At 40.0% G+C, this 144,179-nt stretch overlaps 2 protein-coding genes across 2 annotated transcripts; both read right to left on the minus strand.

The window, feature by feature from the left end:
• Positions 1-12,936: 12,936 nt before the first annotated feature.
• CLPTM1L (CLPTM1 like) lies at positions 12,937-42,224 on the minus strand. The gene is made up of 17 exons (XM_075705543.1): positions 42,045-42,224; positions 41,254-41,354; positions 39,126-39,315; positions 37,745-37,887; positions 35,683-35,761; positions 31,585-31,702; positions 28,779-28,873; positions 26,551-26,635; positions 25,174-25,277; positions 22,495-22,560; positions 21,341-21,391; positions 20,631-20,713; positions 18,756-18,790; positions 18,413-18,468; positions 18,287-18,331; positions 14,747-14,862; positions 12,937-13,610 (listed from the first exon to the last, which is right to left on the minus strand). The coding sequence occupies exons 1-17, from the start codon at positions 42,222-42,224 to the stop codon at positions 13,526-13,528; spliced, it is 1,632 nt and encodes a 543-aa protein (XP_075561658.1). The 3' UTR covers positions 12,937-13,525.
• Positions 42,225-54,080: 11,856 nt separating this feature from the next.
• On the minus strand, positions 54,081-113,172 carry LPCAT1 (lysophosphatidylcholine acyltransferase 1). Its single transcript, XM_075705586.1, has 14 exons — positions 113,041-113,172; positions 105,651-105,793; positions 103,926-104,140; positions 95,961-96,073; positions 94,482-94,542; positions 91,875-91,933; positions 86,681-86,715; positions 83,958-84,012; positions 80,380-80,462; positions 68,747-68,872; positions 62,979-63,132; positions 61,975-62,073; positions 58,633-58,771; positions 54,081-54,353 (listed from the first exon to the last, which is right to left on the minus strand). The coding sequence occupies exons 1-14, from the start codon at positions 113,155-113,157 to the stop codon at positions 54,169-54,171; spliced, it is 1,584 nt and encodes a 527-aa protein (XP_075561701.1). The 5' UTR covers positions 113,158-113,172; the 3' UTR covers positions 54,081-54,168.
• Between the last annotated feature and the right edge of the window lie 31,007 nt (positions 113,173-144,179).

The raw sequence follows: 144,179 nt of genomic DNA on the forward strand, positions 1-144,179 counted from the left end.
AGGGAAAGAAGTGACATGGAAAAGGAGTAAAGTTATTTTTTACAAGGATGAATAAGGAAAGAATAGAATCACAGTCATAGAATAGCTGAGGCTGGAAGAGATCTATGGAGGTGTCTAGTCCACCCCCCTACTCAAAGCAAGGTCACTTAGAGCACATTGCTCAGTGCCATCTCTAATCAGGTTTTGAATGTTCCCAAGGATGGAGACTCCACAACCTTTCTGGGCAACCTGCTCCAGTGTTTTGTCACCCTCAGGGTAAAAAGTTTTTTCACATTTAAGTGGAATTTTCTGTATTTTAATTTGTGCCCACTGCCTCTTGGCCTGTCACTGGATACCACTGAGAAGAGTTTGGATCCATCTTGTTTACATCAGTTATTTATACGCTTTGATACAATCCCCACTGAGCCTTTCCTTCTTGGGGCTAAACAATCCCAGCTGCCTCAGCATCTCCTCATATGTTAGATGCTCCAGCTCCTTAATCATCTTAGTAGCAAGTTCCCTGGGCTCACTCCAGTATATCCAAGTCATTCTTGTACTGGGAACCCAGATCTGTACAAATAATGAAGTCACAGTTCTCCTCAACAAAATTTATCCTTCAAGGCAGACTTAATCTTATCCACATCCTGTTTTATAACCAGCTTCTGTGAAAGAGAGTTACCCTGGGAATGGATGATGATAGTGCAGGGATAAAAATAAAATGCCATTTTTATAATCCAACAGTGAAGTGAAAGGAAATAAGATGTTATGTTTAGGTCTAGCTTCAATAATGCCTGTTTAAAGATGCAAGCTTACTGCAAATGCGTCTCTTTTTAAAGCTCCCTTTGAAAAGGCTGAAAGGAAACTGTTATGGGAAGTGTCACAAGAAGAAGAAAGGTGTCTTTCAAAAACCTGAAGCTGTGTTCAAACAGAAAAGTAAAAAACTAATAAAACAGTATCAGAATAGTTCGATGAATAACTTTCCAAAGCTGAAAGGAACATCAAACATCAGAAGTGGGACAGCTTGCCAGGAAGTCTGTAATGTAAAAGTAGAGAAGGAACACTTACGGCAATCATGCCAATACTGAGAAAATTACATAAGGAACTTGAGGCGGATCCTGTGTCAAATCTTTCCATACAGCATGATCTGTCTCAAGCTCAAGTACTACGAATTATATAGTTCAATAGAGAGGAAAAAAATGTTCAAAAATCAGTGAGTCTGTGTGATCAGATGGTATTTACCAGTGAGTTTAAAGGAACTCAGTGACCGAAAAACTACCTATATCATGCCAGAATGTTTTAATATCGCAAGCCGTGAAAATACGTAACGTGACACCAAGGATCCCAAAGGAGATCATGGGGGACTACCTAGCAGTAAGTCTGAGGACTCTGCTGTAGAAGTTGACCAACTCCATGATAGAGAATGGATTTAGTGGACACATTGACAACTATGGCATATTGGAGGAGTCAACATTACCCTTGCAAGGATGAGGTTATCTGGTATGGGATATCCCTTTGGTCAGTTCAGGTCAGCTGTCCTGGCTGTGTCCCCTCCCAACTACTTGCCCACCCCAGCCTACTCATTGTGGGGGCAGAGAGGGAAAAAAGAAGTCTTGACTCTGTGCAAGCATTGGTCAGCAATAGCCAGAATGTTGGTGTGTTGTCAACACTGTTAGTCACAGATCCAAAGCACAGCACCATACAGGCTGCTATGAAGAAAGGTAACTCTGTCTCAGCTAGACCCAGTAGAGTTTGTCAGAGTTAAGACCCCTTAATGATCCATCACATCCATCAGTCTGAGTCATCACTGACTAGGGGGTCTTCAGCCAATGTGGCTGATCTTGGTTCCAGACTCGCCCTGAGGCTGCTGCTTGAGCTAGATCTGTACAGTCACACGCTGTTAACCAAGGACGTCCCTCCAGTTTAACCAGCTACTCAGTGTAATCCCTTTTTAGGGAGCTACTCAGTGTAATCCCTTTTTAGGGCACACATACGGCTTTCATCTGCCGTGGAAGGAAGCCTTCCATGACAGTGACTTGCTCTCTTCTCTGCTCGTCTGCATCTTCAGCCTTGGTTGTCTTTGCAGTGGTCTTGGTAACTGGACGTGCCATTTGTTTCGCTGGCCAGCTTCCTGAGTTACAGAGCTCATCTTGCAGCTGGGCATGTGGTGTGGGGGAACAAGCCCTTTCTAGCACTATTATTATTACAGTTACCAGACTTACATAGGTCTGGCTCTTCCCATGTGTCTTCATCCCAATCAAGAGGATTGGGACTCTCCCTGAGAGTTGCAGTGGTCCCTTCTCCACCTTTTTAACTGTTTTTTCCAGGCCACTGTGTGTCTCCGCACTATCTGTGATGGCCCCTGAATGGTTCATCTCTGTTCTCACACCAGCTCCAGCATTTCTGTTTGACTCAGCTTCTCCCTACTTGCCTGTTGCTCCTTAAAACAGATGTTTAGCCCTTCCTTCTCCTTCTCCTTCTCCTTCTCCTTCTCCTTCTCCTTCTCCTTCTCCTTCTCCTTCTCCTTCTCCTTCTCCTTCTCCTTCTCCTTCTCCTTCTCCTTCTCCTTCTCTTCTCCTTCTCCTTCTCCTTCTCCTTCCAGCTCCTCAGAGTCACAGTCTTCACTGCATTAGACGCACCCTGTGCCAGTCAAACTTTGAACTTTTCTCTTCAATTCTGTTTAATCAATGTTCAGTCCCAGTATTTCCTCCACAAACTCTTTGATCCTTTTCTCAGCCTCTTGGCTGGCAGCCAGCCATGCCCAAGTGCATCATACTTTGCTCTTCCTCAGGCACACTCTTCTTCACTGTTTCACACTGCCTTTCAGCAGTAGAGAGTTTGAGGGGAAATTCATTTTTTGTGTATGCTGCTTTTGGCTGGGACAGAGTTAAATTTCTTCACAGTAGCTAGTATGGGGCTATGTTTTGGATTTGTGCTGAAAAGTGTTGATAATACAGATATGTTTTAGTACTGCTGAGCAGTGCTTACACAGAGTCAAGGCCTTCTCTGCTTCTCACCCCACCCCACCAGCGAGTAGGCCAGGGGTGCAAAAGAAGCTGGGAGGGGACACAGCCGGGACAGCTGACCCCAACTGACCAAAGGGATATTCCACACCATATGACATCATGCTCAGCAATAAAACTGGGGGGAAGTTGGTGGTGGGGCTGCTGTTCAGGGGCTGGCTGGGCATCGGTCAGATGGCGGTGAGAAATTGTTTTCATTTGCATCACTTGTCTTCCTTGGGTTTTATTTTCCTCTCTCTTTGTTATTATTTTTTCCCCTCTTTTTTCCTTACAATTTTATTTTTTTAATTATTATTTATTTTTAATTATTAAACTGTTTTTCTCTCAACCCACGAGTTTCTTTCTCACTTTTACCCTTCCATTTCTCCCCCCCATCCCACCGGGGCAGGGAGTGAGTGAGCAGCTGTGTGGTGCTTAGTTGCTGGCCAGGGTTAAACCATGATACTGTGGGTTCAGTCCCTACTGAATTACTACTTTGTGCAAGCTCACACTGTGTTTGACATGCCTCTGTTCATGCAGGTGAGAGTCATAAGTTTTGAGGCCTCCACACAGACTCGTTCCCTCTGGCGCAGATCTCTTTGTAGCCCAGGTGTGGTCTGTCCAGTTGCCCTCAGACTTTGACTTCGACTTCTACTCTAGTGCTGAAGATGCCTGCATCATCCATCAGTTTGCATCTAAAGTTACTCTGCCTAAGTGCAGCATCCGTGACCTTGTTACATGGGAAAGGTAGAGCAGAAAGTGTGTGCACAGTTGGCTCCCTAAAAATTTTTATTTACTCAGTACTTTATACCTCACTGGGTTATTTTTTTACTATGTGATGGCAGAGTCTGCAGTAGCAAAAGGCGAATCAAAAAGCAGTGCTCTTCCTGCACTGAAGGGGTGGGGAACCAGCCGGCAGTGAAGAGGTGGAGTTGATCAGACACAGTGTCCCTACCTGGGGCTAATGCTGGAGCATTCTCTCCCTGTTATAACTTCTTTCCTGTTCTTGTAGGGGGCTCTTTGACCATCTTCTATGCCTTGTAATCCTCTGCATTTTTACCATAGATGGAGGGTTTTTCAAATGGGTTCTTTGTTTCATTTTTGTGTCCAGAACTTCGTTCTACCCAGCCCCTTGGACAGCATTCCCCAGTGACCATTAATTGACCATTTGCAGTTTATGTATCTATTCTTGGGAGGTGGGAACTCTGCTCTCAGTCCTGTGCTTGTACCCCCAGCGGTGGGGGGGGGTGTGGAGGGGGCGGGCTGCTGTGTAAGAAACAGTGTGATTCAGCTTTAATATCCTAACCCTTTACACTTAAATCCAAGCTCACAAACCTACAGCATGGTGTTACCATATAAGAAAAGGCACGTCTCATCATACATGGGTAATTGAGGAAAGGAGAAAGACAACCAGCGTTTCCATACAGAAGCTGCTTGGTACCTGCCACCAACCAGGAGCACTAGCAAAAAAAAATCGACTTCTCAGGGCTACATTCATATGTGTGGAGTAAATGCTGTACAAGTGCTCTAAGTTTACTTAGCTCGTGTTTGTGACTCGTTGTGCCAGAAGGCAGAAAGGTAAGCTGCTGAACAGCCCAATGTAAAGCAAGTCCTGCCCCTGTGGCAGCGGGATGAGAGCCCACGTACACTAAACCTGAGTAGTGTCCAGAAGTGGTCCAGTGGTAGAAAAGCTCTGCATGCTGAAGACTCTAATTCTGCTCCTGTAAACAAAGCACTTTTCTCAGCATTTACTCTTGGCCTTGGCGAACCTAGGTGTTACTGTCTCACTTCAAAGATGGTCCATTCTGACAAGAAATTTTCAGCCGGACCCTAAAAAGAGTTGGTAGTTGGCAGCTTCATTAGAGAAGGGAGTATCCTTTCACTTCTCTGCTGAGTCCTTTGGAGCTCTGCCCCAGTACTGTGATGCCAGGATGCAGTCCCAAAAAAGAACTATGGAACTACATTTAACCTGGGAAAAAGATGCTGAGGAAGTGTCCTGGTTTCGGCTGAAATAGAGTTAATTTTCTTCCTAGTAGCAGGCATAGTGCTGTGTTTTGGATTTACTAGGAGAAGAATGTCGATAACACGCTGATGTTTGTAGTTGTTGCTGAGTACTGCTTATGCTAGTCAAGGACTTTGCAGCTTCCCATGCTCTGCCAGGTGCACAAGAAACTGGGAGGGGGCACAGCCAGAAGAGTTGATCCAAAACTGCCCAAAGGGCTATTCCATACCATATGACGTCATGCTCAGTATGTAAACTGAGGGGGGTTGGCCAGGGAGCAGTGATCACTGCCCGGGAGCTGTCTGGGTATCGGTCGGCGGGTGGTGAGCAATTGCATTGTGCATCACTTGCTTTGTATATTGTTATTACTACTATTATTATTATATTGTTATCATTATCATTACTATTTTACTTTATTTCAATTATTAAACTGTTCTTATCTCAAGCCAGGAGTGTTTCTCACTCTTACTCCTCCGATTCTCTCCCCCATCCCACCGGGACAGGGGGAGTGAGCGAGCGGCTGCATGGTGCTGAGTTGCTGGCTGGGGCTAAACCACGACAGGAAGAGTAATCTGAAAGAAGCAAAATACATGATCCTGCTGATAGCTGAATGTAAGGACGGTTCCTTCAGTCAGTCAAATCTTCAGCAGAATGAAATACCTGTTTTGTATAAGAACTAAATTAGCCTTTGTCACTGGAAGACTTTCAGTCAAAGACTGTGCTTCATTTAGAAATGCAGAGGTTAGCAGAAAAGAGCAGCTTTTTAAAAGAGATTGTTGCAGGCTGAGAATAGCTGTAGCTGATTAGCAGGAGAAAATTAGAAAGGCAAAAGCCCAGCTTTTGAACTCAATCTGGCCACTGTTGTAAGAGAGAATAAAAAATGTTTTTACAAGTACATCAGCAACAAAAAGAGAGCCAAGGAGAATCTCCATCCTTTGCTGGATGTGGGGGGGAACATTGTCACCAAGGATGAGGAAAAGGCTGAGGTACTTAATGCCTTCTTTGCCTCTGTCTTTAATAGCCAGACCAGTCATCCCCAGGGTACTCAGCCCACTGAGCTGGAAGACAGGGACAGGGAGCAGAATGAAGCCTCCATAATCCAGGAGGAAGCAGTTAATGACCTGCTATGCCACCTGGACGCTCACAAGTCTATGGGGCCAGATGGGATCCACCCGAGAGTACTGAGGGACCTGGCGGAGGAGCTTGCCAAGCCACTCTCCATCATCTATCATCAGTCCTGGTTAACAGGGAAGGTCCCTGATAACTGGAGGCTTGCCAGTGTGACACCCATCTACAAGAAGGGCCAGAGGGAGGATCCGGGGAACTACAGGCCTGTCAGCCTGACCTCGGTGCTGGGGAAGATTATGGAGAGGTTCATCTTGAATGTGCTCAACAGGCATGTGCAGGTCAACCAGGGGATCAGGCCCAGCCAGCATGGGTTCATGAAAGGCAGGTCCTGCTTGACCAACTGTATCTTCTTCTATGGCCTGGTGACCCGCCTGGTGGATGATGGAAAGGCTGATGGATGATGGACATCATCTACCTGGACTTTAGTAAAGCCTTTGACACCATCTCCCACAGCATTCTCCTAAGGAAGCTGGCGGCTCATGGCTTGGATGGGCGCACTCTTTGCTGGATAAAAAACCGGTTGGGTGGCTGAGCCCAGAGAGTTGTGGTGAATGGAGTTAAGTCCAGTTGGTGACTGGTCACAAGCGGTGTTCCCCAGGGCTCAGTTTTGGGGCCAGTCTTGTTTAATATCTTTATCAACGATCTGAATGAGGGGATTGGGTGTGCCCTCACTAAGTTTGCAGATGACACCAAAGTAGGTGGGAGCGTCGATCTGCTTGAGGGTAGGATGGCCCTGCAGAGGGACCTGGACAGGCTGGACCGATGGGCCGAGGCCAACTGCATGAGGTTTAACAAGGCCAAGTGCTGGGTCCTGCACTTCAGTCACAACAACCCCATGCAACGCTACAGGCTTGGGGACGAGTGGCTGGAAAGCTGCCTGGCTGAAAAGGATCTGGGGGTGTTGGTCGACAGCCAGCTGAACATGAGCCAGCAGTGTGCCCAGGTGGCCAAGAAGGCCAACAGCATCCTGGCTGGTATCAGGAATAGCGTGGCCAGCAGGAGCAGGGAGGTGATTGTCCGAGTGTACTCGGCACTGGTGAGGCTGCACCTGGAATACTGTGTCCAGTTTTGGGCCCCTCAATACAAGAAAGACACTGAGGTGCTGGAGCGTGTCCAGAGAAGGGCAACAAAGCTGGTGAAGGGTCTGGAGCACAGGCCTTATGAGGAGCGGCTGAGGGAACTGGGGTTGTTTAGCCTGGAGAAGAGGAGGCTGAGGGGAGACCTTATGGCTCTCTACAACTGCCTGAAAGGAGGTTGTAGTGAGGTGGGTGTTGGTCTCTTCTCCCAAGTAGTTAGCGATAGGACGAGAGGAAATGGCCTCAAGCTGCTCCAGGGGACATTTAGATTGCATATTAGGAAAAATTTCTTCATGGAAAGAGGCAAGCATTGGAACAGGCTGCCCAGAGAGGTGGTGGAGTCAGCATCCCTGGAAGTGTTCAAAAAATGGGTAGACGTGGCACTTTGGGACATGGTTTAGTGGGCATGGTGGTGTTGGGTTGATGGTTGGACTGATGATCTTAGAGGTCCTTTCCAACCTTAATGATTCCTAGTTTTTACTTTCATTATAAATACTCTAGGCACCAAGCCAGGAAACATGAAATTAGTACTCTACCCTTAATTGGTTTAGTGGTGGACTTGGTAGTGTTAGGTTAATAGTTGGACTTGATGATCTTAAAGGTCTTTTCCAACCTAAATGGTTTTATGATTCTATGAAATTCTAATTCTGTGAAGTGACAGGTTGAAGAAAGCAGTGGTGAAGGACGCGGATGCTTGCAGAGCCTCGTATCTTCAAGTCTGCTTTTTGAATTGCTGTTCACTGGAGGTTTTTGATAATAAGCGAACAGATCCATAATGTACTGCTGATCCTTGCACATTTGGCATAACTGAAGAGGATCAGAGGTAGCCTGTATAAGGCTGCACAGCAATGCTTACTGTGTTCCAGGGATAATAGAGTCAAGGTCTGTGACTGGGATTTTTTTCAGATTGCATGGTCCACTGACACTAATCTTCCGAGATGCCGAAGTTTAAGAAATCAGAGTCAGCTTGAAACAACACAAATTCCTGGTTCAAGGTGGTTTTTTTTCCCCTCCTATGTATCTTTGTAACAGCTTCTGGGATGGCAGAGAGGGTGAGGCTAACCAGTTCTTTCTCAAGCAAGTTGATGAAGGGTTTGTTGGTTTTGCCAAATGAAACACTGCTTATTCCTTTCTGTTCTCATGGTCAGCACTAGGCAAATGAAAGGCCCGCTTCTGATGGAGACTAAACAGCAGATGTAGCAAGAGTTGAGATTTTCAGTATAGGAAATGTAAATTGCTGTCCTGGTTTCGGCTGGGATAGAGTTAATTTTCTTCCTAGGAGCAGGCACAGTGCTGTGTTTTGGATTTAGTAGGAGAAGAATGTTGATAACACACTGATGGTTTAGTTGTTGCTAAGTACTGCTTATGCTAGTCAAGGACTTTGCAGCTTCCCAGGCTCTGCCAGGTGCACAAGAAACTGGGAGGGGGCACAGCCAGAAGAGTTGATCCAAACTGACCAAAGGGCTATTCCATACCATATGATGTCATGCTCAGTATGTAAACTGGGGGGGTTGGCCAGGGAGCAGTGATCACTGCCCGGGAGCTGTCTGGGTATCAGTCGGCGGGTGGTGAGCAATTGCATTGTGCATCACTTGCTTTGTATATTGTTATTATTATCATTATTATACTGTTACTATTAGCATTACTATTTTACTTTATTTCAATTATTAAACTGTTCTTATCTCAAGCCAGGAGTGTTTCTCACTCTTACTCCTCCGATTCTCTCCCCCATCCCATCGGGGCAGGGGGAGTGAGCGAGCGTCTGCGTGGTGCTTAGTTGCTGGCTGGGGCTAAACCACGACAATTGCTAAGTCCAGTTGGAAAAATAGAGGCTATACTCCAGAAGATCCTGTGGAATTCAGTCCAAACTAGGTATCTATGATGACTCTTTGAGCTGAAGCTTGCAAGTGATGCAGACGGGAGGTCGCAGGGCAGTAAGGAGGCAAAGCGTGCTGGATAGCCGCTGCTGGCTGGCCACGAGCCAGGCATTGAGCGTTACGCAGCACTGAGCTGGAGCTGTGCCCGGCCTGGTGTTCTGAACGGAGCGAAGAGCGTAGCTGTCCTGCAGAGTCTGTGCTCAAGGGGTTTTGCTCCAGCGGCCAGGTGGTTAGCTGGACCAGAGCATGCAAATGAACCATGGCAATGAAACATCTACCTGGCTTTAGGCTGCTCAACACAGAGTAACCTGTGGCTAGAGACTGCTAGAGGCAATTAATGCCTAATAAAAATGTTCAGAGTGAACTTTTCAAAGTCCAAAATAAGAGTAAGATAGCTCATAAATCTTTGCAGGCAGGCAAGACTCCATTAGTGGAGGAACAGAAGGAGGACAAATCATCATAAAGGCAACCATCAGAGAGCCCTTTCTTAAGTTAATATCGTAAGTTAATAAGGATTGTGGAGCTGTGGATGACTAAGGAGAACGTTAGGGGCCAGAAACTGAGATGCCGGTACATACTATACCCAAAACAGCTTGCAAGAAGTTTTATGGGTACCACGTGGCAAGAAGGACAGAGTACTGCCAAACAGAAAGCTGGGAGGAGAAGGGGAGAAGCTATCCTATTCTTTAAACTGAACATAAGCAGATGTGAGCCAGAATTTCCCAGTGTTGAAGTGTTTGTCTTTTGAATCTAAAGTATTTTCTTCCTTTTGATGCAGGCGTGAGGGTGGGCGTTAGGATAAAAAAAAAAAAAAAAAAAGACAATACAGGATTTTTGGGGACCTGATATTAAAAGGAGCAGTAAGAAATAGGAGAATTGCCTAAAGGAAAAACTTGAGCAAACCGGTTAGTTCCAGATACCCTTAAGAAGAAGCAGTGGTATTTAACACAGATGGATGAAAACATGGGAGACATCACAGTTCCCCCTCTGTGCTAAGAGGAAATTCTTAAATGCATCTGTAACCACTGAAAAGGTGCATGGACCCCGACAGGTACAGAACCAAACCTCCCCTAGTGTAAGAGGGGAACCAGTCAGAGGCTTTCGTTGGGCATCTGGGAAAGTTGGGCTCTTTCGGGCTTTCTTTCTCAACTCCTATGGCTAGATCTGTTCACTCAGACGGTTTTACACAGGGCTATCAGGAAAGCCTGATCAGTCTGCAAGAGGCAAGGTGGGGAAGATGCTGTGCTGGTACTGGATATCCTCCCAAGGTCCCTTCCCACCTGCATTTTTTTAGATCTTATGGTATTGCAAAACAGTGAGGTGTAATGTAAAGAGGACTGGCATTACTAGTAAATGATCATGTTTCACTTCCTCAACATGAGATTTGTCTTCTGATTTAAAAAATGGAAAATCTGACGTTTAAAAGCAGACAAATTAGAGAATTATCCGCCTTAATGCTTCTGGCGCGGAGGTGTGGATGCTGGAGCTGACAATTACTGGAGCGTAACGCCGTATCAAAAGGGAACATATACTCGTGCTGAATCTACGTATCAGCAACACCTACAGCACCTGCCCCAGCAGCGACAGGAGCAAAGCAGAGCAGGCTTCTTCAGCTCTGCTGGTAAGAGATAAACCGTCTGTGCTGCTGCCCATGTTGTAATTCAGTTAGCCCTATGGCTCCGGGGAAAAAAGACGCCAGGACAGAAAGTCACCTCTCGCAGAACACGGTCAGCAGCAGGTGAGGATGAGCAGGAAAGGGCACGGCGTGGAACTGGAAGAGCTGTGCGGGGTCCAGCACGGTCTCCACAATGCAGCCAAGAGGCACTGAGCCACCGGTCGCATACGCCCACAGAAAGTGGTGTCGGCTGCCTTTCTTATGTCCCGAGAGAATCACGATTGCTATGTTATTATGCGCCAAGAACTACTGTACAGTATCTTCCAGCAGCATGTGATGATTTGCCCAATTAACTCCAAAACAGCCCCACCCCCAAATCACTGTAATCTTTTAACTTCCAAAGCCATCTCAAGCCTAATGAAGATGAGAATGTGAGACGGTCGCCAAGTAGCTTACCACAGTTAACCTTATCAGAAGTGAGGAAGTTTTTAAGTTATTCTTGAACTCTTAAAATAGATCACAGATACTGATAAAACCAGCATAAGCTGCAATACATTCAATGGAATTTTATATTCAGGAAGATTTTCTTCTGCATTAACCACATATAGAACCGCATTTTTGTTTTAAGCTGATGTCATTTCCACAACTAGGAAGTTAAAACTTTTCATTTACTATCTCCAAAGTTACACTGCTCACATAGTTTTTTGCCATCTTTCCAACAACAAAAGGTAACTCTCTATCCCATATGCCAAGTCTTTTATTTGGAAACAGAATGCATAAAACAATGACTTGAACAGGAAAGTCTCGCTCATTTTAAAGACTTAAAATGTTCTAATTTTATATTCTTTATGACTACTGTATATGATATTATGAGGTCATTGTCATCAGAAATGCAAGACAGAAGACCAATAAACTCACAGTACGTAAAGGTGCAAGACTGATTTTTCAACAGCTACATACAAAAATGAGCGATGAAACATGAGAAATACCCGAATATGGTATTCTGGACTTTCAGAAGCTTTTCTAGAAGAACCAATAACTTGATTGTTTTGAAATGGCACAAAAAGAGAATCTGCTGTATGCATTATTTATGTCAAGGAAAATTTTCACACTTACATTTAACTATTATTATGAAATAGGAGTCCCAAATTAGTTTGCTAACAGCAAAGAGCTCCTTGCAAACAAATCCAAAACAGGTACAAGATGACTCTTTTCCATTGCCAGCAGCATGTAAGGAGGACGTCAGTATAAGAAAGACTGTAGTTTCTGACAAAAGAAGTTAGGCACATTTCTGGATCTCTCTGGGACCCAAGTATTTCCATGTTCAGACTTCTGCAGTATCAGAATTGGATAAAATCCACTTCATAAAGTAGTTACAGGCTATAGGAGTAGATCTGTGTTCTTCAAGGTTATTAAATTAATATTTTCAATCAATGACAAATTGCAGTTTAAGAGCCTTGCACAAACAGCATGCAATTTAATAAAGAAACTTAACAATCATTAAGGTTAATTTGTAAACTTACTGACCAAAGCAAAACTAGAAGTGGAAACTAGAATTCTGCCTTTTGGATTTTCTTTTAATTGAATTTTATTTTGCTGCTGAAAGGAATACAGTCTATATTTCACTTACTAAGAAATTAGCTTTTAAAAATCTAGAACAATGGTTTCTAGATATAGCTGTGAAGCTTGTATTTTGGTATAATAATTCAACCTGATTATTTTTACTAATTTGAAAGAAACAGATCAAAATACCTCCCTTGATGAACTGTTCCCATGGAATATGGATTTTATATTGTGTGAAAGGAAGATACCTGTTCTTCACCAGGCTGGTTTTTTTTTTCCCTCTGTATCCAGGTAGTTTGTTGAACCTGGATTGTATTTGAGCAAAATCATTCCACTTGAATGATGTGTGTTTTATCTTATAAATAGAAGGGAGTAGGGAGGGAGAGGGGAAAGACCAAGGAATTACTCCCTTTGAAACATGAGAGAATTGGCCTAGTAGGTCACTGGGGTACCACATGATGAAGAATTTAAGATGTGTTAAGAGACTTTTCTAGCACATAACAATGATTTGCATTATATGAATACCTGCTATGCCAAGAAATCAGAAGGTTTGTCAACAATGCAGAAGGATTTATATAAACTTGGATACCTATTGAAGAAATCATGTTACAGTTTTTTCACATCTTCGTTCAGTTTACAGACAACTGAAACCCTCTACCACGTTGTGGGCTAAGAACATGGCAGAACGTTAATTTTAACAACCCCATCTCTCTCATCCTGTTATTTCCAACAAAATTTTTTTTAAGCTATGAACTTAAATGCCCACATACAACTTTAATCGTGATTTCTAGAATCTGCATTATCTCCATTATCAAACAAGACTGATTTGTAATTAGCATATAACCCAATATTATACATTTTATTTTTGACAGCCTCCAGTTTGGCAACAGTGCTTGATTCTGCTGTAACACACTGGCTTCTTTTTTCACTTTTCATAGCCTACTGGCACGGGCACCAGACTTCCAGTTAGCGAGTTGTCTTAGAAACGTAGATTTGGATATTAATTACAATGGTCAGGACACTTAGGTTTTCACCAAAGAGAAGTTTAAATGCAGGAAGTTTATTTAATGACATCTGGCAGACTGTGGACCTTGTGAGGACAAAAGAGGATCTTGAAATAGGAGGATATAAAAACTAGATTTTGGCAATATAGAAGATCTATTGTCCATGTAGTTCTGTCATAAGCTTTAAAAATACTCTTATTAAATAAGTTTTTCCTTCCTTAAGACCAGATAATACATGAAGCCAGTAAGAGTCCAGGGGTCAGAATCTTCTTCAGTTCTTAGTTATTCTCTATGAGCTTTTTTTTTTGGCTTTTCTTCATAAGATTCTCCATACTCATTCACTCTGCTCTTATCCACAGGATAAAGCCTGGTAGAAAACACAAATGGTTAGTTACAATATTGTCTGCTACCTGGAGGAATGAAGCAGTTCTGTGCTACTTAATTTTAAAAGTGAATTTCTTTCTCATCATATTCTCTATTCCCATTTGTGGCCAAAAATACAACATTTTAAAAGATTACATTGGCTTCTTCACATTAAGACTTAACCAGGTGTCTCATAACAGGGCCTCTAAAGAGATGTATTGGCTCCCCTAAAGCTTGGCTGGAGCATTTCTCAAGCAATCCAGGATACCTCTCAAACTTGAAACCAGTGTTCAGCCCCTATCAGAAGTTGTTGAGCTATGATTCTAGAAAAATACCTTGGAAGGGGACCTATTTTACTACACTTAGGTGCAATTATATAAACCTAAAACTGAAGTTTGCATTTAGTACTGATGATTAGATGTACACATCCATACATTCTGGTATAATGTGAACTAGGCTTAAAATTCTTGTTTGCTCCACATCTAAATATTTATTCTTGGGAAGAAGAGTACACTTTCTGTAGCTTCACTTATGAACAATGTTTCAATGATTACTGCATATAGCCTTCTTCCCCATCTGATTTTAGTTACTTAAAGAATCTGACACTCGCCAGATACTCAACTTACAAGAGAACCTGATAACTTGTGTTTGGAAACTAGATAAAGAGGAAAGCAGAGCAGGGCAATCCCTCATCAGAAAACACCCTTCGCTAGTGGCTGGCAGAGCAACTTGGAAAGCACGCCTCAAATACTGAGCATACACAGGCACATAGCCCCTCAAGCAAGGGTTAGAAGCCCAGAACTGCTAAGATGCTTTTGTGAATACAAGCTTAAGAACTGGAGGAATTTCTTGACTACTCTCTCAGTATGCTAAAAAGGGTCCAGGAATACTGTCAGTTATGGGAAAGCGCTTTTGCTCCTCTTACTTGTATTGAGATCTCCTTTTCAGGATCCCCTGCTCAACATTCCCTTCACTAGGCATATATGCAACTACCATTATCCAGACCATACTATATATTACTATGGTATAAAAATTCTGCTTGAAGTCTATCCCAAACTATTTCACAGTTCTTTCTAGCAATAAGACTACAACCATCTACGGCGTCATAAAAACTCTGATGATTATTAAAGAAAGGCATACCATCTTTGGTAAAGATAGACCAGGAACACGACATCATCTCTAAAGCACGCCAGCCTATGAGATGTTGGCATAGTGATGATAAAAGCAAATATATCATCAATAAAGGTGTTGAATGCCTACAAATAAAAGAAAAGTGTACTTCAGTTGGCTGTGAAGAAAGGAAGTCATCTGTCATACAAAGCTACAGGAAACAGGCTTCCTAGAACTATATTTTTCAGTAGAAACACAGACTACTTCCATTATTTCTAACAATACTGAAGGGTTATGCTGAAAAATTAATTAATGCAAACTTTAAAGTGCTTTCTTTTAATGAAGACCATGCTGTCTACTCCAGACCACACAATTACAGTTACGAGTAAAAAGGAAGTAGGACTACTTCAGGTACATGAGAGTATTGTCATGCGAGGGGAAAAACATGGATTCAACTTCAGTGAAATCTTTAAAAGAAACAGGCAAAAAACTTTTATTCATTCATTACTCAAATGATTTAAGATTTACAAAATGTCTGTTCACTTTCATTTTCTGTGGACATTTGAAATTCGTGTAAAAACTTGTTAATTTACTGCTCTTAAGAACATTAAGTTGACAGCCTTGGAGAGATTTTAAAATACTTGCAGTGCTCTCCTGGAAGTAATCATCCAACCCTTACCAAAGACATAATTTTCTACACCATTTCCACTCAGCTAGGCATACTACAGGTTCTGTTTCTGAAGGAATAATGAAATATTTTCTCACTACTCCTTCCTGAGTAAGAAAGTTTAAATTCCCAGACATCTGCTGGGAAAGCAACGCAAATAGGCTTTGAGCATGCAAAGACAACAATACTTTATCAGAGAAGGTAAAGAAAGTAAACAGAAGGGCAACTCCTCTGGATCTGGCTCTAGCCCACAGGGAGGACTAGAAATCAACTCTTAGAGTGCACCAGCTCTAGTACTCATCATATGGTGCAATAAACTGTTTCAACTCACTAAAAACAGCAGGAAACAAATCCAGCAAAGAATATTCACTGTTGGGTTAACAAGTTGAGTCAGTAACATGGCTCCTCCTTTCAATATTAGCAAGCTGTACATTAATCCATACCATAAGAAGGGGAAAAAGACGAATTCTCTAAGCAGAGAAGGACTCACTCTTCAAAATGAACCAATGTTTATATGATGAAACAAAGCATCAGCAGAAGATGTTTTGTTGGACAGGAGAGAGTTCTGATTAGTTACAACAGGAAAGCTCTTTCTGGCCAGTTAAAACAAATCCATCAATCCAAAGTGATCAGAGAATATGGACGGCACTTCTCAAGCCTGTGCAAAGAAGGTTTGTCATGGAACAAAAAAACCTTGGCAAGTTGGAAATGGAGACCTTTCCAAGTCAACACCCAAGTGAGTGATCCTACAATGACGAAAGGAAGAAAAAGCTAAATGCTCCATCCTTCAGGTACTTGGGCAGTCTTCATAAGCCACTGAAACTGAATGCACCAAGGCAGCCCATCTAACAGTATTTAGCCTAGCTAGTTTTCTTTTGAGATTACCTAATAAAAGTAACTCATGAAAGTACTCCTCATAAAAGTATAAAGAGCATAAACATAAAGACTATAGAAACTGGAAAGTTAGACTGATCTTCATTTTTGCCAAGGAAAACAGGAAAGAGTCCAAATTAAGGAAAAACCCAAAGATCTCTAAAACAACAACTGCAGATGAAACCTCGGACTAGTCTTTCCACTCTTCAAAGTGCCGAAGAGAGCAAGCAACTTTAAATGTCCCCTAGGAAAAAGTAAATTACCCCCTCCAAAGACCAGTAAGTTAAACATAATTGAAAACATAGAATCATAGAATCATTTAGGTTGGAAAAGACCTTTAAGATCATCCAGTCCAACCATTAACCTACGCAACACCATATACTTCTTTCTACATATACACAAGCCTTTGTTGTGGGTAGCCTCTGGCATCTTAACAGGAACCATATATAAATGCTCTGTAAGAAAAGGCTATTCAGCAAGAGAATTCTACTGCTTTAAAGGTTACTTGCTTGAATGCTGTCCCTTTGTCATCTACTTAACTGCTGATGTCTCTGCTTAGTTACTGTATTTTGTTGAAGTAAAAATGTGAAATTACTTCATTAATATACCTTTTAATCCCGTCTATTAAGAAACGTGCTGATTTGCCTAGTATATGTCTGAAACACGTCTGAAACACTAGATGTTTGTTTTTATTTTTTTACTGTATTTCCATATCGAACACTGTTCAGTTGCTATCCTGCTATCAGCTATATTTCAATCTGTTTCCCTAGATGCCCCATGATTCCTTAAAAATATTAAGGTGGCAGAAAGTTGGGCTATTGCTGTAGGCTCACAGAAATGGAAAAGCTATGAAAGGCAGTTCAAATTTTAAGATTTTAGTTCTTTTGTCCCAAACCATCTGTTGAGAATTGGACACCATGTCTTGAGCAGTTTTTAACACTGTTTCTTTTAAAGTACTGATGTTCTGGAGAATTGTAATACAATGGCACAAAGGAAGAATAAATGAAAGCATTTATGAGTGGAAGCAGAAGAAAACATGGCACATGTTGATGGCATCAAGGTCTTGATGATCCCAGCACATCCATCTAGGGTTTCTCAGGACACAATGATCAGGAAAACAAATGACAGTACAAAAATCCTAATGACTCACAGAGGCGGGAAAGGATGAAGTCAAAATACTATAAGCTCTAGCATGTAGCTGTCGATTGAGGAAGAACATAGGAGACATAGGAACTCAACAGTGGGTGTCCCTTGTCCTCCGTATCAGGGCAAGGAATCCTGACTGGCATACTCAGGTACATCCATCTTGGTGGCTGAATACTACACAAACCACTCAGACACACATGTGGGTGCTTGTGTGTATGCAGGTATCAAAGTGTTAGTAAGTTGAGTTTGGTTTGAAATAAACTCACCTTCCCCTCTTCCAAGGTCTGGTGTTAAGCTTTGCTACAGCATCGCATTATTTCCTAAAAGGGCAGTCTAGGTAGTGGGGACACCACAGTGCAACCCCTTTTCCACCGTGTAACAGCCCACCACACATTTGTCACTACACAGCCCAGAAGCTCACAATTACCACCCCAGCACAAAACAGCGTGTACATTACTTGAGTCTCTGGAAGCTCCTGGAACCTGCCAAAATAAGGTCTCTTAGTGGTCCTATCTGTTTCTTGAGAAGTATCCTTTGTTAATATAATCTCTCACTTCCTAAAATAATGTATTAAATTGAGACTGATTAGTTTATCTGCAGGACCAACATTTGCACCCACACAAGACAGCTGATAGTAGAAAAAAAGTATTATCATCAAAACTAGGATGCAGGTATTCTCATTATATGGAAGTCATTATGAAAAATGGAAATCAGTGGGTTTTTTTTTTTTAAGACATTTGCAAACAGATTTGGTTTTACTGTCAGTTTAGTTCTTAAAACAAACAAAGCACTATCAGTGTTAAGCTACATAATAGTAAGCTGTTTCTCACAGAAAATTATTTCCAAAATGACTGCACCAATCTTTAAATTAGAGCTTTACTTACTTTGTATGTGAAAGCCTTCCATGGTAAGTGTGCAACAGATTTCATCTAGGATTAAAAATATCAATTTGTAATAAATTCTGGAAGAAGAGACTAAAAAAGTAATCTTTTATCACTTTTCAATCTTACCTTGTAGTTTACAAACAGCTGGGGCAGCATAAACAGAAATCCAAAAGCATACACTCCTGAAGATAAAAGATGGAACACTTACAACAAATGCACAATAGAAGTACACCACACAACTATACTTTCACAATTAGAGATTTACACTCATTTTCCTAAAGAGGGAAGATGCAGCTAATCCTTTTGTTTCACTCTGGGTTGATTCTTCTCCCTCTCTCAATCGCTCTGGTAATTTTGGAACCTATGGTCAAGTTACTGCTCTATATTACACTGATCCAGCTGACTTTTGAGTCTTGTCCTCCATTTGAAGAAATATGAATAGAAAAAAAACATCTAAGAAGGGACTCACCATTGACAAAGCTGTTAATCAACCAGGAGTACCAGCTACAAATAAAGAAGACAGTCCAGTTATTTTTTCACCTCAGCCAAAAATATATACCTGTAATACATCCTCTACATGACTGTATGCCGACTACTCTAAGAAATGGCTTACGTTGTGAATTACTTTACACAAGAACTAAATACCTTGCATCTTCCTTTGATTAGGAAGGGCTCCAGAGAAGGTGCTAACAGTTTAAACAAAGGATATCTATCAGTACATCCAACAAGTTTGGAGAGCTTTATGAACTGCTTTTATATTTTTTCAGGATGTTCTAAGACTTCTGCACCCAAAATGACATCAGATAATACTGGGCACTGAACCCTGACTGTATTAAGGCTCGCAAAGGTAACGCTGTATTCTAAATACTAGAGAGACACCTAATATGGCACTCTAAGGACTTATCAAATTTCAAACAACAAATACCATTCAGTGCAAACCACTAAGTAGGCACTTAAAAACCCAACAGGTAAAACCAAGAAATCTACATTTTTCCTTCCTTACATCTGAAAACACCTCCCAGATGTTCAAGGGAGCACAATTTTAGCAACGTAACAGTAGTGTTACAGATAGTGGTCAAATTCCACACTTCTGCTTGCGGTAGTAAGAACAGCTAGTAATTGTGATGCTCAGGTTACATCATTTAAAATTAAACTTGCAAGGCTGTGTTAGTGACTTGTTAATAGCAATGTTACAGCTGTAGCAGCATTTCACTAATCCACAAGCATCTAAAAAATGCATCAGAAAATGCCTGCAAGATTAAAGGATTATCCACTGTTAAAATTACTTGTTCCATCACATTTCCTTAAAAATGATAAAAATTCTATGATATCAGTTGTTTTCACTTTCTTAACCTACAGCTCACAACACCTGGCATATAGTATTTTGCAGTACCAAATGAATTTAAGAATTTTGTGAGCAAAGCAGAATTTTTAAGTGCTGCATATTTGTTAACTCCTTACTAAGACAAGAATCTTTTGAAAAAATTATTTTTCTAATAGCCAAGAAACTGCCCCAGTTTCTAGTGCAAGTGCTACAGCCCATGTATGCAGCAACAGTAGCTCTTTCTGATGTTACTTTAAGCTACTGCCTGCTCTCCCTCCCACCCTTTGGGGCCTAAAGACTATTAAAAAATATGTCTACATGGCCATCACCACGCTTGCGTTTGCAGATTTTTTCTACAACACAGTCTCGTGGCTGCGTACTTGCTTGCACCTCTCCAATACAAAATGAACTAGCTGTATTATTTTGAGTGAAAGTGGACAGGAGCTTCACCATTTCATGAAATACTGAGTCTTCAGCTCTTGCTGAAGTGTCAATATGTTGCTGTAAGCCCACGGCTGTAAAGGAATACAGAGTCCATCCTTTAAAATGCTTTTGCTTACTTGCCATCCTAGCTATCATACTTAGGAACAGAGGAATGTCTCGGTCAGAGCAAATAATTTTGAGACAGTTTTTGCTCCTCTCTGTTATTGGACAGGTTTAACCACTGAATTCCTCCCACCTCTCCTGTCACCTTATCAGTTCTCTGAACATCAATGGCAGCTTTCTTCTTCCTCTTCTGATCCACAGCTTACTTGTGTATGTAAGCTACTGAATTCTATACTACAGTAATATCAGGTTACTTGCTAAATACAACAGCCTGCAGCTTACAGGATGTTAAAAAAGCAGCTCGACTTTTCAGCTTTTGATCATGTAGAACAAGGCAGTTTCCAGTTCCTAGCTTAAGAATCAAGCAAAAACAAAAATAACTGATTTCTGTAACACATCATCTCCAATTAATTAATACAGGAAAAATGGGGACTATTTCAATTCTGTATAAGATTGTTTATAGATTTACAGTACCTTTTGTATTTGACATTCAGCAAGGAGTAACCTGCACCTCCAATACACAGCGGATAGAGCAAATATGACAAGTATTTCATAGCCTAACAAACAATGAAAATAGTTTGTTAGCTTACATTTTATATACAGCAGATTTGTCATGGCATTAACTAGAAGACAGCCACATAATTTTTTTCCTGAAAATCTTTTCTTATTTCCAAGTGTCTACTATTATTTACAATATGCTTCCAGTTCTAGAGAAGGTGGTGAAAATTCCAATGCTCAGTTCAGACCACCAAGGCCCTTAAAGCACAAGCAACAAGAGGCAGGATGAAGATCAGAGTCTAAGAGTAGCTATCTGCTTAACTTCCTGATTTCTTCAACTCCCTTCAGAAACCAGGAAGCACATGAAGATTCCTCCAGGATAAATAACAAGTACAAATACAAATTTTCAAATTTGTGAATGAAGACCCTTTAAGATATTTCTCTTCAGATAAGTCACTTGCAATTCTGCTTCTCAAGAGAAATGTTTCAACCGGATTCAGCTAGCAAACAACTCCTTCACCATTTCTTTTCATAAATTACTAGAATGAATCTTCACTATCTGATCATCCACTTGACAACTATGAGAAAATGGAAAATGCACTTGTAGCAATAAAGAGTGAAACAAGTCAAACAGCGGGCCACATATACAGGCTTTATAGATCAGAAGTCACAGGATTTCCTCTTACCTGGGTATCATACTCCTCAGTTTTCTTTTCAGAGTCAGTGTATGTACCAAACTGCAATACATACAAAATGTACAATCAAGTCAGAACTGGGGGAAAAAGCACTTGCTGTCCAACTCCCTAAACATAGATTTAAACTGCAAACTAAACTGCTTAGACATTAAGCTAGGTAACAGTTCAAACTTCTTACAAGCTTCTACACAAGAGAATCGTATAAATGTCCTGTGCAGCCTGCCAAATACAGGGTAGGCAAAAAATTTAATTTTTCCCTTCATATTTTACACTAAACATCCAGCACTTCTTTGCTTAGGAAAATGCTGCTGAGACAGCAGAGTTCACAAAGCAAAAGTAAAGTCAAGTGGCTAAGAATTTGGCAGATACAGAAAGCCATTATGAAAAGCAATAACCATTTTCATGCATGAAGAGGTCAGTTACGGATTATCTCCACATCTCCAGAAACCGTGACTGCTTAAACACAGTTCCTTGAATATTGACAAAGGAACAACCAGAGCTACGAGCCACTCAAGATGCATAGACTTCGAGCAGCACAAAACCCCAGTACTCTTTGTGAAATAAACAGTGAAGATTAGACAACTGTTCCTCCTATCAACAAGGGAAACTTTCAATGTAGATTGTACTTTAAAAAATGTTCATTTGAATCCCACCTGTCTCTGCATGTCCTGCAAACAGTCTCAAGACTTAAATTTTTACCCAGAGGATTTGTCAAAGACTGTTCTGTCCCCGGAACATGTCACGTCTTCTACTAGTTCCACAATGGAGAAGTTATACCTATAGCTTCATGAAAAATTCACTTTCTTTCTTCAAATCGTGATAACAGCTAAGAGTGCCCTTCCAACACAGTGGGAGGAGCACAGTCCCACCTGTTAAGATTTAGCAGGACTGAGAGGAGTTGTGAAGTTTCTCACACCATAAATACACACAAATAGCTTTTCCTTCTACAGAATTCAAAGAAATTCTTAAGTTTGATAATGCTCATCCAGCTTTTGCATTAGGCTATCAATAAAGAGAAGGTGTACATAGTAAACTTTTATAGTTTTTTTTAATCTTCATTTAACTGAAAGCCAAGTTGCACAGTAACCTGGAAACAGATTGAAAGCTCAAGAGTGTAATCATTAACAGGCCAATGTCTACTATACCTGAATTTTGGGTCTCAAGCCTTGCCACTTGATTGTCATTTTCAAAGCCTTCTTCACTTTCCAGAGCTGTGATTAGCAAAACCAAAATGTGCACATAAAGAATTATCCAAAGGAATGTCTTAAGCAGGATTCAGATACTCAGACTCAAGACCCCAGAATATCTATTTTAAGCACCCACTGCATAAGGCAGCAACAGCATGATGGCAGCACATTGCCTGCATCTCTGTACAAACCAAACGCTGTGTCACCAGACAAGTACAACATCGGAGGCATGTGCTATTAAGTCTCCATATCAGAGGATGTACTTTAAGTGAAATAATGTAGTCCTTCCAGGATATCTGGACTGCAGCGCTTAGGTGGGGGTTAGCTGCTCTCAGCACCAGCATGCACCCCAGGTCAAGCATTTAGAAAATTCTCCGGTAACCACCTGCCAAGCAAGTTTTCACATGCCTTCATGCCTTCGAGGTCAGATGGGATCTGCAAGATGAAGGTGCCTCAGAACTCCTAACAGTAATTAAGTGGGCACTTACGTGATCATTACATTTCAGTAGTGGGCTACAAGCAAAAGTCAGTGAATCTACTGAAATGCTTGGCTACTTACTGTACAGCTGCAACAGGCTGACCCTAATGTAACCAAAGGTTCAGTGTACCTGAAAATTTACTCATGTACGCACCCTGCTATACAGATTCAACAACTTGGGCAATGCAGTAAGCTCACTAGGAGAGCTATGCGCCATGAAAGTTTTTGTGGACAAGGTTTGTTTATTTAACTTTAGATACACCAGTAGTCTCTTCTCACCCATCATAACTTCCAAACAACAAAGTGCAATATGGTAAAGACAATCCCTTACTATCATCTTTGATGCAAGTGTAATTACTTATTACTTCTGTAATTACTTATTACAGAAGCAACGTCACTATCAGTAGTGCATGAGAAACAGGTGTTCAGAACAAGTTGTGAAAAAGCTCTTCCCAGCAGACAAACTACTTCGAGATGTATAGTCCTTATGTTCATTCTCACCTTGAGACAACTATGTTATCTCACCATCACTTGAGAGGAGAGATATGTTACTTCAACAGAACCTGCAGAACATTTCCCGTCCATTTAAGTGTCCCACACAGTGTTCCTATATAATCCTTTCAACCCAGTTCCCCCAGCCTTCAATCCAAAAGCAACATACTGGAAAATGAGGCACATGAGAAAGACGACAGAAGCCAAACAGTCCTAGGGACTACAGATCTGAGAGAGATGTATTTAACAAATCTTTGGGCAGCTCCAAGAAGAATCTCAGACAGGCGCAATGACTAAATGAGATCTGGATCTGCCTGTGCTTAGGTACTGGCAACTGAGAAATCCATCTTCATTATGAAAGAGTAATGCAGAACCTTAGCAGTTTTAACTGAACTTAAATCCTGTAGCACAGCTGATCATTCCTGTTACCCTACTGTACATGCCTGATCTGGTTTCCACTAAAACTTCTTTAAAAAAAAAAAAAAAAAAGTCATTTAGAAACCAGGGCTATTTCTTCTTCCCCACTAGAAACAAACAAAAGCATCATTTTTCTTGACCTGATACATTTTTAAATCATTAGACACTTCTGAATTTCTGAAGTCTTTAGATTTAAGGATTTTTTAAAATTTAGTTAGGCTCAAAACAAAAGATATTCTACAAAAGGAGCAGTATATTTATACAGATATATATTTATCCCTGAAACTGTTAAAATTTCAGACAGCTAAAGAAAGTTTGAAATATAAGACTAAATTTCTATTTATAGGAACAAAACCACCAGCAAATCTGACACAGAAAACTTAATACACAGAAATACATCAGACTTAAAATTCTAAACTTACTGAAAAATAATGCTAGTCAATTAAATGGTACTACTTAGTACACTACTGTTCATAGTTTTTGCAAGACCTTAATCTGTCTTATAGAATAAGCTGAAATGTAAGGAATGCTTTGTGACTCTGCATTCAACAATGTAATCACTAACTAAAAATTCTGAACCGTTTTGTTTCCACAGGGATTATCTGCAACTATAACAGATGCGTAGTCAAAAATTTCATATGAGAGTCCTGAACTTATTTTTAAATATGGAGAAGTAATTACATCTGCAAGCAATGCTAGGTAGAGAGATCTCCCCATTACTGCCAACTTTGAGCTTTACTACACGTAAAGCAGGCTTCTAAGCAGTACCTGCAAGCCACTGACTGGACATGATCTGCTGGAATAATGAACACAGGCAGCAGTCTGCTCCTTCCCCAAGCACCTCAGTCATGCCCAGGAAGAAAGCTGCAGACCTGCGGCACTGCTTGATGGCACACCGCCTGCTCTTTGACAAATGTTTCTGTGAAGGCTTGTTGACATAGTTATACATGCCCGGTCAGGAGCAATGACTATCAGATGATGTGGTAGGAAGTAACTTAAGCATAGCTCTATGTTTGGTTTCCACAATACCAGCTGGCCCATCCCAGAAAGAGAAAGATACTTCCAGTTTAGTTATTTGATAAAGGGACACAATCTCCTCTGCCACTGAAAGCCAGTTAAACAATGCTGCTAAGACAGCATACTACAACAGCAGTATTTTCCCAGTAACTAGTTTAGCATTCTTTTTCTACAATAAACTATGGATGTTGCTGTGAATACCGGTATTTGGTTCTAGAGCTTTAAGAACTCACCTCAATCACTGCACCAATGCCTGCTGGGATCAGTACCAATAAACTTGTTTGTTCATCCAAAAGGAAAAGAAATATTACCACAGTACTAAAGCACCGCCAAAGCACTAGATAGAAAAAAAACCAAACACGAAAGGCTTATTAGTATTTAAATGAACAGCTGAGACAACAGAAGACTGTTGGCCTATTTAGTATAATTCTGCCATACATAGTTTAAGCATGAACTTTGCCTATATACATCTTGATATAGCAAGTAGTCCTAGAAACAGCTAGTGATCTGTATACTTCCAGGCAAATAAGGAACAAAAACATTTTATGAAATCCTTATCACAAAAGATGAAAGAAAATCAATATTTAAGGAAGACTTCTGCACTGCAGCCATTCAGCAATGTATCAGTACTATTATGAACTATGTTCATGATTCTTGTCTTGAGGAAGCTGAAAGGCTGTGAGGTAATGTAACGTCAGTCTTTGAAACTCATGCAACTAATTTAATGTTTGCAAATGTTAAGTAGTATATTTTAGGGTTATTTTTCAGGTTTTGCAAAACCTTGGATCCTTATAATTGTCTACCAGCTAATTCTTGGATTTGAATATCCATGCTCCTAAGCAGGAACAGAAAGAGAGAAGAGCTACAACACACTCGGGCATCAACAACTACACTGTACCGTTCCAGAGCAATTGCCTGTCACACTTCTCCCTCAGGGCACGAAGGAGATACAGGCAGAAAGGTGACTAAGGCTTGCTAAAGAGAGGATGAAACCATCAATTACTGGAGACTGAAGATTGGTGTTTTGATAGTAAGGTTAAAAAACCCTTTGTCACTCAGTCTTTCCAATTTGACTTTACTCACTTTTTAAACTGGTAATTAACACTTAATTCTGAAATTTCATGGACCATTTTGAATTTTAACTACCTTTTTGGTGTACATATGCCAACAGCAGTATAAATGCCTTACAAAAACAAAGGCACTCCGATGAAGACAGTAAGCAGATTTTCCACATGGGACTTGCAGGACAGCATTACCCATGACAGCACGTTCTCTCCACCCAAGGGACTTTTTTTGGTCCTCATTCTTTTCTCAAAGTATTTTTCTGTTCCTTCAGCAGAGGAAATCTGGTGACTGACTTAGTAATAAACTTACTCTCAATTGTAAGACAGTCAAACCTCAGAAGTGGCACGAGTGTGTAAAAGCAAGTGATACTTGAGCACAGTGCCAACAAAGTTAGAACCAGCCTGTTAGCCATCTTCTTTTCATACACACACACATCTCATTTTGCCATTTTGGTGAATCTACAAAGTTTCAACTTAGAGTAAGACTAAAACCACACAGTATATATTAGATAGCATACCCACAACACTTTGCATTTTGGCCCATACCTGCTTTTGTAGACATCCCAATCATGCTCCTCTTTTTCTTCCAAAAACTGATGTCATTTTTGAATGCAAGGAAATCAAAGAGAAGCTGCAAATAGCAAGAAACACACTCATTTGTTCAAACGTGCACTAGTTAAAGACTACTAGCTGAACTGTTAAAAATGCATTTAAGATGCAATTGCAAGAAAAAACTGGTTTAGAAGTCTCAGAAATAAAAATTAAATACCATAATTAAAAGCTAAAAAGAAAAACTCTTCGAGAAGCCCAAGCTCCAAAAGCAGTGTAAAATGACAGGAGGAATTCCAGGTACTGCTACTACTACAATACTGCATCCAGTAAAGAAAGGCAGTGACCCACTACAGGGTAACACATGATAGAGGATGAAGAACTGGGGACCCTGAGGAATTGCTCACCTCCTTGACAGACCAGGGAAAGCCACACTAAATTAGATTCAAAGTGCTTTGTATTGGATCGGTAGTCAATTTAGGCTTGGATAGTACCAAAGGTTTTCAAAAATTCCTAAAATACAGCAAGTCATTTTCTCCTCTCTGTTTCATCACCAAGAAGTTGATCTGAACTTCAAGGACATTTTAGCATTAACTTTATTTGTATTGAGTATTTTTTCCAGAATTTTCAGTATTTTTGTTCAGAACAGAATAGAACAGTTCAGTTGGAAGGGACCAACAATGATCATCTAGTTCAACTGCCTGACTGCTTCAGGGCTGACCAAAAGTTAAAGCATGTTGTTAAGGGCATTGTCCAAATGACTCAAACACTGACAGGCTTGGGGCATCGACCACCTCTCTAGGAAGCCTGTTCCAGTGTTTGACCACTCTCTTGGTAAAGAAATGCTTCCTAATGTCCCGTCTAAACCTGCCCTTGCACAGCATTGAACCATTCCCATGCGTCCTGTCACTGGCTCCCAGGGAGAAGAGATCAGCACCTCCCTCTCTACTTCCCCTCCTCAGGAAGCTGGAGAGAGCAACGAGGTCACCCCTCAGCCTTCTTTTCTCCAAACTAGACAAGCCCAAAGTTCTCAGCCTCCTCACAGGACATGCCTTCCTGCCTTTTTACCAGCTTTGTTGCCCTCCTCTGGACGCATTCAAGGACCTTCACATCCTCCTTGAATGGTGGGGCCCAGAACTGCACACGGTACTCATGGTGAGGCCACATCAACACTGAACACAGCGGGATAATCACCTTTTTTGACTGGCTGGTTATGCTGTGCTTAATGAACCCCAGAATGTGGTTTGCCCTTTTGGCCACCAGAATATTTTTCAGTATTTCCTTTAAGCATTCACTGTCTTAAGAAAAAGCAGCACAGATTCAAGAAATTCTTGGGTCAGAGAATTTTAATGAAAAAATGTATTTTTTTAATTTAGGCAAGTGATACACACAAAAAAATATCAGAAGAGCTAGTCCCAGCCTACAGATATCTTACAACTTAATAAACAGAATGGAAAAAAAAAACCCTTAAAAAGGCTAGGAAGTCTAAGGGTTTCCAACCAAATTACATGTATGTAATGTAAGTATAAAGAAACATAATATGCCCAGCAAGTTCTTATCTATCCCAGAATATAGGAATTATATTGAGAGTAATTGTAAATGACAAAGATGTTCAAAATAGAACAATGAAGTCTAAAAAAATTATTCATTAAAACAAAGATTCATACTTAAACTAAGACACACACAATCCTGACAGAGACACAACAACAAACCACCATGCCTAGAGCCACAAGCTCTGCACTTTACAGTGACAATTTTTTTGAAGTAATCTAGAACAGCTGATCTAAATTTCTCCAGGGGTTAGAAGTCAGACTCAAACCCTACTGTTGGTGCCTGAGCTATGCCACTGCAGCAGTAAACTTTGTGACAAAGTTTAGCAGAAAATGTGAACCAATGTTGACAGGCGTATTAATTCTGGGTGCTTTGGTTCAGGAAAAAAAAAAAAAAAAGAATATTATAATGAAGTTAAATGTTTTATATTTCAGTCAAGACTGTTTAGTTTATACCTAGTTATCTCATATTTCTATCTTTGAGATTTTTGTATAAACTTCATATTGGAAATACACCTGACTTGTACCAAAAAACCTCTTCTGTCACTCTATTGAAATTACTGTTTCCAAGAACAGTTCCCAATAAATGAAAGAGTTGAAGTTCAACCAATGCCCAACCCCTTTATTTTTATTTCATATGCTGTAATTCCTAAAAACCAAAGTTTCTCCACTTACATGAAATGCTGCTACGAAGAATGTCAAAGCCAGAAAGTACAGGTTAGTATCAACAAAAATTCCTTTTACTTCATCTGCATCCTTTTCTGAAAACCCTAAGAGAAAGAAGAAGTAATTACGCAAGAAGTACTAGACAGTTAATTGCTGTTATGCTAGAATCTAGTATGAATCTTATTTCACCTGCATGTTTTATTAAGGAATTATAAATCCAAAACAAGATGCAGCTCTATTGGTAAAACCCAAGTCTACCTATATTTTGGCTAGTTATTTGGCTTGCCTTAAACAAAACCTATCACTTACAAGCAGACTGATAGGGCTTTAACGTGTTGTGTAACTACAACCAAGCTGAACACCAGCTGGCCTGAGTGGGAAGAAAATTATTCAACTTTGTCTCTGAGCTTTTATTTGATACATAAGAAAAGTGAGTTTCACATTAAAAACCGAAAAATGAGAAAAGGACTACACTGTAGAGGACAACAAAGGTCAGTGGGAAACATGGCCATATATGCAACTGCCTAGACCCCACATCATGGATTAGGCATCAATTCTTCTGACAGTCCTTGCAGAATTAACTTGGAAGCTTCTCTGTGATAAATGGAAAAAGGCAAAGCATCTTCCAGAAATCACAATCTGTAAGCTGAACATATATTCTCTACTGTCTTATCAATCCTCCTAAAGCAGGAATGTTGCTTTCTTGTTATATACTGGACAATGATTAATTAAAAAAAAAAGTTAGAGCCTGTCCCTGATAAAACATGGTTGCCACCACCAAGGAGTCTGTTTTCCACAAGATACAGCATCCCTTTGAACTCTTTCAGCCAGTGTTAAGATGCTTTGTTCGTGAAGTAGAAAGTTCCAGCCACTGTGATTGAAGCCTACCATTCTCAGAAAATACACAATGCTGCTTTTATGGCAATACTACTAGTTATGACACTGGTTGAGTTCAGTACCAATTTACTTTGTCACATCAGCTGTCCTGCATCACAGCAAGAAGAATGTCAAATTACCTATTTTCAGGAGATTTGGGAGTTTCACTACTGATCTAAGGTGACCTTTTCATAAGTTATTCCAAAAGGAAAATTTTAAAACTTAAGTTTCACTATCTGCATACTTATAGAGAACAAGCAGCATCTTAGGTAAGCTTTTTTCCCCAGGCAGAGGAGGTAATCCTAGGATGATAGTTCTTGATATGTGTGTCCATCACAAGACAGCCAGAACATGGAACATGAAAATTTCAATTATGCTATTCTGAGGAGGCTCACAAAAATTTATGGAGGAATGATGGTGGTCAAATGCCCCACACAAACTCTGAACAAGTGGTTACTTGATTCTTTCAAGACAATTATTTTAAGCAGACATACTTGTTGCTTCGATATGCATTAGCCTGAGGTAAGGAGAAGCAGCTGGATTCTACTCACAATGACCTTATTCCTTACCCACCCTCCCTCCTTACCCACCCTCCCTCCCCCAACAAAACATGAGAAAAGCTTAGGCTGCAAAACAAATCGAGAAAGTCTAGACTCTCAGTTAAGTTACACTGTATACAGGTACTGTGTCTTATAATACTACACTCTGAAACTAGCACTGAACCAGAAGACTTTTTTTCCCCCAGAGGATTCAATGCCTTAAATGTTAAGTTGTCCATCATAAAATATTAATTCAGAGATGACAGTGAATAGCCAAACCCTCTACCCCTTACTGACTAAATTTTCGTGAACAAAGAACAACACTGAGTAGTATGGAAGCAGCATTACCCCTGCATATGTCTCTTGAGAAACTAGTAGAATACTGCATCTATCTGCATTAAAAGAAAGGTAAACTGGGAAGGATTTAAGAATCTTTAAAATAATACAGCACAGAAGCTTTTAAGATCTCTTGGCTTGAAAAAAAGTTCAAATTGCTGTCTGAAGAGCTTAAAAAGAGAGGATCAGAAAAAAATTTCTACATTCATATACATCAACACCAGTTCAGTTACGATGTGGTTCCTTAGTCTAACATAAAGAAGCCAACTACATTCTAGTGAGAGAAAACTAAGTCAGCAAAGATAGCCCTGAAAGTAAGATGCGGATTTTTAAGAGTAATGGTTAGACTCACAAAGGTGTGCATCAGTGGAACAAACATTTAAAGACAGTAAAAGCTTGGCTATACCAATCACCAACACAGAGCATGTGAACTTCAGGGTGAAAGTGTACACTTACTCCATTACATTTAAACGAAACACAGAATTTAACAGTTCATGCATGTAAAGTCTCCAGTTTATCTGAATTACCTTATAAATTTGTAACTGAGCCGAACTGAGAGGCCAGCAAGTTCTGAAGTGTCAGAAGCAGTATGACTAGAACCCAAATTCCTTCTTCACGCTCAGCCTGAGTCCAAAGGCTTTGCTGTGCCTGCCTGTATTTCACTGTCGGTATATGGCTACACTGACCAGCTATATATATATATATATATCAAAGCTTATGTAACACCGATACAGCTTTTCTGTTCCATGGATGATAGGGAAAACCTGTGGCGAAAATTCTCTCCTCTATTTTGGCCTCTTATGCTTTTACAGTAGTACTATCCAAATAAAATTTATTTTTAAAATGGTTAATTCACCTCTGTATTCTTGTTTCCTACCACATGTCAACATTTTATTTCCATCTTTACCTCAAGGTAAAACAATGTACGATTTGCAGCATTAAACCTTTTCACTAGCTAACCAGAAAAAAGGGAGAGTTAAGTTTCATCTATGTACTCAAAAGAAAAAAATATTGAGGGGTTGGGGTTTTTTTTGGCCTAAAGTCATTAAAGATAAAAAACATACCAAATTGTTGAAGGGAGTACACAGCATCCTGCATGTGGATCCAAAATCGGAGTTTTCCAAGAGATATTTTGTCATATGACACTGTAAGAGGTAGCTCCGTTGTTGAACGATTTATAACCTGTATTTCAAAAAGATATAGTTTCATTTTTAATAGCAGAAAAGTTGCATCGATGATTTCCATTCTTTTTTTTTTTTTTTTTTTTTAATAAAGGACAGTGATTATATCACACTATGATTTAATCACACAATTTTAAGAGGTCAGTTTGTTTTTTGAAAGGGAGTAAGGTCTTAGACTTCTACACTATGCCTGAAGTCTGGGGTTTTTTTTCCCCCAGAAATGTTAAATTAGCAGTTTGTTCTGATCAAGTTCTTCTAGCAACCTCACTGTTATTGTATACAAATTCCTCTGAGGCATTTACATAAAGTTCCCTCTGCTGGTCTCAACTCAAGTGGGGAAAGTGTGCTTAAGGTAAGTCTCTCTTTTGACAGTTCTCTGAATGTATATGCTCAGAATACCTAAACTAGAAGATTTAAAAAAAAAAAAAAAAAAAAAGGAAAAAAAATCCTATCCCAAAGGCCACAGTCAGAACTTTATTAAATTGAGGCTGTTTTTGAGAGAAATTAAAGTTACAACAACTCATACCAAAACAAAATGTGGGGAAGCAAGATGATCCTACTTGCTCGGACTGGTGAAAACACCACAGCTAAAGCTAAGCAAGCTACCCGACCTGCAAAACTCGTGTAATGGGGCATCACAGAAATCTTCCTGCTCCAAGAGAAATAAATTTCAGCTAATCCTCCTGTATCATCTACACTTTAGTTATGATGAGAACTACCTGGGGCCAGCTTAAGCTGGGGTGGGGGGAAGTCTTAAATTGCCTCAGCTCCTGCATGATAGATGACTGCCTCTGAAATAAGTTTAAAACAAAGAAAAAAAATTGTCCTCACAGATGTTAGAATTCTCTGCAGCTACCTCGGTACAAGTTCAGGCACTATGTTTTAAACTTTTATGGATAGCTCAAGACTACAGACAGGAAGGCACTCTGAAATGCAACAGTTAAAGATCTATTGCTCCTGGCTCCTAATTACTACCCAATCATAATTCCCCTCTTAGAACTGCCACTCTACATTGTATCCTTTTCTACAGTAATTAGTTAGCTGACACCTATCTGAGATGAACAGGCTTCTTCTGATCCTTATGTTACACAACATCATTTTAGCCTCCCCACGTATCTGTCAGGTGTGAACTGGGCATTACGTTCACTCTCCCATTCACTCCTTCCTCCAGTGAGTACAAACAGTTCTCAATCTCACCGCCCTCAGGACACCCTATAAGCTTTTCAGACAGTGGCAGAACATGCATGCATGCAAGGGAGAGAAAAGGAAGCTGAGAAAGTTTTATAAATACAGCAGGAAGAATGCTTGAGAAACTAGAATGGTGCCAGGGATCTCTGAACTGTCTGGGAAAAAAACAAACCAACAACAAAACAGGGTGAAAACAGCGTGGTTAGAGTTGATGGTAGAGAATGCTGGTGAGATTCTACAGCTGTTTACCAAAAGCTACATAAATATCTTGCAGGCATCTTCTTTTTAAAGGATGCCTGTAATCTCTCCATTCTCATTCCAATTTCTCAGTCAATCCAAAGATAGCATTCAACATTTCTGGGAGAAAAGGAAAAGAAATTTTATCTGTGCAGTACAGATAGAAAACAAAAATTTTGCAAATGCATGGGTAAGTAACATGCAGCAAGTGCACTCTACACAGACAAAACACTATTAAGGAGTTAGGGGTAGTGTAGGGAGAAAATTGGATGGTAGTACAAGACAGAGATAGAAGCTCTTCAACACCAAAAGCAAATTAAATGAACATATAAGGACTGGAAGAATGAACTTTCTCAATGAACAATTAAAAGTCCACAAGTGCTGCCTCACAACCTAGTTGAGTGTGATGGTTGCTAAGCCTTCAAAAACTAGTCACCAAAGTTACCAAACCTCTGCAATACAACCTACTCTTGTAGTGCTGCCTCAGAACATCACATATTGCTTCTAGCACTCTACTTTATCAGTACTACAAAACAGTGTGTAAACAGAGCAACTAAGTTCAGCAGTATGAATTTTAAGGTTTCCTCCTTATTAAATCAGAATCCTGTGCAATCCTCAAACCCCTAGCATTGGCAAGGCCATAAGGAACACATAACCTCCAGACTACAGTACTTACCATAGAAGACCTACATCTGGGTCATAATAATAGTCAGTTCAAAACCTACATAGCCTAGCACAAACAGGGAAAATCCATCTTCAGCTGCATGACTTCAGGTCGGGCATACCAGACAGCGTCTATGACCCTATTTACAGTCAAATGCCGACCCTGCTCCCCAAAAGCTGTATCACCTTCTGCCCTTATTCTTTCCTGCTCTTCACTTACCCCTCATTATCTCACAGTATGCATACTATTAGACCACTCTTTCTGCAGGGCTTCTGAGCAGTTTGGCAAGTCGCTACTGAGCGGTCACATAAGCCGGTGCTGAAGGGGAAGTTTGCTAGTTTTGATGGAATAGACTTTGCAGCACTTAGGATCTTTAATGACTTTAAGGCAGTGAGTTACAACAGCATTAACCATGACATGCGTGACAACCGTAGGAACGTTACTAATAACATGAGAATGCTAAGTTTACTTGTAAACAGGGTACATTACTTGACCAGTTAGAAGTTCATATGAATGTACTGAACTGAATGAGCTGTGGTAAGAAACTTAAGACAAAGGACAATGACCACTGACAAAGACATCGCAAAAGTGTATCTCAAGAAATACTGGACAAAACCATCTGCTACCAACATTTGTAACAAACAATCAGGAGTTTATTTTGCTGAACAAGCGTGGGGTGGAGGGGACACAAGTTCTTAAAGAAGATTCTCCCCAACACTAAGTAACAAAATTCTTTGTCTGAGCTAAAGTTAATGAATTGGAAAGACAATTTAGAAGGTCTATGGAAAGTTTACATCTACCAAGACTTCCGTCTAGAAGATGCTGAATCCAGACATACTCATTTAACAGTTTTGAGACATTCCCCAAGACTTCTCAGTAACTCTGATGGCTAAATTCCAGTCAGTGCAACTAAAAAGAACTGAAGGGCTTAACTAAGAGCTGCTAAGATGAATGTGGTTTAGATGCAGGGGACTGCCACATGTAACTTCTAGTAAAGGAACTGCATCATTTCCCACAAGAGAAGAGTTGAGCAAAAACTGAATACAGAAAACTCTATTTAAACATATAAAACACCCCCCCCACTTTTTTTTTTTTTTTTTTAACTGCAGGGGTGACTGAACACTAGAACAGGTTGCCCAGAGAGGCTATGACATCTCCATCCTCGGATATATCCAAAACCCAACTGGAGAAGGTCCCAAGCAACATGCTCTAGCTGACCCTACTCTGAGCAGGGGCGCTGGACTAGCAATCTCCAGAAATCTCATCCAACTTCATCCTTCTGTAATTCCATTATTGAAGTTTCTAAGTCCTCATTTGTTTGAGTGCACAAAATCACTGGATGTACTGCAACACCAAACTTTCAGGTGCTCAAGTTACTCTAACATGGTAGAGAGCACCACCAGAAAATTTAACCATGAGTGAATTTTTTGGAGACAATAGCTACTGGCTTATCTCAGCGTAGCTCCAGTATCAGCTGTGTTCAGTATGCTCACTTCCCTAGAAGATATCAGAAGCTGCTCTGGGGTCCTAACACAACTTCTTCAGCTTAGCGAGTCAAATTGCTCATGAGACTGCTCCCACCACAGCTGGTGCTGCAGTGATGTCCTCCATATCCACCCAGAAGGAAGAAGCAATGGAATCCAAATATTGTCTGGTGGAATAGAAGTGAGTGCTTGGCAAATACTTCTGCCAGAGGGGAGTCTCAAAACCCAGATCCACCCTCTGCAGTTACCACAGTTGACCACGTAAGTTAAACAGTCACTGATAGAGTCCTTTTGTGAATTTATACTTTTTCATTACAGCAAGCAACCTGTGACAAAATCTTAATTAAAACAACATTGAAGATTACTGTTAAAACTGTTAAATGTAATTAAAGGTATTCTATTACTCACCATCAAATCTTTCACTCTGTTGCTTAGCTGATCAATAAATAATATTGGAAGGTAATGCACTGTCTTCCCCAACTGAACCCTAGGATGTTTAAACATGGATTTTATATGACTGTAGTGATCTAAAAAGAAAACTACTTTTATTCAAATTAGCACTCATTCATCACTTTCAGATCTACCCGTGTTGATATTTCCCACCACCTGTTCAGGCTTTTAACACACAGCAAGAAAGAAGCCACTAGCCTAGAGTCTTTCACTGAGAGATGTCTGTATAAAAAAATCAGGCATGTCATATTTCTCCTTTTAAGTTTGTTTTTACTTTTCTGTAGACAGACAGATTAAGCAAAAAAAAAAAAAAAAAAAAAGACAAATGAAATTGATTGTGATGATGCTGAAGCTGTTGCATGACCAAGGGTAGAGGAAATTAAAAAGTTTGTTGAAGAGAAACGTGCTGAAGTTTACCACCATATATTTGTATCCTTTGTCTCAAGTATCCCTCTCCTACTGCAACAATGACAACTCTCCACCATCTCCCCCACCCCTCTGCACCCCCAATGATATCTATCAGGTCAGCAACAGCACATGCTCTAGCTAGCATGGGACTATGAACACGATGGCTGGTACGCATGCAGGAAGGCTAGATACTACTGGAGAGAGTGCACAAGGAGCAGAAATCTTCTCTGCCTTCTCCTCAACAGCAGCTCTCTTTTGGATTTCTCTGCCACCTCACCAACCTGCATGAAACCAACAGAAACTTCCCAGCCTTTGAGCCCTCTACAAAATTGACCACTGGAAAGTTATTTAGTAGATTATGACTGTATGCAATTGCTTTGTCAGTATCTTAGAAAAGTATTTAGCCTAATGCCCTAAGAAGGACAAATTCTTCAAGTTCTTCACTAGAAAGGCAGTTATCTACACTGTGATGTCCTTGGTAAAAGTCTATGGAACTAGAATAATGGACCTTTTGAAAGCCTGAAAGTTGGATTTTAGTTGTTCACAAAAGAAAGAAGTCTCCATGCATGCTGAGAAAGACTGCATACTAAATATACAATGGGCAACAGTAATATAGAAAAGTACTAAATTGAGGCTCAGAAATACTGCTTGGTTATTTAACTGAAGAGGTTTAGATTTCTATAACTACAATTAAATCTACTATTAGAGGAGGTAATTGCAGCAGGCTATTTCATATCCAAACTATTTCCTGTATAATGCAATGACAAAACAGCACTGATGCATATCTAAACATGACCAGAATAAATATCCTTGTTCATCAACCCCAGTCCAACCCCTTCTTGTTATGGGCCTATCTTATGAGTTACTGAGTTTATCTATTCTGGCTGGGAAGCTATCCCAGAACCCCAGGGTCTGCTGATCAAGCAACTACTTGTGGATTTAAGAGGATACTTGTAGAGAAAGGCATCAACATACAGCAGCACAAGCCAATACAGCACTATTTGTATGGTTAACACTGGAAGTAATTTAAGCAAGCTGTGAACAGAAGCTACTGCCTGTATTTAGTGGCCTAGAAACCTATCCCTGTTTTTTAGTATTTTCTTGAGAAAATGACATAATGTAGGAACACACGTTGTCAAAGTAAAATAAAGCCAGTCATAAAGGGAGAAAAAAGATGTCACAGGAGATCAGCTGTGCCTCTTCAGCACTTGCAGTTTGTACAGATACTTTGCAGATGAAGGGTAACTGGAAAGGTCAAGGGACAGTACTTGCTTTAAAGGCCAGAAGTATGATTTGAGAACAAGGGGGTATGAAGTCTGCTGTAGCATTTTTCTTGGGTCTTTGTAGTTCTGCTTTGTCTTACTATGATAACTCCATACAAAAAAGTATTCTAAACTCTGAGCTGCCCAGGAACAAGATTATCTCCAGGAAGGTTTTCTAGTACATAATAACTTACTGTCACTACTGAAATGCAAGCATTAAGAGTTATCTATTCTTGTCTCCTAAGTGCCAGTTTAAACAGAAAATACTAAAGGAGGCCAGGGACGATTTTTGAAGAAATGTGCAGCAAGTTTATAATAACAAATCTAGCAAAATTAAGTCATCGACTTACATCTTCATGTAACGGTGAACATCAGCAGGGAGGGACGATCCATCAAACACAAAATCTTCCACCATGACATTTAAGGTTAATCTTGACCTCCAGTGAGAGACAGGTTCATCTAGAGCATTGGTCTGTTTTTCTGCTTCAATTTGCTTTAAAAATACAATAAACATACATACTGCTAAACAATACAGAATTTTGAACAGGGTAATACTCGTGACTCACGGAACCTATGGAGTCATTAACTGTATCACAAAACAGAAGCCCACTAAGAAACATTTCACCTTAATTTTGACCAGACCAAGTATTTTGCTCAAATATGACAGAATGGATTGTAAAGACCCACCATAATCTGACACTGAAAAACTTCAGTGCCCATTCACAGCCTTGTTCATCAAGAACAAATATTCAGCTGATTAATCTTAATACCTTAGAAGTGTGGATACTAGCCAGAAAAAGTCACTTTGAAATAAGGACCGTAGAGCAATTAGATGTTACTTCAAAACAGTCAAAAGGATGTGGATATCAACCATATTAACCATTTTTGGGAGTAAAAAGATTAGACCATTTGTTTTGAACTTCTGAGCTTCCAAACGCTGTGTCAAGCAGCACTGAAACTGAGTACAACCTCAGCTTTCAGTAGATGCTTATCCCCAGAGCATTCTGCTTGGTTTTTTTCGGACAAACACCACCTGTTCTGACTTCTAGTGCTGGACTCTAGCCTCAACTCGTTTTCAACTTTATTCTGACAGGATTTAGAAACAGCACTGCTGGCTACAGGTATATTTCAGATTCCAAAGAATAACAGAGTGAAATTCTCAAGCTCCACGAAATATGAGGCACAACAGCCATTCAAAAGTATTTCATTAAATAACACCACATTTTTTCACCCCCAGGGAGTAATCATAGCATTTGTCAAAGGATACAATCTTATTCTCTTGAACTGAGGTGGAAAGTAAGAACATCCTAAAGGACAAGAAGCAATTTGACATTGGTCACTCACCAATGTCAAAATCAAGTTCAGATCTCTGTTTTATAAAAGCAAAGCATATTATTTCACAGGAATCCAATTCACTCTAGAAAGCATCATGCTGTTACAGAACAATAGATTATTTCTACCAAAAGCAATGATTCCTTAAAGTAATTAGCATTAACTAGGGAAGTGTTTTAATAGCAGCCAGTGTTATAGAGGGCTCTACCTCTGCTGTGCTGAGTGGTCTGCTATTAGTGTGCAGGCTGATAATCAAGAAGAGGGGTTTTGATTTTCTTTTTCCCCTAATATCACCACTGGTGTAAAGATGCAAGCACAGCAGATGCTAACACTAGAAGTGTCTATAAAAGAAATTACTTTTTTTGCAGTTGTTCACCTCTAGATAGAAAAACCACCTACCTGTGTGGCTGACTCTCCAGTGAGCAAATTAATCTCTTCTGGTTTAGGGACCATGTACGTGGTCAGAGGACTTACTATATGCACTTGCTTACCATCATGCCAAGGCAAAATGCCAGCATGATGAAGAAATATATATGCATACAATGTGCCATTATTTCGGGTTTTCTTTGGTACAGAGACATTCACTGTCCTAAAATACAAAATAAATACATTATGAGATGACATAGCACATGCTGAAATATTTTGCTTAACATATACGGATCACTGAAGATGTTCTGGAAGCAAACAAAAAAAGAGACATTTGGGTTACCTGGCACACAACAATTAGTTCTGGTTCATATGCCCTAATGAGCCATGGCTGGATGGGATCAATTCATATACTCCAGTATGTATCACAATGTTTGCATTTCCAAAGTTTTACTATTACTTTCAAATACTTTGTCCAATTCATACTTTATTACCCTAGATAACACAGGACTGCATCATCAGTTCTTTTGTTGTTTTCCCCTGCCGATAGGTCATAGGGCCAAAATTATCACAGCACTTGTAGAAAATAGCCTTGCATGTGCTGAATATGTATCACAGATTGTACACGACACGAAGTTTAAAAAGAAAATCACAAATTTTGCCAAGCACTTTGCATTAATAAAAGATCTTCTCAGCTATGGCATGCAAAGCACAGAACTCTAGACAGGCGACCCAAACTTGTCACTCACCTTGTGTTAGCCAAGAAATCATCCTACTTGCTACCTTGCATAATGCCTCCTCTATTCCTGTGAATTTGCTCAGGTTATTTTGCTCTGCATACTTTCAATGGCTTAGCAGACTCAGTAAAACAATTCTTATATTTTCAGGTCTGCCAGAGATGAAGCTTAATATGACCTAAGCTGCAGACCAACGTGTTCTTTAATTATAGAAGACACAGAACATGAAAGAACCTGGGAGACTCTGCAACAACACAGTCAAGAATACGGTGACTATTTTAAACAAAAAAAAAGCGCGAGGCAGCAAACATGAAGCACAAAACAAGTAGTTCTAATAATTTCAGTTGTATAGAGGCATACGTAGACTATAGCATTATACTCAGAAATTTGCCTAAGGACACAATCTTTTTCCGTCTTAGCACCAACATCCCTTTAGAAGATCTCGAAGCTCTAAACTACCAGAAAAAGAAGGTTTACTTTCACGATTATTAGCACTGAAACAGTTACAGAAAAGCACGTCGCTAAAACACAGGAAAAGAGAACACGGTTTGACTTCCCAGTCCTATTCCAGGTCTGAAGCCATGGCTATTAAGAACAAAACATGCAGCCAGTAGACCGGCTACGCATGTTATTACAGGAAAGGCTCAAGCACTTCCAGGCACTTTGACTTAGATTGTCACAACGGAAAGTCATTTTTACTATTACGAGCAAAGCACACTTTTGTAAAACATTTGCCTATATGGCTGAAAACAGTACGCTGATCCAAACTAAACAACACTTAAGCTTAGCGCATCATGCATACGTTACTGATCTAGCACAGCTAGCAAGATGAATGTTTAGAGTAGAATCTGAAAATTAAGATAGACAATATTGGACAGCGTTCAAGATTTGTAAAATGTGCAGGAGAGAAACAAGCATTTCTGTATTTACTAGTATAGCTTTGTTTTGCAAGCTTTGTTTCTTGCAACTATGAGATGATTTTCAATATAAGGAAAGTTTGTCTAAGAGCCTATTCCTCAGCGTCAGGTGAACTTAGCACACTATTTCCATCAAGGCAGGCACTTTGCCAATGTTTAATTTATGAAATAGTCTAGGAACCCTTAACTAAAAAGAAAAGTACTGGTTTTATTAACAGCAGCGCTTTGTCCTCAACTCTAAGGCTGAAATGCAACTAACATCTTTCCTGCCTTAATGTGGCAAATATGGTTATTGGTGTATGAAAACAAGTGTGAACTGAAGAGCCTGTAACGCATGCAGAAACAGCTTTAACCCCAAAAGAAAGAATGCAAGGACAACTCCTCTACTCTTTCAACACAACTACCGTGAACAGTCTACCTTGTTTCATGCATACTTCCATACGTGTAACTACTAGTTAGGATGCATACTTCAGAATTAAAGAAAGAACTCATGGTTTGGATACTTACCTTTCAAATTTGGACTCAATGTCAAAATCCTCCACATTCAAAACCAGATCTATATTACTCTCAGCACCAATGTTTGACCGTGTGGTAGTATACACGCTTAACTGAAATCAAAACACAGCGCAGAGAAATCAGAGTACAGAAATATTAAATTCATGCATCAGTACGCTTAGGGTACAGGCCTGTATTTCAGCTTCGCTAGTTTCCCCAGTCACACGACAGTTATATACGCTGGGGAAGAAAACAACGTACTCAAAAGATAGCTTAACGCCGCTTTCAGCTACCCCTTCCCTCCTTTTGGGGGCAGAAGCACATCGTAAGGCAGCCCCCAGGCCCGTTTTAACAGGAGGACCTATTCTCCCAAGTTGAAGTCGGAGATTTCTAAGCGGGTCGAGCCGTTTCTCCAGCCAGGCCGCTCCGCTCGGCGTACGTGCCGGCAGAGAGGCGAAGCCGAGCAACCCGACGCGCGTCGGCTCCAGCCGGCCCGCAGCCGGGGCACTGCCCGCCGGGCAGGGGAGGCCTGCGGAGCGCCGGCAGCCGCGGCCTTGCGGAGGCAGGAGGAGGGAGCTGCGCGCCGGGGCGGCCCAGGCGTGACCGCAGCTGTCAGCCCGCTCCGCCCGGCGCCGCCGACAGAGGAGAGGGGCCCGGGCCGGCGCTACCGCTCCTGCCTCCGGACCGGGACCGGGACCGGGACCGGAGCCCTCGCGGTACCGCGGGGCCCGTCCGGCGGGCGCTCAAGGGCCGAGGCGGGGTCCGGCCGCCTCCCTGGGCGGCAGCGGCTGCGCCCCGCTCACCTGCAGCTTGGGCCTCCGCGCCAGGTAGGGCCAGACGCACCCGGCCGCGCCGCCCCCCGCCGCCGCCGCCGCGGGGCAGGGCCGCGTGTAGACGATGCCGTACATCACCCAGCACGTGTGCGCCACGTAGACGGCGAACACCCCCACCACCAGGCTGGTGAACGAGCTGCGGCTCAGCATGGCGGCGGCCGCCCCCCGCAGCCCCCCTCGGGATCAGCCGGGCCGCCCTGGGCCGCCGCCGCTCGCGCATCCCCCACGCAGCCAGCCAGCCGCCCCGCCCCGCTCGTCACTTCCGGCGGGCGGAGGAAGCGCCGCCCCGCCGCCTAGCAACCGGCTGCGGCAGGCGCTCGCCCCGCGGGCGGCGGGCGCGTCACGGCCTGACGTCAGCGGGGCGGCAGGCCTGCTCGCTCCCCGCACGCCGGGCCAGGGCCGGGCCGCCGCCGAGGCGGGGGGAGAGGGGCTGGAGGGGGGAGAGGGGCTGGAGCGGGGAGAGGGGCTGGAGCGGGGAGAGGCGGCTCCTGTGCGGGCCGCTGTCCTCCCGTCCGCCCCCCGGGGGCCAGCTGCAAGAGAACAGCAGCGACTTTCCTTAATTAAAAGGAATTATAATACTAAAATCCTCCAGCTATCTTACAGGAAATTACCTGTGATACACAGGCTGAAAGGTAGCGCAATATGATTTTAAAAGTTGGGAAGGGAGCAGCAGGCGCTGACGCTGGCAGAGGGCGGCAGTACCCGCAAGGGGAGGGACGGCGGCCACCCCTCGGCGCCCAGGGGAGCGGCCCCGGGGCAGGGCTCCCGCCGAGCACGGCCTCACGCCCTGCTCTGGCAGGCCTGAGCTACCACATGCTGAGGGCCCATCCCTGGCAACGCTCAAGGTCAGGCTGGACGGGGCTCTGAGCAGCCTGATCTGGTTAAAGCTGTCCCTGCTCACTGCAGGGGGGTTGGGCTAGGTGACCTCTAAAGGTCCCTTCCGACCCAAAGCGTTCGATGGTTCTATGTTGCCCCTCAAGGGAGCTGGGGAGGCTCTTCCAGGCCCTGCGCGGGGAGTTCTGTGTGGTCCTCGCGCATCCGCTCGTGCGGTGTCAACCAGGAGAAAGCTGAGGTGGGGCACGTACCTCAAGTACACCTCAGCCGAGCGCTTCGGGCGGAAGGCGTGCCGAGGCAGGAAAGGCGCAAGGCACGCGGTAAGAAGCGGCTGCCATGGCAGCTCGGCAAGGCGGCACAACCGGGAGCTTCCCTGCAAGGCAGGCGAGCGAGGGAACGAGCACACGGGCAGGTGAAAGGCTGGAGCGGTCTGGGGTGCTACCATAAGCACATCGCAGGATGCGTGGAGCTTGGAAATACCACGGGGGAAGGTGGAGATGGGTATCTTCCTGAAGAGAAGAAAGTTCTGGAGAGTAACAGTTGAAAGCCAGGAAGATGAGGGAGGGGAAGGAGAGGAGGGCATGATGTGAGGGCTCACAGCTCACGCCGCTACCGTCGCAGATTGCGTCACCTGAAAAGACGCCGAAACGAGAGCAGCGTGGAAGGGCCAGCTGCAGATTCCGACCCCGCCGCTCCCTGTTGAACCCAAGCAGCACAGTGGCAGGAGCAGCAGGGCAGGGCTCTGCCGCTGCACAGAAGCAAAGTCAGGGCTATAGCCTGTCACCTCTGGCAGGCCTCATGCTAGCCCGGCAGGCAGCAGGGAAAAACAGGGTTAAAACCAGATGGTATCAGATAGGGGAATCCTTACCCTTGGAAGAAAGAAATTTTGCGTGCATTTTATGCATTTACACATCTGTAATATTTCATTAATAATTTCAATCACTTCCATTTTGCAATGAATAAGCGTTTGTGAAAGTGGAATTCTGTGAAATTCTGATAGCATCCTCTGGCAGTAGTTAAAACATTTTCTAGTGTACTCTAATTTGCTCTGTACTTACGAAAAGTTATTTGCATTTTAGAGCAGAAGAAAAAGGAAAAAGAAATTCAAGCAAAAAAAGGTTCAGGTTTTAAAGCTTTTCTTCATAAGAAAGCGTGCCACATTGCTGCATGACTAGTAGGACTTCACTGAAAGAAGAAATAACTAGATTAAATTTTGTTTTGGACAAATACAGTATTCAGTCTTTTTTCTTACATAGAATGAAGTTACATGCATTTGCTATCACCTGCAGATGCCTATTCTTTCACACAAACCACTGCATGACTAACGTGACCTGGGCAAAAGAACATACTCAAAAGCTTCATCCACCCCATAACTTGAAATTAGAGACTAACATTAAGGAAAGCATTAACAAGCCTTCCCTTGAATCTTCATGTTATGATGAATGTACGTAATTTCTCTGGCAGATTTCCCCAGTGTTTCACTTGTATTCTTAAAAACATTCATATTAATGGTTCAGTTTACATCCACTAGACCTCATTATGCCTTTTTCCACCCTCTGTAAGAAATTTGTCATGTATGTAGGTAGGTATCTGAAGTGCTGGATCACTTCTTGTCTGTTTCCTGGATAAATAAAAGTTGCCAGAGCTACTTCCGTCTAATTTAGACAGACACGTTCTCCAGACTTCTGGAGCCCCTTTTCTGAATCTTTTTTGGTCTTTCCATGTTGTTCTTCAAGCACAGAAAATGGAACTGGAGTCAATATCCCTGTCCTCCTCAAGGGAAACAAAACAAAACAAAACAACCAATAACCAAGCCAGCCCCTCCCCACCCCCCCCCAACACTCTAAACCCAAAGAAAAACCCCTTAAAACCCTGTCATTTCATACTCCCAGTTGTCAGGTAAACAAACACTGTTCTGCTACACACACTGCCACAAAGAACGTACAACAAAGCGTGCCTAAACATATACGGACTCAGTCTTACTCACAATTATGATTTGTATCCTTTTCCTTATTGTAAACCTTGTTTATAAAAAAACCCCCTTAAATTAAAAAAAAAAATCCAGAGGAAACCAAACATTTTTTGTTTCATTTTTAATTTGGCTTCACGCTGAAAATTCAATTTACAAGCCATTCATAAGGAAAATGTCCAGTTGGGCAGAATGAGCCATGATTGTATACTGCACATCAACACTTGTAGTGTATCATTTAGTTCCCTTTTAGTAAATCATCATACGACTTCTATAGCATAGTTTAAGCATCTACATCATTTGGCTCAGTTCATCACACGCTATAGTCCATTTCAACCTATCAGACAACTAACAAGAAAAGAATGCTCAAATTGAGGTATTTCCTTTAAGAATTGACTGATCACTGGTATTCAGAGGTAATGTTAAATCATATAGTTCTAAACATTGAAAAATGTACAAAACCAAGTTCATTTTTAAAAAATATTATCCTTAGTCTTCCATGCATGTTAATAAAAAATATAAAAATCAAATTTGTAGCACTGAAGCTATACTTTTTGTTCTGCAAAAGTATTTCCACAATTGGAACCACAAGCTACAGTCATCTTTACTACACTACTTGTTTTTGCCTTTCAGTTATGAAGTACAGTCAGTTCAGTGCAAAGGTCATAGTCTATGTACACATACCACAGGAGCCATAGGAGGGAAATTTACAGCAGAAAATATGCGTTCAGATTATTATTATTATCCAGTAGCACTATATACTGTTACAGATTTACACTGCATATCCAAGGGCTATTATAACAAAAAACTTGCAGCCAATATGCGTCTTTAAACACACCAGGTCTGCTTGTGCAGCCTTGAAGTCAACAGAAGTTGTACCGCTGATGGAACAAGCACGCAACACCTTGCAAGTGAGTTCCTACAGAACACTTTCCTGCTCTTGTCAGCACAGGTTTTCAACCAAAAGCATCCTCTTCATGGCAGTGCCTAACTTGGATTCAGTAGCGGTAAGAGAAAACTCCAAAATTTGGTCATTTAAAAGGTTAACTTTTTTGCTTTTGCATTTAAATTCTCAAGTGAGTTCAAAAACATAGCAATATTTTTTCCAAAATATATAAATGATATCCTCAATGCAAGTTTAACAATAATTCAAGAGATCAAAAACATTTTTTTCTGAATTGTTTCTCAGCTTGTTGATAACTCAATATTATTCTTCCAAAAAGATGAACTAGTACCTGCGATCATATTAGAAATATCTTGCACACCTGGAGAGATGCTGGGAATTAGAAAAAGGTTTAGAAAGTGGTCCCATTGAACAGATGCCAAATACTTTCAGCACAATGCTGCAACACTGAAGTTGTACAGTACATAATACAAGGTTAGCAGATGCTTAGTCTTGGTCCTCCTCCAGGAAACAAAATCTATCACTTTTAAAGAAATTCACTTCTGACTTCTAACATTACTGTTTTACATAGAGCTCTTAATACCCTTAGAGCAATTGGAGAAAGCAATATAAACAAATCACCAAGCACAAACAACCATATAGACAAGCAGCTGCAACACTTTCGCTTTTTGTCTAAGTATATACAGTTGCTAAGGAGAGATGTTTAACTTCAGGAATTCTAATCCACATATTTAAAAATGCAATTTCATTTTGAGATGTTTACTTAAAAACTGCTTTTGTAGTCTGGAAAGTACAGCATTGGCTAACCTAAACCTCCCTTCTGAAATATAAGAAATATTTTGCTTGAACTTCATTATAAAAGAAAACGTAGGGCAAAAATATATACTTAGGGCATACAAGATCTTTAAAAGTTTATTTCTTTAGTACTTAAAATACAAAATTGTCTTCATGCTGGATAGTGAATAAAAGATGTGTATTTGGGTTTTCCCCACAAACATTCATAGACTTAGAAATAACCTATTGCCAGATGAATTTCATTTCCAGTACCATGGTAGGATGAAAAGTGTCTGAGCTTCAGCTTTCTTCAGTATCCATGAGGAGACTTTGTTTGCTATCGCATTTCTAGATGCTGCATTCGCAACTTGGAAGGAAACAGGCACACGCCGAAAGTGACAGTGGGCCAGAAGTTAATCCAATTTAAGGTTTCATCGTACTGTATTTCTAAATTTAATTTCTTATTGTTCATAGGGACAAGGAGAATCTCAGAAGGTCTTTCAGACCTGCTGTCACCTGGACACACCTGCAACGGTTGAAATGTGGGAAAAGAAAAAGCAATCTTTTACTTAACGGCAGGCACAAGCTGCAGCAGTACACGGGCCCTTAGTTTTGGGTGGCATTACCAGAACATGACCTCAACATTCACCTGCCACTTACGGCTCAGGGAGAAAAGTCCATGAACGTCACTTAAGCTTAAGAGGCAGCGAGGTCTCCCTCAGGCTGCAGCAAGCCTACAAAGAACAGACAGCACAAGCAATAGCTAGGGCTACAAAAACTGAAGTCACCAGCCCGAGGCAGAAAAGATCCTTCTTTACTGTGGGAAAAGGCCGGCTGCACAGTGAAGGCTTTGCTGCCACGCTAGCCTCGATGGGCTTTTCTACTTGCTGGTTCAGGACCAAAAGTTCAGCCTGATTTTTCTCCAACTGACTCTTTGGCTCAGAACTGGCACTTTCAAATAACACTCCATTCATAATACCAAAATAATATTTTGATAGTATTATTAAAAATTCAGAAGTAATTATGACTTTTCTCTCGCTTCTAATATTTTTTGGTCAAAGAACTGAAGCTTAATGCTACATCCACACTACCGTACAGCACCCTTTTTGAGATCCCCATGCTAACCTCAAATAAGCTGGGATGTTTGCATGGCCCTGTGCAATTTAGCTCAGAATAAAGCAGCATGACAACTACGTTGGTAAAAAAAAAACCCAAGAAATAAGTTAATTAGCAGGAATAACTTACTCAGGTGCAATCTGTGCTAAGGTGATTCTACTGTTTGTATTCCCCGAGTCTGATCATTTGAAAACTGCAAATACGTCTTTACCGGTTACAGATTGCCTCCTAAAGTTAGCCTGCAGAGGAGTACCCTGCTCTGCCACTTTGCTAAAGAAAAAGGAACAAGCAGCCGCTGCCATCACACAACTAGTAAAATTATTTTGCCTAACAAGCTTGCAAGACAATCTAGGCAGAGCGTCAACTGCTGCAAAAAGGTCTCGGCCTATTTCACAGAAACATAACCCCTCCATTCTATAAGCCTCTTAAATCCTCTGCTCTCTTGGTATCACCCACTCGAGTTTAATCCCATTACGCATGATAAAGCGCATCATACCATCTAGGGAAAAAGAAGCTGTTTTCTACAAAACAAATCATTCCTCCACTCCTAAGAGACAAAATAATATCTTGAAATAAACCTGAAAGGTTTCCTGGGGAAAGAAACTGTCTTAACCTGATCACTATGAGATGCAGGAAATATTCACAGATTTAAGTCCAGGCACATCTAATGGACAATCTCTTTGCTGCTGCATTCTCTCAGTAGTTTTTACTTCAATATTATATAATTTACGCACATTTTGATCTTGATCTCAGTGTGTTGGTGACTAACACGTATACCCAGTTCACTGCCTTAGCTATAGCATGGAACAATTGTGTTTGTTCCTCTGAGGTGGTGCTGGAAGATTTCACCTGTAAGGAGGTCTTACGAGGCTCCTGTCACGGTTTGAATACTTTTTTCCAGTCTTCGTAGGAAAAAGGCAGGGAGAGCAGATGAAACCTCACCAGCTGCACTGCCAGTGACCTAGAAATTACTTGGATACACGATGCTGCAGTACCTTCACGGAATCATTGTCTGACTAAGGAATGGTTGGCTTAATTTCTACCTAGCTCGGACTTCAAAATTACCTGAATGACAATCTCGGTCTTCCTGCTCATTTGTGAAACAGATCTTGTGGTTTTGCTGAACTGATTGATTATTAATAATTAATTATCAATGGCACTGATTACCAATTCTTACTTTCCATTTCGAACTGTTGGACCTACTCTTCCTCCTTTTTTGTAAAGGATCTAGCCATATTAATTAGGTAATGGAAGTTTTCCAAAGTAGCTAAAGTTCAGATACCTAAAAAGTAACAAACCATCTGAAGCACTTGGCTTACAGGGAAACTCTGTGCTTCAATATGAGTTTAGGAGCCGAACTTAAATTTTGCTAAAGTAAAACTCTTGGCCAACATATTTGTAATTTCTTAATGCTAGGACACTCATGAAAGTGCTGCTAGAAAAAACCAGAGGCTTCACATTAAGCAAAACGCACCATTTCAGAAGGTCTTATAACCACACTCTGATCTGAAGGAAAATTGATCTGACTTGTTGAAAGTTTTTATCAGATTTTTTTTTTGCATCCTAGTTCAGTTCCATAATACATGCAAAGCTATGCTTATATATTTTTTCTGAGTTCACGGGATCGACAGCATGTGGCGTTCAAAGAACACAAGTTGCAGAACTTTAGTCCTTTTTTTTTTTTTCCTCCAAATGAGAATACCATTTTTGAAGAAGCAGAGAGCAGAATGTGACCAAAACAGTTAACACAAAAAGCTGTACTTAGCACATGATAATATAACATAGGAAAAATAATGTAATGGCAATACCAAAGATGGCCTTGTAAAGGAATTCATAAATGAATAAAAATACATCTGCTTTAGAAAATTTATCAAGCTATGCAAATGTTAAAAGTGCAACAATCCCTCTTCCAGAAAAAGAGTTTACTACCTATTATGGATACAAACATATTCCAACCAGCCCAATGCTTAAACTAGCTAAGAAACCTTTTCAGTTTGCATGAAAATATTAATAAACAGCTACGTACAAAACTTGACTGTTTATGTCTGGCAGCTTTGCTGCTAAAGAGGTTGCATCACTTCCTTCCTGCACACGTGTCTCCTTTTCAACCTTTGTGACCTAAGGATTTGTACCTTCAAAGTGGGATTAGCAAACACACGCAAGCCTGGTTGCTTTTTATCATAGTAAGATTATTCTAGCTACAATAAATGCATTGAAACATACAGTCTAATTCATTGGTACAAAATTAAGTGTACGACCTAATTTCTCCATAAGGCTTACAAATTGCCTAGAATGCCTTTTAAATGTGTCTGTTTACAGCAGCGGACTCCTGTGAAATCTGTAATACTGTGGTAGGGACAGTGGTTTAAACACGCTTTGCATGTCCTAAACATTTGCTTGGTTTTAGTGGGTTTTTTTTTTATGTTTGAAGAAATAGAAATGAAGCACACACAAAAAAAGACACTTTTTAGATATCTTGGATTTCGTGATTTTCTGTTACTTTAAATACAGTCAAAATAGAGACTATACTTGTTCAACCATACCAGAATAGCAAAGCTTTGGCTGGGCCTCTCATACAATATATAAAAGTTCAGTCTGATGCAAGAGCTCTACTGTCAAGGGATGGCAGTATTACATAGAAGCAGTAAAATGCTCATCAGAAATGTCACACGCCTTCACACCCTTGCATTTTTTGTGTAAGGATCATTTATTAAGTTACATTGTTGCAAAGAACTGAAGTAATTTCTTCATATGTCTCCCTGTAAATTTAGGGGCTGTTGATATCTCCAGTTAAAATAAAACAATGTGTTTGTAGAATCTGTAATATTTTAATTGAAAGCATTTACATGTCCGTGTTTGCTGAAGAGGAAAGGAAGCTTTCACTTCTACCCTGACATTGCAGCAGGCAACTGAAACTTGGCTGTCACAACCCGGCTGTTCCACAGTTGGGTACCTCTTAAAAAGCTACTTATCTGGAACTACTAAAGCATTTCAGCAGTTGGAGTTTGATAGATCAGTTGTAATGAACATTGCTGCAGTAATGCAATGTGTTACAGCTCTCGGTCCTCAGTGAAGTCCTGAGTTTACCACCCTACAGTAACATGGCTTTTCTGTCACTATGAGGCAGTCTACTATTATAGCCTTATATGCTACAGATGCCAAAATCACCTGAATTATATTCATTAATCACAGCTTTTGTGACATTACACATGATCTAACAATGTTTCCATGCAGGCTAATCAGGACTTCACCCTATCATTCATCCTGTTATGTCTCTACCTTGTTCAACAATCTCACAAAAGAGGGAGCATCGCAATTCATTACAGAATTTAAGTGTGGTTTTGGTTTGGTTTTTTTGTTTTGTTTTTTTTAAATGGTTGCTTCCACCAAGAGTACTTGCTCACCAAGCAAACAATGCGCTGGTTACTGGCCTTCTTCAGCAGCAGCTCTGGACCAAACTCGCTGACGCACACGGCTTTCAGTGCCTCTTCACCATGCAATGTGGCATTTGCTTCAGGGCCCGTCTACCGTAGGCTGCAGCGCCCTTCAACCCACTCTGCACAGCTTAGTTGCACACAAGTGCAGTTATTACCCTCACCACAATGAGAAACTGTCTCCCTCACCAAAAAAAATTTGAAACCAAACGAACCCTTTGGTTTTCAGAAGACAGATCCCCAAGGTACACACACCATACGTGCAAATTAGGCACACTCATATTTAGCCAACTTCGATCAGGTTTCTTTGTTCCTTCACAGATGTGTACAGAGTATCTCCTCCTCTGGAGCTTCTCTCACCCCAAAGTTGTCTATGGGATAGTAAGCTTACCTTTTTCGTCTTTTCAGACATGTGTCTCGGGGAACTCTATCTCATCCCCTGCAATCTGAAATTCTCAAATTCCCAAGCTCACATACAAAGCAAAAGATAACTATCTTTAGACAGCCAGCTTGAGCCACGTGCCATAAAGAGTCTTATAGAGGAGATGCAATAGGCCCAGACTACAGTTCATGGGCCTTTCCTTACATACCGACTAAAATACATACTGTAAAATCACAGAAAGTAGACCTCAGGAGATGATCAACAAAATCCAGTGTCTCTGTCTAAGCTGTCTGTTCTGTTTTCAAAACCTCCAGTGAAAGAAGGCTCCTCACCCCACCTGGAATAACCCATTCTCCCTAGCTAACTAGATGTATTGCAAGGAAATTTTAGCTAACTAGGTGTATTATAAGGAATTTTTCCTAATGTTTAATTTGCCTTTCAAATGAACAGCATGTATCTACCATCAATGGGGAGAAAAGACTGTTCCTATCTTCTCTACAGCAACTTTTTCCATATCTGAAGACCGTTATCATATCTTCCCTCAGTCTCCTCCTCTTTGGATTAAAGAATACTTCCGATCTTTTTTGAGTACTTTCTGTCCTCCAGACTCTTATACAGCTACTCCCTATCTTTCTCAGGTGCTCCAACACAGACAGGTACTTCAGGTAAGGCCTTATCACACCTTGGTAACACACATATACACCACACTTCTCACAGGCTACACTGTTGATGCATCCCACTATGATTATCTTTTCTGCAGCAATGAGTTAACAGCCCTCAGTTTGTCATATTCTATTCTATCCCTGCCCCAAGATGTATTATGCAGTAATACCCACTCCCTCCTGTTCATGCAGCTGACTATTCCTACGCAAGCGTAGTTCCCCACATGCCTTATTTTTCCACACCATTTCTCCTATTTTTCCTGATCAGTTTTAATTCAAATCTTGTCTGCCAGTCTGCTGCAGCCCTGTCAGCCTTGCATGCGTTACCAAGAAAAATAAAAAAAATAATTATTACCTCTAAATGAGGACCTACCTCCACATACGCCACAGAAAGTATAATGTCTTACTTCCTCCCCCCCCACCCCCCAATTAAAGCCATTTCAGTTTGGAGACTTGCCACATACAGTTAGGGATTTCTAAGGACACATTCCAATACCCTAATGAGCTTCAAAAACACCTCCTGCTATTTAAAAAATAATAATAAAAGCATTTGGTACAAATGTATTTCCTTCTGCTGAAATTCCTCCCTTTCAAATCTAGTTTTAAATTATTCTAACATGTGGAAGATTCAAATCTCAACAGCAGTTTTCTAATCACAAAACCATCATATTTTAGCGCAGCCCTACAAGATTAGTCACAGAAATGATATGAGAGGTTTTTTTGTTTGTTTGGAAGTAGAGTTGGCATCAGAGTTATTTTGTGACAGAGTCCTCCTTCCTACTCCTTGAGGCTTTTGTCACATTTCCTAATCAGTGAAGCTGTATCGTTTTGTAATAATTTAAAATTTTCTCCGAGACCTCCATTGGTAATTAAGGCATCTGGCTTTACAAAAGGAAAGATAAGAAACATCACTAATACAAGTGGTTGAGGGTGGTTTTTTTGTTTGGGTTTGGTTTTTTTTTTTGTTAAACAGTTCTAAACTATTTTAAGCTTCATATACGTTATATGCAGTATATGTAACGTTGCTATAGAGATTTAACTAGCATTTCTTCAGGATGTTCTGCAACTTGTTGCTGGCTTGGCCTCTGAAGTAACTGCAGCCTTTTCAAATGTGCTGATACAACAGAGTTTTCATAATGTTTTCCATGCTAAGTTATCTGTATGTACAGGCTTGCTACAAAAGAAACCTGTGATACCTGATAATCTAGATTAAATAAAATTGTGTAAATGTCTTCCATTTAAATGTTGGGTGGACATGATTTGAATTGATTATAAGAGAAAAGCACAAACAGTTTTGTCATGTATTTGCAAACAGTATGTGGCATGTCAGTTTGGAAAAAAATCATGTTTAATTGCATCCGGAAGATTACAGTAGAAAAGTGTTGGGGTGAGGGATAAGGAGCCTTTCCTTTTCATTCTACCATGGAATAGACTGAAAGAGAAACAATTTTGTCATTCAACAATAAAAAGTAATCCTTAGCAAGTTTTTGCTTACTGTTTCCAAACTGTTCACTGAAACCAAAACAAAGGGCCAAAATGTGCTTGCCTTGCTCAAGAGAATAATCCCACTGAAATCAACAAGACTGACTATGCAAATATGGACAGCAAAGTTTGGCCCCCCAAAAAATCCCCATAACTAGGGAAAACACTAATCACCAAAGTGCACTTAACACCATAGTAGCTACAGTTTCTTTATACATGCACAGTTTGTGCGACACTTTGTACATGAAACTAGCCAATGGAATATAAATAAGTGTGCCGCTTCCTTTTAAATATGAACATTAATAATGAAGCAGATTCACATTTTTGCCTTTCAAAGACCTTTTTGAAAAAATAAAAACACCTTCCCCAAAGTAACCTGGAACATGTTAAATATAGCACATATGATTCAAAGAACAGTATTAAGGTAGAAGAACTTTCACACACAAAACTGGTATTTGCTGTATAGTTGGAGTGACTTATGAAAATTCCAAGAAAAGACAATCCTCTCACCAGGAGAGGAAGGTAACAGTTGTAGTGTTAATTCAGTTTCTTCTGCAGGGGCTTGTTTTTATCTTCAGTGTTTTCAGGGCTGAAGTCAGTACAGATCCCATTAGGAGCAGAAAGAGATGAAGTCTCCAAGCCACTCTCAGCTCCCATCTGATCAGCATAGAGATAGTCTTCTGCAAAATGTGGGTGCAGTTCAGCAAATCTGTAGAAGTCATCTAAAAAAAATTGTCATTACACAGAATCAGCTCTTTGAAACAGAAGGACGCTAAATTTGAATACTTACACATACATAATCACATGATCACTTTGGAGAAAAATAGCAGCAGTTAACATGCTACCCCCATAGCTTGTTTTAGCTTCTCAGCAGAAGTTTACCACATCCCCAAAGCCAAGATGCTGCAAAGAGTTATCTAAGCCCTCTTAAAACACTCCACACAGGAGCTTAGCTTGTATGGTGAAGGGGTAAACAGGCTCAGATTTGCATTAAAATGCATGAGGAGCACCACATGCCCTGACATAGCATCTCACTGCTCACTGGGGGAAGGGCTGAAGCCCTCCAGCTGAGGAACAATGAACAGCAAGAGTAGTCATTTCTTAAAATCTGGGAAGTCTTTTGCAAACATGCCCTTTAATGCTCTGCACTCATAATTCTCTTCAACCTAACAGCAGCTGTCATTGCTGCCTTCTACTTTCAAGATTTCAGCATTTCAAAACTTCTAGTATTTTAGAAAAATAAGTGTGAGAAGATAATTAATTTGTAACACATTATGAAGCAAAATTGATTTTCATGTTGGCTACTAATAAGACAATAAAAAGAGCAAGATTAGTTCTTGGGGGAGCAGGGAATCCTTAACATCAAGAAGTTACATTTTGTGTTACAAATAAGGCACTGAAGCCTTGTCACTATTTGCCCATATGACTGTTTATTCAGACATGATTTGAACACAAGATACTGTACAGGATCCCAGTCATAAGAAGCTATTCTTGTAACGTAAACTGACACTGGAAGAAGCTGGATGCAAACATTATCACCAACTCAGTCACCTACAGTGTATCACACACAGCCCACTCAAATTCACTGTGTTATCCCAGAAGAGCTCATGATCAGACGATGCTGCGAGTTCCTTGGAGTGCAGCGCAGATGACAGCTGAAGTAGCCTCACAGAGGAGTGAAGCCCAGTTCCTCCGGGTACAACTGGCCTGCTGTGGAAGAAGGGAACTACCACCCCTTTCCCTCTCCACCACCCTTCTCTGTTTGAGACTGCGTGTTTTTCTCAGTATTGCAAAGGGCAAGAGAATGTCGTTTGGCTCACAGCAGCACTGAAGTTGTAGGTCAATCCTGCCTCTGAACTGTTGCAAAGGGATAGGTGGGGAGAATGCAATAAACAAATTCATACTTCCACAAACAAAAAAGTGGGTATCCTTTATCCACAGTTTATATGGAACTAAAGTATTTTGGATCCTGTAACTTCAACAAAAGCTGATGATGTTCAGGTCATGAAAACAAACACTATCATCTATGTGGAAAAACCTGTAGGTACAACAGGCTGATTGATCATGTAAATGACAAAGTCTTCAAGTCAGGGGCTGGGGGGGGGGGGGAATCTTGTGCTGTGAAGCATTAGACTAGAAGAAAAGATCACCTTAGTTATTTACTTGGGAAAAAAAAATTACTTTGCTTCCTGCCCCTACTAAGAGGAAAGAGGCAAAAAGAAGGAAAGAACCCAAAGTGGAGTTCTTAAGACGGCTGTCTATACTTCTGCATTAAGTATGCATATGTATTACAAGAACTTCAAGAGGTTTTTCTGCTGCCTTTGCAATACCATCCCACTACTTGATGCTCCTGATGGAAGCTGTATGCTCATGAATCTCCTCTAGTTCTTGTTCCACCTCAGCTACAAATTTAGTAATTTAGTAATTACTTTAGTGTACAGGAACTTAATAGGATAATCCTGTGGTTAATATAGGTAAGGATGCTACGTGTTATAGAACAAATAATTCTTCCTTCTCTGAACGTTCATCTGTATGGATATTCACAATACTGCCAATCCCCCCTTTCTTCTTGTTACTAGCAAGCAAGGCAGAGCCTTCAGAACACTTTCAGAGTCATCATTTGTCTATCAAGAACACATAGACAGTTTCCTAGAATTTCCAATGCCCACCTACAGAACCTATTCAAATTCTCCAGAATCGTGTCTTAAGATTGAGAAATCTTGCCTCTCTCTAGATTACTTAGATTAGGGATGAGCTTTGAATCAAGGTGCATTTAAACAGTTAAGCCAATAACACACTACTTAAAAGAATGGAAACAATACACAGATCTTCGGCAACTAGTGTATTTTCAACAATGCATCAAAAATCCAGACTTCTAACAATTCAGATCCAACATTATCAATGTAGTTACAAAATCTCAATTTTGCTATTGGTTTTTCTGTTTACCTGCAACCTGAGCTTTTCCTTTGGGATCAGATCTCTGGCTTCAAGGACTCTACTATACGTGCAGCAGTTTAGCTTTGATACTTTGGATATTTTATTCTTTGTTCTCACAAGTAAGACTGAAGACTTAATATTCCTGCTTCACATTCTAACACCCTAGAAAGAAGCAGCTTGTAAGCAGACCCCTCTGCTCTGCGTATCCAAAGTAATGTCAGTACTCTTCCACCAGATACAAAGTTTTGATTTCTTAGAACTTGTCCAGACAGTGCCTTCAGAAAAGGTGTAGTTTACAAATTTTCCACCTCTCCTTTCTCAGTATTTAAGTGCAACAAATTGAGTAGTGGAAAGTTGCACATATTCTCAGGAAAGGCAAGAACTTTCAAGATAGAAATGCAATACCAAAAGTTTATTTTCATCTTCTAATTCTCTACCACAATAAATTGGGACATTTATTCTTACTATTAAGCGTTCAGATATGTTAAAATCACGGTGCAATGTTTCTATTATAAAATGAGCACTTCTCTCAGAAAAAGATCCAAGCAAAGTTTCAAAGAAGTGACGTGACGTAAACACCATCCTACTTTGCGTAGCCTCACAAAAGACTACTCTTGACTGCAGGAAATAAAATAGTGAAAATGAGAGCTAAGCGCTTCAGTAGCCACTGCTGTGGCTCAGTGATCCAGATTTTCTTATGAGGGGAACATACCATGACCACTCAGGGGTAAAGTGCAGATTTAAATGCAACTAAGTACTATTAAAGATGGGTATGAAAATATGAATTCTTTGGTAACTCACATGAACTGGTCTAGGGTCACTTGTACACTATCTCAAATTTGGCTATTCTCAAACAATGACGTGTGCCAAAATTAGAGTTCTGCTAGGCTTACCAGCTTAGATTCTACGCTGATATTTTTTGAAGCTGCTGATGGGGGAAGGGGGAGAGGGGAAGAAGAGTTAAGTCAACCACCCAAATGAGTTGGGAGACAACAAGGAGCAACAGAGATAGGCAGGAAAAAGGTAATAAAGTAGGATGGACATGGAAATGCTGGGGACGTGACAGATGAGAGGCACAGAAAGGAAAGGGGTAATACAGCAGGAATCAAGGAGGCAAGACATAGCAGTCAGGAAAAAAAGAGAAGGGCAGTGGCAATGATTCTTATTCCAGCAACTCTGAAATATTTCTGTAGTTGAAGCTTTACATACATATTGTATGACAAATATAGGAATTACTAGTGTAGATATTGTGATTTACTAACACTGGTGTCTTAAATTTGTAAGATTTTTACAAATTAAATACCTACTGATTATCCTGAAGGAAAACCACTAAACCAGGGCATGTCATAAGCAATTCTACTGGAGATACGTGATATGCTGGCTATCAACAACTCAGTTCATACTTAAATGATACAAATAAATTTAGAACCTGATTGCATAAAAGGTGAAGAATCCAAAGTAACGCACAAGTACTTTCATTCCCAGCATGATCTATTCACCCAGATCTCACAGTTTTTCAAATGCAACTTTCTCGCCTCCCTATCACCTGCATTACAGACTACATATTGAGGCAGCCTGGTTAATACCCCCTCATTTCCCTCCCCTGCCCCCCCCACTCATGACTTATTTTCAAACACGCTGAGAAGTTATTATAGGAGTAGAGAGTCTTATAACCCCCTGTGTTCTGGGACGGCAAAAATAGTGGGGAACAGATACAAGAGACAAAACAACAGGACAGAGCTAAGATAGCTTTCTTGAAAATACATATTCACATACATGGAAGTCACAGAATGGAATATGCTGAAAGAGCTAATCCAGGTAGTGCCTGACTTAACGTGGAAGGGAAAGCCTGAAAACATGTAAACATGACATTTGACATTAAAGGTGAAACTCAATTTTCTTTTCTTTTTAAATGTAAGTTTACTTTGTCTGCAGTGCTTTTATCATTATTGAAGTCAACTAAAAAAGGTAAAGTTTAATAAAAATATAACTGGTTTGTATATCAACATGAGTTCAGACAACTTTGACATTTTGTGACAGTTCAGATCCACTTAAAATACTTACCATATGTAATCTCTCCTTTTTCTTCTTCATCTACAGCTCTAAAAAGATGCGTAACATTTATCTGTGACACACCCATGGCAGTCTTCAGAATATGAGCTAAATCCTCTTCTGTTATAGTTCCATTTTTTGACTGGTACAGCTATGAATCAAGACAGCAAGATAAACTGTTACAAAGCTGAATGCTAACTCCTATAAACAGCACCACACTAAGAAGTTATGCAAAATTAAAATTTGGTATTGGAAATTCTAGTCACTCTCAGATTGATGTGATTTACTTAGGATTTCTGATTAGTCTGGGTAAAAGATAGCATTGATTACTAGTTCACCTGTGAATGCTTATAAAGTAAAGCTTGCAATATTCAGAAAAAACTAAGTTTACATGCCTAACCACTGGAATTTCAGTGATATTCAGAGACAAGACCTTAACACTAACACGTTTTGCAGATACGTAACTGAGAATAATTTTAGTCCATTGAGCTACGTGTCCGAACTCCAAGAGAGTCTGCAGAATCAGGAGATATATTTACGTCAGCCTAAAGCAGATACTGTTTCCACTTAGTCAGATGTAAAACTCAAGATTCCTTTGACCAAAATCCAACTGATTCAACAGCCAGTTTGCAAAAAATGCCTACATCTAAATGGCGTTGCATTAATCAGGAGAATCCTACCCCGTACAGTGATGGGCTATAATTTTCTACAAATACTTATTCTAGAAAACAATAATTTGCATATTCTTAAGTCCTGAAGCAAACAGTTTCCTCACAGAAAGAGCTAGCTTTGCTACTGACAGGAGATTGATAACTACAAATAATTGTTCATAGTCTCATTCTGTCTTTGTATACGTACAGTGTTTTGCCCTGAAAAAAGGATCTGAGTATTTCAAAACACCTGTAATAAATACAGCTTCATTAAACCTTCTGAAATAACTCTGCCTGTGCAATAGAAATTGAGACAGAAGAATTTTTGAAACATCCTTGCCTCATTTTCAAGCATGACAACACTGCAAATCTTGAACCACGTAAGGAATGCTATTTTGGAAACTTTCTTTTAGTTTCTCTAAATCATTGAGAAGGTGGGAACTGATGAGAGGGAACAAAACAGGCATAAGGATGTATTTTTCACACAAGCAGATGTTGCTGTCATGAGATGGCACACCTCGATTGAATACAAAAAGTCAGTGGAATAAAAACATTGAAGTTCTGTGGAAGACAACATTCATGCTTAAATCGGGAATCTTGCTTTTACCTCCCTAGCACCTAACCTGCACACTGTTTTAAAAGGAGTAGGGGCAAGGGCAAGACACTTGTTTAATAAAACCTGCTATATTTTCACAGATCAAGTAGTCAGAAGGTGATACTTGATGGTAAGGCTCACAAGCATCATACTGGCAAGATTTACAACACCCATTAGTTTCCTTAGCAATTAAGAAGGGGGAATGCGTAGCACTTACACTGGAGTGCTGCTCTTAGACTTGATTGCCATAATCCCCCCATCTCTTTTAATTGCCCACCACTTTAGAACTCTGGTGGCTCAGTAACTCCTATTTTTCAAGTTCTTCAGCCATATACTAAACACTTCCACTTTGAAAACTTGTTCAGCTATGTGAAATGTTGCACTTTATCCCTGAAAACAAACAAGGAAGTGCTTTGCAAAAAATAGCACATGGCAGAGGACAGCACCCGTTCAAAGTCACACATTCATGAACTGGCTAGATCCTTCAATGGCTCCCAATAAGCTGTGTTAATATCTTACTGCACACGAACCCAGGGCAGGGGGGAAGAAAGGATTAAAAAAAAAAAAAAAAAAAAGAGAAAGGTTCTCTCTCCCTTTTTTCTAGAATACTGTGAACATTTCCTCAGCTTGAGACTTTTCTTAACCCTTCCAATCATCACTAGCAGGATAAAATGAGCCATACCTGCTTCTCCTTGCTGAATGCTTCCCCTTCTTAATACACACATAGAACTTCTTTGCAGTTCTACAGTTAACTTTGTTTTTTGCAATTAACCAGGGAACTCAAAATTATGTATTATGAATTGAAGAATAGAGCAGAAATAGAACAGGAATTTTCTAAGAAACAGTTCTATTAACTTAAATTTAGGTGCTTCCAAAAAGAAAATAACTACCCAGTCTAAGCTTTTCTTCCTCTAAAATGGTAGAAGTATATTGCACATTATGCATGACAGCTAAATTTCACTGAAATTCTGCCCAAAAGCCACCTTCAAGTTTACTTTTAAGCTTGTTCATTTTAGTATGTAGACACAGAGCTGACCAAACAGCACCTGACCATTTCTCTATGCCATTATATAGATCAAACCGAGTAAGTAGAGGCAGAGACCTTTCTGCTTTTCCCTCAGAAGTAGCAGTAACAGCAGCTATTAGAGGCAGATTTCCCCCAACATTTGTAGGAACTAAATATTTTTGTTCCTTCCTCCTTTGCCAAATTTACTTGATACCGGCCAAAGGGTAAGAATGACAGACTACTCAGAAAATAAGGCTGCCATGTAGTAGTACCATGCAGTTGAATGTTCTCAACTCCATGCATTCACTAGTGAAGACACCATATCAAGAGTTAGCACTCTTCAGTTTCAGTAACACTAAAGACTGTGTGAGTTCAAGGCAAAGGGAAAAGATGATGCAGGATGCAGCAGTTTGCATGCTGAAATAGCAATATTAAAGACATTAATTAAAAAGTAATAAATCAAGGTGTCAGGCAAACCCGCCGGAATGGCAAACATTAAGTATTGCTGCTGTCACCTTCCCAAAAAGCCTGCATTAACCATCTATGCTGATGCTACAACAAACTACTGAGGCTAGAACAAGATCAAGAGCACTTCTGGGAAGCGTTAAGTCTGGGCAGAGACTGCAGGACCAACACAGAAACATGGTAATACTAAGAGGGAAGAAAATCTTATCAAAAGATAAAAGGGGGTAAAAAAATTAATCTCTATTAGCATGTAGGAAAAGTTTTTAAATATTTTATTAACTTGAAAAATAAGATTTGATTGAAACATTATAGAAGTAGTAAGCACAACTCATTAGTCTTTAGTTTAGAGGAATCAATATAAAGGACTTCAGGTTTGAAACTCAATGTGCTGAAAGGAATTCTACCAGAGTTCCACAGAGAACAATTTCAAACTGCAGACATCCATAATTTTACACAACTTAAACTTGCAGTGCATTCCCTCTGAACATCACCTCTTAATCTAATTTTCCATTCACGTTATTTTAAAATGTCATTAAGTATTAAAAGGGCATGCGAAACAAGCTTCTGTTAATTCTAGTGGCAATATTAATAATTTCTAAAAATAAGTAAACTACATAGAGGAAGAAAACGCTGCTTACCTGAAATGCCAATTGAATTGTTTCTAGAGTTTTGGATGGCTTGCAGACAACTGACAGAGCAATAACAAATTCCCGAATGTCAATTATGCCATCTTCATTCTGTGAAGGAAAACCTCAGAATACTGCAATTTGTCTGAGAATAAATAACTAACAGTTGCTAAAGATGCATAATATTCAGAGAGATTGTTACATATGCCACTGCAAAAAAAGTCTCACTGAAATGGAATTACATCAGGGCAAGAACTGGGGTCGTCAAAGCTCTGCAGGCCCTTTTCACAGTCTCAGTCAGAAGTCATAATTCAAAGATTCTTGGAAGACAGTGCTGCTACTGTCACCATTCACTTGCATATTTAAGATTTTTATGTTAAACCATCTGGATTACCAGGCTGAAATTAAAATTGGAGAACCAGAGGAGAAGGTAGCCTAATTTAAGTCCTGAATACATGACATCTGCTTTTTGGTCAAAGAGAGAACACTGTGGACATATCCACCTCCTGGTCCAAACAGCACCTCATCCAGACAAAGACAGTAGTCATTTCCCCATTCTGCTTGATTGCCAAAGGAATGAAAAACTGGCTCATCTGCCAAGTTCCTAGGTCCTTCAGGTTTCAGGCATCCTAGAAGAACAAGTGGTTTATTTACAAGGTAACTGAAGTATCAGCTAATAGGCATTGCATTCAGTTGCAATAAGCAGCAGCAGAGGTTTAGCCTGAACCCATCTTTCTTCCTCTTCATATTTTGCATATAGAAAGAAAATCAGTTATGTCCAACTGATTCTCCTTTTAACTTCTACCTGAATGAATGTTTTATTTATGATGATAGTGATGATAGGTGCTCTTACCTTGCTGAAAGGGAAATGCAATAGGCAAATACTGTGGTGAAGTGCTCAAAAGCACTTAATACTGGCCTAGATAAGACCTCGGTGAATTCAACTGGATCACAACTGGGCTAAAGCGGAGTTTACCAGAAGTAGTACAATTTTGAAACATGATGTTGTTTCTTACCTCATCAAAAAGTGCAAACATACTTTCTAATGTGTGAGAAACTGGAAATTCCAAGTATGCTGAAAATTCTTTAAGATCAATCTTTTCTTTTTTCATTTTCATGGCACTTGCAGCATATTTATCAAGATCATCTTCAAGTGTTTCTGGCTTCAGCCTAGAAAGCATATTATTTTTGCACATTTTAAAAATAAATCCAGTTTTAAGAATACAAATTTCAATATACCAAATGAAGCAATGGATGATAAAGGTGTAAAACATTACAAAATATGGAATCAGAATTACTAAGCAACTTCATAATAAAATAATGTATCCCTGTAATTTTAAGGCTCCCATTAGTTCTTGAACTGTATTAGAAATTACTCCAAGAGCTCAGGTACCCTGGTCATAAACTTGTGTCCTTTATTCTACCTTTATAAACCATATGGGTAAGCAGTTCAACATGAACAAGAAACACAGCCTAGAACTAGCTAATGGATACCAGGCATGGAGAACTAGGTGGGATTTAGGTCACCTGAATATGGCTGTATTGTAGGACAGTAACATAAACCAATTATGTTTCCAAATTTACTAATGTCACTGAACAGGAAAGGCCTGATGCATCTTGCCTAAAAGAAATCAGGGATTACATAATAGTGATTATACTGTTAATCCTGTTTGTCAGTTCTTATTTTTCACATTCAGTCCAGAGTTGGACACCATTACGAGGTGACCTAAACAAAGTTATAGCAGTTAATACAGCTACAGAAATTCCTTCAGTCCTTCTGACTGCAAAACCAGATTTTGACTGATGAATGAACAGCTTCATATTTACTGCACGGTTGTTGTTTATTTTGTCAAGCTTCTTGGATTTGCTTTGTGAAAAGAAGTCTTACTATGAATATAAAAAAACTAGCACTGCAGGTATGTGGAGAAAAGTAAATTCCCTCCCTAATATAACATCAACCAAATCTTGATCAACAGGTTTCCTCTGAACTCATTTAGGGTAATGTGGGCATCCAAACTTTCCAGTCTGAAGACAAAAGAAGCCAATAAAGTCTTCTAAAATATTCTTCTGCAGTTATCTGTTTTGCTGTTTGCTGCTGCAGACAAGGAAAAGCAGTTATTTACAGAACTCACAAGCTCACACCAGAATTGTTCCCAGACTGCAGCTGGGACTCCTTAGCAGCTTCCGCTCAGTGACAAGAGTGAATAAAATACTTAATATCAGCATTCTCAGGAGCTTCTAAAATAAGAAGAGGGCATTTCTGATAGGAAGATTATCTGATATGTCAGCTCTGGACCTTGATCACTTGCTGAAATGACCCTTCCTAAACATCACTGCTTTTAAGTAAAAACACAACTACTATTCTGTCTGCCATTACCTAAACTGACTTACCAAAAATGTACTAACTAAACAATGCCAAGCCCTGTATTTCTGAATTATAAGACCTGAACATGCAAGAATTCTTCCAGAGACCCATGGCTACTACAGAACATTCATATGTTCTCCATCCTGTCATTAAAGCGCCTATCTTAAGTTTTGGTCCTAGACAGTATAAAAAGAGCAGCAAAACACTCCTCTGCAAACATTCATTTTCTATGATCAAGTAGAAAAGTAGCAAGAACAATGACAAAGGAATCCGTGGAGGATTTGACATACACTCAGAACTCAGCTTTTCACATGCAGGATTACATGTAAGAAGCGTCCACAGATAATACATCCTCACTGTAGTATCTGAAATGGATTTTAACTGTAGGATGACAGCTGGCATTCAAGTCCTTCCTTGAGATAAGCCACCACTGACACAGAATACACAGTCTAACATCTGTCTCTAAATGAGAGAGACTTGGTTTGCAGTGAATTGACTCAAAATTCACCTTCTAGAACTGAGGGAGTACTCATTTGGTGAGTAGTATTTGAGACTTTCGAGACCTCTTCTTCACCAGTCAATTAAGTACAAAAAGCTAAAAAGTTTGAAGCCAAAACCTTGTACGGAAAGTAGCATGGCTTACCACGAATCTTACAGACATCTTGTGGTTTGGGTTTTGTAAATATAGAAACAGATGTGGGCCAATCTCAAAAAGAGTACATGGATCAGTGAGGCAAACTTACTGCTTCAGCTTGAAGCTGACTGCATTGTAGTTCTGGTAATCCAAGGTGGGCTTACTTCCCTCTAGCCCTTTCAGAATCAGAAAGTAATCGATGTGTGGATGACCGTGACCTACTATGCTGAAGTCTTTTAAAGCCAAGTGTTCCAAATCCCACAACAGGTTCTGAACCAGTGTGAAATGGTTTGAATGTCTCAATTCCTTTAAAATTGTTACTTTTATCTCAGTGGAAGCTATAAAAGCAAGAAAGCCAACAGATTGCTCATGAAATCATCTTTGTTTGCCTAATGGCTTCCATGCAGGATCTAGGCTTTACGATACATTATGTGCTGTTGCGGTGTTTTGCTTCATTTTTTAGGCCAGTGTGCACTAAAAAGAACAAAAAGTCATTTCCAAATCCCTGAGGATGGAAAGGACTTTTTCAAGTTTAACAGCTGTGAACGTTAAATCCTTCACAGCAGACTTCACAAGGAAAACCAGATCCCTGTGAAGGTAGGATATTTTCAGTATAATTACCACTATTTTTAGCAAGTGAGATGTCTTACCTCTTTAAAGCTAGTTTTAGCTGCATTTGACTATTTGAAAACAAACTCCTTTCTTGCATGCTGGGAACCTGCCAAAAACCTTCCAGTGTCTCACAGAGCTGGAAGTTGCATAAGAACAGCTGGATCTTGTAGCCAGCTACTGTAAACTGCAAGCTCAGAGAAACATGCCCTAAGCCAGAAAAGCACAATATATTCGGTTTTATGTCTGCTGACGTACTTCTGTGCAACTTCTTGTAATGGAGAAAGGATACTGAACAGCTACAAAACTGACCTTCCGAATACTCTGGCACACCCTGCCTTGATCCACAAGGCAGGGGCTATCATGGCTGGTATTTGCTATGTTAAGCCTGATCCATGATCACCTCCTGTAATGGACAGTTTATCATGAATGCACATGGACAACATCCTCCAGAGGTTTCTTCTTGTTATAGATGATCTCTGAACACTCTGAAGTCATGGCACTGTGAGTTAGCTGTGAGGAGTTATTACTTTGGGGATGCAAAGCTGGACCACCATTTCAGGTACACATGGACAGCAGAAGTCTGCATTGTAGTCTGGATGGTAAAAGCTGTTGAGCAAGAACAGGCAGGCACCAGGCCTATGAGGTAATTATCTCCTCCTTGCGGATCTTATGAGCCTATAGGGGCTTTGCCTCGTAGGATCCTCGTGGCCAATTCTAAGGAGCTACTGATGGCCTAAAAGCCATGGTTCCATAAGAAAGGGGAACAACAATTAAGGCTACAAGGTCTTTCTAGCTCATTGGCAAAGTGAATGTGGGAATTAGAATGAACAGAAGTTTGAGACAATAGGAACAAATCAATTCAAATCAGAACTTAAGGATCTTCTTACAAGCAACTACCCTAATGCAGCTCATAAAAAGTATCTCAAAAAAGATGGAGATGAGACTTAATTATACTGTATTAACACTTTCTGAAGGAGAAGATATCTGAAGAGGTATTTAATAAGGCACAAAATCCAAATAAGCCTCAATGTCTAGAGCATGGTAATAGATCCAGTCAAAGTACAAATAGAGAATCACTTTAAACAGTGGGGTAATTAATTGTGGAATAAATCATCAAATGAAGCAGAGGATTTACAATGTATGAAAGCTACAATAAAGATTGCATATAGCTTAGTAATCAGCTCATTGGCCAGACATAGATTATCAGGCTCAACAGAAGCATAGCTGCTTGAGGACTAATGAATGCAGAATTTGAGAAGATGAGACTATCATCAATTGATCTCATTCATACAGCAGTCACTTTATCACAGAGTACCCTGTACAGTTGTGTTAACAGAGCCCAAGCTCTTCACTAGATAAGCATGAGAACTCACTACTGTGGCCACATGGCTTTTGGATTGGATCCCATCCAGCTGAGCACAGACTAAGCAAATTTTACAGACAACATATCTACAGGATTCATTAACATAATGTCAACAGAAGTAACTCTGTGTAACTTCAGTGTAGCAAACTGAGGTATAATTTGATTTCAAAGAATCTAACCCCAAAACAAGTCTGGATTTGCCTTACTGTAAAAATCTTGCATTTAAAAGTGGATGTTACCTTGAAGGTATGCTATTGCTCTAAAACAAGTATTAAGACTGGATGAAAAAATCCACTGGATAAAATTTACTGTTCCAGTTACTTAGGGATGTGACTGGATGATCTTAATGCCTCCCTGGCCTCAAAACCTTTGAATGAAGAGCAAAATGACTGCATCGGCAAATGTGCATTAGAGATGAAGTCATATTACAATCTTCATCCAATTATGCCAGAAAAATACCATTGTAACAGCCTTCTTACTGACACATACCCAAATCAAGACAGGATAATATTTCACCAACGTACAATTGCTCAAACAAGACAGAGAACTCTTGGGTTGTAGGGAACCTCACTCACAAAAGTAATTGTTTTAGAGGCCAAAACAAAACCCCAGAAAAGCATAATTTGAAAGAACAGCTTTAAATTGAGCAGACAGAAGCCAGACAATTTAACAAGAGGATTAAACTGAATCCCAGGATTATCAACTGCATAATAAGAGACATGGGTGGTTTTTTGGGTTGGTTTTTTTTTGTTTTGTTTGCTTTTTCCCCCTCGTACTGTAAATTCAGAGCCTTTGGAAAAAAGCAAGAATCTTTGTTTCCCCTTAGAAGTCTCTCCTATCCTACTGGAAGTCTTTTCAGATGGAGGTCCCAACAATGAATTAATATATGCTTGTCATCTGAATGCATAATGTGTGCTTGTCCTACATTCCTTATTCTCCAAGAAACCTTTCTCTTCTTTTTTTTCATTTACGTACACAAGCTGAAGATGAAGGAAAAATTAGTAAAAGGAAATAAAGTACAGCATGGAAACATGAAACCATGCTCTATACTTCCAGGTGAGGAGACAAAAAATGGAAAAGAGTGTTTGTATATTAAAGCAGTTAATAGGATGAGGCTGTAAATTTAGTTTGTGGTTGTTCAACAGGATGAGAAGAAAAACAGGAGAAATATTGGAAGACAGCAGCAACAAGTTCTACTATTTGGTTTATGTGATTTTTTTCACTGTTTGCTGAAGCTTTTCTGAAAGGTAAAGCCAGAGGGAGCTGAAGCTATGAGAAGAGAGGAGCCACACTGCTATACTAAGGTACAGTTTCATTAGAAAGTCCATCTAGCAGTAGCCTACTCAAAAGATCAACCACTTCTTTGTGCTTCTTGGGAAAGGGTGAACCCTCTGCCCTCACTATTATAATGCTAATCCAGTCACTAGACTGCTATGGCAGCACTGTTCTCCTTTCATAGATGTCACAGGAAAGGATAATTGACTCGTAACTGTATCAAATACTAGGAATCCCACAGTATTCCTGACCCTCTTCAGGAGGTGTCTTCTAGTTTTGTTCAGGAATGAACACTTCAGACACACTCTGCTCACTTGTTAGACTCTGAAAATATGAATTTTACAGCCTGCTCATTAGGATCTGAGGGTGCTGCTTGCAAGTGGAGAACAGTATTGGTTTTAGAGTTTCCCCGATCGTAATATGACAACTTTCCATATATATCCATAAATGCAACATTATTATATGGAGGGAAAACTATATAAACATAGATATATAATAAATATGCACCTTACATATAAATGTTGTATATGCTTACCCAAGGCTTCTCACAAGCTTTGCGAATTCCAAGAGACACGTGTCTGAAGGCAGACGAAGTTGTCCTTCAGCCAAAGCTAGCTGACAGTCTTCAAATGTATAGTCTGTCACTGAAACTCCCAACGCCCTTGAATAAACCAAAGAAACACAGTAAGCAAGATAATCTAAGAAAACTGAGCAGAATCACTTTTTTTTTTTTAATAGCAAAAAATCCTGTAACAATTAGGCTCTCTATTCTAAAGAACTATAAGGAAGAGCCCATAAAATAAAGTTCACATACAAAGAACGAAATATGGTACTCTACCCATGGCAGTACACCTATTTTGACTTTACAAGTACACAAAAATATATAAAAAAGAACAAGGAAAAAAATTAGGCAGTGCATAGATTTTCAAATTCCTTAATATTTTCATAGAAGTGAATAACAAGGGTTTCAAAATTATTAATCTAGAACAAAATACATATTAATAATTATGTTAAATATTTATATTATTATTACACCAACACATTAATAAATCAATAATCACCTGAGTAGAACAACTATTACCTTCAGATAATATTAAAATTATACAACAGGCAACATTCCTCTATAAAGAATGGCCAGAACATAAAGCATAAAAGCAAGTAGAGATAAACTCCAAGCAAACACAAGTTATTTTTAAGTATATGACATAAGAAAGGTAGAAGAAAAAATACTCCCAAGTTTTTAAATGCCAAACAATTAAGTACTCTTTTTTGCTTTACTTCTAACTTGATGCTCTGTAGTAATAGCAGCACCAAAAGATACTTCAAGGAAAGCCTGATATTGTAGTAGCACTATGCTTGCTGTGCCAAAACTGAAAGACACTGGTTTGGAAGAGGCCTTTAAGAATTCAGTGTACAAACATAAGACACAATTTAGAAAGCAAGTACTGCTCCATATGAGTTACTCATCTGCCATACTTTCCATTATGTTTGATTTTACTTAGATTAGTACAGAACATTATCTCCTTTGTGCAGCCTTTTCTAGTTTGATGAAGTCTTCACAAAATTTTTCTCTTGACTTACCTTCAGTCTTTTCACCTACAGGTTTTTCTACCTTACTACTAACCACCTTTTTCATCTGTGAAGTTAATATACAGTAATGGCAAGACTGATGCAAAACCCCAAGGCATGCCACAGTCATTTTGGCTTTGATGAAAACTCTGCATTCAATTCTACACTTTACTATAGACAGTTTGATCTGTAATGGCAGTTACCTCTCATGCAGTAACCACTTAATTTCTGTTAAGTAGCCTCTTCCCCAGAATCTTGTTACAAGGCCTTTGAATGCCTATGTAAATAACGTAAGCCTGTTCTTTTATCCACCAATTAATTGTCAGACTTCAGGAATTGTAATACATTAGCAAGACATGCACTTAACAACAAACAGGAAGGAACAAAAGGAAAAAGCTAACTAAACCAAAAAGATACAGGTACATAGAAAAGGCATCTTAAAATCCTGCAGACTGTTGAAGGCTAGATTGCCTCATATGAGTGATCCTAAGCAATTAAATTCAGTTCCACCAAATTTTTCATTTCTTGATCTGTTCCAGTTTCATCACTCTACTCCTCCTATGAAGAGCATCCTAGTAGTATGTGCACATGAGTAAACCACCTTAACGGAATGGACAAGAGGTTCTTGTGATACCGTATTTCATCCAATACGCTTATGGTTAACATAGTAATGAACATTGTGTAAAATCCAGATGCACTCCCCCATACTGTGAGGATTTAAATCCATTTCCAAGTTCCACCTGACTTAGAGACCAGGTCTTGCAGGTCTTGTCAATACTTATATGGTATTCAATATAGCATTGTATTATATGATACAAAATCATTGGTATTATACAACACAAAATCAGTTTTCCTTGGAAGAAGAAAAAGGGGTGGATGAAAGGAGAGTCTATCCTGCCAGTTTAGATTACTTCCTACTCCCTTCTTTTGTACTGTGTGTATACTAGATCATCCTTATAAATGTCGCTGTCAATTGTCAGTGAAATAGCTGAACTCCGAGGGCAACAAGGACATACTATAAGCCATACTATCCAGAGTGGCTTACATAAAAGAATGTGGTAATAACCAAAGATCTTGTCCAGCCAGGCACATCACACCAAATTTCATCAGATCTTAAGGCAACAGTAGGTATAACAGACAACAGAAGTACAGGAACTCACAGGCAACCAGCTGAAGCATAGCACAACTACACAGAAAAGGGGAAGCTTGTTAAAAATAAGTTAAAAAAAGAAACTGAAATGGTAAAGTGTTCATTTGTGGTACAAAATGACACACCATATCAGGGAATCAGGAGAAGCGACAAGACACTTATCAAAAAAGATTCTGAAAGGACCGAAAAAAAAAAATCCAGTACAACTCAAACTGATTAAAGGTGGCAATTAGAACAAAAATACTTTAAAAAAACCAACAACAACAACAAAAAAACCCCCAAAAACCCCAAACATGTTCTCTCAAGGAAAACAGAGAAGACAAGACAAGTTAAAACACAACCATAAGGTGGCAAGCCAAAGCAAGAAACGGTAACTTGTTAAAACTAAAAGCTAGAAGCTTTTCAAACACATCAAAAGAAAGATGACTAAGAAAGATCAGGCCACTCAACCTGGGGGGAGAGTAGAAGCCTGACTGCCATCCCAGAACCAATGCCAGATTTAAATAACCTCCTAAATAACGGTCCCCAAGCATGTTGAAGAAGCCTAACCAAAGAGGAATTTAAAAAAAACAACCAAACAAACCCCAACAAAAAACCCCCAACAAACCAAAAAATGAAAACCAATCACACAACCAACCAAAACCAAACTTATCATACAGAACAAATTCCAAACAAAAGCAGGTATCACCTCAGACTCAGCCAAACCATAAGTGGAAAATACAACCTGCATCTTTTTATAGCTGTGTGCACCCCTTACAGAAGGAGCGGTATTTGGGCCAGACATAGTGCTATCAAATACAGGAAAATTCCCACTACAATTAATGGCTGCATGTATGCCCAGTGTCAACACATACACAACACAGGACTGAGAAGGATAAAAGCATCTTCTCTTGCTCACCTGTTGGCAATTTTCCAGCCTTTCGACTTCCAAAAAGATCAAAATGAACTAAAACAGTGTGCTTATATATACATCCAAACTTTCAGAATTTCAAAGATCAGAAGTAAAAAAGGGGAAGAAACAACTTTTGCTCACAGTAAAGTTCAACCAAGGCCAGATAAATTAGAGTTCAAGGGGCTCTTCAGTTCAGAAGATAAATTACAAGCTGTATAAGGCTAGCAGTTTAACACAAAAAGGACCTTGATTTCTGCTCAGTGTTGAAGAAACTGAAGCTGGGGAACATATAAAGTTCATTATTTGTGAATTTTTCAATTTATTCAAATACAGACTGGCATACTACAGTTCACTGTAAAGCCTGGGTACAACTGCAACTCGCAGGATTTTCTACAGAACCGGTTACCAAACTATTCCAACTTATCTCCAGGGCAATCTTTCTCTACTTCAATTCAACTACTAGGAAAAAAAAAAAAGATCATTTCAATTTGAGATTTGAGATGCAAATTGCAAGTGCAACCCAGTGTTTTTAATAAACTAGGAATATAACCCAAGCTTTACCCATATCTTCATTTGGAATATTTTTTTTTTCCCTCTTTTCTTCATACTACCTCTGCTTTCACAGCCAGTTAACCCGAGCCTGGCCTTCTTAATGTTCAGCAATTTTATATGGCCAGACCTGTATGTCTGGCTTGACATACCTTGAGACTTTTTCCTTCCTTACCTTCCCTGAAATGCTGGCTTCATGATATCACACTACATGAAATTCCAAAGTCAGCAATTCATTTCAAAAAAATAATGCCAAACTAAAACCAAACAAAAACCCAAAAGCCTTCCTGCAAACCCAATCTGTTACACACAACAGTTGTACTTGTTATATCCTGACTTCTCACACCAAACAGCTCCCTATGTCTAACACTTGTACAGTCATAATATAAAAATAAATTATCAACTTTCTCATTTTCTGCATACCAATCCACTACGCATGCAAAATTCTGAACATACAACAGAATGTGACTGTTGTACTATTACGCAAAGTGAGAGAAAATAGTACAGGCAATATTGTGACATTCTGAATCTACTCTTCAACAAAAATATTTTCAAAATGTTTTACATTGTTAATAAGCAGAACTGTGAACTAATCCAGAAAATATTCCACAGGCTGCTCAAAAAACACGCCTTTAAATCAGCTATAATCTTTATAGGCTGCTGAAAACATTAAAAGGATATCAAATTTGGTATTTTACTTCACTATCAGATGTTTAGGAAAAAGACATACAAAACATGGTGGACAAATAACCCCAGCTTCTAGTAGTCATCTGTATAGGAACTTCCAGAACCAGAGACTATTTGTAGCACTGTGTTTTAGAATCATTGATGGACCAAATTTTTTACAGTGTATCTCAGCTCTGATGAATTCATTTTATATATCTGGTAGTGAATGCCACAATTTTGTGTATGTTTTAAAGAGTATTTCCATTTACTTTCAGCTGTTCTACCACTGAGTGCTTTCTATCTCTTCTGCTATGGAAAGTAACAGACTTCCCTTACTACGCATTTCCAGAACACTCATGATTTTACTGACCTTCAAAACAACCCTCCATTTTTTATTTCCTTCCTTTTTTTTTTCCCCTCCCTTTTTCTTTTTCCTTCTTTCTTTCCCAAGCTGAAGAGCTTTCACCTATTTAGTTTTGGAAGGCCAGGGCAGATAGCCCCTTTTCTCTCCTTGGACTACTCCTACTTGTGACATTCTCCAAGCAAATGACAGTCCAGTCACAAGAGTCTGGAGTTCACATCAAGAATATAATATCTCATGATGGTTTAATTTTTAGACAGAAAAAGAAGCTGCTAACAGCTACATTTATCCCTTGTGTTAAGAAAAATAAATCCTGTAATTGTTGGTCTTATAGGTTTGTACATCACAAATCTTCAAGGGGTGAAAAATGAAGCAGGTTCTCTTTGTGTTGTCAGCACTCAAAAATCTAATACAAACCAGACTGTTGCAACATATTACTTTAAAAAATTTATTTCTTCCTTGAGAAAAACTTAGCAAGAAGCTGCATAGAGTTAACCCTGTTCATAACAATGTTTGCCTAATTGCCACACTTAGAGCATTCACAGAAATAAACAGTGCACAATATAGTTCTCATCTCCATTTTTGTATATGGTCCAAAACCTAAACGAATGGATGCTTTTTAACTCCAGCACTTCAGTAATTCCACTTATACTGATCCTCATGCCTTTGATGCTATAAAAATGACAAAAAAAGTCTGGAATTTCAAAGTTGAGTGCTGAGCCTCCAACCAGTGCTTCTGCAGAATCACATATAAAACTTCAGAGAGCATAGGCACAGAGCACAGCAGTTTTTCTGAAGTTAGATTTAGTTGGCCACTGAAAATACAACAAATAGTGTGAGATAGACCAGTAAGCTACTGCAAACCCACATCCTCAAGGCTATTCTTCAGCAACTAGCATTACTGTATCACATACAGTAGCAGAGATCACATTCTGATACTGTCAAAGCCTGCAAGAAAAAAAAAAATCTGATTTTGACTATCTAGAAGATGACAAAAGGTGAAATGGACACAGAAGACTATCTGTAATATCTTTTGCCTTCACCAGCATGCTGGAAAAAAGGATTCATTTCTCAAAAGCAAAAATGTAATCCTCATATGCCAAGCTGATAAGAGTTACTGCTTTAACAGTATGACATGCTCCAACAAAGGGAAAGTAATCCTGGCAAGGACTTGACAGAGAAAACATAAGGCAGACAGATGTTTGCAAGTTCCATGTCTAACACTCTACACTGTAATTGGTTTGAGCATCTACTGTAAATATAAAAACATGTCTTTAAATGTTTGTGTAAGTGGAGAAGAAAAACAAAGTTATTAGAAAAATGCAAACCACACTATGACATTTTGGTATTTCTACAGGAAGTCTGCCTTTCTGGGCTTGCCACAAAAGGAACTTCAAAGCTCCTGGCTAGTGTCACATATGTATTTATAATGCTGAGTTCAAATACCAGAAAGATCAGAAAAATGAAATGCTCAAATCAGGAATGCTGACAGAACTTCAGTTCTGAGATGCTTCCAGTTTTGAAAAACATGGGGGTAAAAGCATCCAGTTTCCATCAGGTTTCAGTCTAAATGTCTGCCATATGAATAAAAAAATTAACAAAGTTGCAATATTTTAACTTGGTTTTTTCCAAATGGTAGCATCAAAAGCACATTCTTCCCTATTTTGAAGATAGTCTCTGTAAGAGAAATGAACAAACTAAAGCAAAACAAATTGTGTTGATATGTTAGTAAGTGTCCAACAGGTCTGTGTAATCTAAGTAGCTTACATCTGTAATTATGGGTGAGGTTACTTCAGACTTGCAAAAAAAGCTTGCAGTGCAGATTTTCACAATTAGCTGCCTGCACTACCGTTAGCTTATTTGTGTACGGAATGAATAGTGCTAAGTACATGCAACTAATTAGAAGATGAGCTACCAACACGCTCCTTTTAAATATATTTGCACCCTAATAGAATCATAGAATAGAATCATTTAGGTTGGAAAAGACCTTTACAATCATCCTGTCCAACCATTAACCTACACTACCAAGTCCACCACTAAACCAATTAAGGGTAGAGTAGCAATTTTGTGTTTCCTGGCTTGGTGGCTGGATTATTTTTAATGAAAGTAAAAACTAGGAATCATTAAGGCTGGAAAGGATCTCTAAGATCATCAGTCCAACCATCAACCCAACACCACCATGTCCACTAAACCATGTCCCAGACTGCCACGTCTGCCCGTTTTTTGAACACTTCCAGGGATGGTAACTCCACCACCTCTCTAGCCAGCCTGTTCCAATGCTTGGCTACCCTTTCCATTAAGAAATTTTTCCTAATATCCGATCTAAACCTCCACTGGCACAGTTAGGTAACAAACTAACAAATTTTGCTTTGCAAAGTAGGAGTGGAAGAGTTACCTACTTTTTCTTTAAAGCAGTATTTCCATACCCTGAACAGTACTTTGATTACTTAACAACTATCAGATGTCTTCCAGAATAAAAGTGCTAATGAAAATTAGGTGTTCAAGAATCTATTCAACAGGCAAAAGGCTACAACCCCACAATGAAGAGGGACAACTAATATTTTTGTTAGGGGAAAAAAAACCCAAACAAACCACACATGGGTATCAGTAAATTAGAAACTATGATGCAGAAAAACAATATGGAAAGGTAAAGACAGAAAAAGTTGCAATTGATGCAGCCAAGAAGCACAAGACTGTTTTTAAAGCATAAGAAAAATATAAACAGTGACATACCTTATTACTAACTGAGGATAGTAAAATTGGCAAGAGGCAAAAAAAGCCATCCTATGCAATAAATACATTAGAAAACAATTAAGATGACACATCTTACAAATAAAATCAAGTACTTTCCAATGCTTTAACAGTGGTAGAAATGCTTTATCACTTAGAAATTTTTAGAAGTAAATACTTGTGATGGCAAGGTCAGATGATTTGTTCCTAAAAGTTCTAGAAGGCCTGGGATTGAAGCCTCAAGTCTACACATTGACAATTTTACAACACTACTGTAGTTCCAAAGTAAATAATGACTTAATACTTTGAAGATATTAAAAAAAAATTAAAAATGTAACAACATAGGCCAGAAAGCTTGACACTCAACTAGAAAATATATAGAAGAAACAGTAAGTGCTGAAACTAACAAATTAACACATCAAAATAATCCATGTTGACTGCCAGTGTAAGGTGTAACAGCTCATGCACATGAAGACCAAAATGACAGCTTTGCAATTGTAAGTAATACTTACAAAAGTGAGCCAATATATGTATCTACATGGCATGACTTACTAGCATGGTGGTATTGGAACTGTATTAGAGCAATAAAGAACACATGAAGTGAATTAAAAAAATCAAGATGTCACCAAATTTTATTTATTTATTTTAAAGAGAGAACCTGCATAGACTGTTGCCATATTTAAAAGCACTCAGCATTTTCAGTGATTTGAAAGTGACTCTAAAACACACTTCCCGATAGCATGCTGTAGACGAGATGGATAACAACTAAACAGAGTAGCAGTCAGTCACTCAAACCAAACAGCCTGTACGAGAAAATCAAATGCATAGCATATTGATAGGGAGTAAGTAGGGGTCCATACTTGAAACACCATATTAATCTAATCTGCACATACCTTTTGTGCAGAATAAGAAAATGATCCAAAGACAAGCCACTGCTGCTGAATAATTACTCCATGCTTGGCTATCCTGCATGAGTAATTCCAGTTCTGATTACAGAGATAATCCCCAAAACAGAAGAAACAGCGAGCTGAGTGACTCTAACAAGACTGCACATGATTCTAGTTTTTGCCGCAATACTACTGAATAAATATCTGTCAATGAGAAAAAAGGTTGAAGATCACAGACACTAAAATACTGGTAATTGCACAGATGAGATTAAGAAACCCTTTTAGAAAGAAACTTTGGATTTTTACAGATGCTGTAAAGTGATCACCTACTAAGGCCTGGATCTTGCTCATCCTCCTGATGAGGACTGCAACAGAAGATATCACTACCAGTTAGCACTGCAGGAAGCAAATAGCCACAGGCTCAACTGGAAGGTCTGTAGAAGTTGAGCACCTTAAATTCATTTTCTACCATGACAGAGTGTCCTCTAAAATTTGGAAATGTATCACCTGGATTTTTGTGGACTTTAGTGACAGACCAGTGGACAAATACTGAAACACTATCAGTCAAGAAGAGATCAGCTCATATTACATTTGACTCAGTTAAAACATAAACTAAGCTTAGTTTAGAAAAAAGTCTCTGAAATGAGGTCCTGAAAAGCAGCAGGAAAGGGTGCTTGCAGAATAGTAATCCGGACTGAGTAACTTCTGGTCACAACATTCACATCAATGAGATGATCATCCCCAACATGGTCCAGGAAAAACAAACCAGTGTGTTCATACTCAAATGGACGGTACATGGCAGCAGAAAAGATGAATAACAAAGCTGGTGGGTTAACAGTTGAATGCATCTTCAAAAGTATACAATCCTTGTCATACTGGATGAGAAGGAATACAACAAAGACATGTAGAGTGCTACAGCAGTTTAAAAATGGCACTTCCTTTGTTATTGCTCTGGCTGTCTGAGGGAACCTGAAGCACAAGAGAACAGTTATGCTTGAAGTACTTGGCCTGAAACAGAGAGCCAAAAGGCCAGGCGCACTTTGGATTTCACTTTTTGGGCAAGTAAACTCATCTGTCCTGCAAGAAACTAATGTCCACCCTCCAGGAATGACAGCATCTCCTTTGTCAAACATTCAATTTACGTACAAGTGAACAGGAACTATCTAGAGACCCCCATCACTCACATCTGTGGCGGCCCACAGAAAACCTAAACAAATAAGGCTAAACTAAAAATTCTCCATAGAGTCAACAAGTGGAAGCAGCATAAGAATCAGGCATCCTATCAAGTGCTTTGTTCAACTCTTAACAGAAGCCATTCACAAGTCAAGATTATGATGAAGGCAAACAGATTTCAGGAGTGGAAATCATACCTGTTGTTGAACTCAGCAAGTTCTATCAATTCCCCTTGAAATCAGGGGGAAGACACAAGGTTTTGCCACAACACTGGTTCTAGACTCAAATGCATACAGCCACCTCTGCTGCTGTAAAATATCCAGTAGCATTAGACACTTCTTCCAGAAAAATATGATGGGGAGGAAGGGGAAAGCAGACATCTAAACAGATCCTGAAGTGACCTCTTGACATCAGAATAGTACACGGTCACTAACTCAATCTTCAAGAAAAGGAGACAAATCTAGATGCACCAGTAATACTGTCCTTTATTCAGCAATGCAGGGTGCAATGCTAGCACCAAATAGCACCTGAGGTGCTAGAGTTGCAACTGCTACAGCTCCAGAACAGACTGACAGCATCTGAGCTGATATCTCCTACGCCAAAAGCCACATGAATGAACTGGGAGAGTCTGGAGAACTGCCACTACAAGTAAGCATCTGGAAGTGGTCAGAAGTAAATAAATTTTGGCTACGTTGATGTTATTTTAACTGGTCTACAGTAATCCACAGTACCCAGGAGTCAGCATTCTGGTTTATTCCCATCTGCATTTTAACTTCAGAACTTTGACATCCAAACACATTTATTTTCCTTTCACTTCAACACAGCATCTGCAGCCCTTTCTTCGTCTCAAAGCGAGCCATATTTGCTATCCCCTATTCTGACAGTCTTTCCTTTAGACCTGCATCCCAGTTCTGTTACCCCAAATGCCTAATTCTTCAGAGGTGGGAGGGAGAAACAAAAGAAAGAGGAAAATAATCTCTTTCCTCTTACGCACAAATGGAAGGGAAGGTTTTCAACACACAGGTTGTTGTAAACTTCTGTAGTCTTTCAAAATTTCCCCTTATACCACACAATCTCTGTCATCCGACTGGCGTTCTGAATGAAGGTTTCATAACACAACCTTCTACCCAAAGTCTGAGGACAACACTATATGTAGTGCCAGCTGACTGTCTTAAATTAACTACAAAGGTCTTTGAGGCCACCGCAACTTTAGGACAGGTTGATTCACACAGATCCTTTTGTTTTTTCTTTTGTACAATGGATCAAATATTGATCTATTGTTATATTATAGGCCCAACATCCTTAAGGAAAGTCACAGAGTGGGGTTCTGCTTATAATCCAGAAAAGAATTACTAGTGTCTGTCTACAAATTGGCCTTTGGTTCAAACTGGTAACTTAGAAACAGAAGAGAAGTTAGAAAAAAAGGAAATTAAGATTTCACAAGTTCTTTCAGAATTAGGGCTAGAAAGATTCATAAATGCTTCAAGAGTTATTAATGATCATAGACCTGAGGGTTCTCTGTAAATACCGAGAAGAACTTCTACTGACTAATGGAAGATTTACTGAGAGGACAAAAAAATGAATGAACAAGAGAAGTTAATTAGAAATGCAACAAAAGAGAATGAAGGTCTGCCTATTCAATGTTAGCTTTATTATACACTATAGACAAGTGGTGTTAAGCATCTTCACATTAACATTCAACTTCAGTTAGCTGTTTGCATTGTGTCAGTGCTCTATTTCCAACACAGGCAGCTTTCCTGTGCTTTACTGTTTGAAATAACCACAGACTAACAATGAATACATGAAACTATCCTTAACCTCATTAAAAAAAAAAGTCATAGCTTAAAATGCAACCTCAATAGCACAACATTCAGTTACATTAACTTCATAAAATTCAACTATACCTTTTTTCCCCAGAGGAGTAAATACCCACAGGAGCAAGCAGAACTGGCTTGTTACATGAAGACATGTTAAAAAAACTAAGCAACTCCTGCAGTTCCTGCTGTATTTGTGGCTCCCTGGCTTCCTCATAGAGGAAGGCAACTTCTATATAGAACATTCTGTATACACTACTGCAGACTATAAGCTTCTTTGCAAGCAGGCAACTACACTGACTTGATTTCATGACATTTTCTTGATCCTAAAATTAAAATCACACATCTATTTTTATTGCATATTACAACATACTTACTCTGCCATTACACGTCTGACGTTATTGGCATATAACACCGGATTTTTTCTTTCTTCTTCTGAAGGAATATACACAGGTAGAAACTGCATACAGAGAACTGAATTATATCAAGAATATTTAACATTTTAAACGATCTCTATTACAGCACTATGGTGAAAGATGTATAAAGTTTGTTGCTACTTACAAAATTGTATTAACAAAAGGGCTATAGAAAAAGTAAAAATTGAACTTTTAAATGCTTAAGGATGCATCATACTTCTAGAAATTCATATAACAGTGGCTCTTCTCATTTCTTACCTCATGGAGTATAGAGTTTTATCTTCCTTTCTTAAGTGGGACCAGGAATTTTTAAATAATTTAAAAGTATTAGCATTTTCTTGCACAAACTTTTCTCTTACATCCCGTATTGTTCAGCTCTTTTCAGATAACCAAGAAAAGCACCTGCTACATGAATGTTGTTCTATAGCTTAGAGAATTCAAATTCTCAGGACATCAGGTATTTACTGTTCCCCCTTCACATTTTGAAATCACATGACTGCTTTATGTACATATCAGAAGTGTTTTTATCTTCTGTTGTTGGAGGTTTTGAAAAATTTATCCTTCAAATTGGACACTGGATATTTATAATACTCAATTGAAATAAAAATTCTAAATAAATACAGATGGTCACAGAACAGTTGAGGCTCGAAGAGGAAAATTAAATCAGAACTGCTAGAGACCTGCAACAGAAAAGGCAGCTTTGAGAATGGGATGGCCTATATTAAAAGACCTGCCAGCTTTTGGCTATGTTTTTAAGCATTCATTGAAATCTGATGTAAGCCCCAAGATCACGGCCAGTTTCACCTATAAAAATCCTCAAAGCATCCCATTTCTGCCAAGTAACTAACTTCTCAGATAGAAGAAACACAAAGGGATCACTCCAATTCCCCGCCTTGCTCAGTACCTAGACAGACTATTCCCTTAGCAGTGCAACGCAGTGAGATAATTTATGCACTAAGTGAACAAAATGTTCATAAACCTGTGGAAAGCTTCTGAAGTAGAAAACAAATTTGTAATAAGCTTAGTTATATTTCATATAATTACCTATTGGTAATACAAAATGGGAATTATGATCCAAAAATTTCATGCTGGTCTTTAAAAAAGTAAGAAAGAATTGTAGAATAAAGTTTATCATTTAAGCAAATACTTCTCAATAACTATGAAGTTAGCTGTATTTTCAGAATTGCATAATGGTATGATCAGCAGTACCCAAAATGCTGCCATTGGATGTTTGTCTAACTGTTTCTTAGAAGTATTCAGTGATGGACAAATCTTTAATTTTGGGTTTTGCTACGGTCTCCCCTATATGCACCACTGCAGTTGAAAACATACAACTCCCGTCTTCTAGGTTTATGAGCAGGTACGCCAGCCTGATGTGATGTAATATACAAAAGGACAAAGACTGTGAAGCTAACAGAGACAGAAAGACTGATCCTTCAAGTTCCAATTGGGCCCAACTCTATTTCTTTTACTTTGAGTTGCAAATTGCTATCAAGTCATTCATCCAAAACACAGGACAAGTTTGAATATGAGACAATTTCAGAAGTGTTCTACGTGTCTGTGCCTAACTGGACAGAAATAGCACGATCATTTCAGCACTGCTAACAAAACTGAGAAGAACTCTCAGCTGCTGCAGACTGTGATGGACGTATGAACACCGAAGCTGACAGGACAGCAAAACAAAGTGACATGAGCCAAAACAAATGTGCAGGTGATCACACACCCCTTCTTCTTCACAAGATTGGTTGCATGCCAGTTCCAAGTCAGGATGGATGGATGGATAGGTGGGCCAATATTTATAGTAATCTATTACAAAATCTACACAGATGCTTGCTTCTCAATATACATGCTAGATGACATGAATTCTATGCCAGAACATAGATTATATGCTGAGGAGCCCAGACTAACAAACTTTGGATTCTGATTGCTCGCTGTTAGACCTTATGAGCTATCGTTTAATCAAAAACATACTGAACTTGTGTTGTTTTGCTGTACATCTCCCTGAGTTATTGGCTCTTCAGCAGCAATTCTGTTATCAAGGTTGGTATCTATTTGCCAGTATTCCTGTGCTGATGGAACAAAGCAGGAATAAAAGCCAAGCTTTGGAGACTAGGGGGAAAACATGACTTTGAACACAGAACAACTCATTTTTCCTCTACGTTCCTCTATCTGCAGCACTTCCTTAAAAAAACAGATTCAACAAGTAGCTCTCAAGTACTCTGCCTCATACTTGTGAGCAGCCTGGTAAACAGCTCTGCTCCTCTACTCTCTGCCAGTTCCTGCTTTAGTATGGAGTATTATTTCAGAAAGTCACTAGCACCTTTTTTTTTTTTAAAAAAAAAAAAAAAAAGACGACCAAAGATTGTAACTTATCCTTGTGCAAGTTCTGTATGTGCTACTGAAACTCAGCATCCTGCCAATCAGCTGTTTTTTCTTATCCCTGTGTGAGGCAGTCACTCCCTGACTCCCTGGCCCTTCTACCAAAAACAGGCCATTGGTCTGGAAACAAGATTTTTACTTTTTTTTTAAATATACTATTGATAGCTGAAAACATGCACCTAAATTGGTAAGACAAACCACAGATTTCTACAGTAGACAACTGTTCAGTGGCTGGTATTTTGTGCATTCATTATTTTTGAGAAGAATTTGTAGTGTAAATAAGCATAAACAGACCATAGCAATGATATGAATGTGATTAGCATATGTTATATGTTACAATAGTAACATCTATGTGTATGTAAATATGTAATAGTTCTTCCTACTAATTTACCCTGCCAGAGATAAGTAGCTACTTCATTATTAAAAAAATGTAAGCAAAAGAACTGCAGAACATTTGTCAAATATCCTATATAACACCTTTAAAACACCACACTTCTCCACAAAAATGTAATTACTCTCTGTAAGATGCATATGGACAGCAATTTAAAAGGAAAGGTTTTAATTGTTTTCGCATTTTCACTACAATAGTCTTCAGCCTTAGGATCACAGAGTGTTTTCCTCAAAACAAAGTTAAGAATATACATAAACTTAGATTTTGTGCTTTCCAATTTCACATTCTGAACAGTGCAGCCTAATAAAAAAATTACCCAGACATACTAAATAACCTATCTGGCCTATAAGGAACCACTTAAAATGATTTTTCTCTAGAAGACAGTCCTTAGTTTGTACATCAGCATTCACACATTTGAATATCTAACACACACTAGCTAGTCAGTATACTAGCTGGAACAGCAATCAGGCGATTAAAAGACAAGAAAGTTGTTCACAAAAGACTCTTTAAACAGAGTAAGAAATCTATGTACTTGATTTAAAAAGAAAGTAAAGTCTTAAGCCAAGTGGAAAACTGTATTTTGTTACTCCATTTTTAGGCTACGTTTTCAGATACAGAAGCCATTTGTCTAAAATGTAAGTGGCATTTTAATCTGTTTTTACAGACTGTGTTAACATATAATGTTTGAATACAAACTTTCACTGCAGAATTAAGTACAATATTATGTACTCTTGATATTGCTCAGAATACACTGGGGTTTTTTACTGACCTCAATTTCCACAGAATTGTGAAACTGACACAAAGTAAGCCACAGAATTTCTAACCTAGAAGGGAAAAAAAAAAGGAAAAGGATGGAGAAAAAAAATTTACATGTAGTGAAACAGTAGTACATTATGCTCCAAAGTCTTCAAGTAAAATTCCTACTTGTAGGTATGATCATATTCAGATACAAAATTAACAGAAAAGGTCTTTGAGAGTACTTCTATACATTACATTCTGTACGGTGGAACAAAAGCAATTTACACTCAAGTTGCATCTTAAAAGATACCCAAAAGCAGGAAGACAAGCAGTAATACGATATACAAGTTACTAATACATACATTGAGATATGATGTATTCATAGTGTGTAAAGAAAGAGTAAGTCTGTTTCAGGACAATGCTGTATTCAGCAAGGTTAATTATAACCACTAAGATTTTATCATTACCTGCGTTTGTAATCAAAAGTTCATTATACTTCAGAAGGCTGTTAATGAAATGCAGTACATGTGTTTTAGTAGCCTAAGACACAAGATACTGGAATAAACTTGACCTTAGAAAGCAGTAAGATTCAAATCCAGGGAAGGATTTAGTAAACCTAAATTAGGGAGCAGCATCAGTAGCCACATTTTATACAATATCTAGGTAGTTACAGCACTCAATCACTGTGAAGGGAGGGCTGGTCAAAATCCTCTTAGGCAGATAAAGTACAGTGCCTAGAGGCAACACCCTACTCATTTTGCTATACACTCATTCAGGGTTGCAACACGTTTGGGTTTTTTTTTTTTTCCCCCCTTCTTAGCTACTGAACTTCCAACACATTAAAGCAAAGAAAAGGAGCAAGAACAACAGTGCAACTTACGAAGTTTACACCACTGACAGGAAACGTGAAAGTCTGGTTTCTAGGTCCTTGTCCAAGAACATTAAAAAACCCCAAGAAGTTACAAGTAAACTTTTCTCTCTGCCAACTCTGTAATCCTCAAAAATTAAACCTTAAATTGTACATATCAATTTAAAAACCTGACAGAACTTGTATCTAACTCAAGTCCAATACAGAGAAGATTTAAGTTGTATGCTACAGTCAATGGTTTTTTTCAAGGTAGAATCAGTTGATATGCTCCGAATACTGTCAAAGCAGTAAAAACATTACTTTCCATACGTGGAAGAAAGTGTATAGTTTCCATGTCACATATTTTCAACCCATTTTATAGGCCACATCAACTTTGAACAAACATAATACTCCTGGATACATTAACATTTCCAGATTAAGTTTTGGCTAACACTATGACACAAGAAGAGAGACATTTGCTGAGAAAGTGAAGACTATCAGTCTTAACAGTATTTTCTGCTAAGACATCAGAAATACATTTTAGGTCACTAAAAGTAGAGTAGAATTAATCCTAATTAAGTAAAGCTGTAATTTAAACTGACCCAGTGAATTTGTGTAACATCACATGCTGCCTCAGATTCTGATTCAGCTTTAATTTAATTTAACTTTATCAGCAGAGGTCAGCACTTCTGAATAAGGGTTTTGTACACATTAAAGTGATCTGAGGCGACATGCAAGTTCCTTCCCTCCTCCTCCTCCTTCTATGTGTTCTTGACTCCAGGACATTCAGATGAAAGTAAGCTACTCACCTCTCTCCCCTCTGGCTGAGTTAATTTGCTAGATGAACTGCAGCGCAAATGCAATGGAAGAGGTAGGAACTCACAGGGGAGAACAGAAATCCCTGCATGCAGTAAATGCTGCAGTACCTACCTACTTTAGACATTATCATGGATTCATTTACTTCCAATGTGCCGATTTAACTGAAAGCTGAACCTTCAAAAGTGATCATAGATTTCCTCAAGACTCCAAATCTAGACATGTCCTTAATTAGACCTGGTTCCTAGTCCATTTGAAGGTGCAAAATGAATTGACAAAATTCTAAATTACTTGAGTCTTGGCTAATCCCAATGGTTTCCTCGTTACTACTAAAATATAGGTGGGACATTCAAAACAATAGTTTTCAAGGAGGAGGCTAATAGCAAACCATTAACCACAGAATCCAACTCCCCTTTACTTGGGGTTCAAAATTTCTGGTTTTCATCTTCATCTAAACATTTTAGAACTTCTACTCCAACCCCAACATGAAAATAATGCTAAAAAAAATTATTTTTTTCAAAAAAGCAAGAACTGCTTCATTTAGTATTTTACATTAGATGAATTTGCTAAGGAACCTCTAGAGTAACATTTTGGTTTTTAAAAAAAAAAAACCAAAACCAAAAAACCCCAAAGTTACATTCAGGCAAGATAATGGAAACAGTATCTCTAAATTCCCTGAGTGGGTTGACTGTTTCCGTGGGACTAGACTGATTTCAAACAACAGCCATACAGATTTTATACAGAAACACACCAAATCAGTTTGCAGGCAATAAAATACTCAGAGCAGAAGCAAGTTGTTTTACTTCAGGTACTTGGCTGCAAAAAAAAAAAATATTTTTGAAATAATAACCTAAAATACATTCTGCAAACCACCAAAATTATAGCAGCAGAATTGTATGGTTTATACCTGGATTCCTCTAACTGAATATTATCTATTATTCCCTAATTATAATAAGAGACAGAAATTATTCCCAAAGAATAATCCAATAACCAGCAATTACTACTTGATTATATGCACCTAGAAGACATGTAAATAAAAACTAATGAAGGAAAGCAATCATGATATAAGCAATAAAACATAAACCACTTACGCTCCTGGCCCTTGCCATGTCCATGTGATTGTATCCTAAGAAGAGAACCATGACAGTTGCAATTAATTATTGTACTTTAAACTTCTGTTACATTATATATAGTGTAACTGATGACATATGACTAAAAGGTTTTCATGGAAACTTCAATGCCCTCTTTGCAAAAGTTCTTAGCCCCAGTAGGAATCAGGCTACCTTTTACATAGCTAGGAAATACCCAGTAACCATCTCTTAGACACAGAATATCTATATTAATAGAACAATTAAAGATCCAGGGATTCTTCAATTGCTGTTAGCCTTGGAAAGGAAGTTATTTACCATAAGCTGATGGTCCTTGATATGCATAGTCCATGTGTATTTTCCTAACCCATCCTGCTCAGAGCACTACACATGGACCTCCAAGCAATACATATGAACACTGTAACACTTCTGAAATGTTTGAGTCTGTGGAGATGAATGAAAGGACGTCTGCTCAACTAAAGCAACATGAAGCAGTAGGACAAGTAAGACCTTACGTCTTACCTCAAAACAGTATTTTTCCAGTTGCCTTTACTCACAGACGACATACATCCACCTACCTGATCCAAGAACCAAAAGGTACAAGACATCTAAACCAACCAATTTACTGTTGGGCAAGACCAGCAGCACTTTTAGATGGCTGAGATGAACAGTGTGTAAAACACTGAGAGGACAAATAGCAGTGAAAGAAGTGAACAAGTTGTAAATAGCAAAAAAGGAACAGAGACCTGGAAACGAGTATATAACAGGTGACAAGAAGGAATATGTCAGTAAAGGTCATCACGCTTTTAACTATACGACTAAGAAACAGTGTAGGAAAAAACTGCAATACTTGGAGACTAGATTGAAGCATAGAAGTAAGAATCCAAAAAGCTGGAAATTAGTTCCAAGCTATTGTTCTGATCAACTGGGGAAAAAATGTGCAAGTCATTAATGGAAAGACAAGAGGACTTGGTAAATTCAGGTTCCTAAAAGACTAGATCAGAAAGACGTGTCTATCAACCTACTGATAATGTTCCAGTTCAGTTCTATGCTACCATCCAAAACCCTTTTAGAGAGTTTAAGTGACCGCATGTGCCATGATCTTGAAAAAAATCAAGTCAAACTCATGTTTTAACTACCATTTAGAGCAAAAGGCTGTCATAAGTAAAAATGAAGGAAAGCAACACATCCATAAAAGGTGAAAAATGTGATTAATGTGATAGATCAGCAGCTTGGAATAAGGTCAATATATCATGAAGGACTACTAAAAATTTGACTCTCAACAGTTATTTTAAATCTAACAAAATATGACAAAGAATGATTCCATCTCTAGCAATCAACATATGTGCATGAAAATACAGTTCTCCTTGTAGTGATCTCGTAGAACTTTAATGTCTATAGTTTTACTGTTTCTGGCAATTTTGATGTGTCTGATAATACTGTAAGTAAACACGTTATGGGGCTTGTTTTTTTCACAAGGAACTTTAATTTACAAACCCTGACCATTGCAAGGTAGATAGCTGATAATTTCTCCAGTCAGAGACTAGATAGAACAACAGCACAGCACTACACATATCCAGCTCAGCTCTCTAAATTGCAACAGTGTAGGAGGAGACAAAGAAAAAAGTGAGCTCTATAAAGGTACCTTGCCTGGGCAATGGATCACTGAACAGTGAATATGTATTTTCAGAATCTAGACATTGTGCTGGCTAGCTGGCAAGACAAACTCAAATAAGCCATGTATCTATCAACAATCCTTTGCGAAATTCCCAATGTGAATGTCACAGCAGATGTGCATGCTTTTTCTGATCAAGAACATGAGCATGCAGCAGGGATGACGACTATAAATGCTACATAGTAGAAAACAGGATTCTGTTCTGCAAGAGGCAGACCTATTTTGTAGGAGATTCCTGCTAGCATATCCAGTATTTTTTATGATAAAAACAGCAAGCAGAAGATGGGAAGTGGTATTTTTCCATACCCAGTTTAGATACCTTTTATATTTAATCACAGCTACCAGCTTATGCTTCTGGACAGCATTCACTTTGATAGCATTCTGAGTACACTTTGAAACTTTTGCATCTAGATAATGAATCCTTTAAATTGTGCAAGTACATCTTCCACATAATTTGTATTTGACAGAAGAAGATACTGAGAATCACACCAAGTTTCGAACAGCAGATTGGCTGTGTTTTTACACGCTCAGTCAACCCTGATACACCAAAGCAGCACAAGAGATGCTGCCAAACCTCTTAACAGCACAGTTACCTGTGGAAGACACTTGAATGTAAAAATACATTTAAATGGCTCTGTGATATTTAAACAGGTATATAGCCTTTCATAATTACCAGCATTCTGACAGAAAATTCAAATGAAGGAAAAGCTGTACACACAAAGAAAATTAGTGTAAAAATGAATTGCAAAAAGAATTGCTGTAGAACATATGGATGGAGCCATTAGAGCATTTCTTTTAATTAGAATATAGGTAATAGCTGTCTAGCACCCAATAGGCAAAATACTACCAAACTAGATAAACAGAAGTAAATTTTGAATTTCAAGTCTAAACAACATTTTAAGCCTTACAATTTCTTTCTGCTCATGCATCAAGAAGAGCAACATACTAGCATATGACTCCTAAAGAAACACTGACACAGGACCAGAGGCATCATCTACTGCAAACAATCACAAGCCCAAAGAAGAAAGGTAATCAGGGGCCAACCAGAACTAAATTTATTTGCTAGAACTGAATCTACATGATCATTTTGCCCCATGTTTCCGTCCACTGCGTAACAGTAGTATTTTACCTAGTTCTTGAATAGAGTACAAGGAAATAAACAGGTAAGAGTGCACACACCCACTACATTCACCCCAGGCTCTGATCTCCAAAACCTCACAAAACAGTCAGCTGCACTCAAGTCCAAGACTGTTCTCATCTGTACTGTGGAACTCAGAGCTCTGAATGCAGAACAGAGCAGGCAGTTCAAGATAAAAGCAGTGGGGTGACTGCACACAATGCATATCTGAAATTCACTGGCTAAGCAAAGACCTTAAGAAATTTGCTTCTAAACCCAAAATTATAATATGCAGCAGGTTAAACAAGGCAACAAACAGGAAGCCAAAGACAGTGAAAAGTTTGCTGGAAATGCCATCTTAGTGTATGAAAAACAACGTTTTTCTTACTCCGTTGTTCTTACTTGCTACCTAACTCTTAATGCATCCTAACCAAAATAAGTCTCACCTTCATGTATCACATCATACTCCTCCTTCCTCTCCTCATTCTATCTTTGCTGCAACTCTTCTACAGCCCCCAAGCTAATATAAAAATTAAATAGTAATAGCAATTATTCCCTCCCCCCTCCTTAATGCTTCGTGGAAGTAGACCTTAGGAGGTTAAATGACTCAGTAAGGGACTGAAAACTTAAGTGTTTTACTTTATCCTAATACTTTTAATTGCTGTAAAGTTCCATACACAGATTCAGACCAACTCTGATGGATATCTATATAAATATTTACAGTTTCTTTTATGACATTTTGCTGTAATATAAAAACATTATGAAAAATTTCATTAAAATTTACATTGATTTACTTCAATGTAAAAAGCTCATAATATGGCAATATGGACATTTCGGTATGAAAACGGATTTTTGAAGATACTTGCAAATTAATGTTTGATAGCTTTATATTGTTTGACATTTTTATAAATACATTTACTACTAGCCAAAAGTAACAAGGTATATTAAGTATCAGGCACATGCATATTTGCAATTTAAACTGGCAGTGCAGTAAAGGTTTCAAAATGTTTTTAGAAAGGAATCTTTCTTCTTGAAAATAAAACAATTATGTAACAAAAAGTCACAGGCAACCTGCTATAATGCACTTAATACCATGCGAGCCTAACAAGCTGCTATACTTGTCCCAGCATCCACAAAGATAATTTTTGGGTTTGTTACTGCAAACTAGTTGACTGCCATTGCACCTTGTCTCAGTCAAGAGCAAGTGGTGGTCTATTAACTTTGCTTAGGTTCTTTTAATTTTTTTAATCAAGCATATGTTTCATATCAACCTGTAAATTGACAGAAAGAACAATGGATGGAAACACTTTAAAACATAACCACTCAGGTACCAAGAAGAAACAAAATCCTTCCTTGGATCAAGGCATTGTTAATGGGCTAGTCAAAGAGAGAGGACATGAGATCTTCTGATGTGACATGCATCAGCAAAGAGGCAAGGTAGTCCTTATCTTACTTCTGACACTCCTCCCCTAAATAACTAACTCCCCCCTAAAAGATGGGGACAGACTGGACCTGAAAATAGCCCCAGAGGGCTCAAAAAGAAACTTGAAGTATAAAAGCTAGCAAAGTTCACTAGGAAGCATCTTCTAATTAACTGAGGAATGTAGACAGACAGGATTCTGGCTGCAGTAGAACAGGAAAGTAGCTACATCAGGTAAACTGAATAATAGTATATATATAAAAAAAATCCCTCCTTTGTGCTTTCCTGTAGGCATCCTCTTGAAGCAGATCAAGTGAGCTTTGTCTCCATTTGTTTGCCTATATCTTTACAAACGTTTGTAACAATTGTTTAATTTAGATATTGTAAATAAACACTATAATTTGCACATATAACTTACACGAATCTGATTTATATTGAAGTACTACTCCAAATTAGCTAGTGTCTAGTATTCCTTCACCAAGTGCACAGTGTATGTAAAACATGGACAATGAGACACCTTATAAAGGTGCCGAGGTCCCCAACACATTATTCTATTATCATTTAACTAGTTGTGTTAATTTGTGATTAACCCCCCCACAGGCAGGAGGTGCAGAAGCATCTTCCAGCAATAAATAATATTAAAACACCCTCTCCAGCACACACTGCAGTAACAGGGAGCACATGGGAACACAGATCCTAGACAGAAACTGACATTTGTCTTGTCATTTGTACAGTACTTCTTGTAACAACCTGAATAACTTTCAGAGCACTGTTTTAAAGCAGTAACCTAATAAAAGCAGAAGCATTTAAGTTGTCTCAGTTAAGACTATTTATATTGCTAGAGGCTTAAGGAATACATACTTAGCCAATAAGCATTTATTAATGCTTTCCAAATTTCTAAATCTAATTATCTAACCTAAAAAATTACAGAAGTGCCAATGTATTTAGAGGAAAATGCCCCATATTTACTGCAAGCTGAACTTACCAGTTTGTTTGGATAACGTAAAACCACTGGCTGCACAGGAACTCCAGGAATAAATGCTCCTACAAGGCACATATGACACATCATTACTTTATAGTGCATTTTGGTGCAGAAGAAATTTATTGCAGTAAAGAAGAAAATTATACAAATACTGGGCTAGTATACATAGGAATTAGTTGATAGTGAAAAAAATAAGATCTCCAAAAGTAGCCTCAAAAGTAATCTAAAAAGTAAGCATTGAAGAATGACAATGTATACCTGCCCTTTCAATAATTAAGAATGCTTGCTTGCATTCTCTAAATTATCCTCTACCACTTACATAAATTTTCAGGTACACAAGTCAAAAGCCCAGTACCAAATTCAGCTTGATAAATGATTAAAAAGAGGAGTATGTGCAAGACAGTTAAGTCAATATATTCCCTATGGTCAACACTATTTTTTTTGTGAAGAACCTAAGCTTTCTTATGCAAAAGAAGGTTTCTATTTTTAGCTGAGCAACATCAATTTATATGAAATTTATCATCTCTGAAGTAACAGAATTAATTTAACTTCTTTTCTCCCACCTTAGCTCCCCTCAGAAGGGCTTATTTGTTTATTCTGTAGCTATGGCAAATCTCATAGTTAGAAAGTATTGAACTAGAGCTATTGTACAGAAGTACCGCTTCATTTCATACGAAAAATATAGTTCTGATAAATAAGTAGCACAAGATCTATAAATATCATTTGCTAATCATTTTTTCAGTTTCTAGCACAGAGACTGGGTAAGCATGATAACTATCTTGCTCAAGATTTCTCTAAGCTTCTTTGTCTTGTGAAAACAATTAATAAAGACAGTCTTCACTCAAACTATGTTTTTTATAGCAATTTACTAAGTTCTGCCTAGTATTTCAATTAAAATTAAGAACTGAATGATGGAAGTATACTGTATTCATAGCATTACATTTGCTTTAAGAATAATTGCATAGATGTAAAAGAAGTAATCGTTAATGGAGTATAAACATCTTTAAGTGAAGGTTGTCTGAACGGGATCCTGCAGAGATTTGGCTCTTGGCCCAGTGGTACTTTCTATTCAGTCTCCAAAAACAACAGCCTAAGCAACTTTTGAAAGAATCCGAAGATGACAAAATCTGAGTGGTAGATGACGAGACCACCATTTAAACAAAACTAGACTATCTTCCCCTTCATGACTAGCTTGCACGAACACAAAACCAAAAAAATGTGTAGTAAGAGCAACGAGCATAGGCCACATGAGGAGAATGGGGAAAGGAATCCTGAAAGCAGTTACTTACATAGAGACCTAAAGTAATTTGATATAAGTGAAGAATTTTGAGGCAAAGGATTTCTGGGAGGCTGGATGGATACGGAAGCAGGATCCAGTAGGAAAAGTGAGAGAGTCAAGAGGCAGACAGCAGCATGTACTAGACCAGAGGAGAGGAAGACAGAGTAGGGAACTGAGGCAGAAAGTATATGATGCCTGAAATGTCTATGGCACAGAGGGAAGGCAGGAAACCAGAGCTTTAATGAAGGACTCAGGCTGGTTTTCAAACCATGGACAGGATTCAGGTGGAGAGAGAGGGAAAGAGCGAAAGAAGTGGATGTTCTCCTAACCACCACTCATTCATCTAAAAAGGTAAGAGCTGAGAGGGGAGGAAGAAAAGTTTTTTGAATGTTTGTTCAGGAGACAACACTGAGATTCCTTCAGGCAAATGACTCAGTGCAAGGAATCACAATGCTGACTCATTGCATGATATTCTAATAGCAATATGTAAGTTGTAAGCAACACAAGGTATAAGACACACAGTTAAGACCAGAACACAATGAGCTAGGCAGAAACCTAGGAAGAGTCAGAAAACACATTCACGACTGCATCGCTCACTGCAGCCTCCTCATTCACCATCTCCCTACCTATATCATAGATGCAAGTTTACATTAAACATTGGTGGTTCACTGCAGTCCTGGCATTTCTCCCTATTGTAACTGCAGTTTACAGCTGCAACAATGTTCAGTGTTATACCCTCTACTAAAATGGTAAGCTACAAGGGTGATACTAACTGAAAAGAGCTTAGGAATGTGGATGTATAAAAAAAAAATTGTAAAAAATTACAGCCTCTGTAACACTGCTATACTGGCAAGATTCTTGTGCCATCTTCACCAGAATGCAACTCAGCAGAAGAGTTCGAGAGGAATCAACCACACACAACACAGCAACAAATGCTGCTGCTACAGCAGCCTGAAATAGATACACACTGATACTTTAAGCTTTACAGTCTAAATGCTGTATGACAGACGCAAAATAGGAAATGGAGGGGGCAAGAAAAAGACAAAGAGACAACCACAAACAAAAACCCAGTAAGAAACATTAGTCCTCCAGCTCATATGCATCTCAGAAGCCAAGAAAAAAATATCTGAATTATCTAAAACATTTTGCTCAACAGTGGAACTACAATCCTTTTCTAGCATCAGAAAATTTCTATTCCAATTCCATCCTACTGCAAGATTTTTTAACTCAACTTCTGCAACAGCAAGCAAATTACAATGCAAGCAGTATTTCAGAAAAATGAAGATACAAGAACATTCTGTAGGGAACAGAGAAATGAGCATCATACCTACCAGGCTTGAATGTAATTAGACAGGATCGGTTTGTGCAAGTGCCCTCTGGGAATATCATTATCTTGAAGCAAAAAAAAAAGTTGACTTTTTATAAATAAATCCACATTGAAATATTTCTTAACACATCTTTTCAAAGCTAACATTAACTGATTACAGTAAAAAAGGTGTTTTCAGGGAAAACCAGTTCAGTTAGAGTAAAAAAAAAAAGTGCTCAATAGTCAAGTAAAGTTCTGTCTTAATAGTTAAAATATGTTTCTTTATCTGTGAATTTGCCCCTCTCTTGACCTCTGATAATAATTCTATTTGATTGGAACATTGACAGTGACCAGAAGACTTGTGAGTACAAGAGAATTTTCACAAAAGGTTTTGGTGCTGGTAAAAATATCATATTCTGTTTTACACCAAAACAAAATTCCTGCTCCCAAGCTACCTGCTTAAAGGCTAAGAAAAGGAAGACTGTTATTTTCTTTTTGCCTTTATTACTTGGCATGTGCACAGATGCCAGAATGATAGAGGCTGAAAATACCTAAACGGAATTCTAACAAGGCAAAAAATGCTCAAGTTGAACCAAATTCAGAGGAAGAGGTTAGACTGTTAAAAAAAAAATGTTTCTGACAGCAAAAAGCCAAGAACTGCTGAAATTTTGTTGAGTTACAGAACAAGAGATTTAAAGGAAATAAATACATATCATAAGGGGACAAGGCAATGGACTAGAATTAACATTACTAGTTTTATTGCCCACTCTGGTACTAGCTTGCTAGATATTCTGGAAATCACTTCAGCTCTGCAACTCGGTTTCTTCATCTGTAAGTAAGAATAGTTACTTTTTAAAGTGCTTTGAAATCTATTGATGAAAGTCATTATGTGAAAGCTATATATCACCTTTCTGTCACATTGTTTACAACTGCTTATAATGCTTCTGTAGTCCAGTATGCAGATGTAACCACTGTAGTAGTAACAATGCCATGAAAGACATACTGTATCTTAATCTCAAAAGTTCACAAGAAGAATGCTTCAAGTTTTCAAAATAATCACATGCTTCTAGAAAACTGAGACCTTAGGTAGTCATCCCTCCCTTCCCATTACTCTCTTCCAAGGCACATTATAAACAGTCATATTTCAGATGCAGAAAAAACCCTGAGCCACTTATTTTAGCGATACTCCCCCAGGTATTCTACTGAGCACCTGATTATTTTCTTCTTAGAGGACTTTCTAAATCTGCTGCGGTCTGTCCATTTAATATCACTTAATAGAGCTGTATTCCCATGTACTTACCCAGTTTCCCCTTGAAACACACTGCAATGAAAAGCTGGTGTTTCATACAGATGAGAATCGTACATTACATCTTCTAGAAAGAGGAGGGGGAAATTCCACCCCCCACAAACCATCTAAAGCATCCCACAATGAAAAAAGTAAACTGCACATCCAAAGCCTGGAAATGCCAAATACCATCTGTCACACAGCAGCAGTATACAGTACCTGTGGCCATTTACCATCAGACTGAGCACGTCTCTTTATCTCTTCAACAGTTTTCCTGCGAGAATCCTGGTCTGACCGAGATACAAAAACCGGTCGGATGTATTTGATTAGAGCTGAAGAGGAGGGAAAACAAAAACAAGCAAAACAGCCTTTATTTCCCCTTTGTTTGAAAAAGATCCCCCCCCAGCAGTCCTCTGGACAAAAATTTTGGCACAAGTACATAACTATTTTACTATATTACACTGCAAATGTAAATATTCAGTTGAATTATTGCAATTTTATTGCAATATTTTCATGAATTCCTGCGAGGAAAACAATTTTCATCATTTTGGCACTTTGTACTTGTTCAATTTTTAATAGACCAATACGCATCATCACAATTTAAAACATGATTGTACATATTTTGCATAGTTTTCTGCAACAAAGCAATTGTGGCTCACTACAGGCCATTTCCTCCTACCACAAAAATCGCAAAATCTATAGCCATTCACAACCCAGCAAAGTAGCAGAAACCTCCCAAGAGCTTCCAAAAGACATCCTGTGGGTCAAACTGCCACTGTCTTTAGAGCTTGTGTCTCCTATGACAGCTCAGCTTCACTGAAGGTACACTATCAAAGATATTCCATACATGGATTATGTTATCTTTTCTGAGAAATCACCACAATCAAAAGAAAAAGCATGCTTATTTTCTGAGCTGCCACCTGTTTGCTTGTTCCTCATACTAGATGAATCAGATCTCAGGCACCCTCTTCCTGGTTCAGTGGGAAACCTCTTATACATAGCCAGACACAAAATGAGTGTGAGCAAGAATCAGAAATCAATCCACAATATCCTGTCCATGCATGCCTGTCACAAGGACACCAAGGCCCACTTACAAAACAATAAGTAGCATATACAACTCTCTTGGCAGTGTCAAAAAGCACTACAAGATAAGCATCTTCAAATATACTACGTCATGCTTTTATTTAAGCAGATCATCTTCAAATACCTTTTTATCATTTTTGTATCTTGTAATCTTATTCCAAGGTCCAAAAGTCACTAAAGTATTAGCTATTCTATTTGCCTAAAATACAAGTATAAAATACAATTTTCATATTTCCAACTACCGCAAGATGAGTTTGCTGATACTAGCTGTATAAACTTCTTTTGTCAAGGACAGACTTGCTGCATTAATGGATCAGCCAGTGCTTAAAGTGCAAAGAAAAAAACAGCATAAGGAATTACAGTCCTGTACTCAGCAAAAACTGCTGATTCTGGTGTTACCCCACCAGCAATTTAGTCAGCTCTCACCAAAACCCTTCTATGGTTCTGTGAAACTAATCTGTCACACCTTACAGCAAGTTCCCAAACATTCAGCCAGCCTCTGAAATACTGCTTTTATCGCACAAGTTGCCAAAGCTTAGGAGACAGCACATCAGAGAAAAGTTACCATATTCTTGCACTTTTTCCTACACGCCTGCTCTTAGACAATATCCACAGAACAATGCTTGCTAGGGGAACAAAGATCATCATGGGCCAGCTGGGGTTACTGCTGTGGGAAGGTAAAAAAAAAACCCAACCAAACAAAAAAACCCCAAACAAATCACAAAACAACCACACACAAAAAACCAGAAAAAACAAACAGAACAAGCAATAAAAGAAGCAAAGGAAACTAACTACACTTGGTTTCATAACTGTTAGTTTTGTTTCTTAGCAATGTCAGTCCTGAGTTTCCCCTACTGCTGCAAATTACTCTTCTGTAGCAAAAACAACATTATCACGTAAAAGAAAGCAAAAAAAGACTCAAACATCCTCAGCCTTCACCCTGAAGTTTATTTTACATTAGGCCCAAATGATGGCCTTCAGGTTACTTCAGGCCAAGGAATGAACAAGATAAGAGTCCCAGAGCTCTGACACTCTTATCTGAGCTGTCACTATTTCAACCCATCACATCAAATCTTAGCCTAATGGAGAGACAGGATGATCATATTAAGTCTTACTTCCTTAGGGATCAGATTAAAAAGCTGACAGAATTCTTGTTTTAACATTAAACAGCAACTTAAGGTCCTGTAAGACACCAACTACCAGGCCCTTAGTGGCTAAGTTCAACAATTTAACTGAAATTGAAACTCTCAGTCATCAGTAAGAAGCTGAAAGTACATACCAAGGGAAGACTAGCTGTGTACTTGCCTTTCTTCATATACTCTTTTCATAACCATTTTTGAAAACAGAGCACAGGGCTACACAGACCTTTACTCTCACCACATATTTTCACGTTCAGTAAATAGACAGGAATCTGAACATTCAAAGGCTGTACCAAGTCAATCTGTGCAAGAAATAGTCAGGAGCAGGGCCAAAGGTCCATAAAGAGAAGCTGAGAAATGTACCAAATAGGTGGACAAGATGAGACTGCAGTCAGAAGTCGAAACATAGGGAAGCCTGGAGACAGTATTGTAAGGTAGCATATACGAGGCAAGGAATAGGCAGGACTAGAGCAAAGTCAGGGAAGGAGCAAAAAGCAGCATGCATGAAAATGCTTCAGACAGCTGGCATACTGAACAACTAAAGGAAACAAGCAGAACTATGTAATATGCTTAACAAACAGAACATAATCTTAACCTTCTCTCTCATCAGTTTAACTGTCCAAGACTGATTCTAACCAGGTAGTGAAAACCACAGCTCAGGTATTCAAGATGCTGAAAGACGTGCTTGCCCATCTCCTCTCACTCCATTAAAACCGCCTTTAAATTATAAATTCCAGTGGGCAATGGTAGACAATCCCTCAATTCACAAAATTGACCTTGCCAGTGTTGTCATTCCAGCTTTTCCTCCAGCAGTGTCAGTCCTACTTGATGTAGTCACTCTCATCCCCAATTTCAGCTCATCACAAGCGGTCCTGAAGACAGGTGACACATCCTGTACTCCACCTTCTTAGGCAGGTGCCTGCAGTTTAAACAGTACTGCCAGTAATTCATCAAAATCTCTGCCTCGCAGGGCAGCCAGAATGCCACAGGTATGCTAACCAATGGAAAGTTGCTCTAGCACGAAACAGCCTTTTTTAAGAGAGCCTGCAAAAATTCAGTATTGCCTTAATTGCAGGGTGGCAGCTCCAGCTGATTTCAGAACCATAACTCCCATGCAATCATTTAAAGCACCAGCTGATGCATAAGCAAAAAAAGTTTCTCTGATGAGCTGAACACATACAATTAGTGTCAATGAACTTCTCAGGATAACATGAAAAAAGTAAGGTATTTCATCTCCCTATTTCCAGGCAAATGTGGGTGAGGACACATTGTTTCAAATCAACACATGAAATGCTATTTAACATACAAAAGAAGAAATTATTTAAATTATGCTTGACAGTTACAACCATATAGTAAATAAAGCTACACCAGCAGCATCACCACTGGTCTACAAGGCATCAGAGAACACAAAAAGCAACGGAATGGCAGTGTGGCACTAAATACTGTTCTTCTAATACATATCCATGCACACATTTTTGAGTAGGCAGTTATACTTTCACCACTGTAGAAACAGCATCAGAGTGACAGATCTGCTGCAAGAGTAGAGAATGCTGAACCTGAGGCTTTCACTTGGCCTCTCCCCCAAACACGAGAAAATCCCATGACATACGTTCCTCTGATACACTGAGATGGCAGCCTGTAGAGCCAGTACAAAGTGGCTCTGCTTGCATTTAACATGGAGGTGGGCCATGTAATACAGGTAAACTTGCACTGGGATATCAATTTACAGTATTTACTCCTTGATTTTTCCTACTATGGGAAAAAATATAGACTATTTTTCTAATAGCAGTTGCCCTCTTGTGCATTCTGTATTTAGGGCTTACAAAAACACGAAGGTTAAAGGTTGAAAAGCGCTATCTTGGGCTTAGTTTTTAAGAGGTGCCTTACTCAAATAAACATGCTCACTAAGTTCTGAACTCAGACCTTTTCTAATGAAGTAATATCTGATATCAAAACTGCTCTTTTTGGGAGAGGAAAGAAGACAAGAAATCTGCAAGGGGCTCAAAGGTCTTCTGCAGCTTATGGGGAAAAACCATTAAGGCTCCAGAATAAAATGGCTTCCTGTGTATATGGACACAGAGACGTTAAATAGTGGGGGGCGGGGGAGGGCACAGGGCAGGAGTGGGGGAGCAGAAATCAAACCCACACAGAACAAATACACAAAGTTATATCAATGCACAAAACTGAAGTCAACCAAAATTAGGATCTTTTCCACTTGGAGTTGTATTGTTCTTACGGAGACAGTGTTATTGTAGTCCCGGTACTCTACATGAGCTGTGTAAAGTTAGTGGTAGTATCTTATTAGAGCAACAATCATACACAGAAGTATATACTTTTTTGACCCAAGCCTGAACCAACCACTAAAGCTAAATACGCATTGAGAACAACTTCTCGGGGTTTGACTAAATGCTTGGCAGATGGACCACCTGACAGAAGAGATACCAAGTACTCCTGGTACAGAGGCAGTGTTAATGGGAAAGTTCTTCTCCCTGTTTCCAAAAAGGAAGCCGGGAAAGATGCAGTCTGCAGGACAGGGAGAAGTCAGTAGTGGGAGGTAAATAATCAGTGTTCTCTTTAGCTGTAACACAAGTAAATTCCATGCTATTTGGGTCGGTCTTTCAAAACATGATCTATTTCCTTTAAGGACCGAAATACTGCAAGACCATCTGGGTGCCCACAGCCTGAAGGAAACATTGAATTTTTAAATGGAAGCATTTAAAGCAGAGGATGAAATGGGTAAGTTTGGCAATAACTTCAAGATGCTCCTCAGAACTGGGGAGCTCATTTGTGTCCTCAAGGCAGGCTACAATGCCAACGTAGCATCAGATGTTGGCATTCAAGCTGGTGACCTTAACAGTGTTGTAAGCTGCTGATTTACAGCGTATAAAGAGAAGAAATCTGTGACGCCTTCACCTTACAGCAGGTTTTTCCAAAAGGGGTTTAAGGACTGTTTTGATAAATCTCAGAAATATTGAAATGTGAGATCCTCACTGAATAACTATGGGTCTACCACAGTTCTCTTTTTTGTGTGCTTCGGAAGGTATGGGGGGGAGGTGAAGCAATTGGGGTGGAGAACTGGAGGATTAGGTTGCATAACTTTTCACAGCGCTCACAAGTAATTTGGCATCTTTTAAGTTCCAAGATGAAAACATACCAGCTACATATTTGGACATTCTTGGATACAGTTTGGATTGGAAGGGACCTTTAAAGATCATTTAGTCCAACCCCCATAAGATGAAGTAGATGAGGATCTACTCTTCACCCAAAGTCCTCATCCTTGGAAATTATCTTCACATTTCCTCTGCTGCTTCATTTTTTACATGCTGAAAAGTCTGCTCACAAAGTTAAATGAATGTACTTTATTCAAAATGGTCATTCAGAATCTTCTGGGAATTAACAAGACTCAATTAAGAGATAGCAAGGTTAGGATTATCAATGGCTGGCTCCAAAACTTCACTGGAGATGGTACAACTTTGCAAGATTTACATAACTGAAGAACATAAAAAACAGTTCTGACCTCTCTGGGATAAATTGTAGATGAATGTCTAGAGTGTTAACAATTCACCACATAATCCAAGAAAAACAGGACCACCTTTTCACAGATAGCATAAGAGAAATACCAGTTGTCCAATAACATGAAATACATTTTTGCATGTGTGTATGTAGAGAAGTGTAAATAACACTGGAATTAAAATACTAGATCAAAGGAGGAGAGGCTAGTCAGCAGCATCTGCTTCACAGAAAACCTCTTTCAAACAGTAAAAGAAAAAAAATAATTACAACTTCTCTCCACTGGAAAGTTTTCACTAAATTTTAAGCCAAACTAATCATTACAGTGATTACTTACCTCTCTGTTAAGGTCCATTTATTTTAATAACACAAACTGCCATAATTAATGTTGCTCATATAAAAGTATTCCTCTTTAAAAAAGAAACAGGTTTTTGAACTCTGAATCCCAGTTATGACCTTTGCCATGCCTCATTTCTGTGGCATTTTTCTGAACACTTCATAATGGGCTACATAATTTTTGTGGCTGCATGACATAAAGCAAATGCAGCTAATACAGGACAAAATACTCATTTACTTGACTGCACTGCACATTCCAGTAATATTCCATTAAATCACTGTATGTAGTTTTCTGTTTTTCTGTAATTGGTTTTGCTCACACACGAACAAAATCAAGTGAATCATTTTTAAAATTTATTGCAGTAAGTCTAGACTTTCAATTGAATCCTTTAAAAGTTACCTTAAAATTAAATTAGGGATACAGGAAATAGTTTGAACTCCTCGATATGAATTATTTGTGCTACATTCAGTGTAACTCCAACCTCTATATCCCTACAGATTCTCCTCAGGCTTTCCCACTAGTCTCCACTGAATCTATTATGTGGGATAGTTAAGCAGCTATTAGAGCATTCTGTCAAATGCCATTCTGCCATTTCATCACATTTCAGTAACACAACATGGCCTGGAGTTATCTCATCTAGTTTAGGTCCTCCAAACAGTCCAGCTGCAAGTGAAGGACATCTCCATATGGACTACTTTATTTTGCTGAGCTAGCAATTATTAAACAGTCTATTGAGTCAGCTGAGAAAGAAGATAAATCTGCCCCTGCTCCTATGGCTGGACTGCTCCTAAAGCCCAAGATGGCCTGGACATATCTATACTGTACAGGAGTGTCAACATACCATGTCACAACAATATCTTCTTTCAGTATTGGACAAGGGAGTTCAATTTCTTTTTGTTTTCACACTATAATCATTTGTATACATTTTTTTTCAAAAACACATGCCTACACCCTTTTTGTTCAAAGCATTTATTCATTTTTACACAGATTTTTCACTGCCACAAACTCTTACTAAACTCTGTTAGTCAGATATTCAGTGAAATGGAGATAACAGCTACAGTTCTGGCCTGAGCTTTACCTGATACAGAGAGACCTTTATACGAAGAGATTCCCCACATGAAGCTTCCAGATGTAACCACTCACCATTTGTGGCCACATCTCAGCTTCTGGTTTTGAAAATGTCCTTAAAACCACATTGTCTAATGAAATTTTAGGAGGATGTCAATACACACAGCCTGATTTCACTTAGCTGCAAAGGAACTGCAAAGGTTTTGTTTAGACTTTTAAATTAAAGAGTCCCTATCCAAGGTGAAAATAAAGTCTTTTGTCCTTTTCATACTACCCTTAAAATCTACACAATGAGACACAGGAAAATTCTTTGAACTTTGCTGGTCCCTAGACACAACATGGTGGGTTTCTCCAAAATGCTTCCATACAGACTTTGGTTAGAAGTCTACAAGCCTAAAAGCTTACACATTTTTTTTGGCACAACTGCACCAAAAATCGCAGGTGTCTCTCAAACCTTTGTGAGAATCTACATTGATAATTCCAAAGATAGTATTCAAATGCTACTGACTTGGGCATCTGCATTTCTTATGACTAAATCTGAATGCGCAACAATCTGCTCTCGCTTATCTCTCACATCCTGCCTGAAACAAACTTATTGATGCATGAAGGATTAGCAGCACTCCCTTCAAGGCAGGGTACCATTTAGAGCAGACAACATTCCTAAAAAACATTTCTGGGAGGGCACCCCAACTCGCACCAAGAAAGTAGTTTCGGTAGACTTCCTCTACAGCCCCATCCTAACTTGCTTTTTCTATTTGTCAGGTCTTAAAATGCTTCAATTTTACTGCCAATTTAACCATGAGTTCTGTAGGATTGTTTTGACCTTGTACAATGATCCAACTTTGGAGAAAGGGAAAAAAAAAAAACCACATCCCCCCAATTTTTTCTATTGATATTCAAAGTAGACCAGTAAAAAAAAAAAAAAATCTTTACCATATATTATAGCAAAATTTTCTTTGTGTTTCAGGCCTTCTCATACACCACCACTGAACTTCTTAAGAAATCATTTTTAATTGTTCTTGAAAAATTAAGTAGCTACCAACTTACTTCCCCAAACAGGAATGTCTTTGCTTTCTGCTTTCATCACAATGGAGGCAAAGGTCATAGTTACTGGAATGGCATCAAAGTAGGAAGAATGGGGAGCCACAGTTAATATTGCTGCTTCCGCTGGCAATGCCCGTCTGCCTTTTACATTTATCCAATGGAATCCACCAGCAAGCCACATCAGTCTCATGATTGCTTTCAGCAAAATATCCACTATCCTGTAAAGAGTTGAGAAAACAGTTATGCTGCCACAGTAATACCTTAAAATAATGGAAAGAAAAACATTACATAAAAACTTTACAAGCACGACAAAAGCACAGATAGGGTACGCTGCTTAAACAGAGCAGGAACACTGCATAGACCTTTTGTTTTCTCTTTCTTAGCAGATTTAAGACCACTTTTAAGGTAACATGCCATTCAATTTCATTTCATGCCTGAATATTAATGCTTTTTAATCACAATAAGACTGGCATTTATTCTACCACTAAATGAATTTTGATTCAGACTATGACTGTTGAAGTTTCTTCTATACAATGTCTAATAATGCTTTCTAGTAACACCAAGAAAGCTATAGTAAACTGAGTCCTGAAAAATGCTATTAGGATATTGCTAGAATGCAACAGCCCCGATTCTTGTGTTCAAGTTTACCCACACAAAACAGTGGAGAAGCACAGGGCACAGATTCTCCAACACAGGGATGCCTACAGAACACATCTGGGAGCTTTGGAAACATTTTACTTTCTTCCCTTTTCCCCATCTCCTCCTAAAGTGTTTTTGGGGTTTTTTTTGCTTTTTTGAGGGGAGTATTTGCTTGTTTTTTAAACTGTATGATAGCCATGAAAAGAGAAACATTTACTTTGAATCAATAAAGTGCAAAAAACAAACACCACAAATTGTTAGACTCACAGGGATTTGAGGCTGGAGAGCAGGGTGACACTGACAAGTGGATGAAATGGGAGAGGGACAACCTAAAAAGCTTCAAAATAACTCTATGCAAGATTGAAGGCAGACCATTATTCCTTCAGTCATTATACTGGTATCATTCCAAATGAAACATAAGGTGACATGCCTCTGTAGTTCTCAGCCTCCTTGCCTCCTATGATGCAAAATACAATCAGCTTCCCTCATGCTAGTGCCAGCTCCTAATTTTGAACCCCTCTACAGAAGAGGTGATACACTCCTCCTTCCTTGCTCCTCAAACAGCAGTTTTCATGGATGGGTGAACACTATCTTACATTCTACTTCAATTAGCATTCCAAAATCAAAGCAAGCACAGACTTATTAATAAGTACCAAAGCATGGGGCAAGCCCTCAGAGAATGACAGGATAGCAAACAATGGCGTGAAGCAGTTTAAAACAACCATTCAGAATATGAAATCTGGGCACATTCCATAGTGTCAATCTTTGTAACAAGAAGCTGACATTACAGGAATAACTGAAATTGAAGGATGTCACAATGAAGTTTCACACTACATCCTCAATAAAGGTAAGAGGCCAGAGATAATAAGTTTTTCTCTCTGTAATTCTTGGGTCACCTGGTAAATGAAACAGTTGAGGTATTTTTGGTTTCCCATCTAAGGAAAGTGTTTAAGGAGTAATTTTTGTATTTTTATTCTGAAGAGAAAAGCAGGTCTACAGAACAGACATCAGGTATTTCCAGTCTTCTCTATTTCAAACTACTGAACGAAATAACGATTCTCTTGGTATTTCACCACATCAGTGACTCACTTTCGCCACCAGGAGAGGGGCTTTTCAAGCTCTTGTTCGTCAGATCCCATTGAAGCAATGAATGCAAAAGGCCAGGCCAGCAACATCATAAAAGCAGCAAAAAAGAGTCGGATAGGGAACAGAGTCAAGGTCATGAAGGCAATCTGCAAAATCCAAAACAAATGCGTTATTCTAACACAATCTTGGACTGAAAGAGTCAGTGATTCCTAGAAACTGATCTAAAGTCTTAACTTAAAAATATCTAATGTTAAAAACAGCAGAATACACTTAAATTCCAACAAATAATTGTGGTGTAAGCTGTCATGGTTTAACCCCAGCCAGCAACTAAGCGCCACACAGCCGCTTGTTCACTCCCCCCTCAGTGTGTGATAGAAGAATAAAAGTGAGACAACTCATGGGTTGAGATAAAGACAGTTTAATAGGTAAAGTAAAAGCTGTGCACGCAAGCAAAGCAAATCAAGGAATTCAATCACTACTTCCCATCAGCAGGCAGGTGTTCAGCCATCTCCAGGAAAGCAGGGCTCCATCACGCTTAATAGTTACTTGGGAAGACAAATGCTGTAACTCTGAACATCCCCCCCTTCCATCTTCTTCCCCCAGCTTTGTATGCCGAGCATGACATCATATGGTATGGGATATCCCTTTGGTCAGTTGGGGTCAGCTGTCCTGACTGTATCCCCTCCCAATTTCTTGTGCACCCCCAGCCTACTCGCTGGTGGGGTGATGGGAGAAGCAGAGAAGGCCTTGACCCTGTGTAAGCACTGCTCAGCAGTAACTAAAACATCTCTGTATTATCAACACTGTTTCCAGCACAAATCCAAAACGTAGCCCCATACTAGCTGCTACGAAGAAAATTAACTCTATCCCAGACAAAACCAGCACATGTGTAACAATTTTGTATTCAACCATCTTAATTATAGCTGAAACACAGCACACACTTTAAAGTTAATGCAGTCTTAGCTTTCCACACTTCTTCAGACCCATGTGTTTGTCAGTGAATACATCCGCATGCTCTTTTCCCTTTTTGCACCCTCACATTAAGTAAATATTTAGCATGGGTGTGTTGCAAATCTTACTGCACTTCAGAGAGGTCAGTCCATCTCAGCAGCTACCAGCCAGGGTGCATTGACATGGCAATATAGGGCCCAACCTAGAAAGCTCTTCCAGGCCTGGGCAGGAACCAGTTCCTCTGTTGTATGTTCTTGGAACCAGAAGCTGCGGGGAACCACAGTGGGGAACACGCTGCAGAGATACCCGTGGGCAAACATCCAGACACGCATACGAGTTTATGTCCCAGGCCTGCGCTAACAGGCACAACCCCCTGGAAAGCAGAGGTTTTCAAGAAGCTGTCCTCCCGTAGGAAGCCACGGTGAACCTAGTTGCTTCTGCACCTCCTCCCGGTGCTGCTCTTCTTGGAAAGCCCATTCCCAGCAAGTCAGCCCTCTGCCTTCAACTTTGGTGAGAAACATGTCATGCTGGAACTTCTCCCACAGTGTTTTCAAGAATTCTCTCAAAAGTAGGGCCTTTCCTGAGATGTTTGGAGTTGTTCCCTACTGTCCTCCATAAAACACAACTTAGCAACTATATGTACAATGATCCACTTGCTCCAGGAAACAGGAGCCAAGAGTCCCACCTTTCTCACTCAAAGGACAGGAAGAAAAGAAAAAGCTCTTGAAGTGGAAGAGGGTATAGCTTCAGATGGCTGGCTAAGGGAGAGAGGGGGAACTGAAAACTGTTTGAAGCTGACTGGGGTAGCACCAATGCTCCTCAAGCTGTACAGTGGAGGCTAGCAGAAGATGAAGGTGACACTATGAAATAGAAGGGCCATGTAAAGAAAGAGAATTCAAAAGGAAATATGCTACATATTCACAGGTGCACCAAATGAGGTAGAAAAGTACTTTTCAGCATCACAATGGCTGGGCAAGCATGAGTAATGAGACATAAGCTGCTGTCTCATGTTATGCTTAATCTGATGCATCTCCAGGCTGCTGTGGAAAGCATTATTCATATTCTTCTTCTCTCCCCTGATGCAGGTCTAGTCATCATGCAGCTCAGTTTTCCATTGATCAGTTCCTGCTTCCTTTCACTTCCCAAAACAGCTCAATACCCAACTCACCCTGTAGCTGCACAAACCTGTAGATCTAGGGTAGAGGCAGGGAACACACAGCAGGAGAAAAGCCTAAGCTACCAGTTTCAAACCCTAAGCTACCAGCCTGCTGCAATACCAGATTTTATAGTGATGGTTCAGACTGGCACCATGATCTCATAACAAACATGGTCTCACTTCCCAAAACAGGATTCCAGTGCCTGGGTAGACTGCTTCAATTTGCAGAATCAGAAGAAAAAGGAATTTTTTTTCTTTGATAGGCTAGTTTTCCAGATAAACCAGTTCAACTTCCTAAACTGGCAACAGTCAGACAAGCACTGAAGTCATACCAACTCATGCAATTCTGCATCCATAGACAAGACCACCATGTCTGGAAGCAAACAGGGGAGCATTCATCTGCATACTGGAGAAGACAGAGCAGCTGCCTTCTAGGCTTGTAAGATGAGAAGGACCAGCTGTCACAAAAAAAGGGAAACAAAATGCAGGTGAGGACAGAGTCCTCTGGGATTCACACCCTCTCCCTCCCACTCCTCAGAGCCTCCTCCTATACCAGGACAAAGCTGAATGTCAGGTGACTGGTGGCAAGCTATTCAGTCCTTTGCATCTCTGTAGCAATCTTTTGTATCAACATTACTTCAGAGCCACATCGCAGAACGGAAGCAGTAGTTGCATCCATAAGGTTGTGAAAGATGGCATAAGTGTGTGGAAAAGGTCTCTTGGTCTTCTGTGTCCAGAGACAGCAGTGGTGGAAGAAGTAAGAAGCAGTTCCACATACACAGGTGTATGGGGTCTGGCTGTGACACCAGCCTCTTTTTTAGCAGGTGGTAATGCAGTACCAGTCCACACAAGAAATTTGGTAGGAGAGTGAAGAATGAAGTATGTCTGGCCTCTGAAGAAGGTTAGGAATCAACAGAGATGTAACATTTGAAAGGTAGTTCAGTCTACATCTCCATGCAGACACCTTCCTGGGTAAGAAAGCTGCTATCCCATAAAAACTATGTACAGCAGTAGTGTCATTGTCAGACAGACAAACGGAGAAGATCCTGCCCCCCACTGGCTGCTGTCAGAGATCAGAATCCAGGATACATACACTCCTGGTCTGACCTTGTACAGACATCTTATTTCAGTGATTGTATTTCCACATATTTAGGACATTCACCCAGACATGTTTTCTATTAAAACTATGAATTCTATCTGGTAATAAGTCATATATAACACCTGTGTTTTGAGATACATTTAAAAAAACCCTAAAGGTCCATCTCGAGCTGTACCTTGGGAGGTTCAGCTCATGACCGATTTTCTCAAGAGAGGTTTGACTACAGCTCATTTAACATTTGCTGGTCTACAGGATCCTACTTAGTTTTTCAGAAGTTGAAGTGTACGCTGTGAAAGACCCATGGAGAGCAGGAAGGGAGAGGATGCTCTTACAGCTTGTAACAGAAGGCTGCCCTGGGAAACTGTACTCTATTCTTCTATCAGAAGTGCTTCAATCTGATGAAAGGCAAGTCACTTAAACTAAATAGGTATCATATGTTCTCCTCGTTTAGAGACTCTGCGTTCAGATCTGAGTATGAACTTACAATGAAGGCATAAAATATAAACTTAAGTCCTTTTTAAGTTCTGCAAAACACCAGGTCCTCCGTATCTAAGCACTAAGCAAGAGAATCACAGAGTATCCTTGTTTCTCCTTCTGTATGTCTCTGCTTCCTGTCTTGAAAGTCAGTACCATCTCTCTCACGCACAGAGAAGCTGAAAAAAATGCTTCTTTGAAATTAGCAATACAGTGAGAAACATCATAAAAAACCAGTTTATTCACAACAAAATTTCCATAGCTTATTACAAAGTAATGGTCACATACTGAACCAAGAAAACAGAATAATGAACTGCACATGTAACATGGTAGACGTTTTGATTTTTCTTTTAAACATATCAGATAGAGACTACATCTTGCCCCACACTTTCACTTCCTCACTATTATCATCCCTATAGCCTCAATTCACCAAAGATGGCACTGAAAGAGCTAGAAATTCATCCCTCAGCAACTCTCTTACTACCCGCTTCTCCAGTCTGCAAGTTCCCTGATTGACACAATCATGGAGATAAATACAGGAGTAGAAATTTTCATGTGCAGCTAAGCCAATCTAACAGATCATTGCTGCTAAAGAGGGTGGTCCTGTTCACTCTCCCCTCAATCCTCCCTTTGAGTCAGCTCTTGCACTAATCTGAGCTTGCAATGAGCCAATACAGCTCATTAGAGTGCAGAAAAGCAATCCTAGCAAGAGAAAACAATCAGAATATGGAAAAACACAATAACCTGCTGGTTTAATGAGCCAAATCAGCTCACCAAGGCACCAAAAGAACACCAGCACTGGTGCAATAAAAGGGCCAGAAACACTGGAAGCAAGGAGAATAGCACTGCATTGTGTTTTTAAGTGGCAGGGAAACAAAGCTATGAACACTTTGTGACAGCTCCAGTAATGCTTCTGCCTGTTCTGTGGAGGTAACTAGAATCAAGAGCTTTAACTTATGTGATAGGTGCCCAGAGGATGCTAGGATGAACAACCCTCACTGTCACCCTCAGATCAGAGTGAAATAGCCATCATTTCTACAGGAAGCATGAGACTCAGTTCTCAAACAGCCTTACTGCTTTTACAGTCCTGATACCTCCCAGTTTTTATGAAGCCAGTAAAAGATGATGTGAACAATTCCTTGGCACTCAAATGGATTCATTTTTGCTGCTGTTCTTCCTCTTTGCAGTTCCTCTTACTTTCTACCTTTTTTTTTTCCCCCACTCCCACAGTCTCAGGCTGAAATGTTCTAAAATGCATTTACTTTGAGTTGTATTAATGAGCAAAAAAGCTAATCTAACCTCTTGCAGAGCGCAGGATGAGGGAGGGATGAAGTAGCAGTGAAGATAATGGGGCTATCTGACAGACCATCAACAACAGACCATCAGACAAAGCAGTCTTATCGCCCAGTCCCCTGTGCTCACCAACTTCTTCACGTACCTCCAAACCCCTACATGTTCCTAACCTTCCTCCATAGGCTTTGCAATCCCAGAACTCACCCCTGTTTGATTCCCTGGGCAGACAGAAAGACCTGGGACACAATACGCGCCTACAGCTGAACAGGAAGTGAGTTCAGCTGTAATACTTCATACCGAACCCTCAGTAACAGGCCAGGACTGTATGGAAGAGAGCACACACTCTGCTGTAATTGACTGTAAAGCAGCCTCCCCATTCAAGAAGTCTCCCTTTCTGGGAGAGCAGCATTTCTCATCACTGGAACAGTTCCACAGCTCTTTAACAGCCTCTATCTCAAGCACAACTTTTCTTTTAATCAGTGAAGAGGTTAGGAGAGCACGATTAAGGCAAAGGAGAAAATCTATCACAGTTCTCTATGTCAGCTTGTGTGCCTTTTTCCTCACATAAAACTGCAAGAATAAGACGGTGAGAAAGGCTGGGTTAAAGAACTCTGTGCCGCTGTACACCAATAAAAGATTGCTCACTTAAAAAGCAAGACTAAGCCACGCTCTTTGGTAAGGCTATTCCTTTGGTCTGCACACTGTAAAAAACTGCAGAGCATCTTGCAGTTTTCATTGAAAATAACAAATCCTTGAAATCCAATGGCAAAGCTCATGTCTCGTACAGATGTACAGGGCAGCCCACACAGAAGGCAGGTATGTTCTACGACCATTCACTTCACTGGTAAAGTGGCTAAATGTCTGTTAGGACTAACAGCAGATCAGCAGTGCCAGTAGCTCCTATGAGACTCAATACTGCAAAAACTGTGAAACTGGCACTCTGCCCTCCCAACAGTATTTCTAAAATTCCTTATAGATAACCAAGCAGAAAGTGACATTAAAAAGATACATTAACACTGCAAAAATACAACATTGTTATTGTTATAGTTAGACACAATCTTAGTCCATATGAACACATGCTATCTTTGCTTCTCTCTGCTCCTTCTACCTCATTAATTATGTAGAAAATGACTTATGGAACGAAGCAGGGTTACACGGAAAAGAAATCATTACAACTATGTGATTTATTGAGGAAGCTCTAGGCATAAACTAAATGAGGCAAACAACACAAACCTTTTCTCCCTTTTCCCATTCAAACAACAATTTATCAGTAACCGCTGAATTCAGCATTTAACTGTATCATTCTGGGAAACTTGATTTAAAAAACCCTTTCCCACTGGAGTCTACTACGAATTCCTTGGCTGCCAGATAGACAACATGAGGCACATTCTGATGTTTTGTAAATCGGGCCATACGTGTCTTGCGTTAAGTATCTGGACAGCAAGAGGGCAACGCAACAATGAACTTCACTCAGAACGTCAATTTATTAACATTGGATCCAAAGCACCTTGATCCGCAAGGTTCAATATTAGCGGATCTTAATCTCCATGTTGATGGGTACTGTAGGCTGTTAGGCCCCCAAGACAACAGCTTTAAGGAAATGAAGTATTACCGTGATGAAAATAACAGAAATGGCCAATGCCTTATTAGGTGAGGCTTTGATGGTATTTCTTCATCCAGCAAGCCGACCCAGATGTTACCAAAAGCCTAAGACAAGAGCCATGCACTCTGAACACCCAACCACCTACTGCTCACTGTGGAACGAGTGAGGCAGTGGCATGGGGTGGGGGGGGGGGGGGGGTTAAAAAAAAAAAACAAAAAGGCACGCAACTGCAAATTTGCCTTTTAATACCGATTCTTGTCATCTCACGCTACCTGTACAATGCGTAAATTATGCCGCAGGGATTATTTACCCAGGGGCCAAACTTCAGATGCGAGGGATGCCTCGGCCCAGGCATACCTTAACTTGCCGCTGGAAGAGAGCGCCTCCACAGAACTAGTCCCCTGCCCCCCATTAACAAAAAAACACACATAAAAAAAAAAGGACTTTTTTTTTTTTTTTCCTTTTTTTAACAGAAGGCAGCGGTGCAGAGTCAAGGAAGACGCCCGGCGGGCGGTGGGCGCCCCAACGGCCGCTGGCCCCGCGAGCCCCCCGCCGCCCCCGGCCTCAGGGCCGCCCCCGGCACCGCGCCGCCCACCCCGGCAAGCCCGCCTCGCGCACACCCGCACCCGTTTTCCCCCGGTCTCGCCGCCCCCGGCGGCTCACAAAGCGCCGGCGGCAGAGTGCCCCCGCCCGCCGCAGGACGCGGCCCGCCAGCCGGTGCGCCGCGGAGGAGGCGCGGCAGGAGGAGGAGGAGGAGGCGGCGGCGGGAAGCGGGGGGGGGGGGGGGGGGGGGGAGCCGGGGCCCGCACGCCCCTACCTTGGCTTTCTGCAGGGGGCTGAGGCGCAGCTGGTGCACGAAGGGGCTCCGCGGCGGCGGCCCGCGCTCCCGGCTGCCGGCCACGCAGCATCCCCGGCCGCGGCTGCTCAACTTCATGGCGGGGCAGGACTACGCGCGGGCCCAGCACGGCAGAGGGCGCGGACAGCTCGGCGGCCACCGCTGTTCCCCCAACTAGCGGCGGCAGCGGCGGCGGGCGGGCGGGCACCGGCAGCCAGCTCGCTCGCCACTAGACACCGGCCCCCGCCCTCCTGGGGACCCGCGCATGCGCCCTGCGCGCCGGCTACCGCGGCTCCGCTCGGCGACGGTTTCCGCGTCGGGAAGGGGCGGGGGGGGGGGGGCGCGCGCACAACCCTCCCTGCCTGCCTCCCGCCCGCCCCCCTGCCGCGCGCGCACTCGCGCGCCCACCCGGCGACCGTTCCCCCCCGCCCCCTCCTCCGCGGGGCCTGGCGGGAGCGCGGCCCCCCCCGCCCCCCCCCCCCCCCCCCCCCGCCCTGAGGCGCCGCCGGGGTCCCCGGGGGAGGCGGCGGTCGGGGCTGCGCGGCCGCGCTGGTGCCCTGACACGGGCAGGGGCAGGGAGGGTGTCGCTGGCGGCTGGGGAGGGGGCGGCTGAGGGGGCACCGGCGGCCGGGGCGGTGATGGGGGGGGGGGATGGGGCGGGTAGGGGGCCGCCGCCGCCGCTGCTGGGGTGCGCCCCGGGGCTGGCGCCTGGCTCGGGCCCCTGAGCGGGGGTGCTGCGGGGCAGCTGCGGGGGCTTCTTCAGCCTGAAAAACCAGAGGGGTGAGGGGAGCCTCTCTGAGGTGGAGGTGGTTCTGAGCCGCTGTAGCAGTAAGGACGCGGGCGGTCGATAGTATTGAATGAACGTCGGTGCCGTACCTGGGAGAAGCAAGATGTGGTACTCGCATCACGTGGCGAGGTGCTGGTCAAGTCCGGGGGGAATCTTCTCCGAGCAAACCTAGGCTTTTTGTAATGGAGAGTCCGGCTAATTTGCACCCTGGGACCTTGACAGAGTTGGCTAAGGAAGTACCTCTGTTTGGGGTTTAATAAAGCTTCGCGTTCTTGAGAAATAAAAAAAGCCCTCGTGTTCTGCCCGCTTTCAAAAGATCAAGCAGAATGACCTGTACAGTTCTTGACTGCTTAACTGATCAGCCGCAGGCAAAACGATAGGAAAAATACATAAACCATTTGATAAATATGTAAGATATCCCTAGTATCCATCACCTCACAGGTCTTACAAAACAATTCTGACAGCCTTATTTGGTGAGATTTAAAGGTAAATTGATAAAAGTAACCGCAAAAACATTGTGACTCTGCAGTTCCTAATCATTAGGCTTAGAACTGCAAAGTGGTCTCTGAGTCCTATGATTAATACCATCTATACTTCTAATGGCTAATGCTATTAAACGGTTAATGTGTTAAACAGATAAATAGTTTTCAACTTTTGAAAGATCAGAAAAATTTTCATAGGTTAGTCTTCATGATATTAGCGTTTGCAAGGTTCTGCAGGCTCAGCGTCTTTCAAGATTTTAACCAAAGATCCAAAATAAACTCACTGTTAGTAAAATCTGTGGATGTGCTCAATGGCAACTTGCTAAACTACTGTGAGAGCAACTGCAATGTCATCTGGACTGCTTAGTGAAATTAACAATTTCAAACGGGCTTTTACAGCCAAATGTGTATATATTTTCCAAGAATACAAGCCACGCCTCTGGAACGAGAACTTGTGCCTTGGAAAAGATTGTCTAAAAGCAATTTCAAGCAAGCTATTACAGATAAGGTCCCAGTGCAACATATCCAGTATGACTGTTGGATGTACTACCAGGATTAGTGTTCAGGAAATCAATTACTGTGTCTATTAATGAGGCTGAGACTCGAACAAGGTGAGACTCGAACAGCTCTGACGTTAAAGATCAGGTGGTGCAGAAAAGACCTGCCAAAATATAACAGGACTGGAGGAAATCTCTTGCAACAATACATGAAAAAAGCTACATCAGTCTAATTTGTCAAAAAGATCTGCAAGACTTGGCTGTACTGCAGTGTTCAAATACCCTCACAAGGAAAAAGTACCGCATGCTAAAGCTTTTCAAAACAGTAGAAAAAACATAGAAGAAGAACCAGTGGTCAGGAGCTGAGATAACCTAATGCAAACGTAACTCTCCTAATCATGAACAAGCTCCTTGGTTCAGTTTGGGACTAGTGATAAGACGTACCTTGGCCCACGGTCAGGGTATGTGATCCAATGATCCCTTTTAACCTTAAACTCTCTAAAGTATTTTAGCCGCATTCCAAACGATTTGGCTGCCCTCTCCTTTGCTCCCTCTCCCGTGACTTCAAGGCAGCGATGAGTTCAGCCATATGGGGCTGATTTCAGTAATAAACGACAGATTTCTTGAAGAATGAAGCAGAGACTCCCTCTAACGGGGCCCGCACACCGCGTGGCCAGGGAGGGGTTGGGATCTGCCCGCCTTGCCAGCCAGTCGAAGCTGCCCTGCCCCGGGCAGCAGGCAGGAGTTGGTGGCCACCGGCTACCCAGCACGCAGCCCATCGGAGGGCTCCAGCGCATGCCCTCGTTCCCCGGCCGGTAGGCGTAGGACGCAAGATGCGATGAGTGTATTGGAACAGGTTCAGCTGTGCGATGCAAGCAGGCTTCTTTCGTTCAGCTAGTTGTGTTTTATTAGTTTTCTAAAGCCAGCTTCCAAAAATGATCTAATACTATTATTAGTCGCATCAGGGGTTTTGGTATTTGTAGCATCTTCCACAGCTGTAAAATCTAGCGGAGTATTAGACACCTGCCTGTTCCTTTATAGAATCATAGAATCACAGAATGCTTTGGGTTGGAAGGGACCTTTAGAGGTCATCTAGCCCAACCCCCCTGCAGTGAGCTCTTAAACCTTCGCTATTGGAGCACCTGTTCTGTATGACTGAGTGCTCAAGCAATATTCTAACTTTTTATTACCGCTTTCATGGGTTTTGTCTATTGTTTTCTAATTACCACATCTCTACCACCTGAAAGAATTTCCAGGAGACTTTGTAGTTTTATAGAACTCATTTGTTGGGTAGGAATAATGTTCCATGAGTTGTGATGGCCATCTTCTAGGTTGTTTTAGAGTCTATATGAACATACATGAACTATTAGGAGGTTAAGAGCTGGTTCCCTGGATTTTGCTTCTCATTTTTTTCTTTAAAATTCTGCTGTGATGAGTATAACTTAAGACGATAACTTAGAATGTAGACCCTAGCTTTCTTAGATTTGCAGGAACGTGATTCCCCATCTCTGCAGTCCCTTTCATCTGTAATTGTAAAAAGGTGGATCTAAGCTGTGTTTCTTGTGAAAGAAAATTCACCCAGTGAAGGAGCTGAGCGTGAGCCCTGGAACAGGGGCAATCCCATGGCAGGGCTTGAATGGGAAAGGCAGGCTGGGAGTCTGCAAGCAAACCAGTTTGGCATACGATAAACAGAGCGGTGAAGGGACCAGCCCACATGGCAGGGCAGAATAAGCCACGCTTACATGATGCTACTGCTTTCTGTGCAGTGAACTGGAAAGTTTATTTGGATCCTTTCAGAGAGACATGATGAAACTTGCTCCTGGAATGTTATTATGCGACCCTGAGAAGACAGGCGTAAGACTCTGCAAGTGTGCATAAAAAAGGGAAGTATTTCACACTCATACAGCATAATACAATTATTTAAAAACAAGTATCTTTTTTCTTTTTGTGAATTAATTTGGAGATTGAATAAAGTATGTCTATAGTATCGGGGTTTGATTGCTACTTTTTTTGTGCAAATCACAAAAAAAGCTGTAACTATGATGTTGCTGTCAAGGCTGGCATATGCTACATGGCTCATCTAATAAGGATTTACAAGGACACAAGAAGAGGTGTTGAATTTGTTGCAGGATTTATAGAATCTACCTTGCTTCACAAAAGGAGAAAATGTGTGATACATTACATTGGCTGTAAGTGTATTATGATACAATTGGAAAAGGAAATGTTGAAGCTGACTATCATGAGAATAGATTGCAGTAAGCTCTCAAATAATCTCCTCAGGGAAACTGTGGAACCTGAAACCATTAGAATGAGACTGCACAAACGTATAAGTGCCATTCTACCCTGGTGTGCAAAAGCTCTAATTGGTCCTTTCTGTCATTCACAGGGAGCTGTACAAATAAGAGGACTCATGTATAAAAAGCATACAAATATTAATTACGAAATATGCTTCTGTGAGCCTTGAAGTAGGAAAAGGAGTATTCAATATTTAACAGCTAAACTGAAGTGGTTTTGTCTAAAATAAATCAAATAAATGGTCATAAAAAGCAAATATGTTGACCACAGCACTGAACTTTATTTAAAAAAAAAAAAAAAAATTCATGCCTAGGAAAAGTCCTTGCTTTGATTTTTATGATGGTCCTTGACCTTCATGTCCATTTGGTAGAATCAGCTGATACCTATTCAAGCACAATTCAGGAACACTTCCACCCTTAAAATGACTTTTCTACAGTGGATTTCACATGTTCCAGAAGTTTTTTTTTTTTTTCTTTCTTATTTTTTCCCTCATGATTCCCATTGCAAATCTATTCAGTGTTTAAACCAGGAAAGGTTTGCAAAATATTTGAAAAAAATATATTCAGTGAAGAGAAAAATAAGTTCATGTTGACTTACTAACAGTAGTACAGATTTTGAAATCAAAATGTGCTCATGTTTTTTCTTCTGATTTGTGAGGAAATGCAGAATCCATCTGACTTTCTTGAATCAGGAAAGGAATGGCTGGAGTTAGTGGCAGGTCCGTGGGAAGAACAGCAGTTTCTTGTTTTGATAGTGCTGTATTATCTTGGATGTGTCAGCCTGAAGAAACAAGAGGCCCTTGTGACCAAAAAAAAAAAAAAAAAAAAATGGATGAGAGCTCCCTCATTCAGGGTTTTCAAGAAATAATTGTTCACTTAATATGTACTTTTCACCTCAGGATTCCCAGTGTTACAATTCACACACGACCTTGGTTTCTGCTATGGCAAACAAACTCATCAGTTCCCATCTGACGATGGCCTCTCAGTACTGGAGTAGGAGAAGGCACAGGTGTGAGGTGTCGCAGAGTCTTTGCCAGGTTGCTGAGCTGTCCACACTTGTTCACAAACCCTGCCCCTGCACACCACTGGAAACACTCAGCGTTAAGAGGGTGAGAGAACTTAAGGAGCAGTGCGTGCTGATTCCATCCTTCCGCAGTTGATGAAAAGAGTTTTTGGACAGCTGGAGCCTTGCTCAACTCTTTCAAAGGCTGATCCAAGACGTGGAACAAATCGCTCTGGGATCTGAGATCTGCCTCATACTTGATCACTTGATCAAGAGCATCCCCATTCACCTTTTGTATTTTATTTCTTCCTTATTGTTCTTAGACTGAAACCCAGAAGAAGGAGGCCATGGTGGTTCTGGTAATATCTCACTGAACTTTAAATGTATTGGTTCTTAGAGATGGTTCAGATCTAGACTAAATCCTCTCAGTTCTTACATGAAAAACCACATCGTGGTAAACGCCACACATACAAGGTATTTGAAGATGAACAAAGAGGACAGATAAAAGGGACTAGGTACAAATTGAAGTAGCAAATGTTTTTCAGTGCTTTACTATGCTTGTAGCCCTCTATATCTGTGTTCATTTCTTTTTCATCCATACACCTTCTTCCTCTTTTTTCTCTGAATGTCTTAGCTAAAAACACTCTGTTTCTAGTCCCAGTAGGAAAGAGCAATCCTAAGGAAATGAACAGTCTCTCCCTGACATAAGATAATCTTGGAAGGTATGGAATTAAACCCTTTAATTCTTTTCTGTGACTTTTCAGGTACATCTGTGGTTTGCAAGTAGAATATGCATGCTTATCAAATTCTACAGATGTACTTAGGCTCAAAAGAAGCAATTTTTCTCTGCCCATATTTAAAGCCCATGCCCAGGTATACAGCAGCTAAAGCTCTATATGACTGTCATGGTAATTTCTGCAAGTTGGAATATGGAGTCAACATTTTCTATCTTCCAGATCACATTATATAAAGTAAATAAGAATATCTTAAGCTTTCTGCAGACTCCACACTTGTATCTTTGTGCAAATATTACAGCACCTTATGAAAATACCTTTTGAATCCCAACACATTTGAGCTTTCAGTTTGCACATGTTCTCTTCCACCTGCTTCCTATGATTTCTCATTTCTAAGTTACTGTGTGTATTTACAGAGGTTTTGTATTAGGCAACCTTTATTTAAGAGCACTAAATTAACATTATTCAGAAGACGAGTAAAGCCATATCCAAAAGTTTTATTTTAGGAAGCTTTGTGCATTATTCATATAACAAAATAATCATGGAGATTGCTGATAAGGTGGATCAAATTCATATAAATTAATTCACCAGAAGCAGCCTTCATGAAATTAATACCATGATCCAATCACATCCAATACCACTTTCCAATCACATGAAATGCTTCATTTAATTTTTCTGAAGTAGTAAAGCCTACTATTTAATATGTTTTAAATATTTATTTACTATAAGCTAGTAAGACTGGCTAAATACACAGAACATAACATACAAACATTTTACGCTTTTGGAAGTACAAATAGGATGAGCTGCCAAAAGATCCTTGGGCAATAATGTCCAGATTCAATCTGTTGCCTTGGGAGGCAAATTATAGGGAGGCAAAATCACAGCCTGTAGTGAAAAAGAGACCATATGGGACTCACAGTGGTGCCAGTGGCTGTATGCCCAGCTCGTGCCCCTGCCCATGCCAGCTCCCTGGCAGCTGCAGCCCTTAAATGAGAGAGGGCAAGGCAGAAACAGGCAGCCATATCCTTCTTACCTGTGTACCCCTCCCCACTCTGCTGGGGGAAGAGGGATAAAGTGAGTGTGTGTATGTGTGTGGCGTGGGGTTGGGTGTGTTGTGTGGGGGGGTGTGTGTGGGTGGGGAGAGCAGGGATACACTTGACTGCTCTCCAAATACAGATGGATGCACAGGTCTTCCCTGGGGTCAGTAAAATCCAGGGATCGTATGAAAATACAAAACGGGTGTGCAACAGTTAAGTGGTTTATTCCAATTGCGTTTGGCTTTCACAAGTAAGAACCACAAAGGGCTGCACCTGTATATCTGCCAGTCAGGATAACCCAGAGGCGGGACAGGACACAGGGAGAGCAGACGGCGTAGCCAGTAGAACCAAGTAAGATGATAAAGAACTGCCAAATACAGATACGTTGCTTCAGGGTGCGTCATCGACTGCGTCATCCCATGGAATAACCCATCTAAATCTAAGCATATTAAGTTCTCTAGTGAGTTTATTAATGTGGGCTAACACCATCTGTTTGTGGACACAGGGCATTTTATCTCTCATTAACATGATACAGCAGTTAAATTTAGATAGGCTCTTGTATGAGCTGAGTGTCATTTGGCTGTTCTTCATGCTATGAATGATTTCTAGGTGCTGGAGTGGTTAATTAATATGACTTTAAAAGTACCTAACTTTTCTACAGCTTTTCTTAAATTCAAGATCATATAGCCAATAAAAAGACAATTCTTTGAATACAACATTTTGTGTTCGTAACATTTCAATGGAAATATTTTACAACAGTGAGCCATGATGACAAGCAATAAGGATGGCAAACCTGAATGCATTAATTTAATGTGAAAGTTTAAAACCCTATCAAGTAGTACCAATTACTTGGAATGATTCAGTTATAAATTGCATAGCCCTTTTCAGTGCTAATCTTGTACTCAGAGTTTGACACTTTTTCATTGGCTCTTGCCAAAAGGTAATTTTTTTTTTTTTTTTTTTTGTCAGTTCTGTAAGGTAGGAAAAGAGGTTACTAGGTATCCAGTTATTAGTCAGCAGGAACTCCTTGCTAGTGACTCTTGCTTCATTCATAGTGTGCTGTTCCTGGCTGGATCAGATTGTTTTCCCAAAGCTTTGACAAGGATTGCTAGATCTTAGAAAATCTACACAGTGGCAGAGAATAATAGCCATACTGATGGTCCACTGGACAGCCCCTGTTAAACAAAATGTTTTACATGGGGTTTAAGCTCATCTGTGTGACTTCACACAACTCCACCCACAACTACCAGTAATCACAGGTCAGCCAGCAGAGGATTTGCTAAGGGAGCAGGGGAGATTATTGCCCCTGCGCATTGCTAGTGATACAGAGCTGCTCACATGCTGTACCCAGGAAGCAGCAGTGGTTGGCATTCCTGCTTGGTGGTTGTAGCCCCTCAGTGGAGCAGCCCTATCTGTATCCTTTAATTCATGTGCTGTAGTTTTCTGGCTCACCTAACAGTGAGCCGGAGAGAAGGGAAACAGTGTTCAGAGATGATTAATTTATTAAGAGGGGAAGGGGATCATCAGCCCAGAATTAGCTGATCCTCCCAACACAACATTCAGGCTCCCACTCATGTCATAAACATGCAATTACATGGCTCTCCTGCTTGGATTGAGCATGTGTCTGCCCTGGCAGTCCTTTGCTTGTGGCATGAGTGAGATTGCTACCAGAGTATGACACCCTCCCTTCATAAATGACACTAGCCTTTAAGTGAGGTTTCAGGCAGAACACAAAAGAATATTCCACGGTCTGGAAAAAAAACAGCTGGTGAGAAATTCGGAGTCTGATGTACTCTGTAGGATTCATAATTGCATGCACTTAAGGAGATTTCTAGTGGTAGATGACTCTAACTCTGCAGAAAACAATATCATAACAAGATTCAATGACTGCAAGTAGAAGCTAAAAGCGTCCAGATTCAAATTAAATTGGAGAAGAGGAGATTTGGGAAAGGGCTAGTGGAAAGAAAATAATTAAACATTCAAAGGCTTCCTTTCAGATGCTTACATCTCTCCCACTAGATGTTTTTACTAAAGATTGATGTCTTCCTTAATAGAAATAGAAACTAATGCAAAAGTTACTGTCTGGGATTTGGGGCAGAAGATACAGAGATCAACTTAGGTGGTCATGTGGTGCTCTGCCATTGCTCCGGAAGTGGTGGACTTTACCTCTTTGGCTAGGAAGTTAAACTAATGAACTATGCAGGAGATCTACCATCAGCCAGGGTCTCGGGCAATGGTCACAGTCAGCATCAGAGAGAAAAAGCAAAGTGTGACAGCTAGCCAAGTTGAAATACATTTCAGGGCTCAACTGCCCTAAAACCCTCAAGTTCTGTATCTGTAGCATCAGTGAGGCTGTTGTTGTCACATGAAGTGTTTGTGAAGTAAGGGAATGACCATGACTTAAAAGGAGGTTTCTCAGAAGACAGCTTTTTCTTCAGATGAACTACTGCTATGGTGTGAAGCATTTTTTTTCTCCTCCTTTTTAACTGCTCATTGGGATTCTTCAGAAAGAATGGAAAGACTTTATTCCCATAATTTTGCCTCTTTTGCACCACTGACTTGCTGCATTCTGATATCTGACATAATGAAGAGAATCTTCTATACTGCTTTTCCAAAAATGAACCAGGCCAGAATCCACAGCGTGTGAGGAACACCCTCTTAGCATGGTCCTCTCCCTTGCGATGAATGTCAAATTCCTAGTCATTGGCTTATTCTCTGACTTGCAAGAAATATAGCTTGGTAGCCTCCCAGTTCAGCAGAAGCTTTGCAACTGCATCATATCTATAAAAATATAATATATAATAATAATTTTTTTATATTCATGCACACAAGATGCATGCACCATACTTTCAGTTCTTGGTCTCCTGTCATTTACCATATAGGAACTGGTTACATGCAGGTAATTTGTTGCCACAGACCACATACAAAACCTGTGATTTTATATCCCTCTGCAAAAGATACAGGTCAATTAACCCACAATGTCTTGTGTTCTTCTGTAACCCCCCCCAAACCTCTGTTACACTGGCATGTTGCTCTTCTTCACTCGGGACTGCTGCTTAGTGCTCTTTCCTCATAGAAAAGAACCCAAAGAGGATCAACTTAATTGTATTTTGCAGGAAAGATGCATTGACAAATTGTACAACAGGTATTTGTTTTATTGGTATTTTTTTTTAACCAGTCTTTGTATTCCGCCATGTTTAATCGTAAGCCGTGGAGTGTGCAGCTTTTGGTTTCAAGCTTTTTTCTGTGGAGGCCAAATTTTTTTACACACACAGATCTGTTGGTAGGATGGATAGAATTTGATTTTTGTTGCACCAAGTTCAATAAGTTTCAAAATTCTTGGTATTTCTTGGTGTATCTCCTTGTTCCTGTGTGATTTCCAGGCAGAGTCCTTACATATAGGTAGCCCAGACAGATAGCTAAATCTCAGCAGTTTTCACTCACTACCATTTAAATTGGGGCAGGGTCATTCTGCAGCAATGAATGAAGGAGCTCGATTCTACATCTGCCTGTGGAAACTCCTGAAAGGAGCAGATGCCAGAAAGTGTAGCAGCAGTGCATATCTGTCCTTCTTTGATGGATTTCAAGTTAAGTAGCAATTTCCGTTAGCTGGCAGCAGGCACTGAAGAGGCTGCAAACCTATTTAGGTTGACCTAGTAGTCATATACCTGTGAGCATGGGGGAGGCTGCCTGGCCCTTGAGAGGGCCTTCAAGTTCAGGAAAGCATGATAAGCTTGCGCCATATTTTCATCACAGGCTCCTCAGACCAGTGTGACTGAATCCACCAGGCACCTGTCTGATGGAAGAGGACATGTCAGAGAGCCTGATAGAGTGAGCCCGAGGGCTTCTGCTGTGGAACAGAAACCAACGTCATCTCAAATCCCTGCTGAAGAGAGCTGAGCATAAGACCTCCATTTGTTGCAATGAAAGGTGTTTGGCTACCATCTCTGCAACCACAAATACACCGTCTCAACAGAGGCTTCAGCACCTCTCTTTTCTGTGTTTTGGGCGTTGTTCTGAGCACTTGGTGTCTGTGATGCTTCCCTTTGAGGACATTGCTTTGCTAGGCACACAGGTGTGCAATCTGTAGCATGGAGTCAAGGCTGAAAGTGGTAGGGCAAAGTGGGCTGCCCCCATCAGTTGCAGTATTTCATAGAAGGGACATCTGAAGTTCAAACTTCTAGCAGCTCTGTCTGTCCCTTTCTTCTATATATTTTGCTTGCCCACAGTAGGCTAAATGGATCTGTCAGCCTCAACCTCACAGTTCTTAATTTGTCTGTCGGTGCAAATTTCACTGTCAGTCAGCCTAGGGCCAAGTTCAGCCATTCCTGTCTTCTAGCAAAGTAATTATTAAAGGGATTTGCAACCTAGAGAAGAAAACAAACTGCCTTTCCCTATTAAGAGTGATAAACCAGTCTTACTGTAACTACAGATTTCTCTGTAACTCTGCCAAACAACAGAGAAGTATTCGTTCTGTGAATAAACTCAGTATATTGGGTACATGAATCCCACCAGCAGCCCACATGAGTATGTGGTATTTCCAGATGCATTGTAACCCTGGGTACTTATCCTTCATGATGGCAGTGTGTCCTGTGCTCCTGTCACAGCAATCATTTGTCAACAGTGCTCTGGTTACAGCAATTTTAAATACGCATCTTCCAGATGTCAGAGAAAAATCTTACATCCTAAAGAGAAATCTCACTTTAGTGAACCATAGCAGCAGACTTTTAAGGCAAAAATTTTGCTGGTGCTGCCAGCTATTGGTCTGTTCCACCAACCACTGGTAGCTATTTTGAGCCAAAGACAGGCAGTTCTTGCAAAAAAAGGCAACTAGCTGCAGTTGTTCTTCATGCACCCAGTGAGCATTAGGTATCCCCAAATGCAGGTGAACCAACTCCACTGCCCACAGATCATGTGTTGGACTCACCTATGTCTATATCTTTTTGTTCTGTACTAATTCTTACCTTTCTTTTCCCATCTTGGGACTTGATGGTGCTTAAGCACTTTTAAAGTGGACAGATTTGAACTCTTTGAATCTCTCACTAGGAGATACTTTTCCCTATCTTCAATCATTTTTGCAGCTCATCTCTGAAATGCCTCCAGTGTTTCAACATCCTTCTTATGTATCTTGGTGGTACCAGGCTGACTGATGAAAGAGCTGCTCAGATGGAAAGGAGTAGGGGAAGGAATCAGCAGGTGTTACCCAGTAATTCAAAGAAATTAATGTCTTTTGGGGGGTTCAATCTACACTACAATGTCTGCCAATGGAATAGCAAAAGTGAGTGTCTGTGTGGAACATTATTTAGGGAAAGTGTGGGGTATTTTTGTTTACCTGTCAAAAATTAAGAAGATGGTAACACCTGATGGCACTAGTGGAGGAGGTAAAAAGAATTGCAGGAAGGATGAAGATGACCAGCTAAAGAAGCTGCACAATATATGTGTAGACATATTTTTTCCTAAAATGGCTTTCTGAGAGATGGTGTTTCTTCATGAGTCTGCTTTGCAGAAGATGTCTTAGAGGCGTCATACAGGCTGTGCGAAATTCTGCAGCTGAAGAAAAGCTGAGGCTGGAAGGACAATCCCTGCTGTTGGAAGGCTGAAGCGTGGTCTCAGTGGGCTTGTGGCTGTTGGCTGAGGCTGGTGGGCACTCATGCAGCTTGGCCAAGGCACGCTGCCAGCTCGTAGCTGGGGGCACGGGCAGCAGCTGAGGGTTACCGGGAGGAGAAGTAGGAAAAGGAGAACGAGATTGAAAACGTTACGCTTGTGAGTTCTTAGGAGACATGGGGAAAGAGCAAAATTACTGCAGCCCGGGGATATAGGAAGGTGTACTGAGAGCTGCAAGAAGCTGCTTCACATTTATTGGTTCACCAGCCCAAGAAACAACTTGTTCCTCCCCTTGCATTGAAGCAGGTTAATCCGTTTATGGCTTTTCTAAAGCTAGGAGCACCATCTAGTGGAAATCTGTGCTGGTCCAGCAAATAATTCAAACTATTTCTAGAGGGTAACAGAGATTTTTGTCTTTAGACTGGAAGTGTATACATCTGCTTTTATCTGTATTTACAAACACGTGAGAATAGTTTAAGTCTAGCATCACAAATCAAATGAATTACAAAAGTGTTTTTATTCTGTCCTTATTCCTATCTAGCCACCGTTACTATCAATTTTCATGGCCATCATAAAAATACAGCATACCCCTTTACTCAGTCCTTTCTTTTTAAGTGCTGTGGACTCCCCACTGCTATACTTAATATTTGGTGTTTTCATGTTCTTACTACAGTACTCAGTGTCCTAACCAACTCCCTTAGACTCAATTTACGTGCCTGTAAATGTCTGAACTAGGACAGAGGGGTGCAGAAGAGTTTGGTACAAATGTAGAGTCTGTATTCAATGAAAAATCAGCACAACAGAAGACCATAATAGGAATTGCAAATAACCTGTAGAAATAACTGTTTATCCTTTAAATTCCTGTGCTTTATCTGTAGTAGGGACATTAAACTCTCAAAGCTACCTCCTAAGATATATATTTTCTAACATTTTATGAGAATAATTTTGCACTCAGTTATAAATAAATGTAAATAAGTAAATGAACTGCTTCAGGCTAGAAAAGAGCTGTATGAATGTATGAGAATGAATATGATAAAAGTCCCCTAATTTTTTACTATTTTCTCGTAATGTGGCAAGTAGAGCACTTTCAATGAAGGTGCCAAGTGGCGTATTTAAAGTAACAAAGATGAAGTGCCTATATACACAATTTATAAACAAAGTTTAGAATTCATTGTTGCAAGATGTTGTGGAGACCAGAAACAGGTAAAAAATGGGATTAGGCATATTTTTGGAGGATAGGCCTGATGTGGCTGTTGAACACAGCAGTTTAGCTGCAGCCCTGGCAATGTCCCAGCTGCTGCTAACTGGAAGCTGGTAGGATTTATCAGTCTTAAGAGGAGAGTTGTGGCTGGACTGGTACAGCTTATGGGCTAACTAATCCATTATCCTGTCTCCAACAGTGTCCAAAAGCAGACGGCTTGGGAACAATGAAAACAAATCTATAAAATACTTCCGTTTTAAAACTTCCCCAGCTGAAGGTATTTCTTGAGCCTTCTGTGGTCTCTTTTACAACACTCAGGATATTTCAAGCGCTCCTGCAGCCTCCATTTGAGCCCCACCAGACTTCTTGCAGCCACAGCCTCTGAGGTGAGGAGTTTCTCAGCTCTCCTATCTGCTGTGCGGTGTCCCACTTCCTTGTGTTTGTTTTGAACATGGCTGCTACTGAATTAATCTGATGGCTTTTGCTGCTTATACTGGACAGGACAGGGAACAGGCAGTCTCTTCTCCATTCAGAATATTGCAAAATCGCTTCACGGTGAGACCTTGCTGTCCCCATATGTTACTGGAGCACTGCTCCCAAGCTCCAACTCTCCCTGGTGCACTGGGGCATGATGAAATTTCAGCTGCTTCAGGGGGTGTTTCCACTGTGACATAAGGCAGACTGCTCAGGGCCACTGTGGTCCCTTTCCCTTTTTCTTCCCCCACCTCTTCCCTGACACTGCTCCTGGCTGCAGGCTCCTGCCTCCTTGTATCCTTGTACCAGCATCAATGCAATTCAAGAGCTGCACCTGTAATAGCATCAGGCTTCTTTGAGCTGCATTACCTGCATTTCCAGTTCTGGAAATGTGGTGCAAGGATCCCTGGGCTGGATTTTCCCAGAACAGGCTGAGATGAAAACAAATGGGTTTGAAAAAATAAAAAGCACAGGTTGCCCAGGACCATGGCTCAGCTCCTGAACTCTCTAAGACCTGAGATGGCTCTGCAGGCGCTTCACCTTCTTACCACAGAGCCTGCCAGGCGTGGGGTCCTGGAGAGAGGGCTGGGGGTTGCGCAGGCTGCCGGAATGGCAGTGTATCCCAATGGCTCAGGGCTCCTTCCTGGAGCCAAATAAAATAAATCTGCCTTTGGAGCTGGACTAAGACATCCCAGACTTAAACATAATGGTACTACATGTCTCTATTTTGCCACCTCTTTATAAATTCAGTAACTATTACTATTACCTAAGTTAGGTTTTTACTAACACAGAAAATCTTGCAGACCAGTTTGCTTGAGACAGATTGGCACCCTCAGCACTCATATTTATGTAATCCCTTTTTTCCTTTTTTTTTTTCCTCCTTTGCTTCTCTTTGTTGCTCTGCCACTCTTTCTTTCCATAACTTTGTCATACTTGCAATTTGTTTCCTTCCAGCCTTATGGATTCACCTTGCTGTTATGTACTCAGCAGAAAAGAGTATGTTAAGGATGGGAAAATCTATCTTTTGGTGAATTTGGTGTATCCAGGTCACTGATGTTGTTGCAGCTGGGTTGGCTGTCTTGGATATGGAGTAGTGCCATTTGAAACAGCAGCTGCTCCCGTCTGAGCCTCCAACCTTGTAAGTACGAATTGTGCCTGTGGCAGCAAAATTAATGGCTAACATAAAAGGAGAAATAGAAAGCAGGTGGCCTCTTGAAAAAGCAGCCAGAGCTCCAGGACCACATTTATACTATAGAGCACATCATCAGCCATGCATTTTCTTTACCCAAAGTATTTTCTGTAACCCTTTTCTGTAACCTTACTCTTTATTTGACCCACAGTCCTCCCAGAGGCCCATCCATCAGCCTGGGAAACTTGATATTAAAATATAATTAAAATGAATGCATTCAGACCTCAGTAAAAAGCCTGCAAACCCCTGCAATGTTGCACACATCTATTCATTTATGTTGACTGTTCAGATGCTTTTATTTGTAAAAGCAATCGAGTCATGAACATCCCTATCCTCAGAAGAATGTAATGCCATCATGCAAGGCAGCATATAGTTGAAGTCTGCATCTTCCGTCTAATTACAGTGAGTGATGTCTCTTTGTTGATTTAACTCTATGTTTCACTGAGCTTGATCAAATACATTTAAAATTCCTTTTTCAGAGGTGAGACTGAGGCACAGAGATCAGGCAGGGCTATGAATCTGGCTTTGTAACATCTCCATTTCTTTTCAGATCTGCAGTCTGATCCACTACACCGGAGGATCATTCCCTAACAGTGGCACAAAATGTGAACCTTATTTTTTTAAAGACCTGTTTGAAAAAGCTGCCTTTTAAGATAGGTGAGGTGAGCTACCTAGGGGTTCTTATGTGAGTAAAAGCCGGCAGACTGGGCAATCCATCTGAATGGGTAATTAATTCATGTAAGTCTACCTTATGAGATACACACCGATACTACAGAACAAATTATTTGTAACATTTTGTAAGTACTAAAATTAATGTTGTATGAATTTGTCATTTCAACAAAAAAGTTATGGATTGTTTGTATTATAATTTCATCTTGTTAATGTAAAAGTAGGAATTTTGCTTTCCCTGGCCTCTTGGGAAGCAAAAAACCAGTGTATCTAATTATCCGAACACTCTGGAACATAAAAGAATAGCAAGTGGTGAAATTATAAATCTGTTGGAACAACTCCATGTTTTCTGATTAAACTCTATTTCTGGTGGCTCTCAGCAATCATGTTCCTCCTATGTTCATAGTAATTGCATGTGTCAAAGCTGAGGCCTTGTGTAAACTGTACCAAATGAGTTACAATTTTAATTTAGAAGGAGATAACTGTATTTGCCCCTGCAGGCAGATTGCATCGGGTCAGAAGTATAAAAACGAATAAGAAAGAGAGTAGGGAGGAGGCTGGAGGGCCTCCAGGTTAATAATAAGTAGAAAATCTAATAAGGCTTACATTACAACAGTTGAATTTTAGGGGAGGGGGAGCAAAAATGTAATTTGCAAACATGAAGCCAAACTCTGTTACTTGCATCAGATCCATGTGTATGAGTGCACATTACTATATGCATGTGGGTATGTCTGGCTTTGGTACAGAACTATCTCTATAATGTATAGTTGAAGGCTACAGTGCACTTTACGCCTAGTACTACACTGATGAAAAAATTTGAAAACAATTCTTTCAAAAACTTGGAAGCTCTCAAAACCTGATGTATTTTTGCTATTTAAAAATACTTACTAGATCCCTATAATTGCATTATATTTCAGATTGTTTCTGGTTTAAGGTCTTAATGTTAGATTGCATTTTGAAAAGCTTAGTGTCCTCATGAAAAATAAAATATTTTTTTCTGAATCTAAAATCTTATTTTTTATTTGAAATTTTATTCAAGACTATTAGAAATATGTACGAATGTGGCTATGAGGCTACAGTAATTCTGTGTATATTTGAAAGCAATCACTTTAGCGATGACTAGATGCTATCAATAATTTTGCTTAGTACTTTGGGCTGTGGAAATTGTTTCTGCCTGACCGTCTGTACAGAAGACCAGTAAAACCCAAGGGTTGTTTGAAAAGAATGAGCTGGAACTACTGCTTATAATTAAGACTTAATTTAATTTGTCTACATCCTTGCAAAATTTCCCCTTTAAGGAGTCTGCTTCAAGCTGATTCTGTGTTTGTGCATGTTTGATTTTCACCTGAAATAGTCTGGTCATTTCCCAGAGTGAGATTACAAGAAGCAGCCTGTTTTCTACCTGTTAACATTTTCTTTATAATTGCTTCATTAAGAAGCCATAGTTCCTTCATGTTTTAGTGCAGGATAGTTAATTTGAAGACCATGAGATATGGATAATCTGCTATTTCCTCTATGACCATGTTTCAGAGGTAAACTACCCTCCCCATTAAAATATTCTGCCTGTTTAATAATGTGAATATGTCAGGCTTTAGCTTTCAGCCTTTAGTTCTTGTTGCACTTTTCACTGCCATTTTGAAAAGCTACTTAATACCTGTATTAGTATTTTTCCCTTGTGGAGATAATTATACTGTGTAATAATTCCTCTTCTCAGTCTTCTCTTTGATAGGTTAAAGAGACTTCAGCCTTAAAGTCTCTCTCTCACTCTTAGAGACATTTTTTGTTGTTTTTGAATATTTTGTGAACCTTTGAACCATCTCCAAATTAGGCACTGCCGATGACAGTGCAATGCTTTCACCGCATTTCTTTATTTAAAAGGAAATGTGGTCCTTGTGATTTTTTACTTTCCATTGCATGAATTTATGCTGAAATGTTTTCTGCTCTCACTTCAGTTTGAGGTCTGTTCCCCCCACATAGTGGATCTCCCTGGTCTTTGTCAGCACCAACATGAACAACTTGCCTTTTCTGCGAGGTCCAGTACTTCCACGCACACTGTAGATGCATCTCTCATTTGTGTTGGACCCACTGCTCTCTGACAGTCTTTATGCATTCAGAGCTCTGAACTGAGCCATTCAGTCAAGGCATACAATGTTTTATTAAAAGCTTCAGGACAGAGCTGATGTGTTTGGGGTTTGGATCTTGATGGGGGTTTTCTCCCATTGAATTATATAAATTTTTCATTGTTTTGATAGTGTAACCCAAATCATCTTCTGAACATGCATGAACACAATATGTATGAAACAGAATCTGCAAAAGACAGGAAGATGGAGTAAGAATACAGGAAACACAGAAACATCAGTCTTCTTTCCACAAGTGACCTTCATGCATATTCTTTTTTGGGTAGGGTGCAGGCTGGGGACTCAAGGGGAGTACAGAAAATCACTAGCAGATTTCCTTCCAAAAATCAGTACTGCATTATAGTGAAGTCAAGGCTTTCAGGTGCTGAATGTGAAACTTTAAAAACTTGTTAGATCAGGAATTATTCCAACTATGTTGCAACAATTTCAGAAAACTAATATGTATAATCTAACTAATAGTCATCTTTAAAGCTTTCTTTGACTTTACATATGTCAGCTGCGATTACAGAATTTAAAAATGACTGATAACTGAGCACATTTTCCACCAGCATTTTTGCATAAATATATTGCAACACGTTTACTTATCACGTCTATTTCTTTTTTGGTTTTGTGTCTTGCTTTTGAGCAGGATGACCTAACAATCTATCAAGAATACTAAAGTCTGTAACTTAATAGTTTGAAATTGATTGTGGTACTGATTTAATATTTGAAGAAGGATGAGAAGATAGTAAACAATGTGGGCAGAAATCAGCTCCTTTTCAGAGAGAAGCTTTAACATAGTTTTGTGCCAAAGTGAACCACAGATGTAAATGTGCTCATGCATTTTAGATAAAGGAAAGTATTATTCATACTAAGGGGAGTAAAATCAATAATAGGTTATGTGTTCCTTAGCAAACGGTTCTATCATGTCCATTCCAATCTCCTATAAAAGAATTTCATAGGATAACTTCTGAATGGCTGAAGGCAGATGGAAATACTTCAGTCTTTTTGTAAAAAAAACCTAGTTCACAGTAGTCACCTGCAGTGTTTTGTAAACTGGTGGTTTTTTGCAAAGCAGTATTGGTTCCATAGAAAAACTCCCACCCCCCAGTTTCTAGAGAGAAAATCCTATTCTGTCCTGTATTACTCAGAAGCAAAAATGCCTTTAACATGAGAGCCAACGTGAATTTATATAATCAGACAGTTTACTGTGAAGTCTTCAAAACTGGAATAACATGACAAATTACAGTCTAGCTGATCCTCCTGGAGTTTCAAAATGACATAATTAAATGTTTATCCTGTTCCATGTGGTCTGTCAGCAAACATAGTTCCATTGGATATGGACCTTGCATTTTATCAGAAAGAAATAGTTGTCTAGCATTGGGAGATGTTTAATAATGACTGTAAATAAGTGACTAGAAGAAACCTTCTTTCTGTGGATTGTAGCTTTCGCTTATACATTGGAAAAAATGATATGGAATAATCACATGCACAAAAACTTCTTGTATGCAGGCAGTTAGTGCTTATTTTGATATTAGTAGTTCTGAAAACGAGCATTTGGATTAATGTCCATGAGATGTGAATTCTGATAAAGGACAATCGCCTAAATTTTGTTCTCTACTATTGTCTAACGTGAGGAAACTATATTAAAGTAATTGATGCTACTCCAGATTTACATCAGCATTAAAAGAAAGTGGAATCTTTCTTAAAGTAATGTAATGAGTTCCTTCATCCTGCTTAACCCTGTTTCATTGCAGCAGTGTACGACAGCTCGCATGCTGTTAATTACTGTTCATGAAGCATACTTGACATCAGTTGCTCCTCAGAGCCCCACTCCCTGATTCCAAGTGACTTTGTGTGAAGTGGAGATCTTTTCTGATTAACAACAACACACAAAAAATTATGCTGTATCTACTTTCATTACTGCCTTAGACTATTAGTTGTTTCTTTTAAATTTGAACTTCTATTTGTTTACAGGTTTCTTTTTCTGGAAAACTGTCACAGCACTTCATTCTTTGCATGAGTAAAAGTCAACTTCAATTTTTTTTCCAAAGTATCTCACAAAATTTGGGTAAAAATCCTATAAATCAACCTTATAAATATTGCAAGTTCTTTTTTTTAATCTTTTAGAAGTAATACATATTAATTAGTACAACTTCATACAGTATAATAACATATATTTCTAACATTTTAAATCATTGTGATATATCCACAATATACTGTAATAGTACAAGCCAAGGATTTGAAAGGTTTATTATTCTTTCAAAGAGAAGATCTTAGTGCACTTGAGTGTTGCTGTTTTGCCATCCTGTTATTACTGATAGTTCTGCCCTGTTTATGAGACTTCTTGGTTTCTTACCATAAACCAGAGACGATCTCTGTCGTCTTCATCCAAACATCCTTCTTTGAGATTTGAGTCCGCTGACAAGGATAATGTTACTGATTTTAGACCTCTCAGAAATATCAGGCCTTGAAGTTGAGGAGGGAGTGACAATAAAGAAGAAAAAAAAAGGCAGCGGTGGTTCACATCCTCAGCAGCAACCTTTTTCATTCAGCCTGTCCCTTCTGTGTGTACCCCGGGCCACTCTCGAAGCTGCCTACTCCATTCCTTCAGGCTGCCCACAACAGTCATCGCTGCAGCAAGAAGCCAATGCCTCTCCCTGTCTTCTGCTTGGGAGACCTCAGACCGAACAGACATGCTATCACTGCTGAAGGATACATACAAACCCAGAGCCAGCAAAACATTCACAGTTTATACAAAACCCTTTTCTCCTTGCCCATGTTCCACCATCTGGCTGAGTAATGGTCCCCGCTGTGTAAATGACCATTGTTTTCACTGCTGATTGATCTTTGGGCTCCCTGCACAGCCATAATCCTCCTGTATTTTCCTTCAGAGCTGACATGGAAATATTGAGGAATATTATCCTGACAGCTGACCCCTGAGAGGCTTTACTAGGAAACCCCTTGTTATTGATGAGTCCTTATTAATAATTATATTTGGGCAACCATCATTTAGCCATTTTACAGCCAGTCTAATATGAATAATGATTTCTGTATTGTTTTTTTCTTAAAATGCTGCACATACTACTAAACAGAACTCTTCAGGGGCAAAGCTTTTTTTTATAGCTATGCTTAACACTAGTACTAATAAAAATACAACGAAATTCAATGCAGATTGAAATTGGACACAATCAATGTGTTGTGATGACAGTCTAAGGGAATTCCTCAATGTCCTTTTTGTCATGAAGTCATCAGTCCCTGAAATCAGATTTGTTGACCCTAGAGGGAGTCACCAAGATATAAAATTTGTGACCAAGGGATTCTATCTTTTTATAAGAAAGTTCCCACTCCAAATTGCTGTATATACAACACAAATATAATTTGATCATGCATGCCAAAGATTAAAGTGAAGGCTAATCCATTTTTCTGACAAATCTTCCCAATAGTGTCAAGTCCTGATCCAAACCGGACTCATGACACTCCTTTGGATTTACCCCCAAGATCAAAACGAACTAACAACCAGAGTCAATCACAGTGTTTGTAACGGTGATGAGGTTGGAAAAAAAAAAACCTTCTTTTTTTGCCTGAGACTCTTCAAATACAGATTCCAAAGAGCCTAAAATTGAAGAAACTGCATTGTTTTGTTTTTCATAGTGTATATCCCCAACATTATCATGTGATGGAAAATGAAGACAAGCTTTCATGTACACAAGAGCCTCTGTGCCCAAAAACCTAACATTTTTTTCCAAATATGAGTTGGTCTAATAAGGGATGATGATTACAGATCTTGCCATGCTTATGTCCTTAGACCATCAGAGCTACCATAACACCAAAATACTGTGTGTGTTGTGTGTAAAGAAAGGTTGTATAGCTAGCCTTTGTCTTTCAGTAACTGGAAAACATCAATGAATGTACCCCTCCTTCACAACACCTAAACAACAGTTTTCTCAATTCTTAAGACTTTTTAATGATGTTTCTCCCTGAGAATCAGTGAGCCCTACAATGGAGCACTCTTACTCTTTGCTTTTAATTTTCCTTAAATAAATTATGAAAATCTTCAATGTTTAATGCAACAAATGATGAGGCAATTAGCATAGACTGAAACATACAATAAAACACTCTCTTTGGAATAAACAGCCTCCTGATGGATAATACAATGACACTTTCTCCAGAAGTTTTCAGTAAAGCAGCAAAATCATTGTGCATATCAGTTATGGCACGTACCTTCTCTGTGCAAGGACTAATTCATCTGCATCAATGTAATCTAATATTTTCACTAATTGTCATAGGTTCAACATATTTCTTTCAGTACCATGATGGGATTCCTTCCACTGGTAGGGGATGACACAAATATTGCTGAGGGTTCATCTGGAGACGGAGTTGACTTTCCAGAAAAGAAACCCAGGAAAGCCGGGTTTCTTTTTTGGGCTTATGGTCCCTCAGACTGCTGGAGTAGATTGACAAAGTATTTACTTTGCTCACAGATCAGTCAGCCAGCTCTGTGGCTTCTTTCACTGAGGTAGGTTAGACAACTAGTCTGCAAGCTGATATCAAGGGGAGTATTCCTGAACCTTTCTAGATACCTAGATTAGCAAGGACTGAGAAAAATACCCTTGTTTTAGTCTCTGGCTAGCTGAAGTTCAGTAATACTTTGTTCTTAGGCATAACTTTGAATGAGGAAAAGCATCCTGAGAAACTGTAACAGAAACAGCAAGGAAACTCTTGACCCAGATAGCTAACTGCAATAGCACTACTCACTACCCTCTAGGAACAGGTCTTTTTTACAAAATAGGCATGAAGAGACAGGAATAGTCTAAATCCTGAGCTGGGGTAGAATGCCTGATATAAAATATAGTAATACAATAAAGATAAACAGAGAAGGTAGGCTTTTTTAGTAAAGTTTGATATTTATGAATTACTGGTTGGAACTGTTAATTTGAATGTTTGAGTAGAGCAGGATAATTAAGATGTATGGCAATAGCTAAGCACTGATTTTTCAATATAAGTTCATCAAGGCTTATGTTTAGTTACATATTTCTGCTTCTATTGCCCTCGGTTTGCCTCAGGAAATGGAAACTTATGAACAATTTTAATGAACAAACAAACGAAAAATCCAATCTAGGTCAAATGACATTTGTTTTGGGTTCAGTTTTTCTCAGGTTAAATTCTTTAGTCAGGCAGTGGTGTTTATTGCAACACAGAATTGATTGGGTCATGTAGGGCACAGAGTACAAATAGCAGTGTCATTCACCAATAGGTACCACAATTTCCTCCAACATGTACTGAACTCCTACCGGTCCTTCCAGCACCAGTGGAAGAGAAACAGGAGAGAGTATCAGTAAAACACACTTCGTTTTCATTTCTATATCTTAAATAAGCCTTGAGGCTAAGGCTCAAATGAGTGACAGCCTGGCTTATGTTGTTTTAGTCTACAAAAGTGTTTTATCAAATCGGTAGTGCTGTGTGTCAGTCATATGTGACCTCTGTATGGAAAATGTTTACACGATATTATTAACTGTTTTGCTCCAGGGTTTCCTCATGAATCTGCGATATTCTCTGCATTAACAACATGAATAGCTGTTATGTGTCTGCAACCAACCTTCCCAGATCTCCAACCAACTTTCCAGAAACAATTGTTTGGAAATGCACTCCTACCTATGCCCAGAGTCTTTTCAAGCACCTTTATTCAGACGTTTTGGGAGAAAGTTATTATAAAATTCCAACTTGGGATTTCTGTGTTGGTTGATGGACTTTCAGACACTGAATAAATCATCAGTTCCTAGTTCAGTCTCCACTACTTAGCACTATATAAAATAAAACACACAGACAGATGATTATGCAACATAGTGATATAAATATGATCTTCCTTGGTGTATTATTGTTATAAATATGGCTTTTCCACAAAAGACATATCATTTACCCAAATAAATACTGTATGGTGTCCACTTTTCCTAGGAAAATGATTTTTCTATCAAGTCCATTTCCAAGTGCTTTTCAGACACACACATTCCCCTTCTTCTTTTACAACACCGCACACACCACCTCTTTGCTCTAAGTTATGTTTTTCTCTCTTTCTTTCCTTTCTGTCTCCATAAGACTTGTTTTGCTTTGGCAAGGTTATTTCTCCAGACCCAGAAATAACAGATTCATGAGTGACCTGTGACTTACTCTTCCCCACTTCAGGAAGTACTTGTATTTGAAAGCTACACCTGATTCTTCATTCCCTTAAAGAGAAAACAAGGTGTTTCAGGCAGAGTCTTACACTTAAGCCTCCTCATGTTTTCAAATAATACTCTGCAGCCTTGTGGCTGAGTAGTGGAGACAAAATCTGTTCATGTGGGGTGGTTTTACTGTTGTCACCTGTTTTACTCATTATCCTTTATGATCCTGACCACAACTTAGTTATATCAGTGAAGCTGTGTTCCCACTAATTGTGCTTTGTGGGAGGCAACACGCTGTTGTTCCCCAAACAATAAACTGCTCCTTATACTGGCATGTTTTGTTCCTTGGTTTGTTCCAGGGCTCTGGTTCCTCGATGGCTCATGCTGCATGCATGCTAGAATAGCAGCATCCTCATCTGTAGCGAACCACGTAGGTCCATCTGGTGGCAAACCCAGGCATGCTTGGAAGAGTAGTTCACTGAACTATTTCTGCACCCTGCAGAAAACAGAGACACAGACGCAGAAAATTTTTAAGAATGGTGCTCCAGCACCATCTCACTTAATGACTTGCATCTCACTTTGACAGACTCCCATACAACCTCATAAACATGCCCTAACATATTTCTGACATGCTTTCCACCACCTGGTGTAAGGACGCAACCATGATAGCAAGTCAGTAACTTCTTATGATTTCAGGTACCTGGCTTATTTTCAGTTTCTGCCTTTGTATTAAATCCATGAATAACACCTGGGGTCATAGGTCCATCTAAAGAAATCAGGATTATCACAGTCATCTGCTTAAGTGGTCAGGTCAAGTATAGGAAGCACTTCATGCTTCACAGTCTTACAGGTTTGGGGCCAGTGCTCCCTACTAAACTTTGGAGGAACCTGACCTATGTTTTGATCCTCTTGGCCCCTGAAGGAGGAGACAAGGATGGAGAGGAAAAGCTGACTTCTGAGGATGCCTTATCAACCTGCCTATCCTGCCATCATGTCTGGAGGGATTAGAGGGACACTTGGAGTGAGGCAATGCCTCTGGTGCATGTTCTCCCTTGTCAACACTTTGTTGGTGCTTACAGAAGACTCTTTCTCCCCATTCATCCCCACCCGGGAATGAAGAAGGCTTTGATGTAGCCTCCTGCACCCTGACAACCCTGAATCATTGTAAGGACACTTCCACATAGCAACTAGCTGCATCATCGCTCAGTTTTTTGCTAATCAAAAAGCTTATTAAAAAGCCAATCCCTTCCCAGACAGACCTAGCTGGGCAGCCAGGTGCCACCGCACACAAACACACATGCCTCCTCACCTCAGACTCCCAACACAGATCAAATGCCTGAGCACTACTTTCATTCTTGTAGCTGTAAGACTACAAACTCATGCAGACAGAGTACAGATATATGCTGAGAGCATCTGCACTTCAACTCATGAACTTCAGCCATTTATTTTTGTCTTAGCGAATTCTGCTCAGACTTGGCAGAGATACGAAGTGATGCAAAAAGAATTTTTCCTAGCTTGCTTTCCCCAGGAAAATGCAGGATGTCAGGCTAAATCAATAAATTCACACACCAAAATAACTAAAAGAATAGTTCTGGCTTGCTGTGCACAAGTTGGGGAATGCTCAGTTTACAGTTGCTGTTTAGCTTTCATTTCAGTTCTCTTGCACTTCTGACCTGTACAGTATATGACATGGGAGTCATTCAGGAGAAGCTGCACATAGTAACGTGTAGTAAATCTGGTTTATTTGTCTCTGGGATAATTCGCCACTATTGCCTTATTCTTTCATACAAAGAATATCTGCCACAACCCTTCTGATTTGTACATAAGAGACTTTGGATTATTTGTTACTTGTTAAAGCAGAATTTGTCATTACAAATGTGCACACATACTAAATAACAATGGAATTTCCTCCCAATGAATTCTTGGTTGTTAAAAGACCAATATGTCAGCTGAAACACTGGGTCACAGGCTGCAGACACATTGTGGATTTAAAGCCCCCATGTCAGTGGCCACATTAAGTCAGATGGCAAGCAGTCAGTGGGGCTGATATGAACTAAAGACTTAACCATTTAACAGCAATAATGATGAGTGGAAAGGCTTATCTAAGCCTTGCACCAAGCAAGAAATTGGAAGCTGAACCCAAGATACCTACAGATAAGCAATCTGATACGTGAAAGAATCTGGTGTGCTGAACATGTCCATTAGTGGTCTGCTGAGAAGTCAGGAAAGCATCTTGGTGCAGTGCTTGGTGCAAACCCAAGAAATGTTTTGAGCTGATTGTAAAAAAATGCCTATAGCACTGAGCAGTCACGTGGAGATGTGCTTATTCAGGAGTCTGGCAAAGCCTGTGCAGGCTGGCCATCTCTACCAGCAAGGCTCCTTGGCCTCCTCCTGGCACCTTGGACTCTCATTGCTGCAGATGAATCTTTGCTGAAGCAAGACCCTGGTGAGCTCAAAGCACTGCTGGAGGAGGAGGTTCAAGGTTGGAAATGTTGCTTTCAGTCCTCCATGAATACAACCTTGGGAATATTAACGGTGCAGAGAAGATAGGTCTTGTTTATAGAATGCCAGCTAGTAGTAAGCTGTCACTGGGAGATGAGGAATTCATTGCTGCTCATAGCATTAGTTGTCTGGCTTGTGTGGTTGCAGTTTGGGTTGGTTTGGGGCAGCCTGTGTTTCCTATGTATGTTCTGTTAAACAGGGAGGGGATACTGCTGCTGCCCCAAGGGCAGTGAACCTGAGCAGGAAAAAAGAGGGGCAGGGTGAGGCAGGCAGCAGCCCTGAGGGAGGGACCTGCCCTACAAGGCTTTGAGGAGCAAGAGACCTGTTTAAATACTTGTATCTCAGAATTTACATCATTCAGTTAATAAGATTTCTCTACATGACAAGTTACTTTGCACCAATATTTTATGCCAAGTTCTAATAAATCCTGCTTTAAAAGCTGGAAGCAGATAGTATCTTCTGGTTTGCTCACTTCAGAGATACGCGGAGCAGTTCCACCTCAAGGCTCAGGTTGATTCCACCATTGGTACTGAGCACGGCAAGCAGCCTCAGACTGCACCAGGTGAAACTGTGAAACAAGACTGCCCATCTAGGTCAAACTGATGAATGAAAACAATTTAGGATCTGTAGAGGAAAGGTTTTGCACTTAGAAAAAGGAAAAGCTAAGTCCTTGCCCATCTCTTACACTGAAAATAAAAAGACCCAGACTGGCAGTGCCATCTGTAGGATGTTTGTCTGAGGTTCAGATGCTCAGATGCCTTCGCAGGAAGTGGAAGTGTCACTGGGGTTAAAGATGCAACTTCTATGGCAACTATTAGTCCTTGAATTTGTTTTCTTATCACCTCACACTCCAGCTAGTAGGCAGGGACAGCTACTGTTTGCTGGAAAGGAAGATCTTGTCAGCCAGTGATGATGAAGAATGTTTTAAGTGAGATGTTCCAGCTTTGGCAGGCAAACTAACTCAAAAGCAAGCTTGGAGTTTGGTGCAAGCATAACTGCCAACAGTTAGCATCCTGCTGGATTCACCCAGGAGGATGAAATGTCACTGTGAACCTCTTACACACACATTTTGTGTGCAGCTTTGAGAATTAAGTAACAATTCTTAAATTAGGCTGTTGTATCAATAAGCATTTTTTTGCTTATTGAAATAGTGCTTCTGATGGGAATATGTTTGCAGCAGTCCAGCAAAACAGAAGGATGGCAGTTGTGATAGCCAAACAAAGCGATGCTTGCAAACACTGGATACTTTTCAGCTTTTCTTGGCCCAGCAAGGCACAGCCAGTCAAATCTTTCATTTTGTGCTATTATCTTGTATTTTGGTGATGAGCACAAGCAAGAATGCAGATTTTGTTATAATATATTATGCATTAAACATTTATTCTGTAAAATTTGCACTTGTTAATGAGAGTTTTGGAATCATTAGAACTACAAAAGAACTTTGGATTTCAAAAAGCATCACCTCCAGAATGCTGAAAATTGATAACTTCTGAAAATTAGTCACTCATGGATAGAAAGCCAAACTCCCCAATCCTTTTCAAGTGAGGCAACAGTAACTGTGATTAAAGATTGCATCATGGTGCATAGACTGACATAGATTCTCCCTTGGAAATGTTTGGTGTTCAGTCACCATTGCCTGATTATGTCAAAATTATAATGGTAACAAAAATATGACTAGTGGGTACAGTGATGTTTAACAGCTTGTGTCTTAATAGAGGTAAAGGAAACGTTATGAGGTGATGGAAGGGCACTGCTTTGGCCTAATGGCTTTCACCTGTACATAAAATGTCTGCTACAGATGAAACAAACAGTTTCTAGTGAAAAATAGAAAAATATTCCTCTTAAGTATGTTAAGAAGTGCTGTGTCTAAGGTTTGCGGTTTTATTTATTTGTATTGAAACACAGGCTGAATTTGGGAACCTAATGTGATGATTTATGATACAGCTTACTATTACACTTTTTTTCCGCACAAGACCACTGCCTTATCCACTTCACAAAAATGATAGCTCCAGCTGACTAAAGCTGCTTTTAAAATATTTTTTATTTTTATTAGTCAACAGATGGGTCCTGATTTTCCTTTTTGAATGCTGCCCAGTGTTTACACCAAACACGGACGCTAACCTGGCTTGCCAAGGAAACGAGCTGTGGGTGTTATCGGTGTGTATGTCCATTTCTCTGTTCTAGGGACCAACCCTTACTCCATGCAGCGACATTCAGTGATATAAGTGGTCATCATCTGTGGATATTGAGAGTTAAATAGCTTCAGCAGAACACCTCCAGAAGTTTTATTTCAGGGGCATGAGATGAGCCAATTCTCCTCTGCTCTTTGTCACAGATCTAAGAAAAAAGCTGACCTTCAGCCTGTGAGTCACCCCTGAATGGATGTAATGCAATGAGTAGTTTGAAAATGTTTAGTTTAAAAGTATTCATGGCTGCAATTTATTGTTTTTTAAACAGCTGATCACTATTTTTCCTCTAATGAATTTTTGGAGACAAGGAAAATCACCTAAAAATTCTGGTTTTGCCCTTGTGCCAGGGTGGCACCCAACAAGAGTCCTTGCAGGCAGCTGCCCAAATTAGAAAAAAGGGTGTGCAAACCTGTTTGCAGCTTGATTTATTTAACCATAAACACCAGCTCAGGACTGGTAGTGACTAAATAGTATGTTGGATAATGCTTTCTTTCAGAAATCTTAGATCCATATGAATGTATATTTCCCAGGGAACAGCTCTTCCTCAAGAAGTGAAAGTAATCAGAGGCCAAAGCAGGCAAAATATTCTTATTTCTAGTTTCTTAAGGACTTTGCACAGTCAAAGCTAGCTGCTACACATTATACCAAGCCTGAACTAGTTAGAATTTAAAAAAAAAAAAAAAAAAAAAATAGACTGTATAAACACCATTTTGGCATATTCCTTTAATCTTAGCAAAAACCAGGCCAAATGCACTAGCATCCAAGGGAAAATGTGACACCTGCACAGAAGAGAAACGTTGCTAACCATGAGTATGTAACAATTCACATTTCTGGTTGGAACTTCTCAAGCTGTGATTTCTAAAACAGTCCTTGTATAAATGGAGAACGGAGAATAAAATTTATCAGTGTAATCATAAAGAATATGTTTCTTCTGGAAGAATAATTTATCTTAAAAGACCTTAGACTTCTGCTCCAGTAAGTCACAAGCCTCTCACGACCTTTGCTCTTAGGTCAGTGCTGTTCCTCATCTACAAGTGCTGCCATCTGCACCTAAATAAAAGGAGTCTGAAATATTAGCTGAGAATGGAATGGAAGGAAGATTTCTTTTAAATTCTTTTCTCATTCAAACCATTCAGCCTTTCGGCAATACCTACCAGAAAAGTCCCCAAAACAACACCTAGCCCCAAACACTGTTGCAGAAAAAGAGAATGATAAAATATTGTGTCTGCTACAGTTTGGGGAATTGCCCGGGTCTGTGCTGCTTCTGCTTTACTTACTTTCTGTATTCTGGAAATCCCCTCCTTGGTAATTGTTTCCCTTAGGTAAGGCATTCCTTTTAGAAACATGCTATGCATCATAGTTTTTATGTGTATTGAAGTCCCTTGCGTCTTATGTCCATTTTTGAATGCACCAGTTTGTTCCTACTGAAGAGCTTCAGTATGGTCCTGGAGTAGCAAATGGGTTGAGACACACATGGTATGTGGCACATGTCTCTTTTGAGAACAAACCATAAGTGACTTGGTGCCAACAGGACTGAGGTATACACGGAAGTCATTACTTTTCGTTGCCAGAATCATTGGTCTGCTGTAAACATAACCTTGCGTTGCCTTTTATATCAAACAGTTTCCTGTTGCACTCTTTTCAGAGCATTTCAGAACAGTGTCCACAAGTATAGGACACCTACGTGCGTGTTAAGGGGACGATGTTGACAACACGACAGTGAGACTGTCTCCTTCTCAGCTCTCTGCAAAGTTGGCTGAGGGTGGAAGATCTTGACTGGAAATTTTATTGTAACACAAAGTACTGTGACTTGAATTTCTGCAGCCTTTCCTCTGCTCCTGGCAGTGCTCTTAAAACAATTTGCTTATTTTTCTAATGTGTGTTATGGGGACATGTAGGCTATTGTGTGTCACATGTAAACTGCCTACTCCCAAACTTGTGATACTCAACACATGGGTTAAGCATTCACAGAAACACTCCGCAGGAGTGGAAATGTCAATCACAAAGTGGTGACAATAATGATATCTCAGCATACTTTTGTTCTTTGGAATAGAAGTTTTGGCACTTATTTTTTGGTCAGTGCTTCCATGCCTGGTTTAGTCACAGGATTCAAATACAGAGCTGCATGGATATATGTTCTCCTTTAAAGGCTTTTCTGTGACTGCCTACTGCGCTTGCTCAATC

The sequence above is a fragment of the Pelecanus crispus genome, chromosome 2 (genome assembly GCF_030463565.1).
Source record: "Pelecanus crispus isolate bPelCri1 chromosome 2, bPelCri1.pri, whole genome shotgun sequence".
Lineage (NCBI taxonomy): Eukaryota > Metazoa > Chordata > Aves > Pelecaniformes > Pelecanidae > Pelecanus > Pelecanus crispus.

Excerpts from the sequence above, each read along its gene's own strand:
- CLPTM1L (XM_075705543.1), bottom strand. The coding sequence starts at position 42,224 with ATGCTGAGCCGCAGCTCGTTCACCAGCCTGGTGGTGGGGGTGTTCGCC. Across the intron at positions 37,888-39,125 it reads CTGGAGAGTCAGCCACACAG|CAAATTGAAGCAGAAAAACA; the intron begins GTAGGTGGTTTT and ends GTATTTTTAAAG. Across the intron at positions 31,703-35,682 it reads ACAGAGTGAAAGATTTGATG|GTTATAAATCGTTCAACAAC; the intron begins GTGAGTAATAGA and ends TTTGAAATACAG.
- LPCAT1 (XM_075705586.1), bottom strand. The coding sequence starts at position 113,157 with ATGAAGTTGAGCAGCCGCGGCCGGGGATGCTGCGTGGCCGGCAGCCGG. Across the intron at positions 80,463-83,957 it reads ACAATTCTGTGGAAATTGAG|TTTCTACCTGTGTATATTCC; the intron begins GTCAGTAAAAAA and ends CTCTGTATGCAG. Across the intron at positions 68,873-80,379 it reads GTCAGACGTGTAATGGCAGA|GGCGTTGGGAGTTTCAGTGA; the intron begins GTAAGTATGTTG and ends GGTTTATTCAAG.